Source organism: Mytilus californianus, unplaced genomic scaffold (assembly GCF_021869535.1).
Source record: "Mytilus californianus isolate M0D057914Y unplaced genomic scaffold, xbMytCali1.0.p SCAF_19, whole genome shotgun sequence".
NCBI classification, from domain to species: Eukaryota; Metazoa; Mollusca; class Bivalvia; order Mytilida; family Mytilidae; genus Mytilus; species Mytilus californianus.
In genome coordinates, this window is record NW_026262667.1 from 1562275 (window position 1) to 1706453 (window position 144179).

At 32.5% G+C, this 144179-nt stretch overlaps 3 protein-coding genes across 4 annotated transcripts in view; 2 read left to right on the forward strand and 1 right to left on the reverse strand.

Annotated features, from left to right (window-relative positions):
- Positions 1–421: 421 nt before the first annotated feature.
- On the reverse strand, positions 422–89623 carry LOC127727039 (uncharacterized). The gene is made up of 26 exons (XM_052234438.1): positions 89283–89623; positions 88340–88413; positions 82241–82338; positions 81433–81575; positions 77352–77447; positions 75433–75555; positions 70758–70849; positions 64853–64922; positions 55158–55450; positions 54651–54709; positions 53192–53466; positions 48072–48394; positions 46693–46757; positions 45780–46045; positions 38978–39127; positions 30620–30865; positions 29946–30146; positions 26138–26350; positions 25465–25643; positions 24947–25008; positions 18356–18624; positions 16161–16294; positions 15417–15475; positions 14682–14845; positions 13077–13228; positions 422–5940 (listed from the first exon to the last, which is right to left on the reverse strand). Exons 1-26 carry the CDS (start codon positions 89434–89436, stop codon positions 5668–5670), a joined length of 4233 nt encoding a protein of 1410 aa, XP_052090398.1. The 5' UTR covers positions 89437–89623; the 3' UTR covers positions 422–5667.
- A 5233-nt stretch (positions 89624–94856) lies between these two features.
- On the forward strand, positions 94857–108396 carry LOC127727050 (uncharacterized). The gene is made up of 6 exons (XM_052234460.1): positions 94857–95022; positions 102168–102351; positions 102928–103152; positions 104927–105005; positions 105791–105901; positions 107123–108396. Exons 1-6 carry the CDS (start codon positions 94930–94932, stop codon positions 107202–107204), a joined length of 774 nt encoding a protein of 257 aa, XP_052090420.1. The 5' UTR covers positions 94857–94929; the 3' UTR covers positions 107205–108396.
- A 29743-nt stretch (positions 108397–138139) lies between these two features.
- LOC127727051 (dynein light chain Tctex-type 5-like) overlaps positions 138140–144179 on the forward strand; it is a 15411-nt gene continuing 9371 nt past the window's right edge. The window contains exon 1 of one of the 2 annotated variants that reach the window (XM_052234464.1): positions 138140–138243. The gene's annotated coding sequence lies outside the window, so the exon portion shown is untranslated. Of the gene's footprint in view, positions 138244–138344; positions 138430–144179 lie in introns of those variants that run through there. The other variant, XM_052234465.1, reaches the window with a different exon arrangement.

Sequence of the window (144179 nt, forward strand, 5' to 3'; positions counted from 1 at the left end):
CCCGGTATTTCCATGTCCCCCGCAACACGTTACGCGGGGGACAATAAGAATGTGTTCCTTAGGACACCATATCCTGCTCGTGCTATCAACTTTGAAACGTGTAAACATATTATAATGAACATTGTTGATTGATGGTAAAATACCTTAAATCAAAACTCTAACGTGAGAATGTACTCATTTCACACTATCACCTTTCTATGTTCAGTTAACCTGGAAATCTTGGACAAACATCAAATTCAGCATATAATATTAAACAATCCCATCATAATGAAATGTGTACAAAGTTTAAATTTGATGTTAACACAAGTCCATTGTTAACTACCTTAACCATAAACTTTAACCTGATAATGGACGAATGAACAGACTGCAAACGGATGCAGACCAGAAATTATTGATGATTGGCCATAAAAATAATATAATGCATGATAAAAGCTTTTATTTAAACAAAATATAAACTAAAATTAAGGTAAAGAAATTTATGGCACACAACACTTTACTTCTGTTACAAGCTATATAGTAATGAATTTCATTGTTTAGCCTTATTGGAATTGGTATTCAAATGACTATTGTGTTGTTTACAGTGTGTTTATAACTAAGCTATCAACTATTTACTGTACTTACTGAACATGAAACTCTCCGTCTAAATTGTTTTCCCAACTTTCTCATGTGATATTTCTCCGATATCTTAATATTTTTCTTTAACAATTTTATTTTATTTATCAACTGGATCTTTCTTGGTCATTTCTTTCCAGTAATAATGAACATTTATGATGACTATTTGAACTGTTGATAACTAACTTGTTAAACAAAATAAGGATTATGACTTTGTGTCAAACTTTCTTCTTTTTAAGTATCTTGTTCCAGGACAGTCCTCTTCATTGCAAAGAAAAGTAATTCTAAGAATTTTGGAGGATTTAAAATAATAAACAGCTGCGCCATGAGCGCATGATACGCCCGTCGTCTTGTGTGTGAATTTTTATGCAATAAGCATAAATAGTTTCTGACATACGGCGTGACATGCGAAAACCCCCTTTTTTTTTAACAAAAAACTCAATATCTCTAAAATAAAATTTTGAATCAAAACCAAAAAGTATACAGATCTTTAGATTAATATAACTAAGAAGTGTGTAAAATTTTAAGCAATAATCATAAATCGTTTATGAGATACGGCGCGACATGTGAAAACCCCCCTTTAAAAAAAAAAAAATCAATATCTCAAAAATAAAATTTTGAATCAAAACCAAAAAGTATACAGATCTTTAGATTAATATAACTAAGAAGTGTGTAAAATTTTAAGCAATAATCACAAATCGTTTTTGAGATACGTCGTGACATGTGAAAAACCCCTCCCCCTTTTTTTACAAAATACTCAATAACTCAAAAATAAAATTTTGAATCATCACCAAAAAATATACAGATCTTAAGGTTAACATAACTAAAAAGTGTGTAAAGTTATAAGCAATAATCATAAACTGTTTTTGAGATACAGCAAGACATGTGAAAAACCCCTCCCCCTTTTTTTAACAAAATACTCAATATCTCTAAAATAAAATTTTGAATCATCACCAAAAAGTATACAGATCTTAAGATTAATATAACTAAGAAGTGTGTAAAGTTTTAAGCAATAATCATAAATAGTTTTTTAGATACGGCGTGACATGTGAAAAAAAAACACACACCTGTTTTAGTTACTAAGTCCTGTAACTCAAAAAGTTTTAATCTTTTTTTCACCAAAAAGTATACAGACCGTTTGACCATCATAAGAAACAACTATGTTAAGTTTCATGAAATTTGGATAAGTTATTCTCAAGTTACAGTGTGACATGTTTACGCCGGACAGACAGACGGACGGACGGACGCCAGACATTTGTATACCATAATACGTCCCGTCAAAAATTTGACGGGCGTATAAAAATTGATTGTATGTTAATTTTTAGAAACAACGATAGTATTCCTTTTCATATGTTATGGCAATACATATCGCTATAAATTAGGAAATAGATTTATCCCTTCTATTTTGGTCACCGTATTGGATGGTTGGGATATTAATCAGGATTTCGCCAACTTGCTTATATTTTTATAATTGATTTTTTACAAACTTCAGTTAAGATGACAAATATGTGACAAAGTGTAAGCCATTTCTAAGATCTTCATTTACACAATAGCAGAGATATAATCTTTGTCAACTTGTATATATACTTGTTTGATGTGTAATTAAAAAACTCGTCAAAGATACCAGGTTGATATTTTGTACACCAATTACGCATTTCGTCTACAAGACTCATCAGTGGCGCTTGATTAAAAAAAAATAAAAGGCAAAGAAGTTTGAAGTTGAAGAAAATTGAGAACCCAAAATTCAGATAGGTTTTGCCAAATACAGCTATGGTAAACTATTCCTTGGGTAGAAAATCCTTATTATTTTGAATTCTAATATGATGTGCTTCTTTCGCTTTGTAAACAACACCGTGATAAAATTCTCGATATATCTATACTTAGCGCAGACTCAGAGATGTGCATATTGGTGGCTGCTACTATTTACCTCCAACGTAAATCCACATGTATCGTAACCTATGTGCAAACACTATGTCGATTTCGTTGTGTTCAAATTGAAATTGAAAAAGAAACTACAGAACCGTTATTCCTATTATAATGCATAACAAAAAGAATTAATTCACAAAAGCTTAAAACATGTATAAAATCAAAATAAAATAAAATTCCGCGAAATTTCATGAATAATCTTGGCGCATTAACGTCATGTCATAACATGACGTCATACGAATGAAAACTCTCAAGCTGATGGTTTTCCATTACGTATACGCCCTGAATTCGGATAATATTGCATTAAAATGGAGTTTTGAGGTAAGTGTTGTTTCATTGTCTATTCCATTGTATTATTTGCACATTTGTGGATTTTAGCAAGTCAACATGGCGGCTCACTCTTTAGTTACGACATGTCAAGTCTGGATTTGACAGTAAATAGTTGCCAACGAAAAAAAATTGTTTGGGTTAAGAATTATGAGAATTGAACACATTTTTTCTAGTGCTTATTTAAGAAATAATTCATGTAAGACTTAGATTTATTTGAAATTTGTAGCTTTTATCTTACAGGGGGCAAAATAGAACAGCCATACACTTGGCAATCTTACCTTCGCTTCAGTTTTTAAATAACCGTATTTGTCCTATTAGAATCGAAATAATTCATGGAAGCCATAGATTTGTTGGACATTTACACATGGCCTGGGTCGTGATATTCGTTAATTTTATCCCTCCCTAACGCTCAGGATAAAATTCGAATATCACGGCCCAGGCCATGTGTAAATGTCCAACAAATCTATGGCTTCCATGAATTATTTCTTAAATAAAGCATTGTTGAAAATTTGTGCCATAAATTAAAATAATCAGAGAAAAAATTCTCTTACTTTATAAATACATCAGTGATACTCTGATATATAGATGTTACATAGAAAAGTGAAAGAAGAAAATGCTTGTTATTTACAGTGATAAAATTAAGAAAAAATTCTTCCATGTCATGCTGCATGCTAATTTTAAAACAGATAGATTTTATATTTTGTCAATATTGTATTCCTCACTAACGCTACACCAGCTATAAAAATATTAACAAATATAATCCTACCCATGTTTAAATAGCATAGAGCATGATATGAAATAACTGTCTAATACAAAAAAAATGTTACGTTCCAAACAGACCCATAAAACATATTTGATAAATCATAAATAATCTAAAAGTTATAAAAAATAGCAGGCAACCAATGGGAATGTCTATTTTCATCTCTGGGGACTTCAAAATACAACTGACCCTTTAAATTCAATTGTGACATCAAGCTTTTTGATCCAACATTATGCTTAAAATAGAACATGGGAAAAAAAGGAGAAAAATATTAGAATTATAGAAAGCATCACTACTATTTGTGACTTTCAAATAACAAATATGAATAATGCTTCTACAGGTATTTGATCAAAAAGGATGTTGGTGCCTAGGAAGATGCTTCCAAAATCCCCTCACAACCAATATACTTTCTATGAGTCCCATTCATCAAATGAACATACAACCACAATGTCCTAGGACCATCCAAAAATCAAACTTCACATCCTACCCTCACTCCATTGATTTTAACAGAATAGCCCTTATTACAGTGAGTAGTTCCAATATCAACAATCAAATCCTGACCCTAAAGAGGTTATTTTGAGGTAAAATTCTTCTTTTTTTGTTTGTTTGCAATATCATAAAAATGTTGATAACTTTTTACAGAGCTTAGTATTTTTTTGTAAGTACTTATACTTTAACTGTATTGGCATTACAAAATTACTTTATAGTCTTTTGTTTAAATCTGAAAATTCCAAAAGAAAAATCTTGTAGAGATTTTTAATAATTTTTAATTTATCATGTAAGAGCAATTCATTAAATTGCATGACTTTTTGAGCAATATTTGAGTAAAAAACATTTTATGATATAGTACCAAATTCTTTATTCATCTGAATAAATATGAGAAATGCAGTGTGAAATTTGAAGGCATTGATCAGATTTTTCCAATGAAGTTTTTATCAAATATCATGATTTATATAAATCATCAAAATGTTACTTCCAGATACACTATCACATTGATGTTATTAATAAACAAGAATTTGTATCAAATCTTCCTAACTAATTTCCATCAATGTCTGCATTTCTGTCATTTGTATGGAAGTACAATACAATTATCATGATCAGCACCTCTGAACAGCCTACAGGACATTTAGATACTTTTTTATATTACTATATATACTTATCAGCATGAAATATTTTTAAAATCAATTCATAAATGCTCTTGCTTTCAGATATTTCTTCTAAGAATGAGTGCCAAAAAAAATGCCAAATATTGAATATTTATTTTAAAAAGAGATCTACACAATATTTGGTACTATATCATAATAAAATAAACAGTCATGAGTGCATGATACGCCATCGGTTTTTCAATAGATATAAACCAGTCACCAAAATTTCATGAAAACTGCTCAAAGCATTTTTGAGTAATTGTCCGAAAACTGGAAAATCCCCCTTTTTTAATAAATAAAACCCCATAACTCGGAAACGTAAAATCTAAAATTTATAAAAATCCAAAGGAAGCTCACATCAATAGACATAAACAATTCACCAAAGTTTCATGCAAATTGGTTAAAGCGTTTTTGAGTTATTGTTCGACATGTTGACGATGGATGGACGGACAATGGTATACCATAATACCTCCCGTAAACGGGCGAATAAAAAGACAGTGCATTACATATTCATAATAATTTTTGCGATTTCAAGCTATCATATACAATTACAAAAAAACACTTCGTTAAAAAATATAGAAAATATATAAGTATATAGATATGAATACAAATCTCTGGGTAAAAAAATGAAATAATCCAGATATGCCAGCATATTTGGTAAAACATGAAAATATATACAGTAATCTTCACCCCATTGTCTAAAGAACATTAAAAGTCTACATTCAAATATGCTACTTTAATATGTTAATATAAGATAATGAAAAATATAATATTAAATCAAGTCAAATATTTTTATTTTTAGTAAAAGACTTTCTGATACTGATACACATTTTTGTTATTCTTAAGTTTTCTTTAGACGATCCAACTGGTCATTAGTAATAGTCTCAACCTTTTTTACAAAAATGATGTCTCAATCCTATATTCCCCCTTTTCTGCATGTTCATATCCTGGATTTTCATAATGCATCTTCTGAGCAACAGAATGGTGTTTGTTATCAGCAACCCATTGTTCATAAGGCTGTGGTTTTACTGCTCGTTTTTCAACATAAATGACTTGCTTTGGTTCATAATATTGTTGACTTGCAACCATTCTATTTTGGTTTCCGTGTCCTGTCTGTTGTTCGTTTCCTGTTTGTTGTCCATTGCTGTTAGGAAATTGTTTATATTTCTATAAAAAGAATATAACAATATTAAACTTATTAAAGACAATAGACAATAGATATAACTGTACATTTCCAGGTTGCTTGTTAGAAAAAAATCAATTCTTCATTCATAAAAATGATCTTCTTAACCCTTTCACCCCAAATCCAGCCTGTTAAAGTGATTGAAACAGCCATTCCTTTATAGCCCATATGACCCTCAACATTTTTATGGAACTGCCCAAGATGAACTGTGTTAACAGCAGGGAGTTCAATCTTGCAATTTATGGTTCCAGATATATATATACATTGTTATGAAAATATGAAAACCTTATTGCCCTTCTCAGAGATAAAAATCCGAAAACTATGAAAAATACCAGGTAGAAAATCAAGTTTGGTAGGGAGTCATTTGGTGGCTACTGTGTTTATGGTATAGACAATGATAGTCATATTTAAATAAAAAATATTAAAAACAATGACAAACTACTAGGGGTTGATTGAAGATCTTGATTACCCACCATGGCTTCCAAAACGGTCATATATTCCGGACATTTTTAAATTGTCCGGACATTGTCCGTCTGGGAAAAGCATGAAACGAACATCTACTTTTAGTTTTCTAGGCTTTCTTAAGAGATGGTCATTTTAACATAATTCACCAAAAAATTTGGAAGTTTATGCGATCTTTTTGACCCGACTTTTTGCCAAAAGCCAGACATTTCCGGTCATAAAAGTGACATGATGAATAAGTGCTATCAAAACAAACCCTACTTTAATACCTTCTCATTATTATCAAGGTTTATTAGTTGTCGGACAGCTGAACTTTACCTGTTCAGTTGACAGGTAAACTATTTTGTACCGGACATTGATTGGTCTATTCAAAGTTATTTTCTTACATTTCAGCAGTTTACATCTAATGATGTTAGAATTATTCAAAAAGATTAAAATTATCAGAAATACGTTTATAAATATGATTTGATGAAAAATTTAAAAAGGTCATCAGAACCACGTTGTTTGAAAGTTGTTTGAACTAGTATGTATGTATGTATGTACTGGGAAATTCCCCCTATATCCGAAGAACCCCTCGAGAGCTGTGAGGGTACAGTGGAATCCATGTACACTCCCTATCCGGATTAATGGAGATGTGTCACTAACGTATTTACAAAGTTCAATATTTACAACGACAATCCCCACCCCAACACCAGGGAGTGTTAGGACACCGGGCAGAGTCTGTTATTATGGTGGAGGAAGCCGAAGTACTCAGAGAGAACCACCGGACTGCTCGGCGGGAACAGACAAACCAAAGAGATATCAGCAGATTGATCTCCAGGTCAAAGTCCGGAGCAACTTTACCAACCGAGGCCCCCAAAGTACCCATTCTAGTTTAAACTCCGGTCTGGGTACCAGAGATGTGTGTGAGAGGGTGAAAATCACCCTTCTGATGTACTGATATTTTTAGCACCCGAGTTAGAATCGAACTCGGGACCTTCAGCACTGTAGCCATCGGTCTTAACCACTAGACCACGAACTAACATGAGCACAGGTGGGAAATTTAATTATGCATCCCGATTCTTCAAAAATGCTAAAATAATCATTGATACCTTTATCTAACGTTCATTTCAATTATTTTCTTGAAAAAATAACGTGGAGAGAGCTACTTAAGCTCAATCGTGCTTTGTAAACGCACACAGATTTTACGTATCCGTCTCTGGTCCCTGTTTTACCGTTGTCAAGTCAACATCCGGTATTAGGAAAATATGCTTTTCAAAAACGAAAGTAAAGTTTTTGACAACATTATTTTGCACAAATAAAGAGTCTAAGGCAGATATTAGTCCACTGATGTTGCACACTGCAAATGATGGAATGTCAATTTAACAGTTTACGTCAGAACATCGAATTTATATCAAAGTAAAGTTTAATATCGTTTTTTATTGTCAATCATTGGTTATATGATGGCCAACTGATTACCATAATTGCCTTTTGTTACTAATTCTTAAGGAATTAAAATCGGGATAAGACATAAAATGTTCGGCTGGCTCAAAGATTTTTTGGAAGCCCTGTTACCCACCCAGATCTATGACACAAGTAGATACTTAAATGAAATGTGTTAAAAAGTCAAGATAAGCCTTGAACAATGCAAATTATGATTTTAAAATTTGACATGTTTAGAAGATAAATAACTATAATTAATAAAAGTCAAAGAAACAGATTATCTTTTACCTTAATATCAGCATCTAACAATATTCCAAGTTCACTTAGACACAATAATGTTAGGAGTTACAGAGGCAAAGTATGATCAAAGGGACATAACTCTGGAAAACCTGAATAAACCAAAGAAATTACAATAGCACCATAAGTGCATGAGCTGAGTTGGAATCTTTGTGGATTTGCAGTAGAAGAAAAGTTGTTTTGAGCCTAGTACTGGGTTTTTTTGTTTTTGAAATTCGAGAATGTGAGTCTGGTAAAAGCTTAATAAACTAGAGGCTCTCAAGAGCCTGTGTCACTCACCTGATTCTACTTTGGTTTTGGAAATCATGTAAAAATAGATCAAAATCATAACAGATACCCTAATAATGAGCGAGGACAAATTTGGTTTAATATTGGTCCTGTAATTTAATAACAAGAGTGCACACGCTGAAATGTCTCGCCTTCTTTACTAATCATTGATATTATGTTGATAGTCCTAAATATAAAGCTTTATTACAACTGTCACATAAACTTAACATTAACCAAGTAAACTAAACATTGACCAATGAACCATGAAAATGAGGTCAAGGTCAGATGAACCATGCTAGGCAGGCATGTACAGCTAACAATTCGTCCATACAACAAATATAGTTGACCTATTGCTTATAGTTTAAGAAAAACAGACCAAAACACAAAAACTTAACACTGAGCAATGAACCTTGAAAATGAGGTCAAGGTCAAATAAAACCTGCGTGACTGCCAAAAAGATCATCAAATATTTCCATACACCAAATATAGTTGAACTATTGCATATAGTATTAGAAAAAAAGACCAAAACTAAAAAAACTTAACTTTGACCACTGAACCATGAAAATGAGGTCAAGGTCAGATGACACCTGCCCGCTAGACATGTACACCTTACAATCATTCCATACACCAAATATAGTAGACCTATGGCATACAGTATAAGAAAACCAGACCAAAACACAAAAACTTAACTATAACCACTGAACCATGAAAATGAGGTCAAGGTCAGATGACACCTGCCAGTTGGACATGTACACCTTACAGTCCTTCCATACACCGAATATACTAGACCTATTGCTTATAGTATCTGAGATACGGACTTGACCACCAAAACTTAACCTTGTTCACTGATCAATGAAATGAGGTCGAGGTCAAGTGAAAACTTTCTGACGGGCATGAGGACCTTGCAAGGTACGCACATACCAAATATAGTTGAACTATTGCATATAGTATTAGAAAAAAAGACCAAAACTCAAAAACTTAACTTTGACCACTGAACCATGAAAATGAGGTCAAGGTCAGATGACACCTGCCCGCTAGACATGTACACCTTACAATCATTCCATACACCAAATATAGTAGACCTATGGCATACAGTATAAGAAAACCAGACCAAAACACAAAAACTTAACTATAACCACTGAACCATGAAAATGAGGTCAAGGTCAGATGACACCTGCCAGTTGGACATGTACACCTTACAGTCCTTCCATACACCGAATATACTAGACCTATTGCTTATAGTATCTGAGATATGGACTTGACCACCAAAACTTAACCTTGTTCACTGATCCATGAAATGAGGTCGAGGTCAAGTGAAAACTGTCTGACGGGCATGAGGACCTTGCAAGGTACGCACATACCAAATATAGTTATCCTATTACTTATAATAAGAGAGAATCTAACATTACAAAAAATCTGAACTTTTTTTTCAAGTAGTCACTGAACCATGAAAATGAGGTCAAGGACATTGGACATGTGACTGACGGAAACTTCGTAACATGAGGCATCCATATACAAAGTATGAAGCATCCAGACCTTCCACCTTCTAAAATATAAAGCTTTTAAGAAGTTAGCTAACGCCGCCGCCGCCGTAGCCGCCGCCGGATCACTATCCCTATGTCGAGCTTTCTGCGACAAAAGTCGCAGGCTCGACAAAAAATCCTGGTGGCCATCTTGAACAGTAAATCGGCAACAAAGTAGAAACACTTCATCAGCACCTCATAAGAAACATTTATGCCATGTTTTGGTTTCATTCCATTCAGTGCACCTCTAGAAGAAGCATTTGTATGTATTTCCCATAGGGTCTTATGTTAAAGGAAGTCCCCCCATTGGTGGCCATCATGGATGAAGGATCAGCTTCAAAGTAACAAAACTTAGTCAGCACCTCATAAGGAACATTTATGCCATGTTTGGTTTTAATCCATTCAGTATGTGGTTCTCTAAAAGAAGACATTTGTATGTATTGTCCATAGGGTCCTTTGTTAAACATTGTCCCCATCTGGCGGCCATCATGGATGAAGGATCAGCTTCAAAGTAACAACACTTGGTCAGCACCTCAAAAGGAACATGCATGCCATGTTTGGTTTCATTCAATTCAATGGTTCTCTAAAAGAAAACATTTGTATGTATTTCTCATAGGGTCCTATGTTCAACTAAGTCCTCCGCTGGCAGCCATCTTAGATTATGGATCGGCTTCATAGTAACAACACTTGGTCAGCATCTCATAAGAAACATTTATGCCATGTTTGGTTGCATTCCATTCCGTGGTTCTCTAAAAGAAGACGTTTGTATGTATCTTCCATAGGGTCCCATGTTAAACTAAGTCCCCCACTGGCATCCATCTTGGATTATGGATCAGCTTCAATGTAACAACACTCGGTCAGCACCTCATAAGGAACATTCATGCCATGTTTGGTTTCATTCCATTCAGTGGTTCTCTAAAAGAAGACATTTGTATATATTTCCCATAGGCTCCTATGTTAAACTAAGTCCCCCACTGGCGGCCATCTTGGATGATGGATCAGCTTCAAAGTAACAACACTTGGTCAGCACCTCATAAGGAACATTCATGCCATGTTTGGTTTCATTCCATTCAGTGGTTCTCTAAAAGAAGACGTTTGTATGTATTTCCTATAGGGTCCCATGTTAAACTAAGTCCCCCGCTTGCGGCCATCTTGGATTATGAATCGGCTTCAAAGTAACAACGCTCGGTCAGCAGCTCATAAGGAACATTCATGCCATGTTTGGTTTCATTCCATTCAGTGGTTCTCTAAAAGAAGACATTTGTATGTATTTCTCATAGGGTCCCATGTTAAACTAAGTCCCCTGCTGGCGGCCATCTTGGATTATGGATCTGCTTCAAAGTAACAACACTCGGTTATCATCTCATAAGAAACATTCATGCCATGTTTGGTTTCATTCCATTCAGTGGTTCTCTAAAAGAAGACATTTGTATGTATTTCCCATAGGCTCCTATGTTAAACTAAGTCCCCCGCTGACGGCCATCTTGGATTATGGATCGGCTTCATAGTAACAACACTCAGTCAGCACCTCATAAGGAACATTCATACTATTTTTGGTTTCATTCCATTCAGTGGTTCTCTAAAAGAAGACATTTGTATGTATTTCCCGTAGGGTCCTATGTTAAACTTAGTCCCCCGCTGGCGGCCATCTTGGATAATGGATCAGCTTCAAAGTAACAACACTTGTTCAGCACCTCATAAGGAACATTCATGCCATGTTTGGTTTCATTCCATTCAGTGGTTCTCTAAAAGAAGACATTTGTATGTATTTCCCATAGGGTCCTATGTTAAACTAAGTCCCCCGCTGGCGGCCATCTTGGATGATGGATCCGCTACAAAGTAACAACACTTGGTCAGCACCTCATAAGGAACATTCATGCCATGTTTGGTTTCATTCCATTCAGTGGTTCTCTAGAAGAAGTTCAAAATGTAAAAAGTTAACGACGACGACGGAGGACGGATGCCAAGTGATGAGAAAATCTCACTTGGCCCTTCGGGCCAGGTGAGCTAAAAATGATGGTAATTGATGATATAAGGGTTGAGGGGAGATTGGCTCTATGACATTGTCAGGAAACAAAATATTTCCCAAAGTTTTAATCTATTTAAGACACTGTTAATTTTACATTTGACATACTTAACAAAAGGATGCTAATGCTGAAATGTCTCACCTGCTTTACTTATCATGATTGAATTCATGTTGAAAGTCTGTAATATGAAGGTTTAACTACAAGTATCACATAAGCTTAACATTATCAATGATCCTTGAAAATGAGGCCAAGGTCAGAAGAACCCTGCCAGACAGACATGTACTCTTTACAATTATACCATATACAAAATATAGTTAGCCTATTGCTTATAGTATCTAAGAAACAAACCTAATTAAGAAAACTGACCAATGACCATAAAAATTAGGTCAGTTTAAGAAAATTTTAAGAAACTATATAAAATATCTTTCATGACTACTTTTTTTATTTGATCCTTTTTACAAATTAGCCAAAACTTGTACTGACTGTTGATAACTTGTGTATTAAGTATCCTGCTTCATCCAAACAGTATTTCAATTTTAAATGAAAAGTTTTAATATAAGTATTTTAGATCTTTGGAACAGAAATTAAAAAAAAATGACCATGTACATCATTATCAGCCAAAGTTAACAAACAAGAATGTAAAAATTATATCAATCAATTTAAAAAATAAATAAATGTGTAATCAAAATAAATATATAACATTTTTGCAGATTTATAATTGTATTTTCATTGAATAAATGTTCTTAAACATCCTTTAACCAATCTACCTTCTACCCTAACTTTCCCTTGGAGTATTATTAATAAAGAGACAGTTATCAAATCATAAACATGAATACACCTTATTGCTATTTGTCTGCCAAAATTGGACACTACTGATGAAATTCTGATGTCATTGGAGAATATTAACAGATGCCACAAAAACAAAAAGTGATGAAGACATCAATAGTTCAAGTGTTCAAGTGTTCCAGATTCCCATATAGCATTAAGGTCCATTTTGGTAGAGCTTACATTTCACCGGTCTACAACATGCTAAAAGAACTGAAATGTTACCTGAATTTCTTATAAAAGAAGAGATTAAAGATGAGATACAGTATTGTATTTAAAGGGAGCTTCATTATCTACCTCAGACTGATTTGGCTTCTTTTTCATACAGTTGCACATCCCAAAAACAACGATGAGAAGAACAGTGGCACCAGCTATTCCCACAATAAACCATACAGCTATGTGTATTTCCTCATCTTCTTCTTCAATAGGTGACTGTGTTGGTCTTTCCACTGAAAAATAAAAGAACAGCATTCCAATGTTCACCAAACTTGTATATTTATATATCAATCTGTTCAAGGCAATAACTCCAAAAAAAACTTTTTTCATAGATATCCTACAAGAGACATGAGATTGCTAACAATGTTATTTTCTGTATAATTTTTATTTCAACAGGAATAACTTCCATACAAATATTTGGTCAGCACTGATCCAATACCCTGATGTTATAACCTTTGATATAAATTTCATAAAAAATCCAACCAGAAATGAAGGGGTGAAAGTGCTTACAATGCAATGTTCAATATAAATTACATTCCCAACGGGCATAGCTCCTTTCAAAATAGTTGATAGGCACTGATTTAAGAACTTGTTCGCGATACTGCTGATATAAACCTTTGGTATACATTTCATTTCATAAACTTATAGGGCAAAATTTGTACTCTTGAAAGCGCTTACAATTCAATTACCAATAGAATTTACATTTTTTAAGGGACATATCTCCTGTTAAAATAATTAATCATCGCGGATTTTTGAACTCATTCCAAACATTAATGATATAAACCTTTGATATAAGTTTTATAACAATCCTTCAAGAAATGTCCCAGGTTAGGGGAGGGTTGAACGCTCACAAACCCTGCCACATTCTTTATGTGCCTGTCCCAAGTCAGGAGCCTGTAATTCAGTGGTTTTCTTTGATTCATGTCCGTCATATTTATTTTTCTTAAATTGTATATTATAAATTAGGCTGTTAGTTTTCTTGTTTGAATTGTTTCACATTTTTCATGTCGGGGCCTTTTTATAGTTGAGTATATGGCATGGGTTTTTCTCATTGTTGAGATTGCAAGTTGTCCTATTATTGCTTTTATCTTCATCATTTGAACTCTGGTGGATAGTTGTCTCATTGGCAATCATACCACATCTCCTTTTTTGATATTGAGAGTGCTTACAATGCAATTTTCCATATAATTTATTTTTCAAAGGAGCATAACTCCTTTATAGTTGTTTAGCACTGGTTTTTCAAACCAAAGCAACTTGATGTATTGTATAACTCTAACTGTTCGAAATCAGCTATTTAGTGTTTATTAAGATAGTATATCTTTACTCAAGATTTGAAGATTTTAATTTTGAAACAAAAGTGATAAAAAATTTATAAGATAATGAAGCTAATCATGACACTTTGTTGCTATTTTCTCAAATTTTCCTTTGATCTTTTTAATAATTTTCTATCGCAAGCTACTCAAATGATATGGGTTTTTCTCAGTAGATTATAAAGATAATATATGGCATCATAAGCCTTCGTCATTGAATTTTTTTTGGAAAAAATAATGATTAACAGATTATCAATGGGCTTTCAAATTTTAAAATATTTCTTGGGTACATCTCATCTCAGGGCTGTTTTCCTTCAATGAGATTGAACCCGAGAAAATCCCTCTTGTTTGAAGAAATAGCGAAAGGTATCCATACCAGGTTTAGCATTTCCAAGTCCAAGACTATGACTTCCATCAACTGTATATCCACCAAGTCTTCCTTCCCCTAAAACTGATAACAACATGCTATTTACTTCATCCTTAGTCTCAGCTTCATTGCCCGCCATTTCAATACCAAGTTCAGCTATAACGCTTCCTGATCTGTGTTGTAATATAAAAACATTAAATCTGCTTGGTTTCACCAACATAATACTTTATACAGTAGAATCTATTTGATCTAATATAACTTTCTTGTAATTGGTCAAAAGTAACTAAATTAAAACAATAGTGGAATGAAATGTTGAAATGTGTCCCATTGATTCTAAGGACCAAGTACACTGTAAATTCAAAAACTTTTGTAATGTTTTTATTATTGCAAAAATTGTAATGGGATATGTGTCGCAAAAATAAAAACTTGCATTATTAATTTTTTAGCGTTATTTGTATAGGAGCATCTTCCAAAACGGAAATAATTTATTTCACTATTTTATCCATTGATCAACAATCATAATAATTAATGCAGCAATAATTTCTGAATTTTCAGTAGTAGCCTATTCCTCACAGTAATTGAGTAATTAATTTTCAGTTTTTGATTTAATCATTGAAACATGAAAATGAGGTCAAGGTCAACACCAATAGACCAGACAGAAATTCAGACAATAGAGCAATTTAGGCTAAACAAAATATTAATCATCTAAATTTTAAAACGCAAACATTACAAATAAGCACTTACATGAAGCGTATGATCCAAACTGATTGAAATCTACGACTGTTGGCAAACAACTGGGTAACCTATCAATTAAATAATAAATAAAGAGACATGTAACTTATAACACTGATTTATACTGTTTAACTTAGTTATCAAGAAAGAAAATAATAGTAAGTGGCAATCAAAGTTAAATCACTTATCACAGGACAATATAAATGTACAAAATGTATTATATATCATCACAGAAAATGTTTATACAAACTAGCTTGAAAGTTTAACACAACCATAAGGCAAATAAGTTTCCATAGTGACCAACAAATAATGTATAGGACTTAACAAATTTATTGTCTACCCCTTCTCCTGATCCACAATTGTGTTCTGATCAAATCAACTGATATATTGTTTTCTTTCTTATTCTTTTCCTCAATATGTGTGAGATATTCAGCAACCATGCCCCCCACCATGTATAAATATCAATATGTGTGAGATATTCAGCAACCATGCCCCCCACCATGTATAAATACAGCTGTATCAATCTGTGTGAGATATTCAGCAACCATGCCCCCACCATGTATAAATATTAAAATATGTGTAAGTATCAATATGTGTGATATTCAGCAACCATGCCCCCGCCATGTATAAATATCAATATGAGCAAGATATTCAGCAATCATGCCCCCCACCATGTATAAATATCAATATGTGTGAGATATTCAGCATATTTAGGCATATCACAGTACCAAATCGGATAAAAAAAAATAAACATACCTCATTTTCAACTTCTCTTTTCAGATTCAAATATTCCTGTGTGTTGATATTTCCATATTGACCAATATATGGTATACCCAAAATTCTGATCATTACAGTGTACATATGGCTTGCTGGAGTAGCTTGGGTTCCACCTAAATAAACAAAACAATAACAGCTCAAATCTATATATATGTGTAAATTGTATCAACTTAGAATATAACTATATGTGTTAATTGTAATAAAGTAAAATCAAATGTATTTTTAAAAGATGATCCGATCTGTTTATAAGAAAGAATATCAAAATGGCAGGAAACCTTATATATACTTTTGAAGTGCAAGTTTGTCCTATCTCACAATGGATTAGACCATCTGCAAAACATTCCTTGCACATGACTTTAATAATAAAGAACAGAGTTCCAATGTCTCCCACATTGCACATATTTTATCTGTCCATTGGCAAAAACTAAAAAAAATTTAAAATTTTTATAAATATCCAAGAGAAATAAAGGCTTGAGAGCAAATGCAATGCAATTTTAGATATAATTAATATTTCCAAGGGGCATAACTCTCTTGAAAATTATTTCATTGTTGTTGATTTTTTAAATTGTCCCAGACATTGCTGATATAAACCTTTGATATTTATTTGATAAAAATCTGGCAAAAATTGTACCAGCGAGAGTGCTTATAATGCAATGTTCCATATAATTAATATTTTCAAGGGGCATAACTCTTTTAAAAATAACTGATCGGCACTGATTTTCAAACGTGTCCAGAATTGTACACGTGAGAGCGCTAACAATGCAATTTTCTATAAAATTAATGTTTCCAAGGGGCATAACTCTTCTAAAAATGGTTAATCTGCACTAATTTTCGAACTTGTCTGAGACAATGCCAAATAAACCTATGATATTAGTTTTATTAAAATCTGGCAAGAATTGTACATGTGAAAGCACTAACAAGACCGCACAGACATACGGATGGACCAACGGACAATCGGTATTTCTATGTCCCCGAAACGCATTGTGCAGGAACAATAAAACTCTTTATGGCAAAGGAAGAGGCTAGTAAGAGCCCCAATTGCTCACGTGATAACAATATTTAAATGAAATTAAGGATAAAAATATTCCAAGCCTCAACCCTCCATTATGCAGTTATCACAATACTTTTGAAAAGATTTGTAAATCTTAAAGTTACTTGTTTATCAATTTTGTTGTTTACAGAATCTCTCTTTCCATTACTGTGAATTCAGAATAATTTCTGAATTTACAGTATTGTTTTCAAGAAAAATTATCAAAAGCTCTAAAAGTAAATTCAAATCATCAATAAATGGCAACAACTTCAATACTTGGAAAAAGTGAAACAAATGAATGTAATAATTTATTAAACAGAAGAGAAGATTTCATATATCTTTTTGGCCCCCTGAAATTGAAAAAAACAAAAAGTATCATTAATCTATCGTATAACTACCTTCAAATGTTCACAAGACATTAATCTGTCAGATATCAGTGTTTACAGTATTGAATTTTGTTTTGCATATTTGTATTATCTGCTAACAAACTCCTCGCATTTAATGAAAAAGCAACTGCCAAAAACGCAACATTTTGAGATCTTTCATTTATATTTAGGTATGAGCCAAACAATTATTTTGCTACAAGATATTTTTTAACAAGATGTAAATGTGGGTATAACATCTTTTTGAGCAGAACCATGCCACATATCAAATTTTGCAAAACACTATGAGCAAAATGGTCACTTTGGGTCAAATATGTAAATTCTATAAAACAATAGTTATGTGCAAAGAATGAAACCTTGAATTCAAAGGCCCATGAACCAATGACATATTTCTTCATAAAATATGAAAGTTTGACACCCTGGATACAAGTATATATAAATATACAGTACATTCAATGGGCTTTAATTTTTTACCATTACTTGTCATTTTTACAAGAAACAATTTTTTTTTTAAATGTTGACAGTGAAGTACAAAATTCTGACCTCAATCAGAGACTGGTCTTGTCTGGGAGTTTTCAAAATAAAAAAATTATATTTGGAAGCTCCCCTTCTTAAACCGAACTTGACTCTAAATCTAATAAAACTATTATTAGTACTATTTAAAATAGGGAGTTTACCGGTATAGATGTCAGATATAAAGCACAAATATTAATTTTCTACATTAATACATTAAAGTTTTACATAGTGCTAGAGTCACAAACCTTGACAGGGGAAACATATCTTATTTGAAGAAATAACAGGTGTCTGATCGTGTTTGCCGATTGACTTAGTGGTAGCATCAAAACTGCCTCCTTTTGGGAAAAAGAGGTATCCACAATTGGTTTCAGAGAAACTAAAATCAGCTGGATCATTTGTTGTACGTGGACGTTTGAAGGATAAAGTTGTTCTGCGTCCAATTCTTGATCCTTGAATTTCAGAGATATCTTGGCTTGTATCAGCCCTAGGGCTACCATATGAACTGGGATTTTTCCTACAATCATCAGATTAATAATAAAATGCATACATAGTAAAACCAGTTTGAATAACATTTTAAAGAAGAATGTGTCCATAGTACACGGATGCCCAACTCGCACTATCATTTTCTATGTTCAGTGGACTGTGAAATTGGGGAAAAAGCTCTAATTTGGCATTAAAATTAGAAAGATCATATCATAGGGAACATGTGTACTAAGTTTCAAATTGATTGGACTTCAACTTCAGCAAAAACTACCTTGACCAAAAACTTTAACCTGAAGCGGGACAGACGGACGGACGAACAGACGGACGAACAAACGGACGCACAAACCAGAAAACATAATGCCCCTACTACTATCGTAGGTGGGGCATAAAAATCAATAATTAATATGTCAATTGTACAACCTGCCATGCTGGCATTATCACATTACAATGTTCAATCAACTATCAAATCTGTGTCAAGACCCTTATTTTTTTATCTATTTAAAAGTTCATGTCATAATAAACTTGTGGACTAAGTTTCAAGTTGATGTGACAACAACTACCTTAATCCAAAACTTCAACCTGATAAGGAATGGATGAATTGATGGATGAACGTCCTCACAGAAAAGAAAACAAATATGTTCTCTGTATTATAGTTATTGGGTCATAAAAAGTCTGACTGAATCCTTATAGTTACTGAAAACAAAGATAAATAGACTGGTTCCTCTGCTACAACCTTAAGATATATTTGAGAGTATAGATTTTCATTCTATAACAAAAGGTTGATTGTTACTGTTCATGTATACCATAGTATCCATAGTTCAACTGATATTGAAAATCCATATTTGATAAGAAATTTAATATGTGATTTTCCACCATCCATAGAATCTACTTACACAAAGCCTATATCACTCACCTGCATGGTCTATGTATTACAGACTATAAAAACTATCAACATTGTATTCACCCCTGAAATCATTTACTCATCACATTCAATCATACATGCATGAATTTGAGATGAAGAACAGCAATAAAAGCGCTGTTCCTTTACTTTTTGTGTGTTTTTTGCTGCGCATGTACTGATTTTGGGTCATGCATGGATACCCCATATCCTTTGTTTTTACTATACTATATAATAAAATATTAATTTTCGCGAACCATTTAGGTCACAGAAATTCCCAAAAATGGCATCAGTAAGGAGAGTTGTACAAATGATGTGAATACACAAAACCCGGATCCAAATTATCTTTTACTAAAAGTATTCATCATTTTCTGTTTTGTATGTACTAACAACATTTCATTTTTCTACAATTTCGATTAAAATATTATAAAACCTGCAGTTCAATAGGTCACATGCCCCAAATAAACATTCCCCGATTGGTCGAACTACTGTGGCCTCGGTGTAAAGCAACGCAAGCCTCGATGTAAAGATCACGCTTCCAAAAATAGAGGTATGTCCCAACTTAACATTCACCGATTGGTTGAATTGCTGCTCGATGTAAAGCAACGGAAGCCTTGATGCAATGAAGAAAAGGGGTTGACAGGATAAACGTAATCGTTATAAATTTTAACTTCATGGTTCTTATGCAAGCAAATTTAATAAACAATGATTTTATACAGTTGTGTTATTGTTTTCACCTTACATAGGGCTTTATTTCTGATCTTATTTCTGTGTACCGGTACACAATTCTGAATCTACATATTTCACCTATATCAATATTAGGTAATCCGTTTTGGACGATTCCATATACTATTATGTTTTAGGTTTTTTTTTAGCTTCAGTGTCGAGTTGGTGTATAGTATTGAGGGCTGTCTGCGAGAAATAAATCCTTTTTTCTGATAGATTAACTAAATTCAAAACCAATATAAAAATAGTTAACACATAAATTTTATTTAACTGAGTAAATTGATCGGAATGTGAATGATACATAAACCTAAAATTCGGTTTGGTCTATCCCAGTGATGACATTTGCGCGGGAATTTAGTCCATTGACATCGTAATATAATTTACTTTGGATTATAATTATCTTTAGATGTAATGTTACAGGATTTAATGTGAAATTATTTGTCTCTTCTTTTATAGTACACGAGTTTGACGTCAGGTTTGTACACATGAAGTCTCTAGTCTAAAAAAAGCCAGTGACAGAACGATAAACAGATAAGCAACTGTCTAGGGCCAAGTAAGGGAGGTGAAAAAGCCAGTATTACGCAGAACGATAAACAGTTACATAGACGGATCCAGGGGGTGGGGAAAATTTGGTTGATTTTATAGGGAAGCAGGGGCGGATCCAGCCAGTTTTTATAAAAGGGGGGTTCCCAACTCAGGACAAAGGGTGGGTGGGGGGTGTGTTCCAACTATGTGTCCCCATTCAAATGCATTGATCGTCCAAAAAAGGGGGGGTTCCAACCCTCGGAACCCTCCCCCCGGATCCGCCACTGGGGAAGCATGATGGGAGTGGGCAACCCTTAGGTCAGTCAGCGGCCACCCCCTTTTATGAAAAGTTGTGGATCCGCCACTGAGATATATATAAGCAGGTTTTCTTTGTGTAGATACCTTAAAATATCACCAACTGTGACTGAGTACACAATTTGATTCATTTTAGCTCATTAGCTGGGCTCACTCGCTAAAAAGGTTCATTGCGGGCCTGCTCACTGGCTAACATTAAGATATTCATGACTCGTGTAGAAAAGTCGAAAATCTATACATGTGTGTGAGGAGTAGTTATCAAGCTTGCTTTTATCTGTAAAAACTGTCTTAGGCCAAGATAGGGAGGTGAAAAAGCCAGTAATAGAACGATAAACAGATGATCAGGTTTTCTTCATATAGATCCCTTAAAATATCCCCCACTGAGGACACAATTTGATTCATTTAAGCTCATTAACTGCGCTCACTCGCCATAATAGGTTCATTGCGGCTAACTGGCTAATATGTGTAGAAAAGCTGATAACCTATACATACATGTACATGTATATGGTCAGATCATATGTTTCCGTACGTCATATGAATATGTACTATGCATGCCTTTTCAATGGAAATTGTGACGACAGTATGCATTCTTAATAGGACGAAAAAACGATGAGTAGAGGATACATATGTCAACCAAAATTTTTCAGCAACGTCGAAATATGTGAGGACACCCTATCAAGATCTATCAAGCTTGCGTTCATGTTGCGTTAAAACTGTTTTAGGAAGGTGAAAAATACCAACAATATAACCATAAATAGATCATAATCGATATTGTAAAATATCAATGTGTTGAAAAGCCAATGATCTACATATATACTTAAATATGTCAACCATAAAATAAAACTGATTTAATTTACACCACAACTGTTGAAAAAACCTTTATGTTTATATAACTTACCTCATTCTAGTCCATTCAACTGACCGAATCGGTGTACATTTCATGAACTCTTTAATAACCAGAATCATCATGGACTATTCTTTATAGCAATATCTGTTAGCCATTTAGGGGTCTTTTGCATTCAAAGTTTAGTTTTAGTGGGTTTATTTTGCGAAAAAGAACTCAATTTCCAGATCAAAGTTAACATTTTCTATATATTTTGCTGTGTCAAAATGACCTAATAAATATAGGGGACAGTACCCATATAGACCCAAAAATGGTATATCACATTCTACACATGACATTTTAGCAGGAAAGACTGCCATTGGAGTATATAACTTTTAACCTGTGTATATATAATTAAAATATGATATAAAATATAAAATTCATGTCTTTTTCAGGATTTCTGATCCAACCATGTAGTATGGCATGTTTGTGAGATATGGTTTTGGTGGATAGGATGTTCATGAAGGACCTGTAGTACAAAGTATATCACTGGATTGAGCTCTTTGTCTAAGTGTATTATTAAAGTGCTTTGCTTTGATCTCAGTTCATTGTTATGCAATTCATTCTTTGTGAAATAAAGATTTGACAGACAACTCTCATGTACAAGGATTTGTCAGGGTAGTATCCATTCTATGTACAATGTAAGTAATAAGGAGATAAAAGCATTTTATTATGATTTGAACCAAACATTTTTTGTCCATTAACCAAATTTTAAAAAAAGAACAAATTTACCCGACAATGCTACACTCGCTACTAGCAATATGATGCTAGGTTGTTTTAATACATCTGTACTGCCTACTGATGACTCGGTCCTGAGTGTAAATGGTCATTCAGTATGTTAAAAAAAAAGACCAAAATTTATAAGGCCTGTCTGGCCTAATTGATTTCTAAAACTATATTTCATTGTACATGTTCAACATTTTTCATTCATTTGTTTATTTCTTAATTTGTGTGAATTAACATTGTACAGTAAATGTTAATTTCTACACTTTCATACCACAACAAATACTGTATTGGTATCACTTATATTTTTATCCATATAAAAAGAAAAATTGAAAAGAGAATAATTTTGCAAAACCTTTTTCATATTGAATACTATAACTTTTTTGATATTTAGACATATTAAGTAGATTTTCATAATACCCACTTGACATGCTTGAAATTCTATCAGATTACTTTTGGAGCAGTTATGAGTCTTTGAAGCATGCTCACAAAGGTTTTTTTGTTGATATCATTTTCATATTGGTCAAAACTTTTTTTTGCTTTGGCCAGCTTTCGAGGAGATGTTATCAAAGAATTGATAAAAAACAACACAGAAGTTTACTTTCTAGCTCATCTAGCCCCAAGCATCATGTCAGGCATTGTCATTACTAAAAACCAATAAATGTCTTCTAATCTGAGAAACAATTTCGACATTTTAACAAAATATTTTACTAATGATACTGACAATCCACCACAAAGTAATATAAATAGAACCATACAAATAGTGAGCAAATACATATAAAAAAGATGTGGTATGATTGCCAATGAGACAATTCTCCACAACAGACCAAAATGACACAGAAATTAACAACTACAGGTCACCGTACAGCCTTCAACAATGAGCAAAGCCCATAATGCATAGTCATTTATGTTATTTATGTACACAAAATAAACGAAAAACAAATATTATGTAACACATAGACAAACGACAACCACTGAATTACAGCCTCCTGATATCATGTTCTCAGATATCATCTCCCATTTAAAAAAAAATCACATGAAAAAATGAACCTATTATGTGTTGCTCTCCTAGCTACAAAATGTATCCAAAATCAAAGATGAGGAAAATATTCTATCATAATCATTTGGTAATTAATACAATTAGTGTCTCTTCCATGCCCGTCTTGAACATAAAATCTAAATATTAAATAAACAACACTATTCATGCTCAGGTTGGTTGTCATCGTGCAACACAGTTAATAACACCATATAGGAAAAACATAGAACTCCTTTTGTCATATAAAACACACTGTCAAACATCCAAACATACTATCCACATTCATCTGTGTCCACACTTGTTCTATTATAAATATTATTTTTGAAACCAAAAGAGTTTCTTATTTTGCCTTTACTTCAACAGGAAAAGTGATACAGAGAACTGTTAATGATCCAAAACCAAAATTTCCTTTTCAGTCCAGTTTGGGTCAGTTATAGCTGTATGAAGAAAATCAAAGCACAGAAGAGCTGTATTTTTGTTACTTTTTTAATTTATGTAATGGAAATACACCTTATGGGGCTGTATCAACTTCATATGATTTACTTCATCTTTTTATGAGTTTTCAGAAAAGGATTCCAACAATTTAGATTTGAAATTTGAAACTTTACTTCAATTATGTCGAAAAGGGAATTTTAACAGGTGAAATATATGGTTTTATTTACTTTACAGAAGTACCAAATTAGAAGCTAATTGCATATCATCAAATAATGTCATGTCAAAATACACAAGTAAAATCTTATCAGTCATAATTTTTTTTTTACAAATTATAAATACGATGATTTATTCCCCCTGGATAGTAAGAAGTAACCCTGTATAGTAATTTATTATTAGTTGGAACTTCCATTATGTGTTTCTTTTCTCAAGAAAGTAGCAAAGTTCATTCCTGAAGAATTTGCAAATTTAGGCCATTAGAATATTACAATTTTGGTCTGTTGCATTTCAAAAATTATTATTTAATAATTTTACTAAAACTGGTAGAAATATCATGAATATTCTGCTCTGTATATGACAATTGTATATCAAGAGTCTCAGGGTCAAAACCTTAATTTGGTATATAATTTAGAAAAGTTCATAAGGAACATGTGCACTAAGTTTCAAGTTTGTGTGACCACATCTTCATGGTAAACTACCTTTACCAAAAACTTTAACCTGATATATGATGGACTAATGGACGGATGCACAAACCAGAAAACATAATGCTCCTTTAGTATCTGAGGCAGGGAATAAAAAAATATTGCAAGACTTACATATCCATTATAGTAACTTGTCCATCAGACGTAACCCATCCAATTATGACATCTGTGTTACTCTGGAAATAAACAAAAGATCTTTTTTAATCTATACTATTGCAGTACCATAGTTCTCTTTTGTATTCAAGCTTTGCAGGATTACGTTCCCTGTAAGTATGTGCTATCAATGTAGGATATCCCATGGGAGATAATGTCTGTCTGGCCATCAAATATCCTTATATCATAATTTAATAGGATTATGCATATCTTTACCTAAATGTTGCGTCTTTCATCAAAAAACACTGTTGTGCATAAACTTAAACCAGAGCCATTGGGGCATGAAAAATATGCTGTGTTGACTTACTTTTTGTTGGATACTGCCCTAGATGCAAAAAAAGAACATATATATAATCTTATACATTCTCTTTAATAAACTTGAATCTATTTCAGTAAAGCTTGAAAAGTAATTCAAATTTGATTTCTTTGTCTAAATGTTAACCTTAAACAAGTTTTCTGATATAGCTTTTTAAAATTACCATTGCTCTGATAGTATTAAACCCAATGCCAACCCACTGGTCATTTTCTAAGTCCGCAGTAATGGTGAAGGAAATCATGTCATTAGCATACGCCCATGTGACTCTATGACAGTTCCCAGTAGAGCATGTTCCCCAGGAACCAGCACACTGACCATTTGGTGGTGGTGTAGCTGCACCCTCTGAAAGGTACAAATCATTCATGTTAGTGATTGAAGATACTAAAATGTTTTTCTAAATATCATATTTGATCTAGGCACTTTATATATAAAGATATCATATGACTGATCACAGGTCATCAAATATATCACAAGTTTTGTCAATTATCTTTTTTTTTTATCAACAGTAGCCATTTTATATTGTGAAATGAGATATAATTGATGTATTGTTTTCAATAAACATAATAAATGTATCCTTTTCACTAAGTTCAAAGAGAGTTTGCACATTTTGAAGAGTTTTCCAAAAATTCTTTTTTTAAAAACAAAATTTTCAATGTTGAAAAACAAGGCTTTATAAAGCTACAAAAATATCAAAAATAATAATTCAGTAAATTGTCAATTATAGTATTATTATGAGTGATTATGAAAATATTACTTTTTTGAAAGTTCTATTTAAATGTGTTCAGTTTTTACATGACAAGGGATCAACTGCAGAAACAGAAGAACTATCTATATACCTCTGAAGTTGATTCTGGTGACACCTCTATGAGATCTATGGCCATGGTATTTGAATTCGTCGTCTCTGTAATAGTTTGGAATGTTGAGAGAAGAAGCTGGAACACCATCAATACCAGTAGCTGGACTATGTACATAATCTCCCTGATCTTGTCCTCGTGCCCAAATCACATGCATGTGTTCATCTAGAATAGGCAAGTCGGCTCTCTCCATTGCTGATGAAAAACACATATATGAACTTGTTAAAGTTGATATATAAAATGTAAGATATACTGTAAATTTAGAAATTATGGCATTTTTTATAAATGTGAAAAATGCAACTGGATGAGTATTGCAATAATATGAAATCACATACAGATATCTGATCCATATATCGGTATGCAGATTTTTCTCAAGTCGTAATAATTAATCTAATTTTTTGGTTTGTCATGTCAAAATAACAATAATAAATGCTCGCAATAATTTCTAAATTTACAGTAGTATATTCATATATTACTATCCCAAGAATTATTTCATATAGCAGGGGGTGCAAAATTTTTGGTTTCAAGATGAACTTACCAACCGTTTAAAAGTTTTCACATTAAATTGAAGGAAAATCCAGGTTACCATATATTTTTATTTTCTACAATAGGTGTATGCTTACTCTCATTATTCAGTGATTGTAACATCAAAATTTATTAATCATCCTTTGTCAAGGGTGGAAAAAATACCAGTAACATAAAAAATTTATTGATGGATGTAAATCTGAATAACAATCTTATGGAATCATCAGGTACAAAATGGTAGCAACTTTGATTAAAACTTATTTAATAATATCATTAAAAAATATGTTCGACTGTAGTATTTTTAGTCTTTTCACAAAAAGGTTTTATACCAACAAAAGTATTCCAGCCAACTGGGTTGATGGAGATAAATATTTCAAAAATATATTTAATTTTGTTTATCTCCTGTTCAATTTTATTCTAGGATATCCCTACACACAATATTCAAATTCTGCCAAATTATTTAAGAAAACTTCATTTTACTTTTAAAATAAATAACAAGAGTGCACACACTGAAATGTCTCGCCTTCTTTACTAATCATTGATAGTATGTTGATAGTCCTAAATATAAAGCTTTATTACAACTGTCACATAAACTTAACATTAACCAAGAAAACTTAACATTGACCAATGAACCAGGAAAATGAGGTCAAGGTCAGATGAACCATGCTAGGCAGGCATGTACAGCTAACAATTCTTCCATACAACAAATATAGTCCACCTATTACTTATAGTTTAAGAAAAACAGACCAAAACACAAAACTTAAAACTGAGCAATGAACCTTGAAAATGAGGTCAAGGTAAAAAAAAAAACTTGCGTGACTGACAAATAGATCATAAAATATTTCCATACACCAAATATAGTTGAACTATTGCATATAGTATTAGAAAAAAAGACCAAAACTCAAAAACTTAACTTCATCAGAAGGGATTGACAAATATGGCCATTTTTTTTTTATTTCCTCTTGAGTACAGACAAACCTGTGCACAAGGAAAATTTTTAAGGCATTGCAGAAACTGGATAAATATTTGTCAATTCCTTGAGATGAACCTGAAAGACCCCCCCACCCCAAAAAAAAAAAAAAAAAAAACTAAAATTATCTTCAATCTTTGATCAAAATATTGTAAAAAGTCATATTTTCATATTATCTATTTATCTATTTATGTTGCTATGCTAAAATATTTTTTACTTATCTCAATACTTATCTTATTTCATATGTATCAAAAATCAGTAAATGTGATTTTGTTGTGCAAACAAAATTTCAAAAGTTCTTCAATCTGTACATATTCAGCCAATTAATCTTTATAAAGGGACTGGAGTGAACTGTATTCTATGTTAAACATTCATGCATGAGTGACCTTATTTTAATATTTTCACACCTTCCAATGTTTTTGTTAATCACGGTTTAGTAATGATCCCTTAAAAGTTTTTATTATTTATTATCATTATTAATGTTATTTAAAGATTTTTATAAAATAATCTATTTCAATGTAAGTAATCAGCAGTTAAATAATAAAATACATTCCATACACCAAATATAGTTGACCTATTACTTATAGCATCTGAGAAGAAGACCAAACAACAGAAACTTAACATTGACCAATGAACCATGAAAATAAGCTCAAGGTCAGATGAAACCTGTCAGACAGACGTGCACACTTTACAATCATTCCATACACCACATATAGTTGACCTATAACTTATAGTATCTGAGAAGAGGACCAAACAAGAGCAACTTAACATTGACCAATGAACCATGAAAATGAGGTCAAGGACAAATGACACCTGCCAGACAGACATGTACACCTTACAATCATTCCATACACCAAATATAGTTGACCTATTGCTTATAGTATTAGAAAAACAGACCAAAACACAAAAACTTAACATTGACCAATGAACCATGAAAATGAGGTCAAGGACAAATGACACCTGCCAGTCAGACATGTACACCTTACAATCATTCCATACACCAAATATAGTTGACCTATTGCTTATAGTATTAGAAAAACAGACCAAAACACAAAAACTTAACACTGACCAATGAACCATGAAAATAGGTCAAGGACAAATGACACCTGCCAGACAGACATGTACACCTTACAATCATTCCATACACCAAATTTAGTTGACCAATGGCTTATAGTATTAGAAAAACAGACCAAAACACAAAAACTTAACATTGACCAATGAACCGTGAAAATGAGGTCAAGGTCAGATGAAACCTGCCAGACTGACATGTATCCCTTATAATCATTCCATACACCACATATAGCTGACCTACTGCTTGTAGTATCTGAGAAACGGACCTAATCACGTAACTTTAACCTTGATCACTGATCCATGAAATGAGGCTGAGGTCAGGTGAACCCTGTCTGATGGACATGTAGACGTTGCAAGGAACCCATATACCAAATATAGTTATCCTATTACTCATAATAAGTGAGAAATTTACATAACAAAAAAACTAAACTTTTTTTTCAAGCAGTCGCTGAACCATGAAAATAAGGTCAAGGACATTGGACATATGACAGACGGAAAGTTCGTAACATAAGGTATCTGCATACAAAGTATGAAGCATCCAGGTCTTCTACCTTCTGAAATATAAAGCTTTATACAAATAGTTTACGCCGCCGTCGCCGGATAGTAATACCTATGTCTCACTTTCTGCGACTTTCGTCGCAGGCGGGACAAAAATCTGATAATGTTGGCTCATAAAATGATGTAAAGAAAAGCATAAGATCATTTAAAAAAAATTGGCATTTATTTTAATCGAATAGAAAGCTTTGAAATTGGTTATGCAAGAATTCACAGTATTCTATATTTCATTTAAAAAATAAAAAGGGCAAAAAATATCCCTTTAATAGAATAGGCAAATCTGCTGAAATTTGTTTAATGAAGTACCATGTAAGGTCTTGTGTTCCATCTTGGAGGCAGTTTTTTCTTCTGTTTTTTATTATCTTTTTAACACCAATACAATAAAATTGTAAGTGAAATACAAGTTCACTAAGTTGAAAAGTATTATATAATTTTCAGAGGTGAATCCAGGGTTCAGGAATAGGGGGCATATTTCCCATAATGGTAAAAATTATAAAAAATTTGAAGATTTTATAAATATTATGCAAAAAAATTATATTTAAAGAATAAATGAGGCATACTCCCTCTATACTCCCACTGATTTTTATTCTATCTGCAATAGAGGAAAGTTATAAATTTTACTTTAAAACTGCATTAAGTTTTAGAACAAGAAAAATATACTTCATTTACCTGTCATCTTTTTACGGAAGATTATTGTTGTATATCCATTCTCTTCATATCCAAATGCTCCTATTAGATTTTCCTTTCCTCCATAAAAAGAATCATACATAGGTGTGGATCTTCCATGAGCGTAGAAGTCACCAATTCTACTTCTGTTTCCTCTAGCTGTTCCCACAACCATGTCAACACAGTCCATAGGATGTGGATTATCTAAAAAAACAATTGTATCATAAATATTATAAAACAGAGCAAATAAAATTACTACCTACCACATGAACGCATGTCAATAGACGACTTTCAAATTCGTGCAATTCTCCATACATTTTCTATGTCACAATTCTTATGTTATTACGTCCCAGTAAGAACTGATTTTTCAATGACTTCATTACGCCAATTGACCTTGGGTCAACTTGTGTAACTCATTCATAAAAAAACAAAAGCCTCATATTATACACATAAAGCACAATTTATTTGAAACAAGGCTTAATTCTCAAATTATGTATATTTGTTATTGGAAATCATTGACCACTGTCAAAAATGCAAATCTAATTAGTTTAATATACTAATCATTGTACCTATTTTGCCCATAATGGGTCCTCTTTTGGAAATAGAATAATTTATCTTCATCTTATACTTCATGTTCCTGTTTCTTTTTTTTTAATTTTGAATGAAGTTGTACATACTTCCAGTTGTGTCAGAGTTTCCAGCTGGTCGACTTCCACATGTTCCTTCTCCCTCAGGTTCACCAGTTGGCTCTCCTTCTCCCTCAGGTTGACCAGTAGGCTCTACTTCACCCTCAGGTTCACCAGTAGGCTCTGTTTCACCCTCAGGTTCACCAGTAGGCTCTGTTTCACCCTCAGGTTCACCAGTAGGCTCTACTTCAGGTTCAGGAGTTCTCTCTGGTTCTGATGTAGGTCCTGATTCAATGACTAAAATAAGTATAAATAAACTGTTAACTCTGTGACCTTATCACAAATTTTAACAAATGTTGATACTACTGTCATTTGAAACAGCATGCTTAAGTCTCCCCTCTTAGAATTAAGTTAGACAAAAACCTGTACTAAAGATAACAATGGTTTGGTTATTATGTATGACGTAGGAGTGGAGACCAGAGGCTGATGTATAAACCTGTACTAAACATAACAATGGTTTGGTTATTATGTATGACGTAGGAGTGGAGACCAGAGGCTGATGTATAAACTGTACTAAAGATAACAATGGTTTGGTTATTATGTATGACGTAGGAGTGGAGACCAGAGGCTGATGTATAAACCTGTACTAAAGATAACAATGGTTTGGTTATTATGTATGACGTAGGAGTGGAGACCAGAGGCTGATGTATAAACTGTACTAAACATAACAATGGTTTGGTTATTATGTATGACGTAGGAGTGGAGACCAGAGGCTGATGTATAAACTGTACTAAAGATAACAATGGTTTAGTTATTATGTATGACGTAGGAGTGGAGACCAGAGGCTGATGTATAAACTGTACTAAAGATAACAATGGTTTGGTTATTATGTATGACATAGGAGTGGAGACCAGAGGCTGATGTATAAACTGTACTAAAGATAACAATGGTTTAGTTATTATGTATGACGTAGGAGTGGAGACCAGAGGCTGATGTATAAACCTGTACTAAACATAACAATGGTTTGGTTATTATGTATGACGTAGGAGTGGAGACCAGAGGCTGATGTATAAACCTGTACTAAACATAACAATGGTTTAGTTATTATGTATGACGTAGGAGTGGAGACCAGAGGCTGATGTATAAACTGTACTAAAGATAACAATGGTTTGGTTATTATGTATGACGTAGGAGTGGAGACCAGAGGCTGATGTATAAACTGTACTAAACATAACAATGGTTTGGTTATTATGTATGACGTAGGAGTGGAGACCAGAGGCTGATGTATAAACTGTACTAAAGATAACAATGGTTTGGTTATTATGTATGACGTAGGAGTGGAGACCAGAGGCTGATGTATAAACTGTACTAAACATAACAATGGTTTGGTTATTATGTATGACGTAGGAGTGGAGACCAGAGGCTGATGTATAAACTGTACTAAAGATAACAATCGTTTGGTTGTTATGTATGACGTAGGAGTGGAGACCAGAGGCTGATGTATAAACCTGTACTAAAGATAACAATGGTTTAGTTATTATGTATGACGTAGGAGTGGAGACCAGAGGCTGATGTATAAACCTGTACTAAACATAACAATGGTTTGGTTATTATGTATGACGTAGGAGTGGAGACCAGAGGCTGATGTATAAACCTGTACTAAAGATAACAATGGTTTGGTTATTATGTATGACGTAGGAGTGGAGACCAGAGGCTGATGTATAAACTGTACTAAACATAACAATGGTTTGGTTATTATGTATGACGTAGGAGTGGAGACCAGAGGCTGATGTATAAACTGTACTAAAGATAACAATGGTTTAGTTATTATGTATGACATAGGAGTGGAGACCAGAGGCTGATGTATAAACCTGTACTAAAGATAACAATGGTTTGGTTATTATGTATGACGTAGGAGTGGAGACCAGAGGCTGATGTATAAACTGTACTAAACATAACAATGGTTTGGTTATTATGTATGACGTAGGAGTGGAGACCAGAGGCTGATGTATAAACTGTACTAAAGATAACAATGGTTTAGTTATTATGTATGACGTAGGAGTGGAGACCAGAGGCTGATGTATAAACCTGTACTAAAGATAACAATGGTTTAGTTATTATGTATGACGTAGGAGTGGAGACCAGAGGCTGATGTATAAACTGTACTAAAGATAACAATGGTTTGGTTATTATGTATGACGTAGGAGTGGAGACCAGAGGCTGATGTATAAACTGTACTAAAGATAACAATGGTTTAGTTATTATGTATGACGTAGGAGTGGAGACCAGAGGCTGATGTATAAACCTGTACTAAAGATAACAATGGTTTGGTTATTATGTATGACGTAGGAGTGGAGACCAGAGGCTGATGTATAAACTGTACTAAACATAACAATGGTTTAGTTATTATGTATGACGTAGGAGTGGAGACCAGAGGCTGATGTATAAACCTGTACTAAAGATAACAATGGTTTGGTTATTATGTATGACATAGGAGTGGAGACCAGAGGCTGATGTATAAACTGTACTAAAGATAACAATGGTTTGGTTATTATGTATGACGTAGGAGTGGAGACCAGTGGCTGATGTATAAACTGTACTAAACATAACAATGGTTTGGTTATTATGTATGACGTAGGAGTGGAGACCAGAGGCTGATGTATAAACTGTACTAAAGATAACAATGGTTTAGTTATTATGTATGACGTAGGAGTGGAGACCAGAGGCTGATGTATAAACCTGTACTAAAGATAACAATGGTTTAGTTATTATGTATGACGTAGGAGTGGAGACCAGAGGCTGATGTATAAACCTGTACTAAAGATAACAATGGTTTAGTTATTATGTATGACGTAGGAGTGGAGACCAGAGGCTGATGTATAAACTGTACTAAAGATAACAATGGTTTGGTTATTATGTATGACGTAGGAGTGGAGACCAGAGGCTGATGTATAAACTGTACTAAAGATAACAATGGTTTAGTTATTATGTATGACGTAGGAGTGGAGACCAGAGGCTGATGTATAAACTGTACTAAACATAACAATGGTTTGGTTATTATGTATGACGTAGGAGTGGAGACCAGAGGCTGATGTATAAACCTGTACTAAAGATAACAATCGTTTGGTTGTTATGTATGACGTAGGAGTGGAGACCAGAGGCTGATGTATAAACCTGTACTAAACATAACAATGGTTTGGTTATTATGTATGACGTAGGAGTGGAGACCAGAGGCTGATGTATAAACTGTACTAAAGATAACAATGGTTTAGTTATTATGTATGACGTAGGAGTGGAGACCAGAGGCTGATGTATAAACCTGTACTAAAGATAACAATGGTTTAGTTATTATGTATGACGTAGGAGTGGAGACCAGAGGCTGATGTATAAACTGTACTAAAGATAACAATGGTTTGGTTGTTATGTATGACGTAGGAGTGGAGACCAGAGGCTGATGTATAAACTGTACTAAACATAACAATGGTTTGGTTATTATGTATGACGTAGGAGTGGAGACCAGAGGCTGATGTATAAACTGTACTAAAGATAACAATGGTTTGGTTGTTATGTATGACGTAGGAGTGGAGACCAGAGGCTGATGTATAAACCTGTACTAAACATAACAATGGTTTGGTTATTATGTATGACGTAGGAGTGGAGACCAGAGGCTGATGTATAAACTGTACTAAAGATAATAATGGTTTGGTTATTATGTATGACGTAGGAGTGGAGACCAGAGGCTGATGTATAAACTGTACTAAAGATAACAATGGTTTGGTTATTATGTATGACGTAGGAGTGGAGACCAGAGGCTGATGTATAAACTGTACTAAAGATAACAATGGTTTGGTTATTATGTATGACGTAGGAGTGGAGACCAGAGGCTGATGTATAAACTGTACTAAAGATAACAATGGTTTGGTTATTATGTATGACGTAGGAGTGGAGACCAGAGGCTGATGTATAAACTGTACTAAAGATAACAATGGTTTGGTTATTATGTATGACGTAGGAGTGGAGACCAGAGGCTGATGTATAAACTGTACTAAAGATAACAAAGTGGAGACCAGTGGCTGATGTATAAACTGTACTAAACATAACAATGGTTTGGTTATTATGTATGACGTAGGAGTGGAGACCAGAGGCTGATGTATAAACCTGTACTAAAGATAACAATGGTTTGGTTATTATGTATGACGTAGGAGTGGAGACCAGAGGCTGATGTATAAACTGTACTAAACATAACAATGGTTTGGTTATTATGTATGACGTAGGAGTGGAGACCAGAGGCTGATGTATAAACTGTACTAAAGATAACAATGGTTTGGTTATTATGTATGACATAGGAGTGGAGACCAGAGGCTGATGTATAAACCTGTACTAAAGATAACAATGGTTTAGTTATTATGTATGACGTAGGAGTGGAGACCAGAGGCTGATGTATAAACTGTACTAAAGATAACAATGGTTTAGTTATTATGTATGACGTAGGAGTGGAGACCAGAGGCTGATGTATAAACCTGTACTAAAGATAACAATGGTTTAGTTATTATGTATGACGTAGGAGTGGAGACCAGAGGCTGATGTATAAACTGTACTAAAGATAACAATGGTTTGGTTATTATGTATGACGTAGGAGTGGAGACCAGAGGCTGATGTATAAACTGTACTAAAGATAACAATGGTTTGGTTAGTATGTATGACGTAGGAGTGGAGACCAGAGCAGGGCTTCCAAAATTATTTTTATCCAGCCGGACATTTTATATATTATCCCGATTTTAATCCCTTAAGACTAAATAAACAAAAGGCAATTATGGAAATCAGTTGCCGAGTTGGCCATCCCAATGATTGACACAAAAAAAAACGTTATTAAACTTTCTTTGATTCAAATTCGAAGTTCTGACGTAAACTGTTAAATTAGCAGTGCATCATTCGAAGTGTGCAACATCAGCGTACTTATATCTATCTGCCTTAGACGCTTTATTTGTGCAAAATAACGTTGTCAAAAACTTTACTTTCGTTTTTATACCGGATGTTATCTTGACAATGGTAAAACATGGACCAGAGACGGATACGTAAATTCCGTGTACGTTTGCCAAGCGTGAATGAGTGGAAGTAGCTCTTTCTACGTTATTTCTTCAAGAAAATATTCGAAATAAACGTGAGATAAAGGTATCAATGACAATTTAAGCATTTTTTGAAGAAATTAGGATGCATAATTAAATTTCACACCTGCGCACATGCGCACACGTGTACTAGTTCAAACAGAGACATGTCTCTAGGTTCAAACAACGTGGTTATGACGATTTTTCATTTTCACCTTTTTAATTTTTTCATCAAATCATATTTGTAAAGGTGTTTCTGATAATTTAAACCTTTTTGACTAAATTAATTAGATGCAAACTGCTGAAATGTAAGAAAATAACTTTGAATAGACCGATCAATGTCCGGTTCAAAATAGTTTACCTGTCACCTGAACAGGTAAATTTCAGCTGTTTGACAACTAATTAGCCTTGATTAAAATGAGAAGGTATTGAAGTAGGGGTTGTTTTGATAGTACTTAATGATCATGTCACTTTTATGACCGGAAATGTGTGGCTGTTAAAGGCAAAACGTTGGGTCAAAAAGATCACGAATTATGTTAAAATGACCGTCTCTTAAAGCCTTGAAAACTAAAAAGTAGATGACCGTTTCATGCTTTGCCCAGCCGGACTTTTACAGGACATTATACAAATGTCCGGCATGTATGACCGTTTTGGAAGCCTTGGACCAGAGGCAGATGTATAAACTGTAAACTAGTTCAAATCCAATACAAGAGTGCACACGCTGAAATGTCTCGCCTTCTTTACTAATCATTGATATTATGTTGATAGTCCTAAATATAAAGCTTTATTACAACTGTCACATAAACTTAACATTAACCAAGTAAACAAAACATTGACCAATGAACCATGAAAATGAGGTCAAGGTCAGATGAACCATGCTAGGCAGGCATGTACAGCTAACAATTCTTCCATACAACAATATAGTTGACCTATTGCTTATAGTTTAAGAAAAACAGACCAAAACACAAAAACTTAACACTGAGCAATGAACCTTGAAAATGAGGTCATGGTCAAATAAAACCTGCGTGACTGCCAAATAGATCATTAAATATTTCCATACACCAAATATAGTTGAACTATTGCATATAGTATAAGAAAAACAGACCAAAACACAAAAACTTAACTATAACCACTGAACCATGAAAATGAGGTCAAGGTCAGATGACACCTGCCAGTTGGACATGTACACCTTACAGTCCTTCCATACACCGAATATACTAGACCTATTGCTTATAGTATCTGAGATATGGACTTGATCACCAAAACTTAACCTTGTTCACTGATCCATGAAATGAGGTCGAGGTCAAGTGAAAACTGTCTGACGGGCATGAAGACCTTGCAAGGTACGCACATACCAAATATAGTTGAGCTATTGCACATAGTATTAGAAAAAAAGACCAAAACTCAAAAACTTAACTTTGACCACTGAACCATGAAAATGAGGTCAAGGTCAAATGACACCTGCCCGCTAGACATGTACACCTTACAATCATTCCATACACCAAATATAGTAGACCTATGGCATACAGTATAAGAAAAACAGACCAAAACACAAGAACTTAACTATAACCACTGAACCATGAAAATGAGGTCAAGGTCAGATGACACCTGCCAGTTGGACATGTACACCTTACAGTCCTTCCATACACCGAATATACTAGACCTATTGCTTATAGTATCTGAGATATGGACTTGACCACCAAAACTTAACCTTGTTCACTGATCCATGAAATGAGGTCGAGGTCAAGTGAAAACTGTCTGACGGGCATGAGGACCTTGCAAGGTACGCACATACCAAATATAGTTATCCTATTACTTATAATAAGAGAGAATCTAACATTACAAAAAATCTTAACTTTTTTTTCAAGTAGTCACTGAACCATGAAAATGAGGTCAAGGACATTGGACATGTGACTGACGGAAACTTCGTAACATGAGGCATCCATATACAAAGTATGAAGCATCCAGACCTTCCACCTTCTAAAATATAAAGCTTTTAAGAAGTTAGCTAACGCCGCCGCCGCCGGATCACTATCCCTATGTCGAGCTTTCTGCGACAAAAGTCGCAGGCTCGACAAAAACAATCTATCAGAAAAATATGGAAAACTAAAAAAAAATTTATTTCTAAAAGTTTGCATCAGGCATTATCTCTTCATAAAAAAAAAAAGCTTCTTTCAATGTTTCATAAAATTTGTTTACTTGTTAACAGTAAAAAAATTAAGAGGCTCTAAAGAGCCTGTGTCACTCACCAGTATCTTCAACAATGGCCACTTTTAGTAAAAATCATCATTAAAGGAGAACAACTCTATTAATAGTCAACTGACAATTTCAGTCTAATGACATATTTGTAGATCTTAAAATTATCCTGCTGATAATTTTTCTTTTCTGAAGTTTCTATCTATCTATTATAGTTTTCAAGATAATAGGCAAAAAATGCAAAAAAATGTACAAAATTATCATTAAAGGGCAATAACTCCAATAACAAGTCGACTGAGGATTTCGACCATAAGGCTTATTTGTTGATCTTATTTTGCTTTTAAAGTTTCTATCTATTATAGTTTTTTTAGATATAAAGCAAAAATGCAAAAAATTGGTAAAAATTGTCCTTAAATGACAATAACTCTAATAAGGAGTCGTCTAATGATTTTGATCATGTTGATTTATTTGTAGATCTTGTCTTGCTGATCATTTTTGCTATCTTAAGTTTCTGTCTTTCTAATATAATTTTCGAGATAATAGGGAAACAATTTTAAAAATGGTAAAATTCGTCATTTAAGTCATGTCCACTGTCTTGGTTGGCCAGCAGGGTCATCGAACACATTTTTAAACTAGATACCTAAATTATAATTGTGGCCAAGTTTGGTTAAATTTGACCCAGTGGTTTCAGAGGAGTAAAAGTTAAATTTGACCCTGTGGTTTCAGAGGAGGCCAAGAGATGAGAAAGGCTCACTTGTCTTTTAGGTCAGGTGAGCTAAAAAAGAACATAAATATTTTTAAAGTCCACTTATCTGTAAAATACAGAGAAATGAAAATAAGTATTTTCAAAAATTTGCTCTGCATACTGTCTTTTGGTCATAAACAAGCCTCTGACCAAATTTCATAAAATTCATGAAGATTTGACAAAGTTATTGATGTCTAAAAAACTGTAACCACAGACTGAACCTAACTGTAAATGATGCTGTAAACAGAATCTATGAGCGCTATGTCTAGCTTTCGCCACCTAAATGTAGCATACTCAACAAAAATGAAAATTATTTGCAAAGATCTTTACATCATAAAAAAAAAAATTGTAACAAAAACATACCATCTGAACATGTGTGACCACATCCATTAAAACAACATTTCTTGTTCATTGGACACTGGTCATCTGATGAACACTGCTCCACACATGTACCCATCATCTGATTGGTTACTCTTGGGCAAACTCCTGCTTTTGTCATTGTGGTGGAATCACCTATGTTAAATTTAATACAATATTGTCTTATTTTAGAATAAAAACAACCAGAAAACAATGATAAAAATTTGCAACTGTAAGTAATGTACAACCATTTAAAATTTAAGTAATCTGAATCAACTGCTGTACCGATAATACATCATCCGATGACATAAATTTCTTGAATGTAAAAAAATAGCTTTAAAATAGCAATAACCATTTCAACTGTCCGTTTAATTCAAATCAAGTAACTAAAGCATGAATCCTTTTTTTCATGGCCAGACATTATTAATTTATTACTTTCTACACATCTTTTATCCACAATATTCAATAATGGAAATACTAATAACAAACCAAAATTCACAAGTTTAAAAGCATCCTTTGCAATTTATTATCAAGTATGGCCTAAAAGCTAAGAATTTTATGCAAATGAAAGATTTATACCCGGTAGTTATGTATGTTCACTTTTTTTTACAACTGCCGATAGTCTACACTCAAGAAGATTTAAAGCTTGGCATTTGGCACTGTAACTTGTTGATCATCAAAGATCTTATGGTCACCTCTTAATGTCTATTTTAGCTTATTCAAATTGTTTTGTTGCTGTCTCACTGAAATTATGTTCATAATTTCTTTCATTCAGATTAGTTTTGCATGGGCACTTCATCAATTAATTTTATAAAAATGTCATTTGTTTTCCTCAGGAACACTCAATCTTCAATCAAACCAGGGATGTATGTAGAAACATTAGGAGTTAAATAACCAAAAACTTCAATAAAACCAGGGATGTATGTAGAAACATTAGGAGCTAAATATCCAAAATCTTCAAAAAAACCAGGGATGTATGTAGGAACATTAGGAGCTAAATAACCAAAAACTTCAATAAAACCAGGGATGTATGTAGAATATTAGGAGCTCTAAATATCCCAAAACTTCAATAAAACCAGGGATGTATATAGAAATATTAGGAGCTCTAAATATCCCAAAACTTCAATAAAACCAGGGATGTATGTAGAAACATTAGGAGTTAAATAACCAAAAACTTCAATAAAACCAGGGATGTATGTAGAAACATTAGGAGCTAAATAACCAAAAACTTCAATAAAACCAGGGATGTATGTAGATATATTAGGAGCTAAATAACCAAAAACTTCAATAAAACCAGGGATGTATGTAGAATCATTAGGAGTTAAATATCCGAAAACTTCAATAAAACCAGGGATGTATGTAGAAACATTAGGAGTTAAATATCCAAAAACTTCAATCAAACCAGGGATGTATGTAGAATATTAGGAGCTCTAAATATCCCAAAACGTCAATAAAACCAGGGATGTATATAGAAATATTAGGAGCTCTAAATATCCCAAAACTTCAATAAAACCAGGGATGTATGTAGAAACATTAGGAGCTCTAAATATCCCAAAACTTCAATAAAACCAGGGATGTATGTAGAAACATTAGGAGTTAAATAACCAAAAACTTCAATAAAACCAGGGATGTATGTAGAAACATTAGGAGTTAAATAACCAAAAACTTCAATAAAACCAGGGATGTATGTAGAAACATTAGGAGTTAAATAACCAAAAACTTCAATAAAACCAGGGATGTATGTAGAATATTAGGAGCTCTAAATATCCCAAAACTTCAATAAAACCAGGGATGTATATAGAAATATTAGGAGCTCTAAATATCCCAAAACTTCAATAAAACCAGGGATGTATGTAGAAACATTAGGAGCTCTAAATATCCCAAAACTTCAATAAAACCAGGGATGTATGTAGAAACATTAGGAGTTAAATAACCAAAAACTTCAATAAAACCAGGGATGTATGTAGAAACATTAGGAGCTAAACAACCAAAAACTTCAATAAAACCAGGGATGTATGTAGAAACATTAGGAGCTAAACAACCAAAAACTTCAATAAAACCAGGGATGTATGTAGAAACATTAGGAGTTAAATAACCAAAAACTTCAATAAAACCAGGGATGTATGTAGAAACATTAGAAGCTAAATATCCAAAATCTTCAATAAAACCAGGGATGTATGTAGAAACATTAGGAGCTAAATATCCAAAATCTTCAATCAAACCAGGGATGTATGTAGAAACATTAGGAGTTAAATAACCAAAAACTTCAATAAAACCAGGGATGTATGTAGAAATATTAGGAGCTAAATATCCAAAAATTTCAATCAAACCAGGGATGTATGTAGAAACATAAGGAGTTAAATAACCAAAAACTTCAATAAAACCAGGGATGTATGTAGAAATATTAGGAGCTAAATATCCAAAAACTTCAATCAAACCAGGGATGTATGTAGAATCATTAGGAGTTAAATAACCAAAAACTTCAATATAACCAGGGATGTATGTAGAAACATTAGGAGCTAAATATCCAAAATCTTCAATCAAACCAGGGATGTATGTAGAAACAGTAGGAGTTAAATTACCAAAAACTTCAATAAAACCAGGGATGTATGTAGAAACATTAGGAGCTAAATATCCAAAATCTTCAATCAAACCAGGGATGTATGTAGATATATTAGGAGCTAAATAACCAAAAACTTCAATAAAACCAGGGATGTATGTAGATATATTAGGAGCTAAATAACCAAAAACTTCAATAAAACCAGGGATGTATGTAGAAACATTAGGAGCTAAATATCCAAAAACTTCAATCAAACCAGGGATGTATGTAGAAACATTAGGAGCTAAATATCCAAAAACTTCAATCAAACCAGGGATGTATGTAGAAACATTAGGAGCTAAATATCCAAAAACTTCAATCAAACCAGGGATGTATGTAGAAACATTAGGAGCTAAATATCCAAAAACTTCAATCAAACCAGGGATGTATGTAGAAACATTAGGAGCTAAATATCCAAAAACTTCAATAAAACCAGGGATGTATGTAGATATATTAGGAGCTAAATAACCAAAATCTTCAATAAAACCAGGGATGTATGTAGAAACATTAGGAGTTAAATAACCAAAAACTTCAATAAAACCAGGGATGTATGTAGAAATATTAGGAGCTAAACATCCAAAATCTTCAATCAAACCAGGGATGTATGTAGAAACATTAGGAGCTAAATATCCAATATCTTCAATCAAACCAGGGATGTATGTAGAAATATTAGGAGCTAAACAACCAAAAACTTCAATCAAACTAGGGATGTATGTAGAAACATTAGGAGCTAAATATCCAAAATCTTCAATCAAACCAGGGATGTATGTAGAAATATTAGGAGCTAAATATCCAAAATCTTCAATCAAACCAGGGATGTATGTAGAAACATTAGGAGCTAAATAACCAAAAACTTCAATAAAACCAGGGATGTATGTAGAAACATTAGGAGCTAAACAACCAAAAACTTCAATAAAACCAGGGATGTATGTAGAAACATTAGGAGTTAAATAACCAAAAACTTCAATAAAACCAGGGATGTATCTAGAAACATTAGGAGCTTAATAACCAAAAACTTTAATAATCCAGGGATGTATGTAGAAACATTAAGAGCTAAATAACCAAAAATCTTCAATAAAACCAGGGATGTATGTAGAAACATTAGGAGCTAAATAACCAAAAACTTCAATAAAACCAGGGATGTATGTAGAAACATTAGGAGCTAAATAACCAAAAACTTTAATAATCCAGGGATGTATGTAGAAACATTAAGAGCTAAATAACCAAAAATCTTCAATAAAACCAGGGATGTATGTAGAAACATTAGGAGCTAAATAACCAAAAACTTCAATAAAACCAGGGATGTATGTAGAAACAGTAGGAGTTAAATAACCAAAAACTTCAATAAAACCAGGGATGTATGTAGAAACATTAGGAGCTTAATAACCAAAAACTTTAATAATCCAGGGATGTATGTAGAAACATTAAGAGCTAAATAACCAAAAATCTTCAATAAAACCAGGGATGTATGTAGAAACATTAGGAGCTAAATATCTAAAAATCTTCAATAAAACCAGGGATGTATGTAGAAACATTAGGAGCTAAATAACCAAAAACTTTAATAATCCAGGGATGTATGTAGAAACATTAAGAGCTAAATAACCAAAAATCTTCAATAAAACTAGGGATGTATGTAGAAACATTAGGAGCTAAATAACCAAAAACTTCAATAAAACCAGGGATGTATGTAGAAACATTAGGAGTTAAATAACCAAAATCTTCAATAAAACCAGGGATGTATGTAGAAACATTAGGAGTTAAATAACCAAAATCTTCAATAAAACCAGGGATGTATGTAGAAACATTAGGAGCTAAATAACCAAAAACTTCAATAAAACCAGGGATGTATGTAGAAACATTAGGAGTTAAATAACCAAAATCTTCAATAAAACCAGGGATGTATGTAGAAATATTAGGAGCTTAACAACCAAAAACTTCAATCAAACCAGGGATGTATGTAGAAACATTAGGAGCTAAATAACCAAAATCTTCAATCAAACCAGGGATGTATGTAGAAACATTAGGAGCTAAATATCCAAAATCTTCAATCAAACCAGGGATGTATGTAGAAACATTAGGAGCTAAATAACTAAAAACTTCAATAAAACCAGGGATGTATGTAGAAACATTAGGAGCTAAACAACCAAAAACTTCAATAAAACCAGGGATGTATGTAGAAACATTAGGAGCTAAATAACCAAAAACTTTAATAATCCAGGGATGTATGTAGAAACATTAAGAGCTAAATAACCAAAAATCTTCAATAAAACCAGGGATGTATGTAGAAACATTAGGAGTTAAATAACCAAAAACTTCAATAAAACCAGGGATGTATGTAGAAACATTAGCAGCTAAATAACCAAAAACTTCAATAAAACCAGGGATGTATGTAGAAACATTAGGAGCTTAATAACCAAAAATCTTCAATAAAACCAGGGATGTATGTAGAAACATTAAGAGCTAAATAACCAAAAATCTTCAATAAAACCAGGGATGTATGTAGAAACATTAGGAGCTAAATAACCAAAAACTTCAATAAAACCAGGGATGTATGTAGAAACATTAGGAGCTAAATAACCAAAAACTTAAATAAAACCAGGGATGTATGTAGAAACATTAAGACCTAAATAATCAAAAACTTCAATAAAACCAGGGATGTATGTAGAAACATTAGGAGCTAAATAACCAAAAACTTAAATAAAATCAGGGATGTATGTAGAAACATTAAGACCTAAATAATCAAAAACTTCAATCAAACCAGGGATGTATGAAGACACATTAAGAGCTAAATAACCAAAAACTTCAATAAAACCAGGGATGTATGTAGAAACATAAGGAGCTAAATAACCAAAATCTTCAATCAAACCAGGGATGTATGTAGAAACATTAAGAGCTAAATAACCAAAAACTTCAATAAAACCAGGGATGTATGTAGAAACATTAGGAGCTAAATAACCAAAATCTTCAATCAAACCAGGGATGTATGTAGAAATATTAGGAGCTAAATAACCAAAAACTTCAATAAAACCAGGGATGTATGTAGAAACATTAGGTCTAAACAACCAAAAACTTCAATCAAACCAGGGATGTATGTAGAAACATTAGGAGCTTAATAACCAAAAATCTTCAATAAAACCAGGGATGTATGTAGAAACATTAAGAGCTAAATAACCAAAAATCTTCAATAAAACCAGGGATGTATGTAGAAACATTAGGAGCTAAATAACCAAAAACTTCAATAAAACCAGGGATGTATGTAGAAACATTAGGAGCTAAATAACCAAAAACTTAAATAAAACCAGGGATGTATGTAGAAACATTAAGACCTAAATAATCAAAAACTTCAATAAAACCAGGGATGTATGTAGAAACATTAGGAGCTAAATAACCAAAAACTTAAATAAAATCAGGGATGTATGTAGAAACATTAAGACCTAAATAATCAAAAACTTCAATCAAACCAGGGATGTATGAAGACACATTAAGAGCTAAATAACCAAAAACTTCAATAAAACCAGGGATGTATGTAGAAACATAAGGAGCTAAATAACCAAAATCTTCAATCAAACCAGGGATGTATGTAGAAACATTAAGAGCTAAATAACCAAAAACTTCAATAAAACCAGGGATGTATGTAGAAACATTAGGAGCTAAATAACCAAAATCTTCAATCAAACCAGGGATGTATGTAGAAATATTAGGAGCTAAATAACAAAAAACTTCAATAAAACCAGGGATGTATGTAGAAACATTAGGTCTAAACAACCAAAAACTTCAATCAAACCAGGGATGTATGTAGAAACATTAGGAGCTAAATATCCAAAATCTTCAATAAAACCAGGGATGTATGTAGAAACATTAGGAGCTAAACAACCAAAAACTTCAATAAAACCAGGGATGTATGTAGAAACATTAAGAGTTAAATAACCAAAAACTTCAATAAAACCAGGGATGTATGTAGAAACATCAGGAGTTAAACAACCAAAAACTTCAATCAAACCAGGGATGTATGTAGAAACATTCAGAGCTAAATAACCAAAACTCTTCAATAAAACCAGGTATGTATTTAGAAACATTAGGAGCTAAATATCTAAAAATCTTCAATAAAACCAGGGATGTATGTAGAAACATTAGGAGCTAAATATCTAAAAATCTTCAAGGATTGATACACATTGTACAGGAAGTAATAAATCATAAAATCTAACTTACAAGCATTTATACACATTTTAGTGGGAGACACAAATCGACGATCATGTTTGCCTGTAGGTTCGTCTGTACTTGGATCATATGCACCCCCAGAGGCTAACAAAATGTATGGACAATTTGTATTATTGAACTGATAGTCTGTTGTATCATTGGTCATTCTCTTTCTTTTGAAGGTGAAGGACACTGTAGTACCATCATAGCTTCCATCCAGTGCCACAACATTCTGTATGGAATCTTTAACAGGTTTACCATGACCAACAGGTGCTTGTCTGAAAATATAAAATGCAGTTAAAAAAAAAATTTCATGAGGTTAAATTTTTTGTTTTTTTCTCTTAATTTAATTTCATGGGGATTAATTTTGTGTATTCCAGTAAGTGACATAAATAAATATTTTTTGTTGTCCAAGATTTTATTTGAGTGTTAATTTTGTTGATGATATCTTTCCATAAAATAAACAAAATTTAAAATCCTTATGAAAATTTCTGCTTTTACAGTTAAACTATTGCATATGAAATAATTTAACTAAATTTGTTTTTGTGACATGCACCACAAGAGTAAACACACTGAAGTGTCTGCCTTATTGATCATGATTGAGTATTGCGTCAACAGTTTTTTAGATGAAGGTCTTACTACATGTATCACATTCACTTAACATAATCATTGAACCATGAAAATAAGGTTAAGATAATATGAATCCTGCCATAAAGCTCCCTTTTTCGGTTTGGAAAACAAAATAAAGTTAAAATTTACATTAGAATATATCTTTTTTTCAAAACAGTAAAACCCTGTTAAGATATCTGTGCACAAATTATTGACTTTTAAAAGTATGAGTGACATATCCTAAAGATTTGACAAAACCTTTATATATCTATGATTACATTAGATGTAATACAACTTTCATTATTCATCAACTTACCGGTCTCTAATAACATATGAATTATCAGCTTGGTTGTAGTAACCCATGTAAATATCTGCATTTGACTAAAATATACATAATATAAATAATGTTACTCATTTATGTGATCAAACAGATGGTCCGAGGACACAGTTATTGTCCTTTGTTTTTCGTTGTCTACAAATATAGTCCCTAGTGTGGACAGTGTATAACTTGCAAATTTTTTTCTTACACTTTCCAAATTTAATTCTTTATATTTTACGCATGAAATATTAAGGGGATGAAATTACATGTAAAAAAATTTGGATGCTGAATTAGTGATTTGGTCCAGTTAAAAAAGGTAAAAAATTAGTATGTCTGAAGCTGTCAAACTGAATTTTAGACCTTCTTAGCATAGAATTGTCAATATTTTGAGTTCGAGCTGGTAGTCTTTTCTATAATTTTGATATTATTTGTCCCAATAGTAGTACACTACACTGTAAAAATCTTTTTGAGATAGAGCAGGTGAGATTTTTTCAATTCAAATTTATTGTCTAAATTTATTATCATGTAAACTTTGCAAAAGTTTCAAAGTCAATTTTACCATGACTGTAGTGGTGAGGGCAATCAATCTCCATAGAAATGAAATGTCCCAATGCTAATACAACTGCATAAAAAAGATCATTGACTAACCATTTGCGGTTCCCCTTAAACTGACCTATTTCAAAGTCTGGCAATTAATGACACTGTCGACAACTTGACTGCTGGTCAAGGTAAGACAAAAATCCTGAACATCTATTTATGTTCTGTAGTCTACCAGCCACTTATAGAAAATTGACCTCTTATCATACACATAAAAAAAGACAGGAATGTAAAATTCCTTCTAGTGATATCCACATATATCTATAGATGTGTCTTCTACAGTTTTGTTTTGTTGTTTTATGGGATCTGGTTGTTCCTTTAAGGTTGTGGTGTTGATCACTTATTTGGTAGTTCCTATCAAATTTATTAACAACTTGATTAGAATTTGAACATTTTACAGTTTACCATATGGTAAACAAACTTGTCTATCTTTGAAGACATTGACCCCAGAAGTCTTTAAATTTTTTTGTATGTGTATTGTTGGGTTACTTGTGTCTCTGAAGTAAACCCCATATCTTTTTTTCATACAGAAATTCTTGTTAATAAAATATTCTGTGCATTTATTTTCAAGACTTATGTTTGATAGCTAAAATTACTACCCTGAAAAATGTTATGCTGTAAAGTTACAATTTTCTAAACAACATATTCATTGGTCAGATATTTTTTTCAAAAAGTTAGTTTAAGAGTTGAAAAATTCTAATCTGTTCTGTCAGATTTCAAATGAACTGTAGACTACTGAACATTACAGTTTTTGCTGAGATTGGTAAGAACAAACATACCATAGCCTGAGTATTGGTGAATCCAACACCGACCCATCCAAACTCTGAAGAACTCATTTGTGCTGAAACGGTAAATGTAACCTCGTCATTCATTCTGTTATAGTTCCAGACTACAGAATTAAAGCAGGTTCCACTAACACAATATGCATATCTGTTACCACAAGGTAGGTATGGTTCTGGTGTAGATTCAGGTTCTGCTGTAGATTCAGATTCTGGTTCTGGTGTGTTTTCAGATTCTGGCACTGGGGTGTTTTCAGATTCCGGTTCCGGTGTAGATTTAGATTCAGGCTCTGGGGTGTTTTCAGATTCAGGCTCTGGGGTGGCTAAAATAGAGTAATTTATAAATTAAGTTAATTTTAATCTAATTTCAATGAAAATACTTGTTCTAACTGCACATGTACCATCTTGAGCTGAAATCTGATTGTTGAAATTTTTCACACAACTTTGATCATTTAAAGAGAACTTAAAAGTTAGGGTCATTTTTTAAAACTGTAATAAATACTAGAAATCACAGCATAAAAGAACTTGTATTGAAGGTTTCACAGCATGAAATTTCAAACCATTTTTGTAAAAACATTTTTCAGAACCATTTATGAAATGCAACATTTTAAAATTGAAATTTTAATGACTTAAAACTGCATATTTCTCAGGAATTGACCACATTACTTTTGATTTTGAGAAGCAAATGAAAGTTTCAAGTAAATCATAAATTACAAATAATTCCAGAATTATAAAATGGTCTTTCCATTTATCAAATGGCAAGAAATCTCCCCATTTATAGTATAATAAAAGCTTAATTTGGCATGCAATTATTTTGCATTTTATGATTAAGTGTCTCATCTAGTGTGGACACTTGCACGCATGTGTTTTACATGGTTGAAATTTGACTCATGAAAAATTACTTTTTTCTACATAATTGAATAAAAGTTTAAATTTTTAAATCAAAATTGTCAATAGTCTTTGCTGTAAAGATATCAAATAATGAAGTAACTTGTCCAGGAATAGAATGGCTTTATAATATTAGTTCTGAGCTTGATCACTAGTGTGAACCAGGGCTTCCAAAATTTCCTGACAACAGCCGGACATTTTTCAAAGAAATATTTTTGACGGTCAATGATCAGCTGGATACTTAAATGTAACTGAGAGGATGCATAAATTGATATATGTGTCTAAATAATTAGAAGTGTTATATGCAATAAAATTATTTATAACTGTTTTGTTTTCTTCATTCTAAAAATAAATAAAATATTATCCTCGGTATTGTGTCATTTTTCTGTGTATCGTAATACAGTAACCATCATTGCATCAATCAGCTTCAGGACCTGACTGTTCTCATGTTTTTGTTTCTGTTTATATAATCTATCTTCTCTCTGTGAGTACTTAACACTTTGTAAATTAAGGCCATCTTATTTGAAACTGTTGATGTTGGCTTTAATTGCAGTACAACTTGATCATCAATACACGTGATACTTTTCTTTTTGTGTATTGATTACCTGACCACGTGACTTTTACAACTGATGCGGTATTTATAGATAACATTGAGGAGGCCCGATGAAGGATATTGTTTTAAACCGTGTAAAATCTACTGAACAGTGATAACATTTTTCTTTGTACAATTTCCCAACCTGATTTAGAAAATAAGGAATAAATAAAAACATACTCAGTTGATAAATAATTTAATGAATAACAACATGATATTTTATGTAAGCATATAACAACAATAAAATGTCAGAAGAGCACAATGCTGACAAACACACGCAATAAATATTACAATGAGCACATTGAAAAGAAGCACAGATCACAGCACAAGATTAGAGTTCATTTAGTCTAATTAAAGATTTTACATTCATGAGCTTGCTAAATGCATTGTTCTGATAAACATGGCGGTTACGAACGGATTGCCATTTGCGGATAGCAGGAACAGGGTCAAAGTCTTTAACATCTACACCTACTAAGCTTATCCTCATAAGTTGATCTAAAGCGTCAATACCTAGACTACACCTTAGTCGATCATAATTCCCACGGCGGGACTTAACTTTACGTCGGACATCACCTCTTTCTCTATAACATCGGAAATTGTCTGAATAAATTCGGAGCAGGCATTGTTCTCTTGATATAATTTAGAAGTGATCACGGCACCATTTAACTTAGTTAAATCATTTATTGACTGAAATTTGTCCATTGGTTTTTCCTATATATTTTAGTAAATTTTCCCCTTGAGAGTACCCCAGTATTTAACACGATGCACAGTGTTAAATAAAATAATATATATCATACTTATTCATTTATAAATATCCTTATTTGAAGAATAACTTTTAAATATCAGGATACTTTTAAAACTGAATGCTCATTTAAAATAATATCTATAAAGCGTAATTAAATAGGATGTTGTTCCATACACGCTTACATGTTTGACCTCGTTTACCGGATTACCTTTATGTACATTGTTATGCATCATTAATTCTATTGATAAAGATAAGCTAAGGACACCTCATCAAAGGTAACAAACCTGTAATCAGTGAATGATTTATGGCTTCAATATAACTTATTGAAGGGATAATTGTTTGACAGCTTGTTGTTATTTAAATAAAAGAAAACGTGTTTTTTCTACTTTTTATTGATGTACACAAGCTAAAGACCAAGCCGTACATTTATGTACCCAGAGGATTAGACTAACTGAGACACTTCAAAGTATCTGAAATATGCTGCTTCTGTTTTATTAAACCCAATTATGACCGAAATATCTTTGTGAAATAGATTGCCACAATTATAAACTAAAATGCCCAAACGGACATGCCCAAAGCCCCAAACGGACATTTTTATCGATCGATAGTTGGTAAAAATTGAAATGACCGTTTCATGAAAATGCCTTGAATAACAAAATGTGGCACACCAATTCTATTTGACCGTTTGAGGCTGAGAGCAGCCGGTCTTTTTATGAAAGTTTCGGTCAAGTCCGGAATATATGACCGTTTTGGAAGCCCTGGTGTGAACACAGGTAAAAAGTGATTAGCGATCTTTTATTTCTGGAAAAGCATTGCAAACAAAAACTAGTGAAAAATGGCAATTTAAACTAGGGGCTCTCAAGAGCCTGTGTCGTTCACCTGTATCTACTGTGATTTTGGAAATCATGTAAAATAAGGTTAAAATCATAATAAATAGTATTGGCGGAAGATACCCTAATAATGATTGAGGCCAAGTTTGGTTTAATTTGGCCCAGTAGTTAAATTAAAAGCAGGTCATCCCATTGTAGTCTTACAATAGTTACTGAAGACCCCTTATCATTATTTAAATTAGTTTTCAAGTTGTGACCATTTGAAATTGTTTGTTTTTACAATTTTCCCTTAGATTCTATAGTAAACCCCTATGTTCTATTTTTAGCCATGGCGGCCATGTTGGTTGGATGACAGGATCATCGGATACATTTTTCAATCAAGATACCCTATTGAAAATTGTGGCTAAGTTTAATTCTATTTGGCCCAGTAGATTAAGTGGAGAAGATTTTTGTAAAAGATTACAAAAATTAACGAAAAATTGTGAAAACTTGACATTAAAAGGCAATAACTCCTGAAGGGGGCAATTGGCAATTTGATCATGTTGACTTATTTGTAGATCTTACTTTGCTGAACATTTTTGCTGTTTACAGTTTATCTCTATCTATTATAATATTCAAGATAATAACCAAAAACTGCAAAATTTCCTTAAAATTACTAATTCAGGGGCAGCAACCCAACAACAGGTTGTCTGATGCATCTGAAAATTTCAGGGCAGATAGATCTTGACCTGATGAACATTTTTATCCATGTCAGATTTGCTCTAAATGCTTTAGTTTCAGAGATATAAGCCAAAAACTGCATTTTACCCCCATGTTCGATTTTTAACCATGGCGACCATCTTGGTTGATAGCAGGGTCATCGGACACAATTTTTAAACTAGATACCCTAAGGATGATTTAGGCCAAGTTTGGTTTTACTTGGCCTAGTAGTTTCAGAGGAGAAGATTTTTGTAAAAGTTAACAGAAGACATCAACGATGACGGACGACGGACGCCAAGTGATGAGAAAAGCTCACTTGACCCTTTTGGGTCAAAAAGGGTCAGGTGAGCTAAAAACTTGATCTCAATGAAATGACAGAAATCATTTCTTTATAATAGTTTTTTCATGACCTAAATCCAAGATATTATTTGAGTCATTAGCCTTTCGGATTAGGCCCTGACTGGCAAATATGACCATTTCCTGATCCTTTACTGAAAATCAAAATCACAATTTTAATTAATTTATACCAGAAAGTTTGAGCACTTATCTTTAATGTTTATTAACATTGTTTCAATCTTAATCCTGTGTTGTATAAGCAAAGTTTCACAATTTTTTTCTTTTCTTTTAAATTTTGGTTCATTTGTATGTTTTGGAGTTTAGTGTGGAGTTCATTTCGCTGAACTAACATACAGTATTGATAAGGGGTCAGCTGAAACCCACGTCTGGATGCGGGATTTTCTGGCTGCGTTGAAGACCCATTGTTGGCCTTGGGCATTCCATTCTCTATTCTAATTAAAATTTTAAATTCAAAATCCCCATAAATTGTACCCCTCTGGTATATGTAAAAACATTTTGCCAAAATGTAAAGGTCTGTGAGAGGAATTAGGCAAACAAACTCATGTGCTGAACATGTAAAATGTTTTTAAAAAAAATCACTAAAATTCAACAACCTGTAATTATGTGAAAAATATATAAGAAAATAAAAAACTGTTAATATATATTTCTACAAGTATTTTGCAAAAAAAGAGGGTTCCAGTTTAAAAACTGTAAGAAGAGTTCAACTTGAAAAACCAGGCACCATATATGCAGACGAAGGGATGGACAAAGGTTTAACAATATCCTCCCCCCCCCCCCGCACTTGCTGTTATACACTCATGAAAATACAATCCCTTTTATCAGCAACACTTATTTTTTCACATCTATTTAAGAGAATGAAACAGACAGTTTCTAAATATACTTTGCATATGAATTCAACAACTAAAAATATATTATCTAACACACATCTGTAAAATGAAAATGCAGAAAGGGAATTGTATAGAATATACCATGATGTCACTCATAATTCTAAATTCTGAAAAATACATACGACAAGCCTTGACACATATACGCTCCATAGAAGAATATCTTGCTGAATGTCTGGTAACACTATAATCTCCCAATGTTGTCTTTGAGTAACTCCCACCATAGGCAAACAGGAAATAAGGACAATACGTGTCGTTGAACATAACATCAAACGTGCTATCACCAGTGTTCCTCTTTCTTGTAAAACTGATGGTGGCCATACCATTTGTGTATCTACCCTGTACATCTTTGACATTTTGGGTTGAATCTACTGTAGGAGTAAACCTTACTGTGGCCCATCTGTTCATAAAAATACATTATTATACATGTCTGCTTACAGAATTTTTAGAGACATACATGCATAACTAAATTAATGCAACAACTCTAAGTACAATTAGGTCAATTAAATACCAATGAAAAAATTGTAGATCTCAATTTGCTTGTTTATTACTTTTTTACTTTATGGTTTTCCTCATTCCATTATTGCTTTTCAAGAAGCTATCCAAAAATGCAAAAATTAGTTTAAAGTCATCATTTAATAAGGACAATAACTCCAGTAAGACAATTTTGGTGTATATACTGCAGATCTTGACTTTTCAAGCATTTTTACCCCTTTAAGATTTACCATATCTACTGCACTTTTCAAGATGTTCGATAACTATGTGCATTAGACTATGTTCTATATTAAACAGACTGGAATATAATTCACAAAATTAAATCAAAACACAATGAGGATCTTTTGTGTCAAGTTTGGTTTAAATCTGGTCAGTAAATTCAGAGGTAAATATCTATGATACTTAGTTTTGGTCATTTGACTTATTTGTATATAGTGCATTGATGATAATGTTTGTTGTCTATAGTTTCTGTCGATCTATAACAGTTTTCAACTTACTGGCAAGGTACTATAAATTGGTCAAATACTAGGATTGATATTAAGGGACAATGATTTTAACAAGAAGTCAATTGATGGTTTCAGTCATAATTTACTTTTTTTGTAGATCTTGAATTGTAGATGATTTTGATTGTTTACAGTTTGAGTCTATAAATATATTACAGTTTTCAAAATTATAGGCAAAATCACTAAAATTTTGAAAATTCTTCAATCATGGGAAATAACCTCTACAAAAATTTAATTGTTGATTTCAGAAGTATTGTCATTTTGCACATCTTGTATATTGCAGTATATAGTTTCTATCTATCTATTATAATTTTCAAAATGATCATTAAAAACACTGATATTGTCCAAAAATCCTCATCAAAGGTCAATATCTCTTATAAAAGGTTCCAGACATATTGCCATTTTTGTACATCTTGTATTACTGTTCAATGTTGCTGTTTAAAGCGTCTGTGTATATATATTGTATTTCTCAAGGTATAAAACAACATCTATTTATAATAATTTAATTCATGAAACTAATCTGAAAACTAAAGAATAAATAGATCATTGATTTGAGTTCAAAAGGGATTACAGAACATGTTCATACCGGTCAGATACCACTGCTTGTCCATTGTCAATCCATCCCATATAAACATCAGTTGCAGGCTGAAAGAAATGGAAACAAAATATGTTAAATACCAACTGAATTGTTCTTTTAAAGAGAAATAATCCGTGTCTACTGAAATATGTAAATATTATACTAAACCATACATTCAAAAATAGAAATTTCATTATTAGACTCTGGACAATTTAAAGTTGACGTATTGTATAGACACCTGTCTATTGTTGAAGCCTATATAATGACCTATAGATACCTGTTTTTTTGTGTGTCATTGGGTTGCTGTCTCAGTGACATATTCCTCATATCTTTTTTATTTGTAGATACTTCTTCATGTTCTTGATCTACCGTGCGTCCCACAATCTTTGAAAAGTGTTTTTTTCTATAAAAATACTGTCTGTCTTAAATAATGAATTCGAAATTAATTTTTTTGAATGACAAATTTTACAACAACAAAAACCCACAAAAAATACCAACTAAATGCTCATGTCTTACCATAGTCTTGTCATCAGAGAATCCAATGGCCAGCCACTGTGATTCTGTAACCATAGCAGACAATGTAAATTTGATTTCATCTTGAGAAGCATCATATTCCCACCGAGCATGGTAGTTACATTGATCACTGTTACAGTTCTTCCATCTCCCACCACAAGTCGGTTCAGGTTCAGGTTCTTGTGATGGCTCAGGTTCAGGTTCTCGTGATGGCTCAGGTTCAGGCCCAGGCCCAGCTGTTGGCCTTGGTTCCACTCCAGGAATATGTGGAAAATATTGACATCCAGATCTAAAACCTAAAATAGAAAAAGAACCAGACAAGGTTATTTTGACAGCTAATCTGTACTGAGTATTCTATACATGCTGTGTTTACTTTATACATTGTTATAGAGTCCAGGGCTGCTTTCACAAAAAAATCTTACGCTAGTAAAATGTATTTAAAGTTTTGAAGACTATTCAACAAATTTAGTGTACTTATAATCATTATTAGTCCTAAGATTGTTTTGAAAGGCAGGCTTGATCTCCAGATCACAATATTGGAAAATCAATTAATACAGATTTAAGATGTCCATGCTACATTGATATGTATCATTTATATCAACTTCAACTTAATATATCAAATCTTAGGTTGGAGGATTAAAACTTATACAGTTCCTTAACAACAACTAGTTACTGAGTTACACAAAAAATTGTGCTTTTAATGATTATATAATAAAATTATTGATCTGAATGGTAAAGCAAATTTTCTTTTTGTAATGGAAGCTCCATAAAGGGAGTAAAACTGGGTCTCTACCAAGGCTTCCAAAACGGTCATATATGCCGGACATTTGTATAATGTCCGGTAAAAGTCCGCCTGGGCAAAGCATGAAACGGTAATCTACTTTTTAGTTTTCAAGGCTTTAAGAGACGGTCATTTTAACATAATTCGCGATCTTTTTGACCGAACGTTTTGCCTTTAACAGCCACATATTTCCGGTCATCAAAGTGACATGTTCATTAAGTACTATCAAAACAACCCCTACTTTAATACCTTCTCATTTTAATCAAGGCTAATTAGTTGTCGAACAGCCGAAATTTACCTGTTCAGGTGACAGGTAAACTATTTTGAACCGGACATTGATCGGTCTATTCAAAGTTATTTTCTTACATTTCAGAGTTTTGCATCTAATTAATTTAGTCAAAAAGATTTAAATTATCAGAAATACGTTTACAAATATGATTTGATGAAAAATTAAAAAGGTGAAAATGAAACATCGTCATAAACACGTTGTTTGTACTAGAGACATGTCTCTGTTTGAACTAGAACACGTGTGCCCATGTGCGCACGTGTGAAATTTAATTATGCATCCTAATTCTTCAAAAAATGCTTAAATTGTCATTGATACCTTTATCTCACGTTTATTTCGATTATTTTCTTGAAGAAATAACGTAGAAGGAGCTACTTCCACTCATTCATGCTTTGCAAATGTACACGGAATTTACGTATCCGTCTCTGGTCCATGTTTTACCATTGTCAAGATAACATCCGGTATAAGATTTAAAAACGTAAGTAAAGTTTTTGACAATGTTATTTTGCACAAATAAAGAGTCTAAGGCAAATATAAGTACGCTGATGTAATTTATTGTTGCACACTTCGAATGACGCACTGTCAATTTAACAGTTTACGTCAGAACTTCGAATTTGAATCAAAGAAAGTTTAATATCGTTTTTTTTATGCCAATCAATGAATCATTGGGATGGCGAATTCGGCAACTGATTACCATAATTGCCTTTTGTTTATTTAGTCTTAAGGGATTAAAATCGGGATAATATATAAAATGTCCGGCTGGCTAAAAATAATTTTGGAAGCCCTGGTCTCTACAGTTTGTACAAACATTAAGTCATGTTTGACTTTGACTTTTAATTTTTTGTCAAAGCAGCTTCAAGCTCTCCCCTTTGTAAGACATAAGACAATATTTGATGGAGATTGGATACAAGACAGAAACTATATTGTTCTTAGTTATGTTTGTCACCTGTACTGTAAAGTGGAAAATATGTGTAATAAGATACCAAGTATTTCAATATTTCAGAACAACAGATAAAATTTAATCACCTATACATGGATGTAATTAGTCAAAATAATATATCATTCTTGATGACCCATTGAAGGATGTGTTTTTACTATGCAAATAATCATTGTTTTTGCAATATTGTGAAAATCAAAAAAAAAATACCATCAAAACAACTCAAAAGATAAGGGGGGGGGGATAGGGTGATTTTTATGCCAAAGGGGGAAACTTTAAAATTGATCTCCCTTTCAGGTGACAGGTCCAAAGAGGGAGATTTCAAATTCTTAAAGGGAAAGGGCAGGCAGATCATCTTCGCTAGCCAAGGGTTACGATCTACTTCCCTCTTCTCCACCCTTGGCAGATTGAGATAGAATTTCAGAGACACAAGGTAATGATTTTCATTGGTTGCAGTTGAAACTCGCTGCATCCAATCAAAAAGCGACTATAACATGATCATGTGTAAATGTAGAAAGTGTATGTAAACAATTGCCACATGCTTATTGTGCAACAAGTCTTTATCTTAGATAAGTTCAAATGGAAAGAAAACATCAAATTACACTGTCAATATAGAGATGACGGTTTTATGGTCTTCACATGCAATATAGAGCAAGTAGAAGATTTCTTTAACATAGCGAACAAAATTTCCCCTATACTTAAGTTCACATATGAGGTAGTAGTTGGGAGACTTTTTTGAAAAGGGACCCATGCTTAAAAAGTTAACTTTAAGCAAAAAATCCCAAAACACTGTTAAATTTCTGAATTATAGGCAACAAACATAAGTTAGTAAAAAACAGTGTAAAGTTTTGAGATTTGTTACATATGTTGATTTAAGGAACCACATTTCATAATAATCGAATTATCCTGTGACTGATATGATTATATAATATTTGGTAAACTATGCTTGCCAATGAGAGAACTTTTCAATAAACATGGCGTTGAATGTTGAGTCTTAGCAAAGCGAGCTAAATGACATCAAATTGACCAGTGTTGTACAAGATATAAATCAATGGCAATATTTTTATACAAAAATAAAACGAAAAACAGACACGATAATAAGGAAACACAAGAGTGCACACGCTGAAATGTCTCGCCTTCTTTACTAATCACTGATATTATGTTGATAGTCCTAAATATAAAGCTTTATTACAACTGTCACATAAACTAAACATTAACCAAGAAAACTAAACATTGACCAATGAACCATGAAAATGAGGTCAAGGTCAGATGAACCATGCCAGGCAGACATGTACAGCTAACAATTCTTCCATACAACAAATATATTGACCTATTGCTTATAGTATAAGAAAAACAGACCAAAACACAAAAACTTAACACTGAGCAATGAACTGTGAAAATGAGGTCAAGGTCAAATAAAACCTGCGCGACTGACATATAGATCATAAAATATTTCCATACACCAAATATAGTTGACCTATTGCATATAGTATTAGAAAATAAATGTGGATAGTATCCACATGTGGACACAGATGATGCCCCCACTTGCATATCATATAGTTATAAAGGGACATAACTGAAGAACAGTAAAAGTGACGCTACCCAAATTTGAACTTGATCTGAGTTTTGTGGTAATAAGCATTGTGTGTAAGTCTCATAACATTTGGTTGAGCCTAACTTAAGTAGAGAACAGAAACTTAAAATTCAGCAATTTTTCTATTTGTAAACACGCATAACTCTAGAACGGTTGTGTATAAGTTTTATAACATTTGGTTGAGACAAACTAAAGTTAGAGAACGGAAATGAAAAATTCAGCAATTTTTATGTTTATAAAGGGACACAACTTAATCTGTATTATGTAGTAATAAGCATTGTGTATAAGTTTCATATCATTTGGTTGAGGCACTAAAGTTAGAAAACGGAAACAAAAAATTTGTACTTGATCTTAGTTTTGTGGTAATGAATATTGTGTATAGGTTTCATAATGTTTGGTTGGGGCAAACTTAAGTTACAGAATGGAAACTAAAAATTTTGCAATCTTTTGAGTTATAAAGGGGCATAACTCAATAATAGTTAAAGTGATACTACCCAAATTCAACTTGATCTGTGTTTTATTGGTGGAAGTCAAAATTAAACATTGCATTGTATAAAGCATTGACTGTAGTTGATTCAATTATAATCATGGACAAAGGAAGATAACTCCAATTTTAATAAAAATTACTTGATATTTCCACTGAACCATGAAAATGAGGTCAAGGTCAAATGACACCTGCCAGCTACACATGTACACCTTACAATCATTCCATACACCAAATATAGTAGACCTATTGCATATAGTATAAGAAAAACAGACCAAAACACAAAAACTTAACTATAACCACTGAACCATGAAAATGAGGTCAAGGTCAGATGACACCTGCCAGTTGGACATGTACACCTTACAGTCCTTCCATACACCTAATATACTTGACCTATTGCTTATAGTATCTGAGATATGGACTTGACCACCAAAACTTAACCTTGTTCACTGATCCATGAAATGAGGTTGAGGTCAAGTGACGGGCATGAGGACCTTGCAAGGTACGCACATACCAAATATAGTTATCCTACTACTTATAATAAGAGAGAATTTAACATTACAAAAAATGTTAACTTTTTTTTCAAGTAGTCACTGAACCATGAAAATGAGGTCAAGGACATTGGACATGTGACTGATGGAAACTTCGTAACATAAGGCATCCATATACAAAGCATGAAGCATCCAGGTCTTCCACCTTCTAAAATATAAAGCTTTTAAGAAGTTGGCTAACGCCGCCGTCGCCGGATCACTATCCCTATGTCGAGCTTTCTGCGACAAAAGTCGCAGGCTCGACAAAAAAAACAGGCTCCGGATTTGGACAGGTATGTTAAGTATACATGTATAAGCAGCAAGTTAAATGTATTAGCTGGATCCAAACCCATTTCTAAGGTGGAACGGGATTTTACGGCACAAAATAAAATGGTAAGCAAGTAGGTTTTGTCTTATTTGGTAGGAATAAAACTTTCACATTTTATGAAACAAAATATCGTACTTGCTCTGAAATATGTATTTTATAAAGAAAAATATATAAAATTACTGAGGGATTCTAGTTGAAATATTACCTCTTACAATAAACACCCTAGAAATGTCATCCATTGGTAGTAGTTTGACCTTTCACACTGGTAAAAATGAAAGCTAACACCATCCAGAAATGAACTATTGAAATAAAAAATTCCTTATCTCCCTACTTTATATTTAACACCACTCTCAACATGCCATAATTGTCCTGATTTACAATAAAAAGAAAATATTATCCTCCACACACATGGTAATGAAAATACTGAGATATAATTTACAATTCAGTTGAAATAATAATTAGCATAAAAAAAGTTCTAAGGTTTACGTATTGACTTTTTTTTTTTAAAAAGCAACTTGTTAAAGAGTTATACAAATAGTATCTGTCCTGTAGACAAGCTTTGAAAATGTTTTACAAAGACTGCATGCAAGACTGAAGCTGTTTGGAGCTACAATAGTGTTACAGATGGATGGAAACTCTTTGTACTTGATATTGAAGGGATAGTAACAAATGGAAACAAAAAATAATATCTAATAAGCTGCATTTGCATACAGTTATTTAGTTTCACAAATATCATAGTTTTCAAAAATTGTTTTAAATGTACATCAGTGTTTTAAATCAGTTAGACAAGATTATACAATTGACATCTAATATTCAGTTATATATAATTTTTCATAAATAATTTGGGATCTTTTACATTTAGAATAAACATTTACAATTCTTTTTTAAAAACCTATGCATCCAAATAAGCTTAATAAAACCTACCAATTTGGTCATTTCAAATTCAATATTTATATAAAGAATTGATTGGTTAATTGTTGTTTGCTTAAAGTTCAAAGTAAAATATTACATGCATATTCAGGAAAATGAATAAAAAGGTATAAGTCAATGAGACAGCAACCCAAAAACACAAAAATACAAAACACTTTTAGAGGTCAACATATGGTCTTCAACAATATACATGTGTCTACACAATGCATCTAATTCTAAATTGCCCTGAGTCTTTTAAAGCTCTGAAATAATTGAACAGAGATTACAAATGGATCTGCCATCAGTACTTAATGCCCAGAACGACAAAAAACCCATGGATATAAGGATAACCACTGACGATGTTCCCAACTTGGAACAGTCACAGGATTAGGCAGCTGGATTGAACACTAGTCTTTTTTAAAAAGATCTCAATACCACCATCCCCCATTTTTGTTTCAATCAGTGGAACACAAAAAAGGTACCAAATAGAATGTACAATACAATCAGTACACAACAATATGTTTTTAAAATGCAACTTTACACAGACAAGTTCAGGTTCAAAAGGAGATTAAACAGTAAATCAGATTTCCCACACTATTTTCTTATTGTGAAAATATAAACTATTTGAATGAATTTTAAATACTTCTTCTACGGTTGTTACTCTTTATAGGTATTACTGTACATAATAAACATCTTTAAACAAGATTGTTATTATTTAAAGTATAATATTACTCATCTAAAAATTAAGCACTGTTGAAATTAAAATATGCTTTATCATATGTACATCTTTTCTTTAAATTCACAAAAGGCCTTTTCAACATTCCAATTGTTAACCATTAAATGCATTTTTAACATTGAAAATTAAAAAAAAAATCAATTTCTTCATCACTGATTTCTTATTCTTATACTTAGGGGGAAAAGCCTAGTTATCTATCCTGCGTAAGTCGATAAAAGTGGCGAAAATATCAGTTCTTTTCAAAGTCTAAAACTTATAATTGCTGAATATCAATCACCTACGATAAAATTTATAGAATTTGGTGAAAATTTCAATCATAAGTAAATATAGGCAAATATGGGAAAATCTAGAATTTCAAAGCTATAGTCACAGACATGAAAAAATAAATTGACATTTAAAACATTCAAATTTATTTGAGACTAGAATTTATGGAAAAAAAATCAAAACACTAAAAAGTATCCCCTTTGTCCTAAACCTGTCCAAAACATTAACTGTAATATTTGACTACATGTTACTTTTCCATAAAGACTTCTGAACCCCTCTTATTGAAGAAATACTTTGCATAGACATGCAAAAAAGTGGGTTCAATTGAATGTCTTGCCACATTTGCAATTGATGTATGAGGCTAATATTAAACTTACATCAAAGCCAAAACGTGTACTGAGTAACCATACATTCTATTCTTAATCCTCTGTAATTTAGGAAGCATACCCCATAACTTATATGACTTGCAAGTTTAAATTCAGAATATGACATGAAATTAGCACAAAGTCGTGATATATCATGTGTGTCCTTTAACAAATGAATACATGTCTCTGTTTTGTTGAACCTACATCAACAAATAAATTTTGGTAAAAGTCCAGGATTATGTAATTCAGGTTCTGGTGCACTCAAATTATCCAAAAATAATTACTGACTAACTAATATCTCATAATATGAAAAATCATACTGAATAAAAACTCTAGTATTAGCTTGAACTATTATACTAACTGTTAGTATAATAGTCCCAGGTATTAACAACAAATAAATAAATGGATGAATTTCAGGTTTTGTTCTCTCACATTTTAACAGGTTGGGGAAGATCCTCATAAATGGGTATTATACCCCAAAATAGGTATCATTTCAGTGACAAAAAATATAAACTTTGGATTTCAAGATATTTGTTGTCATGGCACAAACATTCAGATAAATGACAACATTTTGCTCAAAGACACCATGACTCAATTATCATATTTCTTTAAAAAGTTGGTTTTTTTTTAATCCATTGTCTTTGTAATTGAACTATGGTTTTAAGTGGGAAAATGTTACCATCTATATGATTTTTTGCCCCATAACAGCCATTATGTGGTAACACAAAATTCATTATTTAACACTGTAAATTTATACCCTATTTGGGCTATAATACCCATAAATGGGGATAGTACCTATTTATGAGGATCTTCCCCAACCTATTTAAACCTGTACAGATACTGTCAAATATTTTTTCATGGTGATCGATTCACTTGCCAAAAATCAGAAAAATAAAACAGGATGTGCACAATAGATATCAAATATTGTATGAAAGTTTATTTCAAGTGAGTGATATAGGTGAAGATATGGCAAATTCCATGCTGCAATGGAAAACTGTAAGAACCATATAGACTAAAACAAAATATAATAGGTGCACTATACCATTAGGTACTTTAGATTGTCTTCCAATCCAGGCAGTGATTAAATAGGAACTGAGAGAACACAAGATGTTGACTTTTTTTTGTAGATATGATAAGTGCATGTGTTCCTTTGTGTTACCCAAAAAAATAATCTGATAAAACAGGTAGAGAGAACCTCTTAAGAGCAGGAATTTTCTCCCATGGAAAAAAATATGCACTTTTATATTTTAATCAAAATTTGTCCACAAAAAAAAATGCCACTTTTCATATGCACTTAGTGAAATGAAGACTTAATTTCTATTTCTTCAGTACCAGGATCACATTATCAATTCATATGAAATTATGGATAAAAAAATTATTTACAAAATGCTTAAAGACAAACTCATTTTGAAATCAAACTATTAAACTGACATGTAAGCAATAGTTCCACATTATTGTGTGAGGCATAGAAAATAATTCAAGTTGTGTTCTCAATAAATATAAAGTTTTGTAAAAACATGACCAATAATTTTGGACACTTTGATTCAATTCAGAAAATTATACCTACATATCAATTTACTAATGAAATCCTAGCTAAATTTTAAACATATTAAAGCTTCATTTTCAGTAACTTTTTACCAGAATTTTGAAATCTGTTAATATCAATTTGAGAATGTAAATTTTACTTATGAATAAATGTATATCAATTCTTTGAAATCCTAATGCAAAAAGATCTTTCTCAAAATTAGTGATATTTTAATAAAAGAATAGAAAAACACTAGGAATCATTTTTGGACACCTGGAATCAATTTGGAATAGCTTATTTCAAAGCAATTTTGACTGAAATCCTAGGACAGAAAGATATCTAAATGCAAATTTGTGAATTTTTAACAAAAAATAAGTTATGCAAATTTCCCCCCAGGGCCCTAATTATGACTTTGACAATTCAAGTGTTACCCATAAATCTGAAGATCTGTATGTAATCTACATGTATATGCTAAATATATTTTTCTTCCATAAGATTACACATTAGTCATACCATGCATGAATATCTGAAGCAATTTATCATTTCATGCATTGGCAATTTCCACTTATGACACAAGAATATAAAATAACCTTAAATTACAACCTGTGAAAACAAAACTTACATCTCATTTTTTTCTGTTTTTGGTACTCCCAAATGAACTATTGGGTATTTTTCAAACTGGTGAAAAAGAAAAGATATTAAAGGTGTTCTTATGGACACTTTCTTTTATTTTACTACTCTGAGTGAATTCTTGATTTATTCAAACTATCTTAATGTGAAATCAAATGTCTGAACAAAGATATACAGAGGGTAAAATTTGGAGATGATTAAACTTGATGTCTCCCAACATCCTTCATGTTTGAACTGGGAAATTCTACATTAACACTTTGAACTAAAATAAAACTGCATGAGACATTTGAATGATTCAACTGCATGTTTAATATAAATAATATACTTACTACTGGGTCTCCATCCAATTCCAATCCATGTTGTAGATTTCACTCTCATAACCATTTCTATTTCATCATTCTAAAACAAAGCAATAGTCAGCTAAAAGGGATTTTAAAATTATTTGGAGCTGATTTAAACTCTTAAGTGACCACTTGGTTTTTTACGTTTTTTTTTTAATCAATGAGGTTTGCTTGAACATTCTGAATTCTTCATTTGTCCAAATTCAATAATGACATTAGATTTCATTGCTGTCCTTATTTTAGCTATCCTGACATCAAGAAAAAAAAGTAATCATGCTTGAGATCACCCCACAGAAAGAACAAAATATTTTTTTGAAAAAGAAAGTAAAAGTGGCTTACATATAATCTAAAATAACAAGAGAAACAGATTCCATTATTGCATCTCTAAGGATGCAATATTTCTCCACTCTCAAAACAGTTAAAAGAAAAGATATGATTTGGGATAAATTTGTCCTAAAATCAAAAATGTTTAAAGCTTTCTGGGAATTTAAGAATTGAATATTGAATGTATGTACTGTAATAGAACACAACTGCCACACAAAAAGGTATTTAAACAGCAACAATTTTATTTGTTTTTATCTATACACAAGCAAAAATCATTTTAGACAACACTTGTGCCCCACTTCAATTCAGCCAAAATGCTCTTTCAATTTATCCCATTTTTGCTAAAATCAGACAAATATTGTTTGCGACATCGCTTTAAAGATGATGCAGTCAAATTGTGTCATCAAGGCTTGGCTTATATTCACATTTTCTGAAAAGCCTTTCTGTTGAAGCTTAAAAATGTGATTAGTAATGACATCAGGCAGTGTTTTAATTTCGGTGAATCTACAAGGCAAAAAAAAGCCCCATTATGTACCTTTAACCTTGCCCTTTGAAATAGTTAAAAATTTAAGATAATGTACCTCACTGAAAGCAGTCTAGCTCTCTCTCTCTCTCAATAGTTTTTCTTGTATACAATATTATTTAAAAGAGCAGTCAAAATCACAATTATGAAAAGTTATAAACAATGAATGCTCCACTTGCAACCTAATTGTAAAATGTACATTTCCAGGAAATGTTAATTGTACATTTCTGAAAATCCATATGAAAGCTGAGGTGTATATATCCTTTTAAGTGAAACTTATATGGGGAAACTCTAAAATTCATTAATTATTTATTAAATGCCGGGAAAGTCAGTCAACCAAGACAATGGATATTGAGGTATTGATCACCTTAAATAAAATTCTCAGTTCAATTCTGAGAAAATTTGGTCAACTGGAACTCAATACCAAAAGTCATCATTATACACTAATGTATAAAGTAAATTAGTAAGGGTTTCCACGGAACATTGTGTCTCGTCTGCGATTGCTGCTGTCAGTGTAAAAGTGTAATGTTGACTTAAAAAGTGAGTCCATTTATCAGTAAAATACAGAATTTAAAAAAATATTCAAACTTTTTCTTTAGATGCTATTTCATGGTCTTGAAGATTAGCTCCTGCCCAAGCTTCATAACAATCATTGAAGGTTTACAAATTTATGATGTCAAAAAAGATTAATCCCAGACTGTCTGTAAATGTTAGCTGTAAAAAATAAGTCCTTCTATCAGAAAATACTGAAAATGAAAAAAAATATATTTTCAAAACTTTGCTTTAGACATTATCTCTTATTCATAAAAAAGCTTCTGCCAAAGTTTAAGAAAATTCTATGTAGTTTGATAAAGTAATTGATGTGTAACAAAGTTTAACCCCAGACTGAATTTATTTGTAAAAAGTTAAAAAACAAGAGGCTCTCAAGAGCCTGAATCGCTCATCTGCATTTCAGAGGAGAAGATTTTTAAATGTTAGCAAACTTGATGAACAAATTGTGTAAAATTGTCTTTAAAGGGCAATAACTCCTTAAGGGGTCAATTGACAATTTTGGTCATATTAACTTTTTTGTAGATCTTACTTTGCTGAACATTATTGCTGCTTACAGTTTATATATATCTATAATAATATTCAAAATAATAACAAAAAACTGCAAAATTTTGTTAAAACTACCAATTCGGTGGCAGCAACACCACCAATGGGTTGTTTGATTCGTCTGAAAATTTCAGAGCTGATAGATCTTGACCAACTGAACAATTTTACCCTATGTCACATTTGCTCTAAAAGATTTAGTTTTTGAGATATAAGCCAAAAACTGCATTTGACCCTTATGTTCTATTTTTAGCCATGGCGGCCATGTTTGTCAATGGATACAAACTTCGGATACAATTTATAAACAAGATACCCTAAGGAACATTTAGTTAAAGTTTGAAGGTAATTGGCCCAGTAGTTTCAGAGGAGAAGATTTTTAAATGTTAGCAAACTTGATGAACAAATTGTGTAAAATTGTCTTTAAAGGGCAATAACTCCTTAAGGGGTCAATTGACAATTATGGTCATATTAACTTTTTTGTAGATCTTACTTTGCTGAACATTATTGCTGCTTACAGTTTATATATATCTATAATAATATTCAAAATAATAACAAAAAACTGCAAAATTTTGTTAAAACTACCAATTCGGTGGCAGCAACCCAACAATGGGTTGTTTGATTCGTCTGAATTTCAGAGCTGATAGATCTTGACCAACTGAACAATTTTACCCCATGTCAGATTTGATCTAAAAGCGTTAGTTTTTGAGATATAAGCCAAAAACTGCATTTGACCCCTATGTTCTATTTTTAGCCATGGCGGCCATGTTTGTCGATGGATCAAAACTTCCGATACAATTTATAAACTAGATACCCTAAGGAACATTTAGTTTGAAGATATTTGGCCCAGTAGTTTCAGAGGAGAAGATTTTTGAAATAGTTTACGACGACAGACGACGACGACAGACGATGGACGCCAAGTGATGGCATAAGCTGACATGGGGCCCTTCGGGCCCCGGTGAGCTAAAAACTAAGTCCATTTGTCAGTTAAATACTGAAAAATGAAAATAGATATTTTCAAAATATTGCACCGAATACTGTATTTTGGTCATAAATAAGCTTCTGTTCAAATTTCATAAAATTCCATTAAGGCTTGACAAAGTTATTGATGACTGAAAAACTTGAACCTCATACTGTATTTACTTGTTAACTATAACTAGAGGCTCGAAAGAGTGTCGCTCATCCTGGTCTATATGCATATTCAACAAAGGACACTCTCCAACATTGTAGACGAGAATAGAATTAATGACACAAATCTTTGGGTTTTTTTATCTTATATTGCTGATCATTGAAGTCTGTTTAGTTTCTCTCTATCTTATTTAGCTTTTGCTTCAAACGCAAAAGAGAGGGTAAAAAAAAATCCTAATTTAAGGGCAATAACTACTATAAAGAGTAACAGTCTACTAATTATATCGGCAAAATTTGACTTGTTAGTAGGTCTTGTCTTGCTTTTCATTTTTTTTTTTATTATTTAAGTTTCTATCCATCTATTATAATTTTTATCATATAAGGCAAAACGAAAAAAAAAGGTAAAAATCGCCATTAAAGGTGACAACTCCAATAGGAGTCGTCAGACAATTTCTACCATTTGTCTTAATAGTAGATCTTGTCTTGCTGGTCATTTTTGTTTATTTAAATTTCTTTCTATCTATTATAAGTTTTAAAATATAAGACAAAAACGCAAAAAAATTGTACAAATCATCATCAAATGGCAATAACTCTAATAAGGAGTCAACTGACGATTTCAACCATAAGACTTATTTGTACAACTTGTCCTTTTGATCATTTTGCAATTTAAAGTTTCTCTTTATCCATTATAGTTATCAAGATAATAGGCAAAAATAAAAAAAAAGTGGTAAAATTTGTCATTTAAGGGCAATAACTCCTAAAGGAAATCGTCTGACAGTTTTGACGTATACGGACAATTGGTAGAGCTCAACATTCTGAACAATTTTACCCTTTTCAGATTTCCTCTAATTATAACTGTTATCAGAATAATAGACAAAACTTGCATTTTACCCCATATGTTCTATTTTTAGCCATGTCGCCATCTTTGTTGGCAGGACACATTTTCTAAACTAAATACCTAATGATGATTGTGGCCAAGTTTGATTTTATTTGGCCCAGTAGTTTCAGAGGAGAAGATTTTTGATTACGAAAAATTGTTAAAAGTTTACTATAAAGGGCAATTACTCTTTAAGGGGTCAATTGACAATTTTGGTCATGTTAACTTATTTGTAGATCTTACTTTGCTGAACATTATTGCTGTTTACAGTTTATCTCTATCTATAATAATATTCAAGGTAATTACCAAAAACTGCAAAATTTCCTTAAAATTACCAATTCAGGGGCAGCAACTGAATCCAACAACGGGTTGTCTGATTCGTCCGAAAATTTCAGGGCAGATAGATCTTAACCTGATGAACATTTTTACCTCTGTCAGATTTGCTCTTAATGCTTTAGTTTCAGAGATATAAGCCAAAAACTGCATTTCACCCCTATGTTCTATTTTAAGCCATGTCGGCCATGTTGGTTGGCAGGCGGGGTCATTGAACATATTTTTTAAACTAAATATCCTAATTATGATTGTGGCCAAGTTTGATTCTATTTGGCCAAGTAGTTTCAGAGGAGAAGATTTTTGTAAAAGTTAACGACGGACGACGACAGACGACGGACGACAAGTGATGAGAAAAGCTCACTTGGCCCTGTGGGCCAGGTGAGCTAAAAAACTAAGTCCATGTATCAGTAAAACACGGAAAAATGAAAAAAATATTTTCAAAATTTTGCCCTGGATACTGTATTTTGGTCATAAACAAGTTTCTGTCCAAATTTCATAAAATTCCATGTAGGTTTGACAAAGTTATTGAAGTCTTAAAAAACTTTAACCACAGACTGAACCTAAATGTTGACGAAGCCGACGACGGAATTGAGGATCACTATGTCTCCCTTCTGCGAAATATTTGACAAAAATCAGCTCAAGATTTTCTGGCATTTTGGAACAAAAATAGATTGGGTTAAGCCTTACGGTACATTTTTGATAGCTCATAATTCTTGTGTAGAATCTGATTAACATTAAACCACATTTGAACATTTCGTATACGTTGTATCTTGGAGTATTTGGTAGTAAAGTTAAATTGTGATATGATATCTGCCTTACATTGAAATTAATAAATCTGAAATGTAACAAAACTTCTTCTTTAACTACAGAAGCATAATTTCATGGTCAAACTATCCTTTATACATACACAAGGTAGATCATTGTTTTGTTCACAGTATTCAAATGAATCCACCTTGAACATGAAGTTTATCCTTGATTGCAGGATCAGTCACACTATCAATCCAACCTCTACTTTGGATAGTTTATACCTTGATAAATTCTCTGGTGAAGTAACATTATGCTTTCATAAGTTTTTTACCCAAAACTTAAAATTAACAAGTCAATCGCTGTCCGTCATACAATGACATTTTGTTGTTCAGTGAACAGGGAAACCTTAATCTAAATCATTATTTTGGATATATTCTAAAAAGTTTACATCATAATAAGCTTGTAAACTAAGTATCATGTTGATGTAACTACCTTAAACAGATTCTTTAATTTGATAATGGGAAGAAAGAACAGACAGAGGGACAGAAAAGTGGTAGACTATCATATGGACAGAGGCACAGACAGGAAAACAATATACCTCTTCTATTATAAGTTGGGCAGAAAAATCTAAACTGCCAAAGAAATTAAGATAAAATGGACAGTTTTAAGGTATTCTGTATATCATTGTAATGTTCAATTGTGAACCTACTTCTTTGCTGTTTCCTTCAATATCTACATTTATATATATATATATTACTTGTTCACCACATTTTACAGTAATGTTATTGAATTTCAAAAAACAAAGAATAAATGACAATGTATTTTACATAATTTTAAATTTTATACGCTAACATCAATTATTTTGTACTTACTGGAAGAATTTTATGGAAGAGATTGAATTCTGGTGAAAGCTCTGTCTTTTTATAACTTGAAAAATCTGTAATCTTCTCAGCAACAGCAGATCCTGAAAAAGAGGTATCATTTGATATAAAAAGAAGAATTTAATTAGTCATTTTCTAAATCTTTAATTGACTCTGAAATTAGTTTGATGTAAAGAAGTAGAGATGACTTACTGCAATATTGGTCTATGAATAGAAATAATTATTGTCCAACTAAATTACATGTGATATTTGGTTTGCATAATATGGTATTCAAACTTCACACAAACTTGTATTCCAGTACGAGTATAATGATATTATATAAAAGCTATAAATATCATCCTATATATGTATGACATATTTGCCATTGGACATGAAGCAAACAAAATCAACTACTGATTTACTTCTTGCCAACGCTCTGTGTTGCATCAAACCAGGACTTATCAGCCTTAAAGAATGTTCTCTTTAAAGCAATTTTAGAGTCTATCAAGGATTTACAAAATTACTTTAAAAAGAAAAAGTAATTTGTTTAGTTAAAACATAGATGCCAGTAACATACAAACATAGATACCAGTAACATACAAACATAGATACCAGTAACATACAAACATATCTAAAATATTAAAAGTTGAGAGAATCTGAGATGAAGGCAAATTTCATTGGTTGCAAGATAGTAATAAATTTCAGAGAATTTGGTAACAGAAAACTGTGCAAGACAAACAAGAAATTGTCTATTTTTCAGGTAAAAGTTTCATAACTTTGGAATGACAATTAGAAAAATCATCACAATTTGTAGGAATGTTTTCTTTATGGAACAAACCATTGAGTAAATACTGAGTAAACATCCAATAAAATTAACAAGTTATCATGAGATGTACCCGGAAATATCATTGAGTAGATACTGAGTAAACATCCAATAAAGTTAACTAGTTATCATGAGATGTACCCGGAAATATCATTGAGTAAATACTGAGTAAACATCCAATAAGTTAAGTTAACGAGTTATCATGAGATGTACCTGGAAATATCATTGAGTAGATACTGAGTAAACATCCAATAAAGTTAATGAGTTATCATGAGATGTACCTGGAAATATCATTGAGTAGATACTGAGTAAACATCCAATAAAGTTAACGAGTTATCATGAGATGTACCTGGAAATATCATTGAGTAGATACTGAGTAAACATCCAATAAAGAGAACTAGTTATAATGTGATGTTCCGGAAATATCATTGAGTAGATACTGAGTAAACATCCAATAAAGTTAATGAGTTATCATGAGATGTACCTGGAAATATCATTGAGTAAATACTGAGTAAACATCCAATAAAGTTAACGAGTTATCATGAGATGAACCTGGAAATATCATTGAGTAGATACTGAGTAAACATTCAATAAAGTTAATAAATTATCATGAGATGTACCTGGAAATATCATTGAGTAGATACTGAGTAAACATTCAATAAAGTTAATGAGTTATCATGAGATGTACCTGGAAATATCATTAAGTAAATACTGAGTAAACATCCAATAAAGTTAACGAGTTATCATGATATGAACCTGGAAATATCATTGAGTAGATACTGAGTAAACATCCAATAAAGAGAACTAGTTATTATGAGATGTTCCGGAAATATCATTGAGTAGATACTGAGTAAACATCCAATAAAGTTAACGAGTTATTATGAGATGTCCCCTGAAATATCATTGAGTAGATACTGAGTAAACACCCAATAAAGTTAACAAGTTATCATGAGATGTACCTGGAAATATCATTGAGTAGACACTGATCAAACATCCAATAAAGTTAATGAGTTATCATGAGATGTCCCTGGAAATATCATTGAGTAGATACTGAGTAAACATCCAATAAAGTTAACGAGTTATTATGAGATGTCCCAGGAAATATCATTGAGTAGATACTGATTAAACATCCAATAAAGTTAACGAGTTATTATGAGATGTACCCAGAAATACTATTGAGTAGATACTGAGTAAACACCCAATAAAGTTAACAAGTTATCATGAGATGTACCTGGAAATATCATTGAGTAGATACTGAGTAAACATCCAATAAAGTTAACGAGTTATCATGAGATGTACCTGGAAATATCATTGAGTAGATACTGAGTAAACATCCAATAAAGAGAACTAGTTATTATGTGATGTTCCGGAAATATCATTGAGTAGATACTGAGTAAACATCCAATAAAGTTAATGAGTTATCATGAGATGTACCTGGAAATATCATTGAGTAAATACTGAGTAAACATCCAATAAAGTTAAAGAGTTATCATGAGATGAACCTGGAAATATCATTGAGTAGATACTGAGTAAACATTCAATAAAGTTAATAAGTTATCATGAGATGTACCTGGAAATATCATTGAGTAGATACTGAGTAAACATTCAATAAAGTTAATGAGTTATCATGAGATGTACCTGGAAATATCATTGAGTAAATACTGAGTAAACATCCAATAAAGTTAACGAGTTATCATGAGATGAACCTGGAAATATCATTGAGTAGATACTGAGTAAACATCCAATAAAGAGAACTAGTTATTATGAGATGTTCCGGAAATATCATTGAGTAGATACTGAGTAAACATCCAATAAAGTTAACAAGTTATCATGAGATGTACCCTGAAATATCATTGAGTAGATACTGATTAAACATCCAATAAAGTTAATGAGTTATCATGAGATGTCCCTGGAAATATCATTGAGTAGATACTGATCAAACATCCAATAAAGTTAATGAGTTATCATGAGATGTCCCTGGAAATATCATTGAGTAGATACTGAGTAAACATCCAATAAAGTTAACGAGTTATCATGAGATGAACCTGGAAATATCATTGAGTAGATACTGAGTAAACATCCAATAAAGAGAACTAGTTATTATGAGATGTTCCGGAAATATCATTGAGTAGATACTGAGTAAACATCCAATAAAGTTAACAAGTTATCATGAGATGTACCCTGAAATATCATTGAGTAGATACTGATTAAACATCCAATAAAGTTAATGAGTTATCATGAGATGTCCCTGGAAATATCATTGAGTAGATACTGATCAAACATCCAATAAAGTTAATGAGTTATCATGAGATGTCCCTGGAAATATCATTGAGTAGATACTGAGTAAACATCCAATAAAGTTAACGAGTTATTATGAGATGAACCTGGAAATATCATTGAGTAGATACTGATTAAACATCCAATAAAGTAAACGAGTTATCATGAGATGTACCTGGAAATATCATTGAGTAGATACTGAATTAACATCCAATAAAGTTAACGAGTTATATTGAGATGTACCTGGCAATATCATTGAGTAGATACTGAGTAAACATTCAATAAAGTTAACGAGTTATCATGAGATGTACCCAGAAATATCATTGAGAAGATACTGAGTAAACATCCAATAAAGTTAACGAGTTATGAGATGTACCCGGAAATACTATTGAGTAGATACTGAGTAAACACCCAATAAAGTTAACAAGTTATTATGAGAAATATCAATATTAACGATTAAAGTCTTTAAATTAGATAATTGATTTTGTATCTACATGATCTGTGTCAAATGTGTAAGAAATAGGTGAAATATTGGAGTTAAATTTAATTGTGATTTTTAAAAATTTGTTCCCCTGGACAAATGCAGAATGTTCTAACACAGGGCTCTCTAAGTCTGCTTCCCTGGGTTGCTTAGGATATTGTATAAAAGAGGAAATTTGAATAAAAAGATTTAAAATTAAGTGACTCTGGAACAATTAATCGGAGGCTCATTAATATACATAAACTGTTGACACAGAGGTATGTATTGCCTATCGGCAGAAAATTCAGAAAAAGACAATCTGATGGACAGCAACATTGCTAATTAATTCGAAGTTGCTGGACCACGACCTCGGGGGGCAGGGCCTGGAAATAGTCCCGATAGTAATGCAACTTCATAGAAAATATCATTGATGTATCACAAGTAGTTCCTATCAAACTAACTTAAGCAGAAAACTTAGCATTGAAAATTGCTTATTATTGAAAGTCACTGGACTGTGACCTAAGAATCAGGACATCGAAATAGTTGTCAAACTGATAAATACTGATAGTAATGCAACTTTATAGAAAACGTCACTGTTCCTATCAAACTGACTTAAGCAGAAAACTTAACAATTTTTGACGCCGTAACCTTGGCCCCCACATGAAAAGCAACACCTAATATGTCTCGCCTCCTGCGACTTTCGTTGCAGACAAAACAATAAGTGCTTGTCACGATCAATGTGTAAAAGTTTGTTAAGACTCAACAAAGCAAAGAAAAGACCGACAAGGGTATACCATAAAAGGTCCATGATAGAAGGAAAATAAAATATAATTTTTGTATATCCTACTTTGGTGTGATCAATAACCTAAAAACTGATGTGAGATGTTAATCTGAAATTTTGGGAGTAAATAGCATAAGTAAATTTAACCTGTTAAAGTACACTGATTTCCTAAATAAGTTATATAGTTTGTCCACTGACCTCTTTTTACATGGATATCAATCTACTCACTATTGTGCACTAATAAAGATCATCCCTTAATTTATATTGTTTGACAGGGCACAGCTGAAATGCTAAACGTAAGGCATAATGTGAAATCAGCCTTTGAGAAGTTATCAACTAAACTTACTATGCTGACAATGTCTGCCGTGCCATCCTCTATCACAGAAACACTGTTGTCTGGGATAAAATGTTGTGTCCAGTTGAGTACAAACTCCATGGTTGTGACAGTCTTCATTGGTCAAACAATCCTCTATAAATAATAATAACTAGACTTTAACGGTGCATAACCTAAAACTTTCACAAAATGTTATAGGGTAGTGTCCCTATCACATCGCCATGTTCAGTTTACCACAAAATCTGGGTTCAGAACCTCAATTGATATATATCATGAAAAATTCACACCATACATGATAATGAACATAAGTACTAAGTTTCAAATTGATGTTAGTACAATTTCATAGTAAACTACCTTTATCAATGAAAGAACCTTTGTGAGCAGGCTCACATACCCCAGGCCCCACATTGTCACTGGGCAAATGTAACTGGGCAAACAAAATCTCACCAGATTCCTAAACCCATAATTCCTACAATAGTCAACTGATAAAAATTCTTGTGGATATGCACATCTGCATATTATGTCCTTACTATCTACAAAGTTAAATGAAATTCTATTGTTTGGTTTCAGAAAAATTGCACTGACAAATTGTTGCGGTAGTACATGATGGTCAAGTTCAAAGGGGCATTACTCGTAGATAAACCAATGAATTATAATTTCCTGTTCTATCACTCATCTACATAATATGTTCTTATTACATATAAAGTTTTATGAAATTTTGATGAGTGGTTTCAGAGGAGTTGCAATGACAGCCTGTTGCAATAGTATATTTATGCCAAAATTCTAAGTTCAAAGGGCATAACTCCTAGAAAAAACAATTAATCATAATTTCCTGTCAATATGCACATCTACATAGTATGTCCTTATTATCTACAATGTTTCATGAAATTCTGTATTGTAGTTTCAGAGTTGAGATGACAAGAACAGGACTGATGGACATACTGAGGGAAGGGTCAAAAACATTATACCCTACACAACAACGTGGGATAATAATTTAACCTAACTTAAACCATAACTTTGATCTTAACAGTAAACCGTAAAATCTGGGTAAAACCCTAATTTGGCATAGATTTAAAAAAGTTCACATTAATGAATATTTGTACAAAGTTTCAAATTGATATGACTACAAGTTCATGGTAATAAGATAATGTTAAACCAAAGAGTAACCGGATACAGGAGAGATATGGTGGAAAGGACAGAAATAATAACCTCCCTCACTTCTATCCTAGGCAGGCCATAAAAAAGGATTTTGACGCTTTTCTTCACTTCAGTATCATCCATTTACTCAGAACAATTCATTTTGTAAAAATAATCTGACATGACCTGGTTGTATAACAAAGTTTGATGGCTTATATACATGTAATATTATAATGAGGTTGTACACATCTATTGTCCTGACTTTAACCAGGGAAAATCAATGAAGTAAGCCAAGATGTGTTGCTGGCTAAAGTATAATTTATGTTTATTTTTAAAGTATAACTTTTTTTGGTGAAGCACCCTCAAATTTGACCAAGTTTGGGGTTTACTACAAGCCAACATACGAGTTGTATAATATTAATAAGTATATTCCTAACATAATGAATCTCACATTCCTCCATGTATACTGTGTATACTTTTTACCCTAAAATCTGGGCAATAGTGAAAATATACTGCATGTATTACCAACATTGAAACCAGGCCAAAAGGGCTTTTTATTTTCATTCAGTCATAAAGATTTAAACAATTTGTCAACACATTGATTCAAACTTTGTAGGACATTGATTTAGGTATAAAATGACATCAACAAAAACAAAACAAAAAGTTTTAATAAAATATACACAATGAATCTGTATTTTTCATTAAAAACAAAGTTGAAAGCTGAATGTGACACAAAGTAGCATAATAAAAAGTATTTAAATAACAAGACAACTAGTTGGTAAAAAACTACTGACCTTTAAAAGTACACTGTTTTCCAGAGTAAGTCCTATTACACATACACATACTACCCATGTCAGTATGACTACCACACCGCCTATTTGGTACATTTGCTGAAATAAATCATTGCAGTTATTTAACATGTACCAAAATGACTTATGTAGACATATTTGTTCTAAACTTTTCCACAAATAAAATTTATAATCACAATGTAAATATACTGACCATAGTTTATCTAGAATAAAACATACCTTAACAAGAATGTTTCCATAGTACACGGATGCCCCACTCGCACTATCATTTTCTATGTTCAGTGGACCGTGAAATTGGGGTCAAAACTCTAATTTGGCATTAAAATTAGAAAGATCATGTGTACTAAGTTTCAAGTTGATTGGACTTCAACTTCATCAAAAACTACCTTGACCAAAAACTTTAAACCTGAAGCGGGACAGACGGACGAACAGATGGACGAATGAACAGACGCACAAAACGAAAAACATAATGCCCAACTACTATAGTAGGTGGAGCATAAAAACTGCTAAAGATTCCTATGAAGAAACATATATAACACACCATCAATTGGGATTCTGTGGATTCATTATCATTCGTGGAAAACTAATTTTCATCAATTTCATGGGTAAAGATAAACCATGAAATTTAGATGTTCAAAAATTGAAAGTACAAATTTTCTATAGGCTTGTAATGCAAGCCCAGACAAAACCACGAATTCAAATATCCACGAAAATACAAATTTTCCTCAATCCATGAAAATTGGTAATCATAATAATAAATGAATCAACAGTAGTTTGATTACCAAGCTCAACACATTGACAAAGAGAACAACACAGTCACACATTGGTAGTTGATAAAGGGAAAAGAAATGCCTCAGTCTGAGATGCAAGTCAAAGTTTACATTAGCAACTTCAACTAATCTGCTTATATATATAATGAATTTTATCCACTCTAATCTCTATTTTGGATTCTTGACTACTTTAAAGTATACTAAACAATAAAAAAACACACCAACTCCATTAATTTCTTTGGAGTGAAAATTTCTATTACATATATCTTTTTAAAAAGTGATTGAAATGAGTAAAATTTTGAAAAAATAATTCTGTCAAAATGAGGATTTTTATAAAATTTCTTTGACTTTTCAAAATCTCTGTTATCACAGAGATATGCGAGATATGTCTCTCCGTTTTGTTATTTTGATAGTAAAATGCAAATGTTGAAACTAAAATGGCAATACTTTAACTTGTAAGTTATGCAAAATATTCAAAGTCAAGGCACCATTGACTGAAGGTACAGTGCCAAACAATCTACATGGAAATGACATGTGCCAATGCTAATACATATGCATACCAAATATCATTGACCTACCACTAGTAGTTCCCATAAACTGACCTAATCACAAACTAATACATGTAAACTAAGTAAAATTTTCAAAATCAATAGACCATGACTGAGGGGTGGGGCCAAACAATCTCCATTAAAATGAGATGTGCCAATGCAAATACAACTGCATACCAAATATCATTGACCTACGACTAGTGGTTCCTCATAAACTGACCTAATCACAAACTAACGCAGGTAAAGTAAGCAAAAGTTCAAAGTCAATAGACCATGACTGAGGGGTAAGGACTAAATATTATCCATGGAAATGAGATGTGCTAATGCTTATACAACTACATACCATTCCCCTATAAACCAACCTAATCCCAAACTAATACATGTAAACCAAGCAAAAGTTTCAAAATCAATTAGACCATAACTGAGAGGGCATGGCCAAACAATTTTTTAAAATTTTTAAGGGTTATATTCCTAAAAAAAACACTGATAGCTACATGACTGAATGTGGAAGCTACTTTTAAGTTCCAATTGCACAAAAAAATCAGCCTTTGGTAGCATTTAATACTATATTCCAGTGCTGATTGAAGACTTTGTATATATCTTTTTCTTGTGACTTGTTTTTAGAACAATGCAGTGCCACTTAAACATTGGCTTATACGTGTATTCATATATTTCATTCTTACAATATTCATGTTAAGAGCAATTCAGAGCATAAAAATAAATGACTTTCAAATAAAATAGTTTGAGGATTTTGTGCTGTTGACAGATGCAACTTTCTCTATTGAAATTATTTACAGCTTGTCTAGAAACCTGGGGCTTTATGGAGCTAATACCATACTCCTGTGTCCATTTCTGAAGGCTAATTTCTGGTGACCTCTCAATGTCGTTATAACAATAGGTTGCTCATTGATGTATACCAAATATCTCATGTCAATCATAAGTTCTTTTTTAGGACAACCGTGAATCAGTATAAAGAAGTTGATCCATTTAAAAAAGGCACGGTACAATAATTATCTGGGAATAAAGGTATATATTTTTACTTAAATGAAAGGATTTTTTTTAAAGTATTGTTAGTAGCTGTCACGATTTGGGGCCATTTATACAGTACAGAAAAAATTGTGATTCAAATTTAAAAAACCCAGATGATACAGAAAAATTTCACTAATATATCATACAAAGTCGTGTCATTTTATAGAACATGGATGAGTGGCAAAGAAAAATTCTAATAATTAGTAAAAAAAATAAGAAGGTGTGGTTTTATTGCCAATGAGGCAACTCTCGAAAAGGCCAACAAATACTTTTCATTAATCTTTTTTCCATGTAAATAAACAGTACATTTGAACTTAAATTAATAATGTTCTGATGTTCCTTGACAGTTTTCAGGATGAGAAAGCCAAAAAAGATAATTGTTGTCCATTTATTAACATTGACATTGACTTTGAATTTAGCATTTCTCATAATATATTAATGAAAAAATGGAAGACTTTTCTTCCTATAGTAAATCGCAACCAAGTATAAGAACTATCCATCAAATCATTCCTTTAAAATAAAAAGACTTTAACAATCAAAGTAAAAATTATTCAGTAAAACATTATGTGTCTTAAACATTTTGAAATAGACATTAATTAACTAGTTTAAAACCGTATTTAAAATATTATTTCACTATTTCTTAATGTAAATTATGTACAGATTTTCTTGTACATTTACAAGAACACAAATAATCTTTTATATTCTAGATTTGGAGATGATAATAGATTATTACAAAACAATTGATTGTGCATCCAAAATCTTGGAATTGATTTTTTTTTTCCTGAAGTTATTGATATAAATAATCAAAGATTAAAACCGGGGATATGACTTATTCATAGACAATTATGTCATTCACTACATATATGGAACTATCTTGAATAATTGTCAAACTGTTATGTCAGACTGCAGTTTAAATAAAATGTAACCCCAATACCATCCAAAACATATGTGAATCTTGTTTCCTTTAAAATAGAAAAAAAAGAAATAAAAGCAAATACTGATTATTTTTTGTATCATACAGGGACAGCCATTTATGAGTGTACAACTGATGGTATAACAAAAGAAAGGGCTGTATCGTAAGACATTTTGTTTATATTCAATAAATAGTTGCAATGTGTAATTTGGTTTTTAATGTACTCCAAATATTTAGCTATTATACGTAAACATAAGTTCATCTCAAATTCACTTAAGCAGGTGATCCTTGCTTTATTTTCTTGTGCACTTTGGGATTTTGTATCATGAATTGATAAACCAGATTCTCTTGTTTCCATTTATGGATCTTTTCAGAGTTTTTTTCTGTTTTCCTCATACCTGTAGTATGGAGAAATTTTTTTTTCATTTGTATATAAGTTGCACATCAAGTTTGCATTTATTTTAAGATCTCCTTTTCAGAGAATTACAGTCTTATACTAGGCAGTGACATTAGTACCTCCAAATGTATATAGTTAGTTACTAAGTATTGTTAGTCAAGTAAAGAGGAAGACATGATTTACTAAAGGGTTCACAGTGAATCTATGTAACCAGGTTCAATATGAATCTAATGGTTCAATGTGAATCCATTGTTTGCCATTTCATCAGTACAAATCTAATCAGTAAAGAAAAGACAAAGGGATGAGCAATAGCATTGCTTTTACAGAACTTCAACCATCTGACAGTTAGTTTTGTGCATTTACCAATTTTAACAAAAAGAACTTGACCATGTTGACAGAGACAACTTACATGGTAGTATATTGACGTCTGCACAGGAATAGAAGATATAATCTCCACAGTTCCCTGTTGTCCATTCTCCAGCCTGTCTTATCAGCTGAATGGAACAGTTGCGACATTCTGTATTCGGTAAAGTTATTTGATGACTTAAAATTCTGCAAACAAAAAGAAGAAAATTGTCTTAAACAAACCACACATTAAATACGGAGGTAAAAGGTTCCCATGACTTTATTTAATTTGGATGTTTAACTATTAAATATTTTTACTCTTTAGCATACAAATAGTTTGGTAAGTAAAAAACCATTGCACATAATGTCATGTATTATTAGATAACTGTCGTATAAGGTCCAAAACCACATATGGTTTGTTATTCATTGCTTTTAAAATTCTTCTGTGATGAGATACTGTTGAAATAATAAGTCAATATATCATTACAATGTATTGGTGCTTCCCTTCACTTGATCCTAAATTCCTAGATTTATAATTGCAAATTCTTAGCTACGTTCTTGGGGAACTTTGTAAGTTCCATTGTCAGAGGAATAGCTTAATGGGCATAGGGTTCTGGTTTGATGATGCAGTGGTAATGGAAGGAAAATTATGCTCCACAGTTACATACAAAATTTCTAGTTGGTTTATTTACAAGCATGGAAAATTAATGTTTAGTATAATTTTCAGCCAAAATGTTTAAACATGCAAGGGGGAAACAATGAAATGCTATATATTTAATAACAGTACAATGTATTATAATATATACTTTATAAAAAAAAAATACTTAACATTTTCAAATAGTCTTCAACCTTAAAAACATTTATTTACTTACGTTGGATCATTTGCACCAGTATAACGGCCATTTTGTGTTGATGTAAACACCTGGACCTCTTGTTCATTATGATCTAATAACGCTATTCTGTAACCTCCCTATAAAGGAAAAAATACAGATATCTTTTATTAATAAATTAACCTACAATGATAACTATGGTATCATTATGAGTGAGAATTTGATATCACTTGATATCAACTTGAGTTATTTAATTTCAATATAATAATAAATGAGCCTTTGGCTTTTTTAAGTTGTTAAACTTTTTTCTCCCATGGTAAAAGAGACTTCGGATTTCGCAAATGTCGCTTCAAATATAAGTCTGCCAAAGGAATTGAGAAAATTGTGTCAGGAACTAAGACTACTATTCAATGAGATATTTTCAAGCTTTTAATATGCTTCCTTATGCAATCAAATTTGACATAAAGATTATTTCCAGGTGAGCATGTGAGTGTATTGAAAATCACAAATCTCTGATACCAAGGGTCCATTGTGACCTTTGAGTCCTCATACACCTAACGAATAGCCATTGGAAATGTTGCATTAACACATTTTTCTAATCATTTATTCACATCACCATACATTGTGATACAAAAATATCACTTCATGCAGGAAAAAGATAACAGTCCACAACCAATATAAGAAAATGAGGGGTATATACTGAAGGTATCAATAAGTAGTAAGGAGAGTTCTTTTGATCATATTTGCTGAAACTATGATTCAAGAAGCCAAGCAAAACTAGCTTTTCCACATTGTACTTATTACTTCTAGAAATTGTCATACTGATGACTGTAAAGATGTATGTAATCATTTAGTACGATAATCATATCATATATCAAAAATTTTCAGTAGATACAGTGTGACAACATACTCTCTAAAAATTCATATATAGGAACAAAAGCTGTGTTAAGGGTTTTGTTTGAACTAAAAACTTAATCGCTACAAAATCATTTATATTTTACATTAAAATCTGTAAGTTCTTTTTAAATATTAAGAATATGAACATGATGAAGATGTCAAGGTAGAAAAATGGGATACTTAAATATTTATTCTAAAATAACGCCATGTAAATATTTATAAGAGAGGAGCTGTTCATATAGACATACATGACTGAATTAAGTTATTTAGTTGGTTCATGCTCTTAAATATTTTGTGAGAAAGTGAACCATGATTTGAAGATCAACCAAAATCTTCTATCTTAACAAAAGTACACAAAAGTGGCCTTTTCATGATGTGATTGCAACATTTATTCATTTTATTGTGATGCTAGACTGGACAGCATGTTATATTTTTTTGTATTTTCTTAACATTTATAGAGACATAAAAGGAAATCTACATTTTATAAAAAAAATAAAACTTACATATTTGAATATATATCTGTTATTACACAGACCAAATAAAGCTTTATTTAAATCCCCTCTTTCAAACAAGGGTTGAGTAACCTATTGCCCCTAGAAATGTTTCTGTTGCAATATCACCTCTAATTACACATATTAGTCTCCCAATTCTAATGCATCAAATTCCCCCTATAATTTTTCATTTGGAACAGAGCATGTTGAAGCTTTTCTGAACAAATTTATAAACAAAACAAACTAAAATATCTTTTTAAGCTGTCATGACTGTATTTAAAATTTTTGTTTTCTCTTCTTTAAAGCAAATATTGTTTAATTAGATTATAGATCTATGAGTAAACAATGAGTATAAAGCCTAGGCTTATTACAAGACCAGTTCATCAGGGAAACAAACAAAAGATTTGAGAACCTAATAAAGTAAACTTAAGGTAGTTCTGCATCATTTCATGTACCTTTATTGTTACATTTCCAATGTAAGTGAAGATTTTTTTTTTTTTTTAAATGTTGAAGTACTAGTATTGAACACAAAATTGAGCCATGGTAAGCTATAAAGCTATTTGTGTCTTCAATATTCTAATCGTGTTAAAGGTACATGTCTGCCTCAATTTAGAATAAAATTGAGAATGGAAATGGGGAATGTGTCAAAGAGACAACAGCCCGACCAAAGAGCAGAAAACAGCCAAAGGCCACCAATGGGTCTTCAACACACCGAGAAAAACCTGCACCCGGAGGCGGGCTTCAGCTGGCCCCTAAATAAAAATGTGTACTCAGTTCAGTGAAAATGGAAGGTTATAAATATAGTATAAAAAATATTTGTCTGTCATTACCTCTGTGGCTTATATGAACTATACTTACTGGCATATTTTCTAACATAAATAACAATAACTAATTTATCATTTCATTTAAAAAAAAATTGAGAAACACCATCTACATAAACTTGAAGGATCAATTCAATTAACTGAATAAAATTATTATTTATCTTATAAGAAGTCACAGTATGGGAATGATCAACATATATTATTTACAAAAAAATAGATACCACTATGTAAAAAAAGATATTCAACATTGCTGATACAAGAAAAAAATCATGGAAAAATAATATTCCTAGCTGATATTTCATCAAAATGATACACACTGTTCTGTTTGTAATTTAACCAAGTGAAATTTGAAAGAGGGTTTTACTGATGTTCCATTTCAAGCAGTTATTTAAGCGTTAACTATCATTTTTGACTTTTAAGTGCTGCCAATCCATTTCAGAAATCTAATAAAGATTTCCCAGGAAAGACACTTGGGCATGTACCCCCTTTTTCTTCTTTATATATTTAAGGAAAAAACTTTGTTTAATATGTTTTGACTCTTAAATATCATTATTATTTCAGAGGTGGATTTAGGGGGCAGCCAGGGAGCCTGGCCCCCTTATGAAGCTTCATTTATGATAAATACAGACTTTTACAAGTATCACTCCAAACACTGGCTTGCCAGGGGGCCCTCAAAATCCTGGATCCACACCTGTATTTTACATTAACTGTATTCTATGAGTGATGTCCCTCTACTCTTATTTTATTTTATGGAAAATAAGAGTAGATGCCAGCCAGCTAGGGGCATCACTAAGTTACTTAGTAAGTACACCGCAAGAGCAGACCCTGGACTGGTCTGCCACGGGTATTATTCTATTTGGATTTTTATATATATGCTTTATTGATACAGAAAGGTGTCAAAGCAAAATCAAAATAGGCTTCCAAGACTTATACTTATGTGGACTATTCTGAGATGGTCTGAGATTACTATTGCCAGAGACATATAATACAATGTATTATATGTCTATATAATACAATGTATCATATGTCTGCTATTGCACAGGACTACTGAACCACCTGCTTTTTTACTGTCTCTTCCTTTTTAATATGTAAGGGGGCGTTCCTTGTCGTTCATAATGTCAGTCAAAATAATGACTTCATAAACGAAGCATAATGTATAGTATATACCGACTTATAATGCGATGTCTTGCATCCTGTAAATAGTTGGTCGAAGTATGACTGATAGTAGACCGGAAATCTATTTACTAATTTAAAAATAAAAATCGGTAGTTACTTTCCGGATGCACTTATTTTATATTTATTTTGATAGAACGGTGTGTAGAACTGATCGGGATCATGAAATTGATCACTTATTTCGTATGAGTAATTGATGAAATTGTTGTCCAAGTTATGATTTTGTCGGAGATAAAGTTGTTATGATCAATCGGTTAACCGAGGATTTAAGACAAAAGATATTCGGCCTGATAAGCATGAAACTGAGCTGGACCCCATTACATAGTATTTTATAAATTGGTAAAGCAATAAAACAATATGATTTGAAATTCTTTTACCACTTTTGCGCTACTTCATGCTCGTCTATTTTTAGAGAATCCACGGATTCTATCATGGATTCGCGAAAAATACAAAAGCGTGTGCGTCAAATGTTCTTCTTGCACAATGTTTCGTCAATACAGTTATTTTAAAGCTAGTTTGATTGACTATCCATCGCAGAATACAATATTACCAGGCCCGGTTTAATGATTATTTGAATTAAAAAAATAAACATTATACCTCCAACATTATGCAACTATCTTTACTGCACGTGATGGTGCTTAATGCTTCAAGGTCGTTAATTCTTAATGCTTCAAGGTCGTTAATTCTTAATGCGTCAAGGTCGTTAATTCTTAATGCTTCAAGGTCGTTTACGTTAATTCTTAATGCTTCAAGGTCGATAATTCTTAATGCGTCAAGGTCGATAATTCTTAATGCATCAAGGTCGTTAATTCATAATGCTTCAAGGTCGTTAATTCATAAAACTACATGTTCAATCAAAATATACGAAGAAAACATTTCTTCGTATGGTAAAGTTCAATATGATAATGATATTTTAGTGGCCCACAAAATGTCTATACTATATGATCCTATATTCCAAGCTCTAAATCACCCTGAAACCTAAAGAGTTGTGAATAAAGAGCCATAGAGCCAACTTTCTTTGCTTTCTTTTACATTATTTCACACTCTGACCAATTGATTCATACTATCTGCATGGTAAATTATAAATGTTAATCAAAGAAGGCATAAGAAGGACAAGACATAAGAATGACATTCTTAACCTAAATCTAAACCCTGCAAGATGTTTGTCTTTCAGAAACAAATTGTTAAAATTTACAAAATAAAAATCAAATTGTCTTCAAAAGCAATGTAGAGAGCGTTTTTTTTTTTATTGATATATGTATAATTGTTGACACTCTTTCAATAAAATTGAGAATGGAAATGGGGAATGTGTCAAAGAGACAACGACCCGACCATAGAGCAGACAACAACCGAAGGCCACCAATGGGTCTTCAATGCAGCGAGAAACTCCCGCACCCGGAGGCGTCCTTCAGCTGGCCCTTAAACAAATATGTATACTAGTTCAGTGATAATGGACGTCATACTAAACTCCAAATTATACACAGGAAACTAATATTAAAAAATGATACAAGATTAACAAAGGCCAGAGGCTCCTGACTTGGGACAGGCGCAAAAATGCGGCGGGGTTAAACATGTCAAGTATACTATTAAAGTTTTTTTATATTCATATTCCATTAGCTTTTAAAAACTTGTGTATTTTAATATTTTAATAAAAATAACTGTATCAGTATAACTTTTTGTTGGCAATTTGGTTTTTTTGCAATACCAAAATGGTTACTCGGCTTATTGACATATAAGTCTGTTGAAATTTTGAATTTGTTTACAAAAAGGAAATTGGTCCTTTAACCGGGAATTATCTACGTTGTAACCACATTCTCCTCGTGTGAACAACGGACTCGTGCCCGATTAACGGATAAACCAAATGGACGTGATATAGCTTTGCTTAGAGGTTTGGTTTATTCCCTCTCCTGATAATCTATGTATACCTTGGAACTAGGCAGAGTTTATCCTGAAACATTTGCAAGGCGTTTTAACTTTGTGTATACTGAGCAATATGTATCCCATAAAGTTCAATGGTAAGTTCTGTGACATTGTTGTCCTGTATGCAGCCGGATTAGTGTTTACAGTTTCTCCTGGTCGCCATTCGTTTGAAGTTTCAATAAATTTGACACTGACCAATGAGTATTAGAACTCAAAAATCGTCGTTTTGGGGTTGTTTTTTTTTTCTCGTCGGATCAGAATATGCCATTTTTAGGGACCAACCATCCACTATTAAACATTTTTTACATAGATTTAATGGGCTCCATGTTGTCATGTTTTTCATTTAACCGAAACAAAATGAAGAATCTTTGTTAAAGATCTTCCATTCATTGTTTTGCAAAAGTATGAATTAGTTTGGCTTAACGACTCCAGACACAGAGATGACGTCGGAAACTTGACTGTTTCATGCAGATATGAAAATGTGTACACACGACGGAACTTACTCATGTCGTTAGATTTCTCGTTTTAATTGTTTTACATTTTTCATTTCGGGGCCTTTTGTAGCTTACTATGCGATATGAGTTTTGTTCATTGTTGAAGGCCGACCTATAGTTGTTAACTTCTATGTGATTTGGTCTGTGGTGGAATGTTGTCTCATTGGCAATCATACCACATCTTCTCATTTTTAAATTTACCCCAGCAGATGAAGAAACAAACTTCTTCTATAGCCATTTGAGACCGCATGGAATAAACAAAAAAAAAATGATTGCTGAGTCGTTGAAACAATTCCGAGAAGAACATTTATGAGACCAGACTAAAATGACAAATACTGAACAAACCTTATGTGGATAAGCTGTATGCCACTGGACATTTATCGTTTCTTCAGTTAATAGATCGGTTACGGGTCCAAGGCCTGTTGATTGTAAAGCATAACGCATATATATATAATGCAAACAGTTACAAAATAAACAAATTGAAAATAAAAAAGATATAAACAATAATAGCAAATATTCTGCATATGCTGGCTTTAAGCCACATTCGTAGCCTTATCAATGGAAATAATTGTATTGCTGAATTTCACTAAATGGACATTTGCACATGAATTTGGACCCTTTCATTGTTAATCTAGATAAAGAACAGCACAAAGAGCGTTTTTCAATTTATAATATATATTCACATACCAGGGGTGGGGTGATCTCCAACTACCCTGTATGGTACACATACATACCTGATTGTATTCCCCATGAAAAATCAGTTAAAGCTCAAGATTCTATATATATAATGGCCTTTCAAGTCTTCCCAGAGGCCAGAGATTCACAGGATTTGGATTTGACTTTTGTTAAGAAATTAAAAAAAAAACAAAAAAAACTTTGTTTTATTAGTTTTTTTTATGACTGTAGGCAATCTACTAGTAATTAAAATTTTGATCTATCGTCATATAAGTAAAACGAAATCAGAGATCTATATTTTATTTAGATTGATCTGTATACGTATGACACGTTTTACTATTAGATATATTCAAACTTTTTAATTTCATTTATATATACAGTTTAATTGAAGCCTTAGACTTCATATCATATAAAAATTAAAATGATGAAAAAATATGGATTAAAAGCTTATCATAATAACTTGTTCGACAAGTCATTCATTGTCAGACAAAATGTTTTTGTTTTGAATACAACGGTTTAAATATAGAATTTAAATACCCGTTTTATACATTACAGGGAGTTGGCATTATTTTCTATTGTATAATATAGTTACAAGCGGCAATATATTATTTACCTTTTGGAATTCCACATGGTGCAATAGTCCTGATATTATCCATGAAATCAAAAGCATATTTCCGTGCTGGTGGAAATTTCAAAGCAATGTGTCCGGCAACACCCGAAAATGTACATAGGGTGAAAACAATCAATGAAGTAATTCCAGTTACCATTTTGTAAACGATCCACACTCTTTTTGAAAAATAACTATAAATATCCAATAAGAGAAGTCTTTATGGTAAACTATACATGTAAGACTAGTTGTTTAGTTTGCTTAGTTTCCACACACTGACAGCTTTTTGATTTGTACTGACCAGATATATTTTTGATTTGTCTAGTAATCCAACCACGTGACATTAATTGAACTATGAAGGTATTGTGAATAAATCATCCATGGTAAAATAAATATACGGTAATGAAAATGAATATATACATGTGCGAGGTCATGTTTAATAAAAGGATGAAAAGAATATAATAATGTGTTTAACTTTCGTTCAAAATATAGTCTCTTATATTTTCTTTGCTATTAAATCAACTTGTTTTTAAAGTAACTGGAGTTAGAGAATCAGATAAATTGAAGTTTTGCCCTTTAGCAATGGTGTCAAACTATTATGGATTTACCTATTAAGGTCGATAATGATTAAGAATAAATACAACAATGTTTATTGTAGCATTTATGAATATATATTTATGTAATAACAATATCATAATATACAGTAAAAGTGTCCGTTTTTCTCCGTTTTTGCTTGACCGTATTTTCCTCACCACTGAGTTAATTTTGATAGTCCCATCGAAACATAATTTAAAACAAAAAAACTTTTAACTAAACTGCTGAAGAAGAAAAAAAAGAATTTGGTTGAGGAAAGTCGATTGTTTTGATTTAGTTTTTTATTTCCGAAAAAGTGCTTTCAACTAACTTAATCAACAAAAGATAACAAGGGAGGTGAAATAAACTGGAATGTGATACCAGTAACTTGGACTACAGAAGTAGAAGAGGGTGGTGGTCATGGACAAGAAGGCAAGAATTCTATATTTTCAAAAAGGGGTCCACTTAGAAAAGGAAATTCGAATCCAGCCTTATTTTCGTAAGTTTTACGTGATGTGGTAAATAAGAAGAAAGAGGTTACACTAATGCTCATTGCTATCGTAAATGCTGAAATGGTGAACAGTACGAAAATTCATGGCATCCCGCAATACTCAACAAGCGTACATTTGCAAAAATGCAAAATTGTAAATACTTTTCTCGAACGCACTTTGTTACTTTGTAAAGTTCCTAGTCGAAATATTTTTTTTAATCAAACTCTTTAATCGAGTATACATGTATCCATTTTTGTCCAGCCTGCAACTTTTGTCGCCAAAGCGAGACATAGCGATCCTACATTCAGTCGTCGTCGTCGGCGGCGGCGTCCACAAATATTCACTCTGTGGTTAAAGTTTTTTTGAAATTTTGATAACTTTCTTAAACTATCCTGGATTTCTACCAAACTTGGACAGAAGCTAGTTTATGATCATAACATAGTATCCAGAATTATTATTATCTTTTTTAAATCATCTGTTTATCCATATTTTACTTATAAATTGACTTAGTTTTTCTGCCATGCAGTTAACATTACATTCACTCTGTGGTTAATGTTTTAAAAATTTTAATAACTTTCTTAAATTATCCTGCATTTCTACCAGACTTGGACAGAAGCTTGTTTATGATCAAAAGCTAGTATCTAAAAGGAAATTTTGTAAAAATTTATTTTCTGTTTTTCCGTATATTACTTATAAATGGACTTTGTTATTCTTCCAGTTAACGTTAACATTACATACAGTCTACAGTTAAAGTTTTTAAAACATTAATTAGATTCATAAACCATCCTGGATTTTTACCAAACTTAGACAGAAGCTTCTAACAATCAAAAGATAGTATCTAGAGGAAATTTTTTAATATTTTTCCCCCATTTTTGTTGAGCCTGCGACTAACAGCAAAAGTAGGTGAGACACTGGGTTCCGCGGAACCCTTACGAATTTTTATCTATAAAAGACTTCCGATACAATATGCATTACTATAATTACCCAGACCAAATATATATACCATTCGGAAAAGCTAGCCAGTGTTGGTGTAAATGTTCGAATGTCTTGTGATTCATAAACACAAACAGTGTAACACTAATTACAATTATAGATAAAGAAAATTGACAAAACTGTTGTTTGCTTAATGACCAGTGGCAAATATTTTAGGAAAATTAAGGACGAAAACCGATAAACAATAGACCCTTATACCAGGTGGTAAATTTTGACGGTCCCTGGAAAACGAGGGAATGCTGGATATGGTTCAAATTGCAGAGAGCGTAGTACTCACCTTACACAGTGCATGGTGGCGTGTTTATACATCCCGCGCAGCCAAATGGATGCATCACTTTAGGGTTTTACTGCCAGAGTGAATAGGATTAGCCATATTTGTATACAATAGTCAACTATTGGGGTTAAAGACTAGTCAGCTGTCTTCTAATTTTACTGCTGCGTAGGAGTAGACAAAAAAGGGGGAATTCTGAAAGTAACAAGCAAAAAAAAAGTAATAATAAAAATAACTTCTATAGTCTCATAGTCTAATGGTGTTCAGTGTCCTCTATCATTTTCATTTTTTATTTGAAATATATATAATAAAAAAATGACAATTTGTCAAAAACATAGCCCTCCCCAAAACCCCCACCCCCACCACCGGCTTATTCGCACCTGATTTTCTTATGTATATATGTTGATTGTTTTTATCTTAACATCTTGTCGAGTCATGAAAAAAAGGTCCCAACCAGCAGGTAGGCTCTGTAAATTGGAATGGTCCTCGAACGGATAAAGTTGGGAATTCCTTCGAAACAAAAACGACGATCTACTGTTTAACATTTGAATTCTACCTAGCAGTTGGTCATCAACGTAATCCTCAGTGAGTTGTTTTAAACATGTCATTATTGTGTCCAAGAAGAAAATCATTCAAAACTTTGTTTATCTGATATCGGACTTTAGACTTGTGAGGTTTTATTTTATTTCAAAGATTTTCTATAATTTATGCTTAATATTTTCTGATAGTTTTATTTAGACTTCAATAATCGTTGTGTTTTGAATAACTTACTTAAATTTCATTTTATTTCAGGTTACTTGTCTTTTTATATAACTTTTCGCCGACAGACTGTTTGAATAACTTTGGTCTAAGGTTCTAAATTTAGCCGTAAAAGGATCAAAGGAATCCCATATTTCACATCCATAAAGCAAGATAGCTTCGATTAGTAATTTGGTATGTCTCTGGTTTGATGGTGTGGACAAAAACATGGTAAACCACGGTAGTAATTTATATTAGTTTGTAGATGAAGGTACAAGGATGTATAAAAGATCTTTCTGTAATTTGACTTTTTCTTTTATACCTCAAGTCAATTTTCTGATATGGTTCACTTTGAACATAGGAAAAGATTCCCGAGGCACTAAAGTATACACCTAGATAATTGAAATATTGTATCAGAGGCATATAACAAATATTATATGTCTCTGGTTGTATACAGTTCATCGACGACATCACGAGGAACCTTGACAATGGACAACAAACAGACTGCCTCATCATGGATTTCTCGAAGGCATTCGATAAAGTAAGCCACAGTATCTTAATCCATAAACTTGATCATTATGGAATCAAAGAAAAAACAAATGCTTGGATAAAAGGCTTTCTTTCTGATAGCAGCGCATGGTCATGGAGGGGGAGAAGTCTGACATCATAAATGTAGAGTCCGGAGTCCCGCAGGGATCATTACTGGGACCGAGCCTCTTCCTTTTCTACATAAATGACATGCCGGAAAACATTTCATCAACAGTGAGGCTATTTGCAGATGACACCATTTCATACCTCACTGTATCATCAGAAATCAACAGTCTACAAGAAGACCTCAACAAGCTAGCCTCGTGGGATGAAAAATGGATGACGCAGTTCCATCCCGATAAATGTGTTGTTCTGCCAATCACCAAAAAGAAGGAAACACTACACCGAAATTACATCCTCCATGGCCACAACTTAGAACATGTATCATAAGCCAAATATCTGGGAGTCACCATAACATCTAATCTAAAGTGGGGCGCTCATATAAACAACATCTGTCTTAAAGCTAATAGGACAATAGAATTCCTTAAACGAAACTTAAATATAGCAAACAGTGAGATCAAGGAAAAGGCATAAACAGCTTTAGTAAGACCAACAGTTGAATATGCAAGTTCAGTATGGGATCCTCACCTACAAAAAGACAAGCATAAACTAGAAATGATACAAAGAAGATCAGCAAGGTATGTAACAAACAGGTACCACAACACATCATCAGTTAAATCTATGCGACAAAAACTACAATGGCCAACACTAGATATATATATAGAGGAGAGAAGAAAGAACGCTAGACTACCCCTCTGATACAAAATTTCGAATGAGGAAGTGAAGATTGATGCTGGCGACAAACTGATACCACCAGACAGATTATCAAGACATACCAACGTTCACTCTTTCCAAATACCATCTTGCAAGACCAGCATCAGGAAAGAGTCCTTCTACCCAAGAACGATAAGAGATTGGAACACCTTACCTGCCTCGGTGACCGCTGCAAAAAGTCTTGACTCGTTCAAGAGACTACTGCATGCACGTTAAATTTTAAGTCCCATGTTTTTATTTGCACCGTGTATAAATGTTATGTACAGCACAAATTTGATTTTTCATTTCTGTTAAAACTATTTTAGACATGTCAGGTATGCAAGCGCACACCAAACAGTGACAGGATAGCCGTAGATTGTGCTTTTCACTGCACGTGGGCAGAAATAACAGTTCTTAACGCTTTGCCTAGTAGCAAGAGAAAGGGATTAAGGGCAGCCACCCCTCTGTAAAATATTGTTCCTATACAAAAAACATAATCATTAGTAACTTATGGGGTTTTTTAACGACCTTTACTGGCTATAAAGCCCTCACACGGTCGGTTCATTAGTAAATAGGACAATTGTAATTTATATCCTACTCCGTTTATTGGAGGTGGTCCTATATAGGACGGATCTACTACAAGACAAGACAAGATAGTCAGCCACTTAGTGGTAGAAGTAGAAGTAGAAGTACACTCCAGTTTATATTCCTTTATATCAGTGTGACCAGAGACATATAACAGAGAGATATGCATATAATAGTCATATTGTATTGCAATTGTGTATTTAAATTCTATGTATCTATGCTAATCAATGTTCTTTTTCCTTATATATGTATTCTCTATATGCCCCTTGTGGGCCCTTAAATGGTAATAAATATATCTTATCTTATCTTATCTTATCTTATCTTATCTTATAACAGAGACATATATTATATGTCTCTGCTTATAATAATATTCCGAATATTCATAGTATGGCATGATGGTTAATTTTAAGACGGGATGTATCTGCAGATTTCAGTTACAGTAACAGCTACTATTTGGCAGAATATATGCATATTTACGTTTAAATTTCACAATTGGGTGAAGTTTTAACTTTGTTTAATTTTTGAAATCATACAGTTTAGATTAATTTAAAAATTCCCGCGCTTGAAAGAACAGGTGCCCGATGGGAGACAACTCTGAAATTTCCGTGTTGTTGTCAAAGACGCCATTTTCTACATAGAAAGATGAGTTGAGTCTAAAAACATGGGAGCAGGAGCCAGTTCTAATCAAACAGTTGGAGTAACTGCAAATCCGAGAGTTCTTTATTCAGACCAGCTTTCTAAAAAAGAGAAAAAAGTACTTATAAACTAGAGTTTAGAATTAAGCATGTTATTGTTAAGGTTCATCGTCTTGACTTAACCCCATTACTCGGCATTAGTCTAAATAATTATGATGTCTCCATACGTAGCAATATCAAACAGTAAAACAAAAATTGCTTGCCAAGACCTCATAACTACACGGGCTACACTTCCATATGATAATTTCGGAGTAGGTATGTGCACAGGCACTTCAGGAATGGACCCCCCTTTTTCTATATTTGTGGACTATTTTTTTTGTGTATAAAATATTTAAAACTAATATTCCTTAATATTTATTTTTTTTTCACTTAATTAATGCGTTCTTACTCTTCTCCTTATGATATTACAACAACAGTATTTTATATATGATGCCGCTCCATTTAGGAATAGAGGGGCCTCATAATTATGAATATGACAGACAAATGGGGTTTTCATTGTCCATAAAATTTTACATATAATGGCACCCCTTACTGAAAAATCATGCACAAAAAATAGTCTACAAATCAATAAGGTAACAGAAATACAAGAGAAACACAGGTACCACACCGTGTATTCCGATCCAGAATCCATGGAGGGATCAGAATCCAGAGGGGCAATTACCAAGACTGCAACAAGGTGGGTAAGTTAAATCTAGATCGGATTCCCAGATAGAGGTGTGCGCATGCGCCGAAATCATTCGTATCCTTTTTCCACTGTAAGAAAATTGTTTGTATCCTTTCGAAAATTAATTTGATTTATTTACAGAAGGGTAAGGTAGTTCCATTATCCAACCAGAAAAACTTCTACATAGAAATCATATCCTATCATCGTCTCCCAACACTGAAATCCTCGATCAAAGTGTGGGTACCTATGTAAACAAAGAACAAAATGGCGGCAATTACGAAGTAAAATATTTTTGACAGATCGACAGTCAATCGGAAGTTAAGCAAGGTGTGTAGGTGAGTTCATCTTATCACCACCTTCTTAATCAACCAAGCGATGTCACTCTTAATCTTATTTCTATTCCTGATGTCAGTTGGATACCATGTATCCCCTACCAAAACAACAAATAGGCAAAATGACAAACTGCTACCCATAAACCAGCTCCTTTACACTGTGTACAAAAACAACTACATAAAGAATAACCTGAACCACAAAGGAAAGCTGCTATTATACCTGTCAATAGTCCTTCTTACGGGTTCTAATGATATTAAATTAAATCCTGGCCCATCAGGAAACTGCTCAAGATCAGAAAATAATTCCACGATATATCCATGTGGAACATGTGACAAACCGGTCACATGGGACGACAAGGGAATTGTCTGTGATACATGTAACCAATGGTATCATGCCCAATGCCAATCCTTAGACACCAAATATTACTTAGAACATGTCAACAATTCAGGAATTGCGTGGGACTGTATAATGTGTGAATGTCCAAACTACTCCACATTCTGCTACTCACTAGTCTTCAGTACTTCCAACCAATTCAGCATTCTTTCAGACACACCTCTCGACAGCCCAACTCCAACACGAAATCTCAGGCCTGTCCACTCATCCACTCCAGATAATACGAGGAAATCTAAAGCAACATCAAACACCACAAGCACAATACGCATGGTAAATGTAAATTTTCAGTCTATCAAAACTAAGCAAGGCCAACTGTACAATATGCTTGATAGTACCAAACCAGACATCATACTTGGAACTGAGACTTGGATTGATTCAAGCATTAAAGACAGCCAAATTTTTCCACCAGGATACAACATATACAGGAATGATCGAAACCTGAATGGTGGAGGGGTCCTAGTTGCAGTACGTGACAACTTGATCAGCTCACCAGTCACAGAATTACAAACAGATTGTGAAATGGTCTGGTGCAAACTAGAACTAGTAGGACATAAAGCCATCTACCTAACATCTTTTTACAATCCCAAAACATCCAATGAAGAGGGATATAAGCAATTTGACATCAGCATGAGTAGAGCTACAAATGTGAAGAATGCATTTATCATTGCAGCCGGGGATTTCAACCTACCTGGATGGGACTGGAAAAATAACCAACTAAAACCAAAAACCCAAAATGTCAACATTCACCACAAATTTACAGACATTTTAGATGACCATGGGCTAACTCAAATAGTTAATGAACCAACTAGAGGAACTAATACCTTAGATTTGTTTATAACAAATTATCCAGACAGCTTTAGGAGAACAGAAGTGATACCTGGCCTGTCCGACCATGACATTGTTTATACTGAAGTGGACAGAATACCAGCAAAATCACAACAGAAACCAAGAAAGATCTTCCTTTACAAAAAGGCAAAATGGCAAAATGTGAAAGACGACCTTCACAATATCAAAGTCACAGCCAAATCACTCTATGATAACAAATCCTCTGTAAATGACATCTGGAACCTATTTGTAACATCACTAGAAGATAGCGTCAATAAAAATATACCAACTAAGACAGCTCGTAAAAAGGATGGTTGCCCATGGATTACAACAGACCTGAGAAGACTTATAAGAAGAAGGGACAAAGCATATAAAAAGAAGAAAAAATCAGGTGATAAAAGGGATACTGCTTCATACAAAGATCTAAAGAGCAAAACCCAAAAAGAACTTAGAAAGGCCTATTGGAGATATATCGAGGACATCGTTACACCAAGTAGTGAGTCGGACAGAGGTACTAACTGCATGAAAAGATTCTGGACGTACATTAAGCATAAACGGTCAGATGGGAGTAGCATACCACCGCTTAAATCAGCAGGCCTACTACACGACGACTCAACTGACAAAGCCAACATCTTAAATGCACAGTTCCAGGAAGCATTCTCAAGTAAAAATGACCTCAGTAACACAGAATTTAAGGAAAGATGCAACATGGCTGGCCAATACCCCACAGCACCTGATATTACCATCACACAAGAAGGAACTAAGAAATTACTAAATGGTTTAAACCCCCATAAAGCTGCGGGTCCAGATAACATCTCACCTATGATCCTTAAAGAACTAGCCAATGAAATAGCTCCAATACTCCAACTTGTCTTTCAGAGATCATATGACACAGGAGTGGTACCATCATTATGGAAAACAGCAAACGTTTGTCCAGTTTTCAAAAAAGGAAAAAAGTTTGAACCAATCAACTACAGACCAATATCATTAACCTGTATATGTTGTAAGATAATGGAGCACATAGTAACCAGCCATATCATGTGCCATGCAGATAAAAACAATATCCTGTATGACCTTCAACATGGATTTCGGAAGAAACTATCATGTGAAACCCAGCTGATAGAATTCATCGACGACATCACCAAAAACCTTGATAGTGGCCAACAAACAGACTGTCTAATCATGGACTTTTCGAAGGCATTTGACAAGGTCGGCCATAGTCTACTAACACACAAACTCCAACACTATGGAATAAGAGGAAAAACAAACGACTGGATTAAAAGCTTCCTATCTGAGAGAACCCAACGAGTACTAATAGAAGGGGAAACATCTGACTCCATCGATGTAGAGTCTGGGGTACCACAAGGATCTGTGCTAGGACCCAGCCTCTCCTCTTCTATATAAACGACATGCCAGAAAATATTAAATCAACTGTGAGGCTATTTGCAGATGACACCATTGCATACATCACAGTAACATCAGATGATAATACCCTCCAGGAAGATTTAGACAAGTTGGCTGTCTGGGAAGAAAAATGGATGATGCAATTCCATCCAGATAAATGTCAGGTATTATCAGTAACAAAGAACAGAACACCTATTATAAAGGATTACCGTTTACATAGCCACACTCTGGAGCACGTAACATCTGCAAAATACTTAGGAGTAACTATAACATCAGACCTTAAATGGGAAAAACATATCGGAAACATTTGTGCCAAGGCAAATAAAACCATCGGATTTCTCAAAAGAAACCTCAATATCTCTAACAGCGATATCAAAGAAAAGGCCTACATCTCCCTCGTTAGACCAACAGTCGAGTATGCCAGCTCTCTATGGGATCCATACCTCCAAAAAGATAAACACAAGTTAGAAATGGTACAAAGGAGATCGGCCAGATATGTAACAAACCGGTACAGTAACAGATCATCCGTTACTGATATGTTGGAACAACTAAAGTGGACACCACTTGAAGATAGAAGGAGAAGCGCACGACTATCAATGCTGTATAAGATCAACAATCAGGAGGTCAACGTTGCAGCAAGCCACAAACTCGTTCCACCGGACAGGATCTCAAGAAATATGGGCACAAACTCTTTTCAGATCCCACAATGTAACACGACAACAAGGAAAGAGTCATTCTACCCGAGGACCATCAGGAATTGGAATGCCTTACCCTCCTCAGTTACATCTGTCAGCAGCCTTGAATCGTTCAAGAGGCTCCTGACAAACAAATAAATCAAAAGCCCTTGTTTTTAATCCCCACTGTTAAATATTTGTATAGCACCTTTTTTGTTTGTTACTTTAATCAAAATTATATTTGCGCACACCCAAAAGTGACAGAATAGTCAACATGATGACGGTGGTCACTAACTGGTAGAAGTAGAAGTAGCTTCATTCTTCCCTGGAATCAGATACAGATTTTCTTACGAATTGCACTAAATAAAGTGTATTTGCTCCTTGGGATTCGGATCCCTCTGCAGATTTTGGATTGGATTACCAGGTGTTTGTTCATTGTACAAGTAAAGCAATACTTACATATGTAGGTAATGTAATGTCAAAAAATGCTAACGATTAATAAAGCAAGCTCCAAGTACTGCTGATATACAACTTCAAAACGAACTTAATGTCTTATATAAATATTGTAATGAATGGTGTCTAGATGTAAACTCTATTTACAAACAAAAATAATTATTTTTAACATTTATTTGATCATTGTATTCAACTTATCCTATACGGCGGTAAAAATTGGGGTGTTATTAATATTACACTAAAGAGAAAATGATTTACTCTTTTTGATATATTGAAGGACTGGGACACCGAAAAACTCCACTTCAAGTTTTGCAAATACATACTTGGGGTCTCTAAACTATGTACTAACATGCATGTAGGAGTTATAACAGAACTGAGAAGACGTCGTCTTTACATAGACATGTTAAAACAAATCTTGATGTATTGGCACAGACTAGAAAATTCACAATCAAACATGCTCAACCATGCATAAAAGGAATATATTCATTTGCACAGCATAAAGGTCATAACTCTTGGTTCACAAACCTACTAGTACTCTTTTTTAAAAATTGTAAAAACTGGAGTAAACATAAAAAAGAAATCACTTAAAATTTGTCTCACAAACCCCTTTCTTGAGACCTGGAAGAAAGAAAGGTCTTCTTATTTACAATGTACAATGAAGGCAAATTAAGTACATATTTTAAGGATTTGTTTTTCCAATACAGGGTCCAATTCCAGTTCTAAAATTAAAAAAATAAACAGTCATGGATGAGTACAAGTTTGCTGGTAACAACATTTACTGGTAAAAAATACCAGTATATGGAGCAAAAAAACTCAATCACATGCATTGTGCACAGGTTAATATTATTAGATGTTTTTGAAGAAAAACAGGGAATTTTGCCTAAAACTTATAAACTTTCAGTATGAATATATTTTTATTTTGCCTTATAAATATACCATACTTGAGGGGCAAAATAGAAAAAAATAAAAAAAATGCCTACCAATTTTTTTCACATATATTTTTTTTGCCTTATTAAATTGAGAAACTAAACTAATAATTTATTTAAATTTGGATTATGTCAAAAGATGACAAAAGCTTTGTAACATCTTTATACAAATACCTGAACATAAGTTTTGAAACAAGACAAAAACTTGGAAAATAAATTTACCAAATTGTCGCACCTGTACGTTTTACTGACATTATAGAGTGGAGTTATCTTCCTTTTACCAAGCTTGTTCTCCTCTCACAAATTGTTTGTCTTTGTACATGTTATATTAATCATATGATAATGTTTAAAATTGTATATGTTTATTATTTTTTAGCTCACCTGGCCCGAAGGGCCAAGTGAGCTTTTCCCATCACTTGGCGTCCGTCGTCATTTTCGTCCGTCTTCGTTAGCTTTTTACAAAAATCTTCTCCTCTGAAACCACTGGCCCAAATTTAACCAAACTTGGCCACAATCATAATTAGGGTATCTAGTTTAAAAAATGTGTATGATGACCCCGCCAACCAACCAAGATGGCCACCATGGCTAAAAATAGAACATAGGGGTAAAATGAAGATTTTGGCTTATATCTCTGAAACCAAAGCATTTAGAGTAAATCTGACACAGGTAAAACTGATTATCAGGTCAAGATCTATCTGCCCTGAAATTTTCAGACAAATCTGACTACCCGTTGTTGGGTTGCTGCCCCTAAATTGGTAATTTTAAGGAAATTTTGCAGTTTTTGGTTATTATCTTGAATATTATTATAGATAGAGATAAACTGTAAACAGCAATAATGTTTAACAAAGTAAGATCTACAAATAGTTGTCATGACCAAAATTGTCAGTCAACCCCTTTAGGAGTTATTGCCCTTAATAGTCAATTTTTAACAATTTTTCGTAAATTTTTGTAATCTTTTACAAAAATCTTCTTCTCTGAAACTACTGAGACAAATTTAACCATACTTGGCCATAATCATTATTTGGGTTTCTAGTTTAAAAAATTTGTCAGATGACCAACCATCATGGCCGACTTGGTTAAAAATAGAACATAGGGGTAAAATGCAGTTTTTGGTTTATATCTCTGAAACTAAAGCATTTAGAGCAAATTTGACAGGGGCAAAATGTTCATCAGATTTAGATTTATCTGCACTGAAATTTTCAGACGAATCCGACAACCCGTTGTTGGGTTGCTGCCCGTGAGTTAGTAATTTTACAAAAATTTTGCAGTTTTTTGTTATTATCTTAGATATCATTATAATATCTAATATCTAAAACTATTAATTATGATTTTAACCTTATTTTACATGATTTCCAAAGCATCAGTAAATACAGGTGAGCGACACAGGCTCTTGAGAGCCTCTAGTTTCTCTTATTCTCTTGTTTGTAATTGATGTGCCCTTATGGGGCCTTTAAAAAGGAAGGAACTGATTTGATTTGATATAGATATTCAATGTTATGCCTAATTACATTCTCCATTTCTTTGTTATATAGACACAGAGGATAGATGTACCAGTCCTGATAGATGTACAACATGGTTCTGTTAGATACAGATATGGTAGCTATGAAGGAGAACCTAAAAATAAATCTAGCCGTATAGAGAGGCCATTTGAAGGAGATCTGAAAGTTGATAAGAAAAATTATTTCTACCATCCTAGATTAAATGACTTTAGAAAAGGTCAGTAAGTCCTCCTTTCTTTGAAGCATTATGGAAAACTTATCAATATTTCTTTTCATCTAGTAGTAATGCAGAATAATTCCCAGTGTTTGAAAAGAAAAGTAGATTTCATTTTGGTTTGGTTACTGATACAAATTTTTTATAAAGTAAAAAGAAATAATTTTATAGATAGTTTTCAATACAGAACATGAAGCTATTATTGTCACATGTTTTACAAATGCAAGTACAATTTAGACTTCTATCAAAATGTGGTAAAATATCTACAATTTAAAAGAAATACAAACAAACCATAACTTATTAACTTTATTGTGGACAAATATGCAATGTTTACAATGTAAGAAAATCATTAAAAACTGTTTTAAATTATCCAATGAAATTTGTTAGTTTGTGTTACATAATTTTTCCAATGTTCAGCCAAGTTAAAACCTTTGCTTTTTGCATTGACATCATGGTTCTAACATGTATTTTAAAATCAGACTGTCAATCAGGATGGATACCTTAATAGATGATTACAATGCAATCAGTGTGATACCAGATTAATTTATGCATAAACATGATCTTTTACTTGTATTTCAGATGCTGATCCATCAAAAGAAGATGATTTTAAATTCCTTCATGTCACAAAAGGACCAGCTTCCTGTAAAAATAAGAAGTTATTCTATGTATATGGTCGTGGATGGAATGCCATAGATGGGAAGAAAACCTTACCTACCATGACTAAAGAAGAAGGCAACGATTATTCCTGGCCACAGATGAGAAAACCAAATAGTTGTTACTATAACTTGCTTTTTGAGCAACAAGGTTTGTTTTGCTTACAATGTACACTTCAATTTCCAAAACCAAATCAAATGATATGCTGAATTGACCAATATTCAGATTGTCACATTAAAACATCAAGAGACTTGATAGCTGTTGAAATCCAAACTGCTAAGGAACTAAGATAAATCTAAGGTAATGTTATCTGTATAATGCCACTATGCTCTGTCATTTTTGTCGAGCCTTCGACTTTTGTCGAAAAAGCGAGACATAGCGATCCTACATTCCGTCGGCGGCGGCGTCCACAAATATTCACTCTGTGGTTAAAAGTTTTTGAAATTTTAATAACTTTCTTAAACTATCCTGGATTTCTACCAAACTTGGACAGAAGCTTGTTTATGATCATAAGATAATATTCAAAAGTAAATTTGTAAAAAAAAAAATTATTTTTTCCGTATTTTACTTATAAATGGACTTAGTTTTTCTGCCAGGAAACATTACATTCACTCTGTGGTTAAAAGTTTTTGAAATTTTAACAACTTTCTTAAACTATCCTGGATTTCTTCCAAACTTGGAAAGAAGCTTGTTTATGATCATAAGATAGTATCCAGAAGTAAATTTTGAAAAAATTAAATCCAGTTTATCCGTATTTTACTTATAAATGGACTTAAATTTTTCTGCCAGTTTACATTCCATTCAGTCTGTGGTTAAAGTTTTTTTTTAAATTTTAACAACTTTCTTAAACTATCCTGGATTTGTACCAAACTTGGACAGAAGCTTGTTTATGATTAAAAGCTAGTATCTAGAAGGAAATTTTGTTAAAATTTTGTTCCATTTTTTCCGTATTTTACTTATAAATGGACTTAGTTTTTCTTCCAGTTAACATTACATACAGTCTGCAGTTTAAGTTTTTAAAACATTTATTAGATTCATAAACTATCCTGGATTTTTACCAATCTTGGACAGAAGCTACTTACAATCAAGATAGTATAGAGAGGAATATATTTATTAATTTTTTTCCTCATTTTTGTTGAGCCTGCGATTAACAGCAAAAGTAGGCGAGACACTGGGTTCCCTTACGAATTTTTAGCTTTAACAGTTAATGCTCTTTTAAATCTTCTTTATAAATTTAACTAAAATTGACCACTTACAAAAAAACTTAGGTATTGAAGGAATGCTTGTGATGCATTGAAAGAAGAGCTACTTACAAGAGGGTATTATCCTCACGTCTAAATTTATTTGATGTGTATGTATTTTGATGCAACTGCTTAAAGTACTTCTACTAAGTAGTTTTGTTTGTAAAAGGTCAATGGATTTTTATTGTTGTTGTCTTATATTACTTTGACATTGTTGTTTTGGGGTTAAAAACTTTTCCATATATAGAAAATAAAGTATTTTTGCAGTATGCTAACTAGACCACTCTGCTTGTGAGTCATCTAAGACATAAAAATAAAAAAAACATTATTTTTATAACATGTAGAGAATAAAGAACTCTTAGAAAAACTGTTTGAAAAATTTCCAAATATCTTTCTTCATCTTTATTCGAAACATGTTTTACATTTTTATCACTTAAAAAACATCAATTTAAATAACAATATCTCTAAAGTTGTCCACTTGACGTTAAGCAACCAACAATCAATCAATCAATCTAAAGTTGTATAAGGAAAAGGGAAATAACTCAATGTTTACAGTTTAGAAACATCTAGTTGTAATAACAATAAACATAATTATATTACACATGAAAGGGTAAATTAGATATTTAGTATTGGTGCATTAAGTCAACTGTTATTTTCATCAAATACATTTTGTTTATTTTTAGAAACAGAACTACCAGAAATGAGTGAAGAGGAAAGACTGTCTGAAGAACTCTCATCTACACCCAACAAAAATCAGATACAGTATGTTCATTTTTTATTTGAAAATAAGAAGGAATCTTCAAGACTGCCAAAAACCACAATAATATTTGTAGCACAACAGAACACATTCTGGACTCTGAGGGATAGTTGTCTCATTGGCAAACATACCACATCTCCTTATTTTTATATAACTAATAAAATAAAGAAAAAACGTAAATTATATGAACAATGACTGTGCTGAAAAGATCCATTGTTCAGTTTGATGGAGTATAACACTATACACTTATAATTTCACTGCCACCCTTTTTTTATGGAGGAAAACCAAGTGTCATGGGTAATCCCTGACCTAATAGTCAAGTGACAAACTTTACCACATACCAGCAGATCTTTGACACCTTGTAATTGTAAGTAATCACAGCAAGCATTGAACCCTACCAATGGGATGATCATGATAGGAGAAACAAATCTTTCCAGGTCTTTTTCAACCAAAATCTTGCCTACACAGTCACCAAACAGCAACCAAGCAACAAAGAAAAACATAGTACTGGTTTATAAATCTAATAAAGGAATATGTACAATAAAATAGCATGGTATAATCACTACTAGAAGTTTTTAAAAGAATACAGAAAGGAAGATAACTCACTTGAAAAGCGCTTTATGTCTGAGGATTTTTAAATTTACAATTGTCTGGAGAATACAATGCCTTTCCTTTCAAACGAACTAAAAAAAATACATTACATACATAATGATGATATCTAATGGCTTTCTATGACTGTTATGGGATTAATTAAAAAATCTTAATGATAAAAATGTTTGTGTTATTATAGTGTGACATTAACAGATACTGATTCTGCCCAGGATGTAAAGAGGAAGATAGCATTAAAGATTCTTAAAAGTGCAGCTGATATTTTTATTGTGTGTAATAAGGAATTATTGAGGTAAGAAAAACATTGGTTTAATGTCATTACTTTGACAACTTTGTTCAGTCCAAGATGAAGATGAGGAGTCTAGTATTTGTTTAAGGAAGAAGCAAGGTTCTCTGGGTAATTATATTTAATTCATCCCAAACTATAATCACTGCAAGAAATTCAACATCAACTTTGTGATTCAGACTTATAGATGACAAAATCTATTTTTGACTTGTTGGAGACTTTGGACATTTATTTTCATACTGCAAAAGTACTTTATTTTCTATATATGGAAAAGTTTTTAACCCCAAAACAACTATGTCAAAGTATTTTAAGACGACAACAATAAATATCCATTAACCTTTTACAAACAAAACTACTTAGTTTAACTGGTAGTTAAATTTTAGGTAAAAAAAACATTTTGTAACTGTTAGAAAATGTCTAATGAAACTCTGGTAATTTCAAATCGTGTTTGATCGTTTGCAGTATTTTCATGGAAAAACCTGTTTTCCATCACCAAATAGAAGTTGAAACTGCTTGTAAATGATTCTTGAACACTTCACGAGTGAGAAAATATGTCAAATACACACAAAAAACAATTTAGAAACTTGTGTATGTTTAAACAGGAAGTTTTAATACCATGTGTAAAAGAAAATAAATACAGTGAGAGTGATGAAAAATCTGTACTTAATAGATATCACTAGAATACGACTGAAAGTAAAACAGTTCCATCCTTGTGTAAAACAATGTTTAATATATCTATCTCATTAATGTTTGAAGGATCTTAAGCTAAAATAATACACATGCATCAGTATGAAACACCAAAACGGAACGAATAACCGATTACATTTTGTAGTTTATACATCGTAAGCTGGTTCTCGGTTGACTTATTGACTTTTTTCGTTCCTTTAAATTCAAGCAGATTCCATTTTATTTTAGTGAAAAGAAAAAAGGAATTTGTAGTGAAGCATTTAATTTTTAAATTTATCAGTATATATTTGATATTGAATAAAAATTAACATATTAATAATGGATTAGGTAAAATTATTGGTTTTGAAAATGATGAAAGTGCCCTCTACAATATCAATAACAAACTGTACAAGCCTTTATTCTTAGCCTTTATTAGGTATCAAATCTCTTGATGATGTAATGTTTAATGGCATTTGATCAAATTAAAACAATTAAACATTACCTACAATATAGGTTAACATATGTGTATATAATGGTTTAATCTTTTTAATACTTTTTTAGGAATGAAGATGTAATTGGTGATCAGAGAACAGATGAACAAGGCAACTGGAAGACTTTTAAAGTCACCTTGAATCTTTTTTGACAGCAAACTTTTTTTCATTTGTTATTGTAACATGCAGGTCATGTTCAATTTGATATATGCATTTATATTGTTTTGTTGTAAAATATCTGTGATATTTATATATTTTTATACAGTTGTACAAATTTGTTTTATATATACCCACATGTAAGTATGAGAGAACAGATTATCATTTCAAACCAACTATTGATCATTATATAATTCTAAACTAATTTAACCCACAAAATTATTGTTTTTGAAGTTTCATTTTGTAACCCCATTTGAAATAGTTTGGGGCAAATTGTTTTTCAGTCTGTGTGCTCATCTGTCTGTTTGACTATCAGTTAGTTTTAACTTTTAACTATCACATATTAATAACATTTAAGGATAGTAAGTTATTTAACTTTATAGAATAAGTTTGGTAATAATCTAATCAAGTAATATGCTTACTAAAACAAGAAGCTGATATACCAATGGAATGTTATTTAAACTTGAATGAAGGCATTTTATTTACAATATTCCTACACTGTTTGTTTAAAAGTTAAAAAAAAAACATCATTCAGTCTTATTCTTGTAAAAATTTGTCAAACTTGTTATTGGAAAATAAGTTTTACTTTTAAAAGTTATGATTCTCTTCAGCAAAAACAAATTTTTCATTGAAAGTGTCAATATCTGAAGTTTCAACCAAATAATATACAATTACTGTTATTTGATGAGGTAAATATGTGGTTTTATTGACAGGCCAACGGCCGAAGTGAATATCAGTTTTTCAAAAGTCAATTAAACCACATATTTACCGAAACAAAAGACAGTAATTGTTTTATTCCATATTCTGAAAGAAATGTATGTAATGGAAATTATTTACCAAAACCAATTGTACATCAAACGTTTTTTTAACAAAATCATACACGTAAAAGCAGGCAACGTTTTGCGCGGTGAATATACTTTTTCCGCAGGTGAATATGCTTATTTATTCAAAATCCCATTCATATAGAAACACCTATTAAAGTTTTATCAATATGGAATAAACAAAATTATTGAAATATAATTAAAACTTTATAACCAGTATTAAGCTGACATGCTGCAATCTTTAAATATTTTTTTGGTATATTTGTAATATTTATTGTTCAATGATAATATATATATACGCTATTTTTTAATTATAATACTGTTAAATTATAACCTTATTTTTTTGCAATAAAAATGTTGAAGGTTATGTTATATTTATTTTGATAAGTTTCTGTTATGTGAAGTGGTTACATACTCTGAAGTGTGTGATTGCTATTTATAGGTACGATAAAGAATACTCTCTTGACCTGTAAAAGTCATCAAATATATCAAATGTATTATTAAGTATGCAAGATGCAGATTTCATCTATATAATTAAGACTCATCAGAAGTGCTCAAATTCAAGGCCAAATCAGTAATGAAGTTTAAATGCACTAAAAACCAAAAATTCCAACAAGTTATTCCTAATTTGGCTAAGGCCACCTATGCCTGGGGAAAAAAACCGTAATCTTTCTTTTTAAAACAATTTATGAGTAATAAATGAAAATAAGATAATCGTCTGAGGGTTAAAAAACTTTGTTTCTATTGATATTAAGAATTCATCATCAGTATATTTACAGAAAATGAATTCATTAATGAAATTTTAAGAGACATAGATTTATTAAAAATTGTTGTATTTAGGGAGCTCCTGAAATTTGAAGACCCACATAGTTCTATCTCAGGTTATCCATAAATCATTAAGGACCTCCTGAACAATATCAGGACCTCTATAATTTGATTTCAAGACTTCCACTTAAAATTGGCAAAATTGCTTTATTACAGTACATCCTTCAAAATTTCAGGATATCCTTAACATTTATGGAGCTTCATAAATTTATATTTCAGAACATCCACAATTCGATTTTAGGATATTCTTAAATGTATATTAAGGTGTACAAATATTTCTGGACCTCCACAATTCCATTTCAGGACTTAAATCAAATTATTGAGGACTGAAATATTTCAGGAGATCCTCAATGATTTATGGTTATCCTGAATTGGAATTATGGAAGTCATGTAATATTTCAGGACCTATTTTTATATAAGTACAGTAATTGTGACAAAATCCATGCCTCATTACTAATTAAAAATCATTAGTGGCACTCGAATCAAAATAGCTGAAATGCCAAATCAGTGAAGTTTTAGAGCATTAATACCCCCAATGTTGTTACCAAATTTGGCTACAGCCACCTATCCCTGGGTGTAAAAAAAAGTGTTTGGAATTATTTAAACAGTTTATGAGCAGTAAATCTATAGAAATTAAATTCATCAATGCAATTTGTTATCATTCCAAGAATGCAAGTTTCCAATTAACATGTATATCACTTTGAGCTAAAAATCCAGTCATGATTTTAATTACAACATATTGTGAAACATTTGCTTAATCATTTACCCAGCAGTTTTGTAATTCATTGGACACAAAAAGAACAAATATTTTGTATCAATGCTGTCATCCATCTTATTTGGTTATGTTAGCATAAATAGAAATTACTGGAAGCTGATATGTTAAAAAGATTAATTCTATGTATGCAAATTTATTAATTGACCTATTGAAACTTATTTTGGAAAGGATGTTGGTTAGATGTTTGCTATTCTGGCCTCCAGTATATGCAACTTCAGGTCATCTTAAAGCATATGACTTTTTTAGTTTTGCATTACTGGTTCACATATCAAGCCAGAGTTGAATGCAAATGCTAGCCTTGAATGTAGATTCTGTGGAGTTCATATGGGGGCCATATAACTGATGTTCAACAAAATTATGTAGGACGAAGTGGGTACTCTGTGTCTGTGTAAATGTACAAATCAAATCTTGATGCTCATTGGTCTACATCAAAACAATTTAATTGTGGAAGTGTACCTTTGAGAGAATGGCTATATGACATAAGATAAATATTTAATAAAGGGAAGATACCACAGATCAATCAAGAACGAAGAAAGACTGACACAGCAGGTGCAAAAGGAACAGATAAAAAAATTTCACAGAAAACAACTCACTAAACCACACCAAACTGTAAGAGGGATCAGTGATCTAGCATCACAAATGTATCTTGTATAACTCGAATGGTTTCTAAAGTATCAAGCACTTTCAATAATATTTTTAAGATGAATAAGGACATACAATCATATAACTTGTAACTTAAGTAATGAAGAATATAGGGGAAGTTAACAGCTCCCACAATGTATGTGACTGATCAATGTTTCATTCTTCAGTGGTTTATGGTACACTTGCAATGTGCAACCTACAATCATTTACTTAAGGATGTATCTAGAAGGTAAGTTTCTCTGCATCCTATCAAAAGTAGATTTCTCTGACATTTAACATCAAGTTACAGTCATGTTAGTTTAAAAGTTTATTATCTTATTAAACCAATAATACTACATGTAAGTGAACCTGCAATCCTATAATCTTGTCAAAAGATGCATAAAGTGCATATAACAATCTACTCTTACTTGTGCTCCTACAACTGTCAAGGGACTTGTGAAAATGTGATAAAGCAGGATTAACTCATATTAAGGAAAGTCTTGGTTAAGCTATGCTCTTTTACTTTGTCTCAGTTATGTTTTCTCTACTATGTATACTACAATATCACACACCGTTATAATTCTTTGTCCTCTGGTTGGGAGACATAGAAATACTTAGTGTTTGCCCAGTCTTGTAATCACTCTCGCGACTACACTTTTTGTCGGATTTTTATGAAATCTCTATTGTAAATGATTTGGGAAATGTATTGTAAGCGCTCCCATGCCTTTACTTCTTTTATTTATATCAAAGGTTTATCTATATAACAATTTCTCAGAAGAATTCGATTAACGGTACCGATTCATTATTTTTAAAGGAGTTATGCCACTTGGAAATGTAAATTCTAGAGAAATTTGCATTGTAAACGATTTAACACCAACATTTCTCTTCGGACAGTTATGAACTTTATATCAAAGGTTTATGTTGGCATTTTTTTCAGATACGCAGCGCCAATTACACAGGCACTTGTCTCAGAAAAAAATTTACCTATATACCTTAATATATATTAAGGTATATAGGGGAAAAAATTCTGAGACAAGTGCCTGTGGCCAATTACCTTTTTGCAGTTTTAATTCCTTGACTTTTATGAACTTCAATTGATGGCAAAACTACAAAAACATCCACAACATAAGATAGAAATTTAACAATTACTGCATATATTCACAGTCTCTTTGTTAACAATCCAGATTTCTCTAAAATTACACACACCGAGTGATCACAAGAACCGCCAAAAATACCACACAGTACAACAGACCATAAAATCCACCAACACCCGACGCCACCGATATAAGCCGAAATTCAGACTAAGACAAACAACAACAAGCAATACATGGACCAGATAGTCGGACTTGGTACAGGCTTACAAGTTACAATGTAGTGTATCTAAAGCAGTATTACGTGCACACAAACCTCCCCCTTAGCCTATGCGTGCTGTAAAACTTAAAACATCATAAAAACCTGCACAGTGCAGCTACCACTAGGAAGACCACTAACAACATATAACTGAAATTTATCCAACTCAAGTCACTCTTACTAAAACAAACGTACATTTTTATAGTGACTGTCGTTACTTTTATTGGGGTATATTGCATTCATTTTGTCCGTCGAACCGTAAACCAATTCGTTCGTCCGTTCAACAAATATTCTCAGTATTTCTAAACAAATGACTTCATATTTGATTTGGTCAGCAGCTTGACAGTGACTTTTATGAGCAAACAAATATAGATTTCATGTTTGCAGATACTTTGAATATGTTGAATCAGAGACATATATATACATGTGTATATGTCTCTGGTTGAATCCACTTCAAAATTTTTGTCACACATCGTTATGTGAGTCTTATAATGTTCTATGTCCACTTTTGATAAAAACTGAGAAAGCTATTATTTGAGATCCAGGGGCAACGACTACGAGTTTTTGTCAGAATTGTATTGTGCTATCTCAACACTTCTCATTGAATTATAATAGTTAATGCATCTAGTTGGACACCGGAAGTTCAGAGAAACATATTGTTATACTGTTGTATCTCCTCTTTTTCAGATACTTTTGCTGAAAAAAAAAATATCAAAATTTTCTTAGTACCAATATGCTTATATTTTTTTGTTCAATGCAAAATTTGAACTCAGTCTATGAATTAGTGTCACCAAATCAGGCATTGCAGAATTAGGGATGTTACAGAATTCACAACCAAATCAGGCATTACAGAATTAGGGATGTTACAGAATTCACAAATCCATGGTCTATCTCTAATAGAACTATAGGGAATAGTTCTAAAAAAAAACCTAATATTTGTTTTTTAATGTTCTGTCTTAAGAAAAGGGCAATTTAATTAAAATTAAATCTCCGCACTTCGCTAATTTTTTGTCGAGTCTGCGACTTCTGTCGCAGAAAGCTCGACATAGTGATAGTGATCCGGCGGCGGCGGCGTTAACTAACTTCTTAAAAGCTTAATATTTCAGAAGGTAGAAGACCTGAATGCTTCATACTTTGTATATAGATGCCTTATGATATGAAGTTTCCGTCTGTCATAGGTCCGTTGTCCTTGACCTCATTTTCATGGTTCAGTGACTACTTGAAAAAAAGTTCAGATTTTTTGTAATCTTCATTTCTCTCTTATTATGAGTAATATGATGACTAACTATATTTAGTATGTGCGTACCTTGCAAGGTCCTCATGCTTGTCAGACAGTTTTCACTTGACCTCGACCTCATTTCATGGATCAGTGAGCAAGGTTAAGTTTTCGTGGTCAAGTCAATACCTCAGATATTATAACCAATAGGTCTACTATATTTGGTGTATGTAATGATTGTAAGGTGTACATGTCCAACTGGCAGGTGTCATCTGACCTTGACATCATGTTCATGGTTCAAAGGTAAAAGTTAAGTTTTTGTGTTTTGGTCTGTTTTTCTAATATTATATACTGTATGCAATAGGTCAACTATATTTGATGTATGGAAATATTTTACGATGTACATGTCAGTCTGGCAGGTTTTATTTGACCTTGACCTCGTGTTCACGGTTCGTTGCTCAATGTTAAGTTTTTGTGTTTTGGTCTGTTTTTCTTAAACTTTAAGCAATTGGTCGACTATATTTGGCGTATGGAATGATTTTAAGGTGTACATTTCTGTCTGGCAGGATTCATCTGACCTTGATCTCATTTTCGTGGTTCATTGGTCAATATAAAAGTTCCATGGTTTGGTCTGTTTCTTTTATACTATAAGCAATAGGTCATCTATATTCGGTGTATGGAATGATTGTATTAAAGATGAACATGTATTTCTGGCTTGGTTTATCTGACCATGAACTCATTTTCTTGGATCATAAATGTTAATGTGATACGTGTAGTAAAACTTTATATTTAGGACTATCAACATAAAATCAATGGTCAGTAATGCAGGCGAGATATTTTAGCGTGTGCACTCTTGATTTATTAGCGAATGCAGATATTTAATTTTAATTAGATTGGTGTTTTGTTAATGACGTTGTGGTATGAAATCTTCTATGAGTACAGTCACCGATATTAGATAGTAGTATGTTATGTTTTCATATTAGTTAGTTAAGTAGTTTGAGTTTGACTTTAGTTACTGCGAGCTTTTAAACGATATTGCATTGTTTATCATGATGTTGTTTGTACATAAGCTTTTGTTATTTGTTATACCGTTATCTAAGAGTTAAGTGATTTTCCTTGTGACTTTTTGTGAAATACACAGAAAGGATAACAGAAATAACAAAAACTATTGGACAGTACAACAGACAACACAAATCGCCAACATCCGACCGTTCCGAAAATAATAGACAAACAAACGACACTTATAGGCATACAATGTGGTGGGGTTTAAACAGTATATCTTGCCCCCCTTTTTTTGGCTTGTTTTGACCATATTTCGTAAAAGTGAAATACAATTAAAAACAAAATTGCACAGCGAAGTTACCAACAGCAGGACCATCGAACAAGTGGGAGGGTTAAAATCTTAAAAACTAGTTTTTACTCCGCCAATTTATCGTCAGCTTCCACGACACAACAGGAGCGTTATCAATGGTTGTCTAATGTCATATCTTAAGTTTGTTTTTTTTTGTTTTTTTATTTTGTTTGCTTTCCTTTTTTTAACATTTGGTTATCTTTGGCAGTTTTTGTCGGATTTATTGACGCGGGGCGATGGAGAAGACATATTTTGTAGACCCCTGTATAGTTACCCTTAGCTATCTTTTGGTTATAAGTGGCCATTGGGTTGCTGTCTTATTGACCTACGCCTAACACAACTGTAAGGATAGCCAAATCTATATTTTGATGGTATATTCAATGGTCATGATTTTCAGAATAGTTTTATAAAAACGAAATCATGTGTTGATGACTGTGATTACAGGTCACAAAGCAAAATCTTTAATGACTGTTTAAGGTTAAGTAAAACAAATATATAAATTAATGAGCATTATTTATACGATGAGGACAATGATATTTTTTAATAAAAATTATTGGTGAAGATATACAACAGCGATACCATGTAAATTAGAATTTTTAGAGCGAAAAAAACATCGCAGTTGTGACATATAAAAATCGTTACTAGATGTACAAAAGATTATAATCATGTTGTGTTACTAACATCTGTCTCCACCATTTCACCTGTTGTATAGTTCATTTAAATTCAAAAATATTCATATTTCTATAGCAACTAATATTTCTATCCTTTTAATCTAACACTGTTATTGATTGTGATATTCATCTGATCAATATTTCCATTGTTCAACAATTCATGTTGCCGCAATGCACGTGTAATATTATACAAGAACGACCCGTTATAGTTAGCTTTTCCGATGAAAATAATAGAGACAGATTCTGATTTTTGAACAATAATTATTCCTCCCTTAGCATCCTCTCCAATGAATCCCGTTTGTCCTGTTTTGATGCATCGAAATATGTTTCCATCCAATCCAGTTAATTTGAAAATTGGTATTTTGCTGCAAATTGATCTTTCCATAGTACAAAACAATTGATTACACATTATCTGATTATAGCTGAGCTTTCCATCACACAAGACGCATCCTTCCACTCTTCCAAATATTGCAAATGATGTCATACTATCCATGTTAACTAAAAACGATTGTAGAAATTGGCTGTCCATGTTTTTGATTTCGCAAATTTACAATATCAACAAGGCAAATTTTTATGTAATTATACCACTGCGAACGTTCAATATATGCTAATTTTCCCAGTATAATTCTCCAATAATTGTTATAGTGTTCAATATTCAGTTTATCTAGAGGATAGTGTAATCCCCTTCCTCCGACACAATATCAGCATCACGAATCAGTGTAAATTATACTTATAAATGTCCTTGTCGCTAGAGTGTCACATATTGGTATAATGCAATTAACTTCAATTTAAATCAATTTCTAGATATTTTAATGCGAAATACGACTTAATGAAATATGATGCGGTGTCTACAAATTAAATGTAATAAATTGCACGGCAAATAAATCACAAAACTTTACCTCTATTTCACGAGTTTCCTACCATTGATTAATTTAATTTATCACTTTATCCGCCATATAAAAGTAGTCTTCTATTGGACTTTTTTTACAGAAAATGATTGCATTGTTTAATACCTAGATATGCTATCAATAGTTTAACAACTGATGTCATAACACATGCATGCACTTATCTTTAAAAACATTTGACTTGTTTATCATAATCATGTTTAATAATATCATACAAATAGGATTTACGTGAAAGCAAACACCGAACGTATCTATTGCATAAAACTGATTAAAAGTTGAAAGGTCAAACTTCAACAATTATCCCTCCACAGTTATATAGACCTACATTGTACTGGACCTTTATGAAATTAAGTGGATTATGCTCGTCTAATAGGTCAACACACTAATTCAAAGATTCTTTTTGTATTACGATATTGCTCATCTTTCATAAATCTCATAAATGTGACATCAAAAGTCCTTCTGTTTACTGCAAGTTCCAAATCTCATCACATATGTGTTATAGAACACATGAGAATCCAGTAGGACCCAAAATACTCTTTTTACAAATTGTAATTCCAATATCTACTAATAGAAATTGGGATATCCAGATTTTTTCTAGTAGGATCCAGGATGTAGCTAAAATCTATAGCTAGCATGATTGATGCCTTGTACTTGATTTTTGAAATTTAATATTTTTACATATAGATATAAAAACAGTATGAATATATATCAATAATATATTATTAAAAAATCTGGTAAAATACATACACTCTTGTGAAACTCTTTTAAACAAATTTATGGAACGACCATTTGCTATTCAGGGAAGGGAGGGGTTTAAAAACGGAAAACTCATTTTAATCTAGTAAGCTCATTTTCCCGCGCGAAATTTATTTTCAATTAAGTACAATTAACTTAGTATACATCTATTTACTGCATTTTGAGGGCAGAATATTCATTTTCATCCTGTCTAAGCAAGATTAATTTTTTTTCAGTCCCCATAAGGCCCCATATATTTCAATTCTAAAATCATCATGCAATCATAAACATTCAAATTTCAGTAAAAAACTAGGCCAAATAATATCCGTATCCCAGCTTTTCTTTCCTACTGACAGTATATTAGTTTTATTCACAGCGTCAAAGTCAGAAAGGTATTACATTTGTAAAAACTGATTGAATTCAGTAATAAAACGTCAATCATATGCTTAAAATATCATCAACAATTTTTCATACTTCCCTAGAATCAAAATGGTATTCAGCGCTATATATTTCTGTGGAATACAAAATTAAAATGTTAACCTGTTATTGATTAATTATGTAACATAACTGAATTATTGTGTATCTGATTATTAATATATGGAAATGCCTCCTCGATAATTTTGGTTTTGGATTAGAATATACTTATTCATTAAAAACAAATGATAAAAAATTGTCAAATTGAAGTTTCTATAATGTGATCTAATGTTCGGAATTACTCTAAATGTGTTTAAAGCTTAAAGTTTTGAATTATGAGTGAATTTCATTTTGACGGAAATCAAAATATTGTTATCATTGTGTCTATCTAAGTAATATATTAGTACAATTTAGGATCATACTAGTAGAAATCTGAATTCCGATTTGTACTTGGAGGATTCTGGATCCTGCTGAATTCCAATTTGTACTGTAAAAGAGAGGCGAAAGATACCAGAGTGACATTCAAACTCATAAGTCAAAAATAAACTGACACCGCCATGGCTAAAAAAGAAAAAGACAAACAGACAAACAACAGTACACAATATAGGCGCTGCAACATATGCACTACATGTATATATAAAAATTTAACAAAATAAATGTCATTTTGCTTTATTCTTTTAATTTTAATATTCATAAACGTTAAAGTATCATATAAATTGTGTATCCTGTCTCATAATGATACTGTCGACGAAACTGAAAAAGAAATAATCCCCTGTTTCTACACACGAGCGTTCAGTCTACCATGTATAACAATGGAATTTCATTCGATAAAATGTCGAGCGTTGCTTTCATTGAAAAGTTCTTTTTTTAATTAGTTTCTATTTTTGAGTCGTAATCATCTTGGTATGTTTTCATCACTTAAAAATCATATATATTTATGTATTCTTGCAGGTGGGTCTGTTATTTCCTTTTTTATAATATATTGCGAATTTTTGGGCGTAACTGTTGCCTCTAAACTTGTTTCAGTTTGATAAACATATAAATTGTTCTGCCAAACTAGAACCAGTTCGAAACCGACACTGGTTTTATATTTGTTTCTTAAAAACCAGAACGAGTTTAAAACTTATCAAAGCCCCCCATGTGGTTTACACAGTTTACTGCATAAACCATGAAATCAGAACTTTTGTTTCATCACTGGTAAACTTAAATTGGTTTTAAACCAAACAATAAACCATTCTGTTTATGCACAAACAAACCAAACTACTAAACCGCCCCGGGAGTGATTTGATAAGTTTTCGGAACTGGTTTTCGTTTGGTCTCAATAAACAAACAAAACAGTTTCAGTTTTATACCAGGTTTTAAACTGGATTGTGAAAACAAATAAAAAGTTTTGAAAACTGTTACAAAACTTAAACCAGTTTGCTAGCAATAAATGAACCCTGTATGTGCGTTTTGAGTTTTACTCATTGATGAAACCCTGTCGATGCACATTTGCCTACTCCGTTTGGAGTATTTGCGATTGTTTATACCAGACTTATGACATTTGAACTTTCATCGGTTCATTTATTTCATATTTCAAAATGGAAGACGAAATGCAAACTTATACTTTATGACGAGTTTCCAAATAAGACTACAGATTTACCAAAAAAAAAATTAATTCAATTAACTATCTGTGTCTAAAATGTACAAATATAACATACTTTAAGAAAACTTATAACAACAATAGAATGAAATAAATGTCCACATGTTACATATAAAAAAAGCATGCTAACTAGTACAGAACGATTCAAAAGGTTAAACTTGCACGTGTTGCTAGCATCTGTAGCCAAATGACATGTCACCTATCATATAAAACATAACGAAATATGAATAAGCATATTCCAATGGAAATTCATGCTATCCTTTCAGACTTATAAGATTGTTGCTATTGATTGAAATATTCATTTGATCAATACGACCCTTCATCAGCAGTTCATTTTGTCTCATAGCACGTGTAGTATTATATAAGAACGAGCGTCGATAGTATAGTGTGCTCTTCCTAGAAAAATCATGGAAACAGAGCCTGACTTTTGAGCAATCAAGATTTCTCCATCTCCATCTTTTCCTATGAATCCTGTTTGTCCCGATTTAAAGCAGAGTGGTACCCAATACATTTGGTTTGACAAGAGATATTTTGCTTAGTATTGGACTCTCCATGCTACATGTTACTTGATCCAGTATTCCTTGAATACTGCAAAAGACCCCTTCCTTTCAAAAACATTTTTCGATACCTCCAATCAGTATTGCATAGGAATTCATTTCATCAATGTTCGATAAAAACATTTATGCTGCATGTTACTTGACTCAGTATGTCTTGCTCAATACAAAGATTCCCAGGAGCGGATCCAGAAATTTTTCAGGTGAGTGTCACCAAAAGGAACTTACGAAATATTTCCTTTTTTTTAATGATATTAAGCAGCCATCTGTCATCCTCATCCTTATTTTTCTTTGATGTCTGCGAGGGAAGTGTATCAAGGTCGATATATAAATCATAATGCACGTGGTGCATCAGTGCTAACTCATTTCTCGCCTTTTGTTGCACGTAAAACAGTTTCAGGAACATGAGCTCTTTATTTGATAATCACATTTGGAACTGCTTACTATCGAGTAGATTATATTGAGAAACACAAAGATGTTATTATGGTAAAATTAGTTGCATTTCTTAATGTTTCCAGTAGCTGACTTTGGCAATATTTCTTTTGTATTTTGCCAGAAATAAAATCACATCTTTATTTCAGAAGAAAGCCAACTTGTTAAAACAAGTCGAAGTTGTAAAAAGCAGGTCTACTAAGGTTCGTAGGTACTTAGATTTTAGCTGATGTGTGGTTAAAAGGAAATATATAAACGTTGGGGTAAAGGATTTAAAATGTTGGTAAATATCAAAACGAATACAAACATTTGAATTTGGCATCGCAGTAGCGAAAAATTAGTGTTCGAAAACAAATTAGAAATGACGTTTCAACATTTCAAGTATAAATATAAAAAATTAAAGAAAGAAACATTTCTGAAATTGAGAATTAACTCGTCATTTTAACATAAAAGGAACTGAATTAGTTATTAACTGTCGATGATTACACTTTTATTGAATAAACAAAGTACATGTTTTTTTTACCTTAAAGGTAAGCCAATCGTATTAGAAATAGAATGACAAGTATATAATAAGTGATAGACTAATTGGGAAATTAATCAAAATTTAAATATTTTTTTATGTGCACCATTAACATCGAAAATGGGGGAAAGGGGGGGGGGGGGGGGCGTGGGAGGCATGCACCCGTTGACACCCCCTCCTTTGATCCCTTCGATGCAAAAAAAGTTTTTCAATTAATCCAAATAATGTCATATCGTCTACGTTTCATAAACGATAGAACGAAATAAACAGACAGTATAATATGTAATATCAATTTCCATATAACTTCGTCAGCACGTTCGCTATTATTGAAAAATAATTCTACGATATATTATTGTTGGAAATATTGAATCACTGTTTAATATATCTAACGCACACACAAATAAATGTTAACAGAATGTTAAACTTATTGACAGCTTTTCCATGAAAATAAATTAGAATAACATCAAATAAACGGTTTCTTCAATAACGATGTTATAATCATGTTAGGGCAAGAGTAATAATCTAACCGACTATATGTTTTGCGAATACATTATTCTTTTTGACGGCAAGCTAACAGTTCATTAAATATTCCGTTTTGGCGACAGAAATACACATACGGTGTCTAGATTAAAGTGTGAATTTTTTATTCATGCACACACATTTATATTAAAACTAAAGGCCGTACGATTACCTATAGTTCCTTATATCCAGGTCATTTGACATCTGGTGAATAGCTGTCTTATTGGAAATCATAACAAGTCTTATTTTTTATAACCCACCATTTTCTTTGGAAAATGCCTATACCAAGTAAGGAATTTGACAGTTGCTTTTCATGCATTACGGTGGTTGATATAGTCGAGCGTTGATTTTGTCATGTTTTGTGGACTCCTCCCTTTAGAATTTACCTTGGAGTTCTGTATTTTTGTTAGTACTTTTTCACTATTTAAGGGAGAGTTATTGATGGAAGATCATGGTAAAATTCGATAAAGCATTAGCTTTATCAAAATGCAACAGTAATCGTAAACTGTCATACTTTACTGAACAAAACATAGGGATTGCATGAACATTTGGTTTTTGTTTAAAAGGGGTTGCGATGGTGGATTTCATACGCTTATCAAGCCTTAAAATTATTGGCAAAGTCAAAGCTTTGCAAAATGTAATCATCATCCTTATCAACAAATAAACTAGCATATGCGCTTTGACATTGTGCTTTGAAATTGCCAGATTTCCAGTTAAAAAAGGAATTGGATTGCAGAATTCATACCTGTAAAAAAGAGGCGAAAAATACCAAACAAAAAAACGACGAAAAGACAAACAACAGTACATAAAACATAACATAGAAAATTAAAGACTGATCAACAAGAACCCCACTGAAAGCCGGTGGTGATCTCAGGTGCTCCGGAAGGGTAATCAGATCCTAATCCACATGTGACAGCCGCGTGTTGCTAAATTCAGTAGTTCTCATTCGAGGAAAAATGGAGGGGATTTCGGTTACAACAGTTAAAACCTACTCGTCATCATCTGTGATTCAATACCTTCCTTGCAAGCAGCAAACTCTATCAATGAAATCATGATAGGAAATGCAAGCTCAGGAATATCGTATCAACTTGGACAGATATACTCCATATGTAGTCGTTGCTGGTATGTTGCTACATAGAAATGAAAAATTCACAATTCCGAAATCATTTCATGTGTTGTAAAGTGTTGTTCTCAACCGACCCTAATTGTCAATTTGTAATTTTAATGTAGATCATGTGTCTTCCGCCATCTTGTCTTGTCTTGCATGAAAACCTTGCCTTTAAAAGGCACACCCCTGGTTTCAGAGTAAAATAGATGGTGTATTTAACACCCACTATTATTATTACACTTTTAAAATCGAAAACAAAAGATATTTTTAGATTCTATAAATTCACGCCTTTGATCGCAGAACGTGAAGTTGAAGGATAATGCTAGCTTCTTTTCATGCTCCCTAAGACGTCAGCCTCGTATAAATAATGAAACAAGTCGGAAAAAAGAGGAGCACAGTTGGTTCCCATGGGTATGTCAATTGTATGCTGAACATGTCCACCAAATGTAACAAATATGTTTCCAATCAAGCATCATGATAATGTCATTTTCAGAGAATATTTTGTTTGAATCAGAGTGATTTTTTCAAAAGTACGATTTATCCCTCCCTAAGACAAAAGAGGGACGAAAGATACCAGAGTTACAGTCAAACTCACAGATCGAAAACAAACTGACAACGCCATGGCCAAAAACAAAAAGACAATCAGACAAACAATAGCACAGCTGACACAACATAGAAAACTAAAGACTAAGCAACACGAACCCCACCAAAAACTGGGGGTGATCTCAGGTGCTCCGGAAGGGTAAGCAGATCCTGCTCCACATGTGGCACCAAGATACTCGTTTCTACGATGGCCATTCATTTTTATCAAACAAAACAGGACCAATTCTTTCAATTTGTATTTAAGTTTGGAATGATGAATACTTGTGTAAAGTGCAGAAAAGTCAAATGTTTTAATATTATTACCAGAATAAAGAGACTTAGATTGTATGTACTCTAACAGATCTTTGGAATTTTTGAGAATCCACATCTGAATCACGCCGCACCTAGAGTAGATAGTTTCACAATCACTTAGAAGCCCGGTTTGAAGGCTGATAAAATTCATGTTAATCATTTAGAAAGAGGTTTCGTGTAGTACTTGGAAGAACAAGTAATATAACAATGTTTGTGAGGACATTTATGTACTTTAGGTTTCCAATACAATGAAGGAAGATCCAGTTCCTAATCTTTGGTTGAAATTCCAAAGAAACATTGAACATACCTATGATTAGAATACACTGGTTCAGTATGAGTGTCGGTGGTGATAGAATCGAACGATTTGGCACCACACGTCTATAATATATCCCCGACACGGTTGATAGATATATCAAGTTTGGTAATGGCTGTATATGAATATATGATAATTTAAGGTAACAGTATTTTAACGATGTAAAAATATCACAAATCTAATAAGAAGATACACATAAAGGTAACAATCATACTAATGGAATCGCATGAACTCCATTCGGAGCGAGATCGGGTGTGTCGACAGTTATATGTATCCTGCTATGGATGCATCACTCCCCTAGTTTGCGAAAACATAATCAGTCATAAGATAAGACATATGATTACATTATGTAACAATATATAAGTATATTCCGTTTTGTTATTATGCCAATAAGTATCCACACTTTCAGGAAAAGCAATAAAACTATCCTTGCAATCTAACGTTACTAAGACTATTACTTGTCACATTCATTTGATCAAAATTCCCATTGTTCAACAATTCATGGTTTCTCAATGCACGTGTAATATTGTACAAGAACGACCCTTTGTAGTTCGCTTCCCCAAAGAAAATAATAGAAACTGATTCTGATTTCTGAGCAATTATCACTTTTCCTGTATCACCTTTTCCGAAGAATCCTGTCTGTCCCGTTTTGACACAGCGAAATATTTCACCGTCTTCTACATTTAATGTGAAAATTGGTATTTTGCTTAAAACTGAATTTTCCATGCTACTAGCTATTTTATCCAATAGCTTTTGTTCAGTACAAAATATCCCCTCGGAGAAAACACAATGTCCCTCTTTTCCAATGATGGCAAATGTTATCATGTCATCCATGTTTAATAAAAACGATTGTAGAAATTGATAGTCCATTTTTGTTAATACCGCAACATATGAACAATACAAAAAATATAAATAAATAATTGTGTCCTTGTACTGAAGCCAGTATTGATTTAATGATAATTTAAAAAAAGGTAAATTAAGTACTCTTCCAATATCCACAAAAACAGGAAAAGTAGTCAATTTCAGTGTATCTGCGTAACACAAATTAAACTATTCCTGGATTATTCAGTCAAGTTATCAGTGTGTGTGTGTTGTGTTTCCCCAACACAAGTGATAGTAAGACTTTTACGTACAATGTCCATGATCCTATTGAACTTTTGATTTTATGTCGATGGACTCACTGTCACATGTTGGAATATAAAACTGAGCTTTGATGGAAAGCAATTAAAGCTATTGTTTGGTCTGATTACTAAGTATGTATTTCCTGTAACACAACGAATCTTCCTCAAATTATCTTTATTTTAAAACTTGATGTGCTAAATATTCATACACATAATTTGATGTGATGAAGCATTTTTTTTTAATTTATAGTAACACCAACTTGTGATTTCTCTGAATACTGACCCACTATTCAGAATACGGTTACAGGCAATGAATTTAACGACTTGAACTCCTCTAGATTCATAAAATGATAAAATGGTCATCTTAAAGCAAAATATAAACTCATTAATAACTAGATATGTATACAAAAGTATGGGTACCATAGAAAATACATGATAAAGAACTTGATTTTTGGCTTTTATAGTTATATAGATCAGATTAAGTAAGGAACTGACTTATTTAAAACGTATCCACTAAATGCCATATAAGTTGTCCCTTCTTGGACAAATCTTTTTAAAAGAGAGGCGAAAATACCAAAGGGACATTCAAACTCGCAAGTCGAAAACAAACTGACAACGCCATGGCTAAAAAGAAAAAGACAAACAACAGTACACAGAAAACTAAAGACTGAGCAACACGAACTCAACCAAAAACTGGGGGTGATCTCAGGTGCTCCGGAAGGGTAGGCAGATCCTGCTCCACATTTGGCACATGTCGTGTTGCTCATGTTAGTACAAATCCGGTAATAAGTCTAATTCGGTAGGTCACATTCGGGGAAAAGGGGGGGGGGCGGGATTGTAGTTACGACATTTGGAACATATCCGCTATCATCTGTGAAACGGATATTCCATAACGGTCAACCAACTCTTCTTAGTCGATGTGTGAGATTGAACATCGGTAAACTATTGTCGCTTTAATTTAATTTAACGTGATGTTTCATAAGATTATACATAGTAGCTTTTAATTCAAAAGCAATATATAATTTACTTGTATATATATAAATTCTTACATTAGTACAAGTGGATTATCGAGATAGCCAAATTATCCAATTTGAAGTCCGAGTCTTGATAATCCACGAGTAACTAGTAAGAATCTGTTTCTCTAATGATTATCAAATAAATTTTTATTTTTAATAAACGAAAATCCCCTTCGAGTATCTTCCACAAAATTGTCAATTTCTCTAACACCTGTTTGCACATTTCGATTCATCCAGTGAGATGATAAAGGTTATGACATTTTAATCCAGCCAATCATTTACTGAGATCATCGGCAACACGTTGATTTTTTTTATATACTAGTAATGGGTCCTGAAAGGGGTTATATTGCCAAATAATTAGAGAAAATATAATAATGTCAGTGATCATCGGTGAGTAAAATAATAAAAAAGTACAAATAAGGAAATACTTCCTATTTTAATTAATATAAAGATTATAAGAATAACGAATTTTATCAACGTTATAAAGGTATTATGTACTTTGTTAATCTCTTTTGATGTACGGAACAGACAAGAAATTTATAGTAAGAAATTTCTAACCAGACATTGTCACTATAATATATCAAAAAATAAATCAATGATACCACAATGCATAAAACGCAGGTTTTTTTTTAATTTTGTTTATTTTAAACACACATAACTAAAGGCAACAGTAGTATACCGCTGTTCGAAATTCATAAATCGATTGAGAAAAAAACAAATACGGGTTACAAACTAAAACTGAGGGAAACACATTAAATATAAGAGGCGAACTACGACACAACAGAAACACAACATTAAAATGTAACACACACAGAAACGAATTATAATATAACAATAGCCATTTTCCTGACTTGGTACAGGACATTTTAAGAAAAAATGGTGGGTTGAACCTGGTTTTGTGGCTAGCCAAACATAAGCTTAATTTAATGAGATTATGCTTCTATAGTAAACTTAAATAATTTTCTGCTCCCGTATGTGTAATATAAGTTTCCATAATTAGTGGTTTTACCATGACAAGTATTTATTTCCTCTCATATGATAAACCATGTACTTCCTTATTGCATCAAGTTGAATAGTTGAAATTAAAGTATCAAAGATTTAATTTTAGGTACATTTTAATTTGCACGTCACTATTAATATTTGACTCCGTTTATTCTATATATAAATATGACACAAATTATAAAAGCGTGTAAAAATGCAATATTCTTAAAAATAAAGTACTATTTTATACAAAAATAAAAGTGTATTTATAAAAGCGAAATATATGTTAATAAAATTGAATACATTCAAAATACATGAATTGCACAAAAAATGTATACTTGTACATTAAAAAACTATATACGTGTTTAAAATATAAATTAATGGGAAAAAATGTATTCGCAAAACAAAAGAAAATATGCACAATAATAAATGTATTCATAAAAGCTAATAGTTTTGTAGAACCGGTGGTAACTTTAGGTTTTATTAGTGTGCGTTTAATTTAAGCTCTAATTTGTTTTGAGAGTTTCGTTCCCGCATGCTTTGGTGTTTGTACGGTACCAGCTTCTTTGTAGTTGGTCTTGTCTCAACATTTAAATAAACAAACTTAATGCCTTTGTCAGTTGCATTCACTGGATTCTTCCTATGAACTGTAACAGTGTTTAAAATGCTGTCTGTTTTATTTTAGTTTTTAAGGTCTTTCCTTTTTTAAAAGGATAAACCTTACTGTATTTCGTCTGAATTTTTATTCCTTTTCCGCCAAACTTTGACAAAATTAGCCTCTGTAACGGTAGGACATGTCGCTTTCAGGTTCACAATAAAAGTATAACAAAAATACCGAACTCGAAGGCAAATTCAAAAAGGGGGACGTGCATATAAACTGAAAAATCAAATGCTATCAATCAACGGAACAAGTGAAAAACATCTGTCATATTCCTGACTTGGTACAGGTATTTTCCGAAGAAAATGGTGGGTTTAATCTGGTGTTTTAGCTAGCTAAGCCTCCCACTTGTATGACAGTTGGATGTAGGTCCGTTATATTGACAAAATTGGATGAGCAACCGAGGCAGATAAATAGGTTAATCTGACAATAATTGGGATCCAGCAGCCAAAACTGTGTAAACTTACAGCACAGACATACAACACACCTGACTAAAAATTTAAATAAATATACAAACTTATCTTACAAAGACGCCAGCAAAAAAGGTGTAGTAAAAAAAGTTGTTTTGTCGTCGATAGTACATACCGTATATAGTATAAACATAAAGTAAAAAGTAAGAATTAAGTAAATATAAATACAAGGGTAAAAAACAATAGAAACAACACTGGTAAACGTTGATCGAATCACTTTGTATTCGTGTCAAAAATACATATCCGAAACTCACCCTGTAAGTCGTAAAATTATGTCGGTCCGGAGTTACCTGCACAAAAACCCAAAAAACTTGTTATTGGATAAACACCGCAACCGTAATAGGTAGACAAAAACCGAAGAGTGAAATTTGTCCAGGAACTAACCTTGGTGCTTCATTACATTTGGATCGAAAAGATTCAAAGACTCCTTGGAAGGGTTATGCCCCTTTGAACATTAACCGATGTCGGTTGCCACTAAAACTCCGAAACTGTCAGTCGTAGACACCTAGGATCCTAGTTCGTTGATAAAGGTCATAAGGTCACAGGTCAAGGTCACATCCCATGATAATGAACTTTGTGTTTTTGACCCTGTTTTTAAGTGTTTTATGTGTTTAAAGCTTTCAACGCACACTGTGTATATTTGAGTATACATATTTCAATATGAACAGGAAAAACATCTTAATTATTACTTTATTTCAAGTGACGGGCTTAACCGGTTACTACTCATAGACCAGGTGTTTTGTGATAAACTCATCAATGTTCCAGTCCAGTTATGGTCATATAAAATATGTAAACACAACATGTGTATTGGCAAAGTAAATTGTGAGACACAACCGTTGTTTTTTTTTTTGTTAAGCGGAATTTTAAAAGGTGCAAAGGATACTTCGACCCTATTGATTTCCTTTCTGTAACATTTCGAAGAATTTTCTTTAAAAAATTCTTTCAAGATTTTACTTAATGCATATTAAATGTAACAAGGAAATAAAAAGGTTTATGTAACAAATGCAAATAAATCACACACCGAATAAGACAGAAAAACTTTCAATCTAAACAATGCTTTTTATATATTGTCGTTTTCTTCTTTTTTTTCCTTTGTATTTAGGTTTTTTAAAGGGTTCGGGTCAGTGGAATTGTTTTAATGTCCTTCTTTTTTGGTTGTATGTTAGTGTCTACCATCTTATCATCTAATATGATCTATTATCTTTTCTGTCTATTTTTTTCTGTGCCTTTTAAAAACATATTCAACTAAGAGTTATGCGAAAGACATAATAATTGAAACTAATATGATTATCACAGAATTTTTATCAGAATATATCATAGACATATGAGAATTATACAATTGAAATGAAATTACCCATTGTTACCATTGTCACTGCTGTCTACCAGATTAATGATTAAACTCTCCATTTGTTCGTCTATAATAATGTACTTTTTTCTTCAGCTTCAATGTTTGCAACATGACGACAAGTTGTTTCCCAATTATTTCTGCCATTGCCTTATGTGCAAGGTTCAAAACACCGTCAATTCTGAGGGTTACGTTTCTGGATGCGACACTTTCCTTTGTTTGGTTCCATATCAGTTTTTTGGGTTTTAAATCTGGATGGTTAGGTGGTAGACGCAAAATGTCATGTCCCCCTCTCTGGCAATATAGTCTATGGCATATTAAAATGTATGTGTTTGATTGCTGGCCTTTGCTAAATCAATGACTGTGATTCACCAGTACTCAATTTCGCATTGTATGTATTTGGAACAAATCCGAACTATTCTCCAATATGAACGATAGTAAGACGCTGTCCGCGGCTTACTGGTTCTAAAAAACCACACTCATCTTTATGTTGCCTACATTTCTTTGCGGTATATGCAGTTTCGATCCATTTTTCATCTATTCATCTATGTTCACCAAGTTTATACCCTTCTCCTAGGAATCTTTATTTATGTTCAAATACTGAATTCGCTTTTCAACATTTGCATCTTTCTCGACGATGACCGTTATCTTGTTTTGTGATCATGTCCACTTGAAAAGAAGTTCCTTTACAATTTTCAGAAGAAGCGATTTACCACCAGGATTCCTTAACGGTCAACCAACTCTTGTTGGCGTCCGTAAAACAGACAATTGCAGTAAGAACTGAGATCTGTGCTACTGCGAGGGGACGGTAATACCTGTGCATGTCAACATAAGACCAAATTATGAGGAACCAGGTACTGGTAAGGTGCATATCCCGCATACGGTTAAAATAATCCAAGGGATCTACACCAAGATTGAAGTGTGTAACCACAATACGATTAGGTTTGACTACAGCCTGGAAGATGTTGACCCATAGATGTACCTTGGACACACTTCAAAGAAAAAAAGAGCGAAGCAACAAACCCAAGCAAATTGTGCGTCATTATGGATACCATCTGAGTGCTATTCAGAAAGTTATTGACGATTAAACAAAAAAGCTTAGATTCTGGAGATTTTGTATTGGAAAGTTAAAATATCAAATCAGCGTTTTTTGATCATGTACTTGTAATGTACGCATTCTTGGGTCAAGTGAATTTTAAAATATTTATTTGATCTTTCAATGGCAAGTACGTACTTCCTCTCGTGTGATCAAAACTCGTGTCCTTCGTATTGCATTCATTTAAATTTTAAATGGACTTTGTTTAGCGTTTATATTATACTATAAAACTAAAGATTGAGCAACACAAAACCCACCTGAACCGGGGAATGAAAGTGCCCAGGAAGCTGTTTTATAACTATTGCACAAATAAAAATATCTGATCATTACACAAGTACTCCATAATTGAATTGAGTGATTGCTCATTTCCTGTGCAAGTTCGTGGTGATGTGTGCAAATAGTTTTACAAACTCCAACAGGCTGATCATTCGAACAGATCTAAATGCTAGGTGTGCAGCGTTTATAAACGCATTTCCGGCTTACCACAGTAAACCCAAGGTACTGTTCGAATAAACTAAACAAAAAGTACAATTATTTCGTTAAAAGTAATATAATTGAGATTTTTTCAAACAGTGTATGGACTATATTTATAGCGATGAAAAAGTTAAAGTAATAGGAAAAAGATTGTGATGGAATCAACAACTATCAATAAAAGACAAAATTAGTTTACCGGTGTTCAAATCTCGTTGATTAAAGAACTGATTAAAGCTGGAAATAACATAAACGGTACCAATTTTGATGCACCAGATGAGCATTTCGACAAATAATGTCTATGCAGTGATGCTCGAGGCCAAATATATTTGAATATCTTAAGTCTAATACAAATGTTGAGTAGCGGATCAAACCAAAAAGGACCAAAAGTACATCCAAATTCGGACAAGGAATCAGAGCTTTGCACGAGGGAGATATATTCCTTAATTTAAATTATTTCTAAAATTTTATATAAGAAAACAATATTCGTATTTTCACGCCAGTACCGAAGTACTGTAACGATTCAATTAGAGATAAATACTATTGAAAATTTCGATAGTACAATGCTAATTTTGAAAATTAAATGGTGACATTTTAACATCATGTTGATTCTGCAAATTATTCGATGGCAACAAACCACGAATGAGAACCAAATCATCGAAAGCTAGTAGTACAACTGCTCACCAAATATCATTGATTTACCATTAATGGTTCCCCTTAAACTGATAAAATCGCAAACTAAAGAAATAGTTGACGTTGCCAACGACGGAAACATCATGGTTAAGTCTGGGTTTCGCAATGTTGTCGAATGCGATTAGGGGAGAGGGAATGTTATTTCTAAGAAATTGGGAGATGGCATTCGGGACACAGAAATCGTCACGTTATCATATATCCTTGTGAGAAGTTGTCCATTGTGAAGTCGTTTATCTATGTCACGTTATCATATATCCTTGTGAGAAGTTGTCCATTGTGAAGTCGTTTATCTATGTCACGTTATCATATATCCTTGTGAGAAGTTGTCCATTGTGAAGTCGTTTATCTATGTCACGTTTATCATATATCCTTGTGAGAAGTTGTCCATTGTGAAGTCGTTTATCTATGTCACGTTATCATATATCCTTGTGAGAAGTTGTCCATTGTGAAGTCGTTTATCTATGTCACGTTATCATATATCCTTGTGAGAAGTTGTCCATTGTGAAGTCGTTTATCTATGTCACGTTATCATATATCCTTGTGAGAAGTTGTCCATTGTGAAGTTGTTTATCTATGTCACGTTATCATATATCCTTGTGAGAAGTTGTCCATTGTGAAGTTGTTTATCTATGTCAACTTCAAGAACAAAATCTATGCAGGTATGAAACAGACCTTCTAGTTACTTTTTATCCTTATTTTCAACTTCACAATGACGTAGTACTCCCAGAAATCTGGGTTATTACGTAAAAGGACATCACAAAAAAAAAGAAGAATTTCTGAAAGTGTAATGAAAGAATTTGACAAGAATTTTGTTTTCAGAAGATTTTGTATTAATTCAACTTCTTATGAATACAAAAACAAGTCGATAAGTGGTGGTGCAAAATTAGAAAAACATGGAATATCGACTGTTTGTTGTAATAACAGACAACCAAACTCGACAAATAAATTGTCGATCAAACAGTTTAGCATTTTAGAGATGTCGTCTTCGGTTTACTTGTTTTTATAATCAGTGCGGTTCTTCACAAAAAGTGAAGACACTATCATGGGAATAATCAAAACACCATAAGTTTAAAAATACATAAACCATAAAAATAAGAGAAACAAATACACAACAGTGGTCCGTAAAACACCAACCCAATAAAAAAAAAACACGGAAGACTTGGCTTCTATGGATGTATAAACAATTCCTGTCCTTATAGTGGCACCCGTCGCGTTGATCATGACAAAAAAAAAATATCCGATGATGTCATCATTGGTGATTTCATATACGATGAAAAAACAGAGTTTTGGCTACGCGATATTATTGACTTTTGGAGAAGTAACTTATTGGCTCTGGAACTTTGTACTTGTCTTGATGTTTATATTGACTATTATTTCTGATCCTCACCTAGATTATCTAGCAAGTAATTTTAGATAAAATATAACAGGATAAGGCGATGTGTTTCTATGGAAAAAAATTAACCGTTATTTTCTGAACGAATGTATACAAGATAGTTTAGATAAAGTGTTTTTTATGAAAATTATTGTAGGAGTAAAATAATTTTGAAGCCTTTTATAAAATATAGAATTAGTTATTTAAAAGATTTCCATCGGTTAGCCATTAGCGGATACCGTTCAGATATTGTTGAATAAAGAAAGGTATTTTGAAAACTCGATGTTCTTTCAAAATATGTTCATGTTTCGGTGTTTACTAAAAATTTTGGTAAAAATTGGAAAATCTTAACTGTTTTTTCAAAAATCCGATGATGTCATAAATATTATGCAGATAATTTTACTATGTTGCATTTTTCTTTACCCTTTTAATTTAATTTTCATATGTTTATTACTGATAAAATTGAGAATGGAAATGGGGAATATGTCAAAGAGACAACAACCCGACCTAAGAGCAAACCGTATAGATATGCGCAATATACAATTTATGGAAAGTAAGAATCTAAAATCAGAAATGACAATTTTTGTAATAAAAAACTCCAAGTAAACACATGAAAACACATCGACATCACCTGACAAGAATCCTGATTTGGGACAAATAAATAAATATGGGAATACACAAGTAAGCAAATATTAAGGGTCAATCAAGAACCACAATTCAAAGAACGACAAAAAACAGTCAGATCAAAAAAAAAATTGAATAAACATCAGTCCATTAAACACAACACAGAAAACACAGAAAGATTGAGCTACGCAAAACCCTCCAGAACCGGGAAGAAAGAATGTGTCCGGGAGATTGAACATCAAATCGCGACACTTGTACCCAATAACTTAATTGAGTAATCGCTCTTTTCCTGTGCAAGTTTATGGTGATGAATTTACAAACTTTAACAGGCTGATGATTAGAACAAATCTAAATGCACTGTCTATGGGCAGATATTATGAACACATTTCCTGCTTACCACATTATTTATATTTCAGAGGGAATGAGCAAGATACTGTTCGAATAAACTAGAAATATATTATACTGTTTCGTTATTGAAGATTTTTTGAAAGTCTTGAAAACCTTAAAACAATTCTGATCATGAAATAAAAAAAGTCTTACAATGGAATTATAAGCTGCTTATGACTTGTGCATTTTTATTGTCATCCTAGGTATTTGTCTCACGATTATATTACGTGATTACAAAGTCCATTTTTTCTATGACGAACATTAAACAAGAGGCTCTCAAGAGCCTGAATCGCTCACCTGTATTTTTTTGCTTAAATCTTTCATCAATGATTATTTTTGCTTTTCAATATATATATTAATGAGTGGCTTAAAAATGCCATTTAAATGTTCTTTGTATCTGTCATATTTTCTTCATAAGCAAAAAAATGCATTTTACCCCTATGTTCCATTTTAGCCATAGTGCCTATGTTTCTTGACGTACAAGGAAATAAAATACAAAATTTATACTAGATACTCTGAAACTAATTCAGCCCAAGTTTGACTGAAATTGATTCAGCAGTTTCAAAGGAGAAGATTTTTTTAAAGTAAGCAAACTAGATGAACAAATTGTAAAAAAAATGTCTTTAAAGGGCAATAACTCCTTAAGGGGTCAATTGACAATTTTGGTCATTAAACTTATTTGTAGACCTTACTTTGCTGAACATTTTTGCTTTTTACAGTTTATCTTTATCTATAATAATATTCAAGATAACCAAAAACTGCAAAATTTCCTTAAAATTGCCAATTTAGTTGCAGCAACCCAACAATGGGTTGTTAGATTCATCTGAAAATTTCAGGGCTGATAGAACTTGACCTAATTAACATTTTTATCCCGTTAGATTTGCTCTAAATGCTTTAGTTTTTGAGATATAAGCTAAAAACTGCATTTTACCACTATACTCTATTTTTAGCCATGGCGGCCATGTTTTTGACGAAACAGAATAATAAAGCACAAACTTTATTCTAGATACCCAAAGGATCATTCAGCTTAGGTTTAGTTGGAATTGGTTTAGTAGTTTCAGAGGAGAAGATGTTTGAAATAGTTTACACCGGACGGACGACGACGGACGCCAAGTGATGGCAAAAGCTCACATTTCCTTTGGAAAGATGAACTAATAGTCTTTCGGAGACAAAATATGAAAGGAGGAACATTCAATGAAATTCAGCTCTGAAGATTAATTGATTTCAAATGTTGAGATTAAGATTATATTACGCGAGACCTCGAGTGTGAGACAAACACCTAAATATGTTTTATTAAGCAAACATATATAGTAAAACTCAAGATAAATCCTAGAAAATCAATGTTCTTGTGTATTGACTAGTTGTACGATCTTTTCAAACGATACTAAAGGGATTAGTTTGCGACTTACTGTCATAGTTCTGATTTGGCAAGGCTCTGATGAATGAAATTGGTAGGTTGAAACGTTCTAGAGCGAATATTCGGTAAATATTGATAACTGGCAAGCCGTAATTCCTCCTGAAAATATATTGAGATGGTACGATAACGACGCACATACTCACGCACATCAAAATACAAGATTGATGTACACATAAATTGTATTAGAGTAGGTTAAGAAAATGGTTATGGTCATGTGTACTATTAAGATGAGACAATAAAAAATTACCAAACAGGTATATATAATCAAAGTACTGAAGTACTGAACATCGGATGACCGCAGGTTCTTGTGGATGGTCAAAAGCACATGTCACAGAAACAGATCACATCTCTATACCTGAAACTGAGGTTAATTTACAGAGATTTTTTTTTCTTATACAAGTTCGTGCTTGGATGATGAATAAATGACAGGAAATTCAACCTCACCGTAATAACTATTATATTGTAGTGATACAAATCAGTATACCTTAGACTATTATACTAATATAATAATAGTTCCAGAGAATACACTGGTTTGTTGTTATATATTATATTAATATTACGGTTGCATGTATATATAATTTTCATCTATTTGTATATCATACTATTCTACTATTATTATAGTGTAATGCAAGTGCATGGTGGACACTCTTCTGTAAAAAAAATCAAAGTCTTAAAGGCTGTAAAAGCAATTGCTGCCATGTTAATGTTTTGTGGACTTTTATTTTTCATCCATATATATAAGAATTAAACCTGACAGGACAGGAGTGTTGACTAGTGAGAAGCAAGACGGTTTTAACTTTATATCAATATAAGACTTTAGCAGGAAATCATTTTAAATATGTTTTATATTTTACAAGGAGACAATAAGTTTACCAGGCTAAAGTTGGGGTTAATTATACATGTGCTGAAACATATAACTGAAAAAAAAATCATTATGGATTATCCCCTGGTAGTGTTTGTAACTGGGCAATAATTTCCTTTATTGATTTAATTTTAACCATTTTCATAATTAATTTAAATTAACCATTCAGTTAAAACAGTTCAACTTTCCAGACGCAAATGTTGAAAAACGGGACAGAAATAAAATATCTTACAAGACATAAACATGTAAAAAATAAATATATATTTCAGCTTACTAAAAATATTTTCATAATGTTACTTTGACATCATTTCTTAAAACTAAGTCCCAAACATAATTGCTCAGTTGACATGTGTCATCCTCATGCGATACGAGATAACTATAATTCTGATGCAATCCCGAAAAGGGGGGTCATCACAAACAAACATGACATTAAATTGTCATTATACGAACTAGAACAAACAGCTCTATGTTGCTTTGATATTTATCAATTTTCAGGAAACATGTGAAATAAATTTCAGGTCCATTTCATTATAGTGCCTAACAAGATTGTGTGAGGTAGACGAAATTGACCTTAAAACGATCGTATTGTCTTTTGATGTCCAAAAATAGGCAGATCGGACATATAAGGACTTTATCTAATGACTACATAAATTTGGGATTTATTATTATTATAATATTCTAATGAAACTGAAAATTGTATTTTTTTTTAGGATAAACAACAATTTTACCTGGCGTAGCCGTTCATAAATGTTTTTCTGCATTTATCTTCGAAAAATGGCGTATTTAATGGAATAGAACGTTAATACAGTAAACTTTCTCTTTTTTCTCCGCAATAGGCTATCAAAAATAATTTATCTAATGTGTATGTGGAAAATTATGTGAAAAGATAAAAAGTGGCAATTGTTACCTTTCATACCTTAAGTTTCGTTCATCTGATTCTGACCAATGCTTATATACTAAATATCTATTTATATGCCGCTATTATTGTTGTTGTTACCAATTATGTAAATCAATTGTATCTGATTTTATGCCCTTTATGGGCCCTGTAATTTGGGAAATAAGAAAAAAATCTATTCATTGATAAAACGTAATATGGTCTGGTCCAGTGTCCAGTTTGCAGGTCATTTAATTTTCTGTACACATTCATGCACGCTCTGATTTAATCAATATACTCGTACGAAAAAGCATGAACAGTTTGAAGGTAATCTAATAATAACTTAATCCAATCAAATTGCATAAAGATTCAATAACAATGTCAAGTCCACATCATAATGAGTAATAGAGGTAAACTGGGTAGGGAAAAAATGACAGATATTTCAAGTTAATATTTATGCAATAACGAATTAAAATTTGTCAACCAAAAGTTTTGCTACAATTTCAAAAACATGTCGTTCTGTATGGGTATAGTTTTCGGATCTTTCATTAGCGTATTTAAGGCTATAAAAAGTTTGGGCTTCAAAAGTTCACACAATTATTGACTTTATACAGAAAATTCGTCCTTGTAACACATTTAATAGTTCACAAATGATACCCGATTCTATAGTAAAATTATTTCTTAAAACACTGCAAAAAATTTCATTCATATTGATAAAGTGGTATCGTCATAAAGTGCGTTGAAATGAACAGTGGTATAGCAAACATCGAATTCCCTCACAAAATGTTATCACACACTACAGTAAGGGGAGTCAGTTAAGTTTGTCTATTTTTAGATACTATACAGGTAATCTTTTGACGCTACGTATACAACCTGTGTGACCTGTGTAGTGATTTTGATTTTACGATAAATTCATGAATGAACGATAATTTTATGAATGAACATGAGCACCTGACCTCTTTCTTAAACACTATTAAACATATAAAACCGTATTTAATAAGAAGATAATTCAGTCAAATTTTCAGTACCAAATCAACAACTGAAATGATTCCATTTTTTGATGAAACATCGTACGAACGGAGAACGGAATCGCAGGTATAAAAATGCACTTTTTTCCCTTGTAATGACCGCGGATCTATAATTTTTATAGATCGGTTGAAATCCCAAAACTAATTTGCATAATGGAAATTTAGGCGATAGCAATACAGCGGAATGACCTCAAGGTCATCCTCTGTAAAAAGCACAAAAACTTTGAAGATGAGACAAGACTATGAAAACACGAAATCTAAAAATAGAGAACGTAGAACAAGCTTTTAAGATTTGAGTATTGTGAATTGGGTTTCTAATGGCGATTGAAACATATTGGGAAGTAAATTTCATCATGACATTCATTAAAACGACAATGAAATTATTTACTTCCATATTGATATACATTCAATTATCAATTAACCAATGTATGAACTATATATTTGCATAATATTTTACTATAAAGCTAAGAAGATTTCATTGCAAATGAGACAACTTTCCACAGAGACCAAATGACGTAGAATGTTCCTATTTATCTTAAACTAATATGAGATAGACGTTGAAGTGATTCTCCTGAACGCTATTGGTAATAATCCCTCAAAAGTTTAATTAATTTTCATTTACTTTCGAAAATAGCAAACAATGTTTTGATCGTATTAGTATTCACAGGAAAAAATTGATTTATGCGATGTTTGTTCGGTTCATTACTTTCTAACCAAAAATCAACATGTTTTATTTACACCTACAAAGCCAATAAAGTAATAATGACGCTAATGATTACTTTCAACTAAGCTGACTTTTAATTGAGTCCTTTGTTAAAGAGAAAACTCAACATTAATTCATAGTATGACTATTAGATTGGAGAATGAAGTTGAATTCAATAGGAAAGTTATGCACGGCTCATATCATCTGATTTTATATTTAGCTGTTTTGAAGACACACTTAATGAATCTCAAGTATGTTTGATATTGATAGAAAATAATATTACTAACAATAAATTGACTTAGAACAGAACAAGCATTGATTTATCGTTTTATGGAAACACTCGAGTCGCGAAATAGATTGTTTCCATCTTTTTTTTAAGTTGCACAAAGGTCAAAAAGGATATAGACGTTCATAGTGTTCCATTCCATTTCAATTCGGTAAGTTTTTCAGAATACTGCTTTCATTCACTAATAAAATGGAAAAGTCGTTGGACATTACCTTGCAATCTAAACTTTTTATACGAAATGTATTATTATCCTAGCGTCATAGCCTAAACGACGGAGGACATTTTAGCGCATTGATAGGATAGCGAGAGAAAAAATAATCGGATATGTTGTTGTTTATAATTTGATGAAAGTATCCAGAAAAAGTAAATGGCCGGGTAAAATTAGCAACATATTGCACTTTCATTTCTTCTGTTTGTTCAACGACATTTATTTCCATAATTTACCAAATTTTAAATGCATGCAACGTAACCATTAAGCCCATTAAGCCAGCAAAAAGTACTGTTCACGGTTTTAGTATGGTGAGTAAACCAAGTAAGTTTTCGCTAAAATGGGCCACCGAAAATACAGGTGAACAGATTAATCCGGCGCTAAAATGGGCTATAATCTCTGCGCTGAAATTTCCACTAGTAGTTTTAACTTTTTCGTTGAAATATTCTGCGCCCAGTTTAATATGTCATTTTTTTTTAGAATTGAATGCTTCTTTTTGTAATTATATTGGGGTGTAAAAGAGTTGATCGAAAATAAACTGACAACGCCATGGCTAAAAAAGAAAAAAACCAACAGACAAACAATAGTACACAAAACACAACATAGAAAACTAAAAACTGAGCAACACGAACCCTACCAAAAACTGGGGGGGGGGAGTTGTCATGAAAAGCACGTGGTGTCATGAACGTTGATTTTTTTTTGAGAAATACAATTTGATGTTGGTATGCCTCACGATTGCTTTCAGCCAATCAAAAGTACGGATTTTTATGAAACTTACGTGTAATGTAATTATATCTTGATAAACTGGAAAAATCAAGATACTGCAGGTAAGCTATTTCGAAATAACACCTGTATTTGTAAAGTAACCTTTTTAAAGTCACAACTAACTAATAGTTACATGACTATACAAAAAAGACAATACAAAAGATGATCACTGAAATAATACAAATAATCAAAATAAACGAGCAATGCTTTTTTTTAAAGGATGCTTGGCCAATTTATCTCTGATCAAAACCGAGAGTGATATATATTCCCGGGAAGGTACATATGCATTACTCCTCACGTGGTATCCGTCCCATTGCACTCAAGTCAAATCCATTTTTAACGTATCGATAATGAGTACAATCAAGTGTGAAAATGGAACACCTCAGAAATATTGCTACAGGTCGTCTTGGAAACAGCCAAATCAGGTGTAGGAGCTGAAAAGCTTGAATACACGTTCTTCTCAATAAATGTAGCCTGATTATTCAGTTCAGAGAAAGAAATTATGTTGACATAATCCCTTGAACAGTTAATTACTAGTAACTGTGAGAATTTTAGAATCATATGCACGAGACAAATTTCAGAATAACAATATCTATCGCAGTATTCTTACGTATCACTTTTTAATGATTAGAATGAAATAGAATATTAAGGTGTTATATTTGATGGGTACGAATAAATCTTCCTTATGATGATCTACACCTGCTTCTATGCCTGGTACCAACTACCTCGAGTTGATATGTTTTCTTCAACTACTGTTAATATACAGATGTGAAGAGTTCACACTTTACACTTGGAAGTGTCCTCGTTAATCCATTTCGAGTTATCCTGAAAAAATAAATAGAAGGGAGGGCAATCCGTTGTCAGTATAACAAAACAAAAGATAACCGACTTGCTTTTTATAGTATGAAAGTAAGGGTATGTAAGATAAAATCGATAGTGTCATGAGCAGCTGTATAAATAATAACATATTTTTTTCGTGAAACAAAGTCTAAGCAACCTAAGAGTGAAGCGGGAGGTCACTGAAAATACACCAAACCTTTATTATCTTTACCTCTTTAAAGAATTTAACTTATCAAATCAACGAATTTACAAAGAACGGCCGTTGTTGCTTATCGTTTTAAAGGGAATAATTAATTGATTGATTAATAGGTGTTTAACACCACTTTCAGCACTATTGTGCTATTTTGTGGCGGTCAGTTTTTATTTTTGGAGGAAGCTGGAGTGCCCGGAGAGAACCACCGATCTTCGATAGGAAAACTTAAAAAGAATAAGCTGTGGTATCATATCATTGCCACTAAGACAACTATCCACCATTAACCTTACATTTGTTGCTTATCGTCTACATTTTTATAAATCATTTAACAGATTGTTCGTAAAGAATTCAATGTCTTTGAAGATTGCATTTATGTTCAACTTTTAATACGTTCTCGTAGGTTCTAATTTCCGTCAGTTAAATTTGTTCATTAATAAAAATGTTAAGTTCGTAAACATGAATCTAATAAATCGATAAAATGAATAATCTATACTTTATAAAACGTATAGGCTCATACAATCTCAAAATACAATTGAACATCGTGATAACATGTAATTTTTTTCCAACCTTGAAATTTACAATTATCAGATAATCTTAGACACAGAAAAGAACTTCTTGTGAAGTGAACTATATTTTACAACCAATTGTAAAATTAACGAGGTAAATTTTTATAAGGAGAATCTGTACCATGGTCTCTATATAAATGAATATTATATCTACCTTTATATATTTTAAAAATGATAATGGTGGTAATTAATCAGATATCTTTTATTAAAAAAAGGTTGCCCTTGACTGCATTTTTTTTTAAATGTTCTCTTTCTGTTTTTAATAGTTGTGTATTCCTTTTGTTAGACCTCCTAGTCTATTGCATAGAACTGTTGTTTATAAATCTATACTACTAGTATCATCTGTTTGGTACCTTTTGAATTTACTGGAATCATTTTGATATTATAGTTTACGTTCACAAATACAATATAGTTTCATATATACTAGTATCTAAATTTATGTAATAACAAATTTGTGTTACAACTAGATTTATAATCATATGTAGTGATGAATACTTCGATCTATTCTGTTGTTCATGTTAAATGCTTTTACGTTATTAAATTTTGTATCGCTTTAACGCTCTATAATTAAGGGCAACCTATATATTTATTTCGTGCTTTCTGCCGGAGAATGAGAAAAGAAAGTCAAAAGAGATTTTAGCACTAAATTGTGCACTTTTGTTATCCCTTAATTCAGCAATAATTTAATATAATCTCTCTATCATAGTACATAAGCTATATGTATTGCTGTCTAATGCATGAGGGTCTGAATGGGGGAGGGGAGGGGTCTTCGTTTCTGTATTCTTTAACTTTTAATGCAATTTTTCTCTGTTCTGTATAAATTTTGCTCAATAGTTTCTTATTCTTATATCTAAGAAACCCATTAATCTCTATTCTTTATTTTTTTATATATTTTTGTCTTTTCTTTATTTGTTTTGTCAACTTTTCTGTAGTTTTGACCTATTATTCTCCCCCAATGATGACCGGCGAACAGAAAAAAGGTTACTCTTAGTCTTCTTCCGACCGGAAGTTAAACCCTTGCCAAAGTGGGGCGTCCGTCTGGCTGTGTGGGATGTAAAATCACGCAGCCACGTCCGGTGGTCAGAATAGGGCCGTTAAATCCGATGCCTCGTGTAGGTGTAGAGAGAGTGCCACATTCTCTGCACGTTCAGAATCATTGCTACAACTCTTTTAATGGTCCGTAAGTGACCTGTTGCAAGGCAAAGTTGCTGTCCCTATCCAATATACCCTCATTTTCCTGTCTCAGTCCAAATTACACGACCTTTCATCCCGCACGGGATCTTTTACAGGACCTATCTATTGTATTTATTGTTAATTTGTTCTCGTCCTGAACATGCATTGAATATTTGCCACAGGACGTTAATCAATCAACAATCAATCTATTTATTTTGTAAAACCCACCCAGACCCTATAGATATAAACCATAATGTCCTCCTATATGTAGATATGATTTACTGTTTTAGCTAGATTGTATTTACTTAACAGTTATATGGAAATATTGTACCTTGGTATTATTTAGTCTATACAAACACTCATATGTACAGCAATACATTTTTAATATCAATAGTTTTAATTTAGATATATAACACTGTTATATATTTTTTAAAACAAATTCTAATATCTGATTGGAAAACAAGTCTTAAATTCAATATAAACAAATAAAAAGCGATTTGGAGTAATCAAACTTCACAATGAAACCGTTAAGATACAGCGATTGTTTAAACATCTGATCAAAAATACTTGTGAGGTAAACGTCAATGGGAAGCAACCCAACGACATGAAATAGCCGAATGACATGTAACTTCCTCAGTCAAAGTATATTTTAGATGATTTTGGCTATTCGTTTAATTTTCGTTTTGGTCATATAGCTCCTAACGTTTTACATATTTATAAACCCTTGGCTTTCATATGTTTAGGCTAAAGCGTTCAAAATGAAGGAAGAATGGAGAAATGCGCTTGTGACGCACCAAATTTGTAAAGTGTTATCTTCATTTCCACTTGTCGTAACCACAATACCGTATTCGTTTCCACTTGCCGTAACCACAATACCGTATTCGTTTCTTCGATTGTGACATTACTGAAAGTGACTCATAACAGTTATTTTACTTTTAACAAGTAGTATGACGGATGCCTTCAGTCGGCAGGGACTCGGCATACCTTTCCGGAGAACAGGAGTTCACAGCCGGTTTTTGGTCCCATTGTCTGTATCACTCTGCTCAGCTCTTAATAAAATTGCATATCACGACTTAGTGACGTCAAATATGTTGAACCAGGACTTTTAAAATAACTTTGACCCGGACATATCACCGACGTCATAATGAATGAACCGACGTTGATAAGTTTTATCCGAACTTATCAAGTCATCTTCCGGTTTGCTGGTGAAACAAAGAAAAACACTTGTTTCTAGTATACAAAATACGCAAATACAACCCGATAAATTGATAAATCGATAATTGATATTGAGATTGTAAAATATCACCTGTTCGACACAATATGAAGCTTTTTTTAAACTTTTTTGAAATAAAAAAAGCAAAAAGCATTGTGTTATTGTGCTATGGTCATTTTTTGTATTCTTGTCATTCATTTTTGCTTATGTGCTTTGTCTGTATGCCATTTTGTTTTCTTTGTTGACATATTTGTTTGTTTTATAGTGATTAAGATTATGACACAATGTTGACTGTTGTACCCCTATTTTCGACATTTTTACCTATTATGTCTGGTTGTTTTGTTCACACATTGTTGTCAACATAATGGAATTTTATGCGACTGTCATACAAGTGAGAGGTTTGTCTAACTATAAAACCAAGTTTAATCCACCATTTTCTACATAAGGAAATGACTGTACCAAGTCAGGAATATGACAGTTGTTTTCTATTCGTTTGATGTGTTTGAGCTTTTGATTTTGCCATTTGGTAAGGGACTTTCTGTTTTGAATTTTCCTTGGAGTTCGGTATTTTTGTTGTTTTTTTTTTAGTATTGCTTCAAAAGAAATGTGTTAAAGTAAATCAAAGAAAATTTAAACTTCAGTATAAAATTTTTGTCAATCATCAAATGTTATCTGAAAGAGTGGGATTGAACTTTTTTTATTTTATTCGGTGTGATTTTTTATAAGATTTATATTTAAAAACAAGTCCGATACAAAACGTCAACATCAAGATTTAATAGTATCGGGAAATCAGTGATAACTAGAACTTTGGCATCAAGGTTATCAATATAAGAAACAATACATGTTCAAAACATCAAATCGTTATTCATCATTTTCTTTTTATGTGAATAACTGGGATATGTCTTGTTTTGTTCATAATATAATAGTTTTTATTGTAAGTTAA

Coding starts and splice junctions, on each gene's coding strand:
- LOC127727050 (XM_052234460.1), top strand. CDS start 94,930: ATGGGAGCAGGAGCCAGTTCTAATCAAACAGTTGGAGTAACTGCAAAT. Junction 105,006..105,790: donor CCCAACAAAAATCAGATACA/GTATGTTCATTT, acceptor GTGTTATTATAG/TGTGACATTAACAGATACTG. Junction 105,902..107,122: donor TGTAATAAGGAATTATTGAG/GTAAGAAAAACA, acceptor ATACTTTTTTAG/GAATGAAGATGTAATTGGTG.
- LOC127727039 (XM_052234438.1), bottom strand. CDS start 89,436: ATGGTAACTGGAATTACTTCATTGATTGTTTTCACCCTATGTACATTT. Junction 75,556..77,351: donor AAAACAGTGTACTTTTAAAG/GTCAGTAGTTTT, acceptor TATTATTTATAG/AGGATTGTTTGACCAATGAA. Junction 55,451..64,852: donor AATTGGATGGAGACCCAGTA/GTAAGTATATTA, acceptor TTTCTATTTTAG/GTTTTAGATCTGGATGTCAA.